Here is a 144,179-nt window from a genome sequence, read left to right as displayed (position 1 = left end):
CCTTCTGTTTGAACACAGAACACCGACAGGATGCTGTGTGGAGTTCTAACAATATTTCAAAGAATTTTCTAGATGCTTACAAAAGTGTCTTTGTGAGCTAAGAATTTGTTTATTTTCAATTTAATCTCAAGAGGAATCCGGGTGATTTGGGGGGCAGGGCAAGATAAAATGCTCTGCTACGCAATCTGTCACTACATGGGACTTCAGTGAAGTCTACTGAAGTTGCAAACTTGCTGTTGAAAGACCTTTAAATGTTTTCTGGTGTGCTGGGTATCATCTTATGTCACTTATATCCTGTGATAGACAAGATGTAACCTTGGAAAATATACCAGGAAAGTTTCATTGCCTGGTAAATGTTGCTCAAGGTACTTGTATGCCAGTTGCCTGAATTCCTTGTGTTCGTTCTTTGTTATGCTGTTTCTCCAGTATTCTGTAAATTCCTAGAAAATGCCATCTTACATACTTTTATAAAGGTATACTTTCCTTTTCTTTTAATAGAAAAACTCTTAAAAAGTGCTTGAAACATTTCCAGACATTGTATAATTTACCAAATTTAAAGAATTCCAAAAAGTGGTTGCTAAGATTTGGTCAGAAACTTTAATTGTTGTTTTGTTCTTGAATGTTAGATGCTGTGTTTTTGATATGTTTCCATGAAAACTTATTAATATTTTCTCTAACATAATTTCCTTGGAACAGCCCCCCCCCCCCCCCATACTTTATAAAAAAGTATAGCTTCTTTTTTTAGTAAGTTGCTCCTTCCAAAGAGGCACAGTCAGAGCCTTTCCTGGCTTTCTCTTTTCTGTGCATTTCATTATCCATAAATAAAATCGCTAGTAAGTTCTAAATATTAAAATTTTGTATTAGAATATTAACATAATTCAATAAAATAAATTTTCTGTATCATTATGTTGGGTTTTGATTGCAAAAATTAAGAAAGAATGCAACTTTTGCCCAGAGCCAAGCAACCAAAACCTTAAAATTCAAAAACTACCCAGAAAAGCTGCAGAACCCTTTTGGTTTCCTCTTCAGTCTTTCTTTCCTGGACTTCCTCAGGAACCAGGTTATTTGAGCAATAACTCAGCTAGGGAATCCTTTCCTTTCTAGTAAGAAAACAACAGTGCTTTTTTCCAATTAAATAATAATTTTTAAAAAGCTATGATTAAAAACCTGTAAGTCAAAGAGCAATTTCCTGAATAATAGGATGCCTGAAAATGTATGCTGCAGCGGTTTCGAGTATTGTGGTCATGCAGATCAAGAGTTTGGTTGCTGCATATCTGCATTTTGTACTTGGACATTTGCCTTTTCTTAGATTCAATTACATATATGGAAGATGCTCATTGTAATAGCAAGTATATATAGTATATCTGTCTATAAATGTATATGTGTATTTATACACACACTGGCTTCTTCAAAGGAGACTAATATATCCATGTTGTTTGCGTAATTCCAGTGTTAGCTGCAAGGACAGGAATTTGCTGTCTCCTTTCAAACTGTGTTGCCCACCATCCTCATCCCCTCCCCTGGAATGGGACCACAGTCATCAATCCAAAGCAGGTGATGCCTGTCCTCTTAAGTGAACCAATACGGGAATCATAATCTCCTAACAGCCCTCTTCAGAAGGAAAAAAATTTAGTCACCCCAATTACTGTGATTAAATTATACAATGAACTATTGGAATTGTTCTGCTACCAAAAAAAAAAAAAGAATAAAAAAATAAAATACTAAAAACTTCTTAGGGAAAAGTAAGGCAGGGTGGTCTGATGTTAGCTGTAAGATTACTTCAAAGCACAAAGGACTTCCCAGCAATAAAGGGTATGGAACAGAACATGAGAATAGAATTTAAGATGCAAAATGAAAGCCTTTAACAACTCTTTATAGCTTCACTTTGAATTTACAGACAGTTTTGGGGATGAGAAGTTTAGTATTAGGACTGTAGCTTGACAGATAGCAAGGATTTGAAATCTAAAGCTTGAAGTCCTCATAAATCTTTCTATTAAGCTCCTTGACAAGTTCCAGAAATTCAGGCAATTGGATCTGCAGTTATTTATGTGCTACCTGACAGTAGCTAATAAATGTGTCCTACTTCCTCAGAGCTATATAAAAATGCAAATTGTTTTGAGACTTCTCTAATTTACACATCAGATTTACTGATGTGTATTTCACTTTTACACATTTTTGTTAAATGAGCATTATGGCCTAGAGAGAGAGAAAAAAACCCTGTAAAATCATACACTGCTTTAAATACCCAGATATGATTTCTGATGCAATTCTACCTAATTATTAATACTCTCTAACACTGTTCAATATAACACCCAAGAGCCCCAAGACTAGGAAAAAATCGTATATTGTGAACATGAGAGGAATTCATGCGTTTAGTTTCCTCATGCTATGAGATACTTAAACAAATAGCAAGCTTCGAGCATCTGAGTAATCCTGTTTAAGTCCTGTTGCCTTGGTAAATACTTAAGGAAAGCTTTTCATTGAAACAGAAAAACGTGAGCTTTTTAAAATTAAGTACACATTTTTCTCCATGTACATGTTGTGGTTCATTAATTCCTCTCCTTACTTGCAGACTACAACACAGACCACATTCTGATTATCAGATGCTGCCTTGTGACAAGAAATTGCAAATTATCCCCCAACTGTGCTAGTCTGTGGTGCAGGAAGGCTGGCAGAGCTGAGACTGGAAAGGAATTGTCGAAATTACTCAACCACCTTGTAGTGCAGCACTGGAGTGATCATGATGAAGGGTTATATTGAATATTCCCGAGGGAAAATGGCTTTAGAAAGAGCTTAGTCTTCATAATTTACATCTCCTCACATATTTCTTTTGCCTCATCTGCGCAGATTTCACCACTGCTGCCTGGACATCAGGAATGCGGAGATTTTTCCCAGACGAATTCACTGAATTTCAATTTTTATGTTGAAATTTTCCAAATTACTCAAGGGATTTTCCTGATGGGATTTAGTCACATAGTTCCTGTTAAATTACAAAGTCAGTCCCCAAAGCCACTGGATGACTTTCAAAATCGCAGGCTTGATGTTCTAATGTCAAAAACTATTTCACTCTGTTGGGTACCTCAGTTCCTCATACAGCACATATTTTTCTTACCTGGAAAAGGCAAATCAGGTTTACTTTCCCCTGAGGACTGGATACTAGAAGACAGGTTTGCCTCACAAGATAGGACTTGACACACTGGAAAAGTTTGAATACCAAAAGCAGTAAACAGAAGAAACTGGATAAGCTTCTGTGTGTAGGTCCCAGGTGTGCCTTCCCTGTTCCTGAAGGAATACCCATGCATAAATCAAGAAGCAATTGTGCGCTGTTAAGGTGACAACATGTTTACAATGTCTGTTTAGAGGATTTTATTCCCCCCTGTTTTCTAGACACAGAAGTTTCGGGTGGTCAGTTATGCATTCACTCAGTGTGCAGTAACCCTCTCCAAGCAGAATTCCTTATGGGAAGACTTTGACGATGGCCAATGCGAGCAGAAACCAAAAACTTGTTTCAGTAGCTGAATCCAGTGACTCCTGCAGGTTTCCCTTGCTGCTGCATGAGGTTAACACAGTTTACAGAAACTCTAAATGCTTTATTATATCCTTGCTTTGGGGAGAAGTGAATTTTGTTTATTGTCGGCCACAACAGTAATAGGCTAGTACATTTCCAACATTGTAGCGTATTTTTCTTGGATAAACTAGAAAGGGTTGGTTTTTTAGGAAAAAATAGGCAGCACAGATTTCAATGACTAAAAATGTGCATATTCCACTGAAGTACGTTCCTATACAAAATTTTTAATTTTTTTTAAACTGTGGGTAAAATCAGACAAAAGTAGAATTAATCTAAGTAAAGCTGTATCTGTCTCCTTGTAGAGGTGGAGGTATTTTCAATGCCTGTGATTTATTCCAATGGCAGCTGCGAAATTCAGATTAACCTTTGGGTTGTATTCAGATATTCATGCAGATCGAGACAGTTTAGAGTAGATGCTGTTTCCAGGCTGTTTATTACTTCTGTTACAGACTTTAACACCAGCTAAGTGATATGCCTTATTACTTTTCTTACAGGAATAGTCCCTATTGGTCTCACAGGGATTGCTTACAAGTGGCATGGGACAAAACACCCAAGTATTCCTGGCATATTGCACACCCAGCCCCATCTCTGCAAGGGCCAACAGGACTTTGATACATCTCTGACAGATAGGCAGAGAATACTGTAAACAGGTTACTTTGTATTGTATTTGTCTTTGTTTATTGATGTTGATAAAACTAAAGTGGAAGTAAAATTTGAAGAGGAATTTCAATGACTGGAATGTGCTCAATTGGCTCACATGGAGGGGAAGAGAAGCACAAGCAGAAAACCTGTAAAACAGAATGAGAAAAATACCAAAAATCCAGTGTAATGATGTCAAATGAGCACTTTAAATACCGTCATACTAAAAAACCAGCCTTGTTCATACAAAAAGTAGAGCTGAATAGGGAAAAATAATAAAAAGGTAAAACATACAGCATTTTTTCTTTTTTAAACAGCAAAACTGTGCAAACTCACTCTCAGTCTACCTATACTTATTGATTTCATTCAAACAGTAAAAATTCACACATTATGGGAAACATTATTACATTTGTGCAGTGCTATGTCTTTTTGGGTTGGATGCCTCAATTTATTATGATGCAAAGCAATCCATTCTGCTTTATTAATGAAAGTAATTTATACAAGCGGTGCTTAAACCTGCTTTCATAAAAAATTGGAGGGAATATTCTCCTTGGCTTCAATGCAGAAGGGAGCAATCCTTTGCAATGTTATGCATCTGGGGCACATAGACATCTCTGGAAAACCTTTTATTTCTCTATACAATGCAGTAAATGAGGAACAGAAAGGCTATGTTCAAGCTGAAATGAAAAACCAGTAGGGAAGTATCAACTCCGTTGTCTAACTAGTGGATAGTGTTTCTTCTAAATGACCAGCAAGCAGAATAAATGGGGGAAAAAAGCTGAATAAATAAAGTTTGTATAGAAAAGATCTATACAACTGGATCATACAGTATTGAAGATATGCTTTGCAAAGCAGCTCTGTGGGGAAATAAATGTCTACTAAAGTAAGCCAATGAAATGTTGACTGAATGCAAAATACTGTTTATCTTATGCCATTACAGATTAAAGAAACAGCATCCCAAAGCCCCTCCCTGTCCTTACTTCACATGCATGTCTCGTGTCTTGAGTGCATTAAACCCAGAGGTGTCAGCTCACCTGGATGCGAACAGGACAAGCCTTGCTTGGGAAAAACCTCTGTCTTGGTGTTTCCTACCAGGAAACGTAAGTCACTTATGAGTGACTGTTCTGTGATCCAGCAGTAGCTTACATCTTTGAGCAAAAATCCTAAAAAGCAAACGAAGTTCAAAGGAGGGAAACACGGGATGTACAAGCCTTGAGTAGGAGCCTAGGACCTGTGCACAACACCGAGTTAGCTGAACCTAACCGGTGTTACAGTGACGGATGTGAAGGATGATGGTGTTTCTATCCACGTTCCTTTGTTACGGTTTAGTAAATCTATTTGTCTTGGCTGGTTTTGGTGTTGGTATGAAATTCCAGAGGAAACACTTGTTTTAATGGTAGACCTCTCCAGGTCTACCTACTACAGACCTACTACAGCTGTCCATGGTGGGGCAGTCTGCCTGGACTGTGAATATGGCTTGCCTCCTTCAAGAGCTCAGGAGACTTGAAACTCTCAGGAGTTTCAGATTTTATGGGCTTGGCTAGAATGGAACTGGAGGGAATGAACATGATGGTGGCAAGCCTTAACCAAACAGCTGGAGAAGGTCATTCCTTTGATCAATGCTGTTTATCGAATAACAAGCCAAACCAGTTTCACTACATTATTTGCTCTGAATTTAGATGGGGGGAAAATGTTGCTTTCCAGCATTGTGGAGTTACAATAACTCGATATATTCCCTCACCAGAATGTCATACATTCCCTCATCCTGCAATTAATCTTGTAAAAGAGCAAACAATGACATAGAATTAATCAACCACTGTGACAAAAAGATTGTGATGGAAAGATGAACCCAGCTAAAATTAATTTTTTGAGCGACAGCTTGAAGCTTAAACAAGTGGAAAACATGGTGCAGATTGTAGTTAGCTTCAAGAAAGGGATTTTAATGAGAAATGCAATAGCACAGCAATACTAATCAGTTATAAAAACATGATCCACCTTGGACCATGAGTGAATACGTTCCCCATTCCTGCATTTTCCCTTCTCTTGTACAACACACTGGAGGGAAGCAAAGATTGTACTGCACCAGGCACCCAGAGCAAGTCGCAGAGGTGAAGTGCCAGTGCATCTGAGGGAGCAGTTGCATGGATTTGTGCTCATGTGCAAATGTCCTTTGGCAAAGGCTGTATGATTACTGAAAATAGAAAATAATTGAACTTCCCATGGATGCTCTTTTCCTTACTAAAGATAAACAGAAAGTGCCCTGGGAGCTACCTTCGTGTCTGTCACACACTGACAGCTGTCAGGTAAGGAGAGAAACCTTGGGATCCTCATGCAGATATCTCTACAGACAGAAGTAATCAGGGAAATTACATGAGTGTCAGCTGGTGTTCAGACCCTTAAGTCTTAGTTCCTGGCTGTAACACAGCAGACACCATCATCTTATATTTAGGGATGTTTAGCTTTGTATGTTTTGTTTCTTGGGGGTTTTTTTGGTGTGAGGGGTGGTTTTTTTTAGTCTTCTGTGTTCCTTGTTTCCTGGAACCTTCAGAGAAAATCCAGTAACCTTGCCCCAAAAGTGCTTGTTTTCCTGTATTGCCAGGGTTGATGGAAGTCAAGGAGGAGCCTGATTACTCCTCCCAGCAGTTACTGGCTGAAGGGAAATTAACCCTCCCCTGTAGCAGATGAATTTCATCTTTATAACAGAAGGGGTGAGTAGATCCCAGCTGTTTCTCATGTTCAGCTGTGGTTTAGCTGTCCTTACCTCTGCTAATACTTTCTGAGTAACTGAAATACTGCTGATTTCACACCAATGACATGGCATCCTTACTTTTCTTCGCAAGTGTTATGAAAATATCACTATGGGGTTTTTTCTTCTTTAAGACCTTGACTGATATGTACAAGGATGCAGTTTTGTTCAAGGTAACTTCCTAACTTTTCCATTCTGGAGGTTAAAAAGATGGTTCACTTAGCATTCATTTGTTGCTTCAGTTTTTAACAAGTGGAAGTGTATTTATGTAACTGTAGCAATGGTAATAACATGACTTCTCTTGCTTTTTCAAACCTATTTCAGGATTTGCAAAATCTTGTTTTCAAACAACAAAATCGAGCCCACAAACTTCCTGGCAGTAAGCTGTCATCTTTATCTAAGTTTTGTTTGTGTTAGATTTATTCATTAAAAGAGTACTTGAAAAAAGTACTATGAAACTGAATAGTTTTAAAACTGTAGGAATAATGATGTACTTTACTGTAATAAAATATGACTGAGTGGCTCAAAGAAGGCTTGCTGTATGTCTCCCTGTCTCAGATGGAAGGTGTATCTTCAGCTGATTAATGATCATGTATTTTTCTGTGATTCTTTAGAATGCCAAAAAATGTACTAAAAATGGGCCTTTCTATGGAGGTGAAGATAAATGCCTGAGATGTGCATGAGATACATACTAACAGTGAATACAGTGCAGCTGAGTCTCCTTTTTTGCTTTCCTATTCAAAGTCCTATGGACTCTGAAAACAGATAATTTAGTAGATAACAAAACAAAATGCGACATATGGAGCGATAGAGCTGACTCCCATGCAACACCATACTTAAGTGAGTGAGATTTTGCCGACTTCAGAAGAGGTCCCTCTAGGATGCTGTTTGAACGGGGTTCGTAATCAGCTCTGTGCATCTGCAGCTTGCTCCCTTCGCTCCTTGACATGTTCTTTCTTCCACTGTATTTTTGCAGCCTTTTTGAGTGATATTTCGTACGTACTATTAAGTGACAAAATCTATTCCTTACCCACCTAAGGTGAGATGAACCATCACAAAATCATTCCTAAACAAATGTGTCATCATTGTGCCATATTCAGCTTCTGATTCTTAAATCCAGAAATTTGGGAGAAAATGAGATACAGCTAATTAATGTGCTCCTCCTTTCCCTCCCAAATGTTAGTTTCCTTATTTTAATAAAAGCCACTGTAACCATATGGAAAAAATGTCTGACAAAACAACACATAGGCTACGGCTGTGGAGCATGTCATGATATATGATTTCCTTTATTTATCCGAGTGCTATTATTGTTTCCCTTCAAGTCTCCTCTGTTTCAAGCTAGCTGATTCCAATTACTTTAAATGCTCACTGCAGGTCATGTCTTCTACACCTACAGTTATCCACCCTTTTCATTTCAATTTTAAAGAATTGAGAGAGATGAAACAATCAGTTGCAATCAACTGAGACTTGGAGTTAACTATGTAGTGAACTAACTCCTAGTTATAGCAGAGTAAAAGGGAATGGTTACTTCTTGTGTCTGCCAAGGAGTGTTCTAGCTTACATACCTGATTATAGTGCTATTCTTTTTCTGTGCTGGCAGAGGTATGATGGGAGCCAGGTTCCCACCGTTTCTCTGTTGTTGCAGAATTTCACCAGATGGGTATCTCTTCCTGCTCTCTGTTCCTGGAGTTCAGGTACTGAAACTCTTAGCAAAGCATGATCTCAACCTAACATACCTCAGTTTGCTTATATTTTTCGAGAATTAACATCTTCTTTTCTTATTTTCACTCTTATTTTGTCTTTGTGTATGTTTTGTTAACATCCTGGGTTTAATCATACTGCTTAGGCTATGCCACAGAAGAAAAACATTTTATTAAGACACAGGAACCCTCTTTTTGTAATTGAATGTAATTGCAGAAAAATGTGCTCAGTTGGATGCAGCTCTTCATAATCAAGACTGCTCCTAGACTCTCTCATCACAAATAACCTGTCTCCGAGCTGCAGTAACACAGCTTTCCCCCACGCCTCTCCCAGGTGGGGTGGCTGTAGGGTGGCCCCTGGCCAGGCTCAGCACCCGGACAGAGTGGCAGCCGAGCTGGGAGAAAGCTGGACTGCCCAGTCTGTCATACGCTGTGAACCGTATGTCAGGAGAGCCACAGAAAGGAGTAAGGCCAACGATACCAGAATGGGGAGTAACCTGTGAAGTTAAAACCATAGTGAGGATGGGTTATAAAGCCTTCCATTAAAAAAATAAAAATAAAAAAGTTCAGCAGAAGTAATTTAAATAACTTCTGGAATGGAGAACAAATTTTAGGGTGACTAAAATATGAGTTTAATTGCTACATTCAAGCTTCTCTCTGGTTTGTAAAATCACTTTATAGCACAAAAGAGGAATAGATGTGATTATAATTTTACTGTGACTGTTACATTGATTTATCTGTCTCTTCCTTCTATTGCATTTTGCTCCATTATTTTATTTTTGTAAGTTAAAAGATGCTATCAATTTAAAAAAAATCTTATTTTTGCTGATTATTTCTGCGAACACCTCTCAGAATTATATTTCAGGTTGTAGTTCAGAAGCTGTAGTTTAACAGACCTTTCTAAAATTCATCAGTAGCCAGACAGAAGGACTTTTGTGGTGTCTGGGCTCAGAGCTCAGGACAGCCATTGTAAATGTATCCTCCTCGTCTGAAAACTTTGAGGATTACCGACTGGCTTGGGAGTCACTACCATCTTCTAGACAATCCTCGCAGTGCCAGCTCTGGCAGCAGCCTTGACAGAAAACAACTGGAGGCAAGGATGGTCAGGAGAAGATGAGCAACTGACTTCAGAGGAAAAAGCTAATCAATGTTGACTGTCTGTAATCCATAAAACCTCAGGACAACATGCAGCTGTAGATCCTCTGTCACCCCAGCAGTGCCAGTGTTTTGGGAGGAAGGAGAGAGAGAGAAAGGACTGGGAGACCCCAGAGGAGCATGAGAAACATCTGCTGCTCCTGTCCCTTGTGGCCCCAGCATATGGACCCTCATGAGTGCTGGACTTTCTGGTCTGCATTTCGACACATATTTGAGACCCCTGGGGGTCTGCTTGCTCTGATAAGCTGTGGACACACAGCTGTATATGTCTTCTGCAACAGATGTGCTCTACAGATGTCTCTGGGACTTAGATAGACATATATGTGGAGTGGCAGTCAGCTACACTCAGCTCCAGAGGAAGGGGATGTTTATAAAAAGAAGGCAACGCTCCAGGAGCTTGCTCTGGTGTTGGCTTCGACTCTTTGTTCTCCTGCTGTCATGGAAGCAGACTGGAAGGTTCTGCCCTGACAAAGGAGAGGCTTTTACCCGCAGCATCCATGAGAGCCTGAATGCATCCTGTACACTGGCCACTACTAAACTCTGCCAGTGCAAGGGTTGGAGGTCTCAGATCTGACAGCCACTTACAGGATGACAGGACTGTGGTTGAACACCACATGTCTTCTGTCTTTGATTTCCCCCCCCCCCCCCCCCAAATTATTTTTTCAGGAGAGCTTTGTGGGGGTTAATTGTGTATGGAACTGAAAGAAAAATCTAAGGTAGTTTTACCTTCTAAAAGAAGAAACTCTATGCCAAGCCTTCTTTTGAAATCCATTGTGAAGTCAGCCGAACACGCATTTATTAGCAAAAAAGCAAACACCTTTTGTATGCAGCCAGTGCGAGGGTCAGCAAACCAGCAAGCAGCACAGGGCAGCCCCTTGAGTTTGTGTGGGATGGCGAGTGTGCTGCTGCTGCACCGCACCCAAACCCTTCGCAAAGTGACTTCCCCAGGGTCCCTGGTCCAGCCTTTTAGTATTAACACCTCCTGGCCAAGTCTCATTTCTTGGGTGTGCTTTTTCACCTATTTTCTGTCTCCTTTCTCAGTCCTTCTCCGCTTGCTCTAGTCTGGTAGGGTATCATAATGGCTTTTGCACACGGGATATAAACATTTTGAGGACAGATGAGTGGCACAGAGGAACCAAACTGATAATTAATGAGTTCTTAGTTGTCTTTCAAATGCCTTACCTCTGTATCATGAAGAGTTTTATCTGGCTTCCCTTTTTCATATCATTGTTGAGATTGATATGACTACTGATATAAGTAAGGATTAAAAGATCATCCCTCATACGCTTTAGGAATGCATTTTAGCTCTGCTAGTGCTGGGGGTCTGTAGTGTGCAGCTGTAGAACTGTGCTGAGTGTTGCTGGTTGCATGTTTAGTTTGTTTGGAGATTTTGAGTAACACTTCTTATTGCGTCTTCTTTGGACAATATATTCATAGTTGGTGAACCATGCAGCAGGATAATTTAAAAAACTCAACCAACTGGCGTATGTTCCTTCTCTCAAGGCAAGGAACTTAGTCATGCATCATTTTTCTACATCTGCCATGAGATCATAGGTGCTGATGCTTTTGAGTTGTTAGATGTTTTGCTCTGGGTAGACTTCAGTAATTAGCTGAGTATGAAAGTGTCTCTTGGCAAATATGAAGCTAATGCATCACTTTAAATTTCACCAACACCTCACTGAGAACTTAACAGTGTTTTGTGTGTGTTCTGGCCTTCATTGTAGGGGTGAGGAGCAGAAAATTTCTCATGAGCCTAGAAACTGTTCTTGGTCTTAGACAAACAAATTCCTGTATACATATTCCTGAATGAATAAGGCAGCGTTCAAGAAATAATAAATAGCAATCCCAAGCATATCTTTATTTTTGTTGTCTTTTTTCTTGTTCCTCTAATGTCTCCTTTTTTCATAAGAACAAGTAAACTTGATTGTATTAGCAGTAGTAGGAGAAAGATAAGAGAAGAAAAAGCACCACGCAGCTTGCACTCCTAGAATTCAGAATGTCAGCACTACAGACAGACTGAGGATGGGTGAGGCAAGGAGCTGGATGATTTTTTATTTTCTTTTTAGGATGTAGTTTCATGTGAGATGATCTACATTCCTGCTGTGTCTAAGTGCACCAGTAGTTAAAACAAAAATACAAACAAAGGAAGTACAGTTCTAACCCAGAAACAGTTTAGTGGAGTCACTTTGACTTATGATTGCTGCTTTATTGTTTGTTGTTGCAAGTCCCCATCAGCCAATCTGGCCCCTCCTTCTGCTGGACCATTTTTCATGTCAGTCATCTGCTAAGAGTAGCAGGCTCCCATTTTAAACAGTGGGTCTTTTGTTACCAAAAATCAACTTTATCTTCAAAACAGTTATCTTTTAAATTACCATCATGGAAAGGATGAGGGGGGAGAAGGTTTATTTTCCAATTTTTCCTCCAAGAGCTTGCCTTTTATGCACAAAGCCTCTCAAAGGAAAGGCATCTTTAACGCAGCATCAAAAAAGCCAAAGACAGAATAACCTTTTCTCAAAGTAGGGGTGGCTATTTAATGAACAATTCGCTTAATTTTTAGCCACCTTCTCTTTTCAGATGAAAAGCAGCAGAAACACATGTCAAAGAAACCAATCAAGGCAAAATCTCTGTCCAATAGGCAGAGTCTAATAGAAAGGGATGATAGTACAAAGGACTGAAAAAAGCAGCTCTTCTTTCTTTTTCTCTCTTTTGTTGCAAGCACAAAGATAAGTGCATGGCAATCAGATGATTTTAATGAACAATCCAGTTGTTAGGCCTGGGTGGTGTAATTCCAGATGCAATCTGTAGAAGCCGTCTGAATACGCGCTGGTCCCTTTCTCCATTTTCACTCACCTGGCAGGAGCACACCACTAGCTGTCGAGGCAACCCCACTGCAGTGGATCCCTCTTCTGTGGAGGGTGCAGGCAAAGGTGTGTGAGAGAGCAGCTGCCAGAAAAAATGGTTTGTAATGCTTTTTCCTCTGCACACTTTGCAGGGGTTCAGTTTTATAACAGGATGCACGACCTGTTTGTTTTTGAGTGAGAAGTTCTGTCTGCAGTGAATAGAACAGCTGCGGTGACTATAAAAATCCCTAAGCTTTGGAGCTAAGAATTCTGCTGCGTGCAATCAAAACCATACACGAGTACGGGGGCATAATGTGATCTTTTTTTGCTGCACTTATTAGCTTGTTTTGGGAATGTCTGTGTGACAGGCGTGATAGAAGTGGGAGACAGAAGACCACTAGTAGGAGTAATCGAGCATGATGCTACTGAGAGATTCAACTGATAAAGAAAATCTTCAATATTCAGTGAAACTATGTTTTTACCAAACACATTAAAACATCTCTTAAAATTCCAGGCAACTTTTGAGCAACTTTGTTGACAGCATTTGTTGCTAGTCGCTGTCCTCTTTCCCCTCACTTCTCGTTACCACAATGTTCTTGATGATACGTTTTCAAAATCAAGCCTCAAGCTGTGTTTTTCCCCAAGAGTGGCTGCCCTTCCCTTCTTTCCATATCTTCAAAATCCAAAGAGGCATGTGCAAGACATGAACATTACGTTTATGTAATCGATTCAATATTTTCTCAAAACAAAAATAACTCTCCGTATGTAGAGAAGTTGAGAGGCCTTCAGTGGATGAAGAGCATCTATATTGTTGACAGTTCCTTTCTTCTCCCTAGTGGCTCTATTACTTGTATTATTACTTCTTTTCTTATGAAATTAATTATGTCCCTGGAGATTGTGAAGAGATTCAAAGCTACTAACTAGACCTGGGGAGGTGAAGCAAAAATCTTATTCGTCACTTATAACAGCCCATAAAAAAGTATGGAAATAATAAGTAGTTGGAAAATACAGTGATTTCCATGGTTAGTATTTTGTGTGTACTTTTGACCATAACTGCCAAGGGCTTATCTTGGACTCTAATCAGAAATTTACAGTTGTGTGCCTGAATCAAAAGATTAAATATAGGCATTAGAGATTGCCTGGGTAATTGTGCTGAATTCTCATTTACTGAAAAAGCTGTATTTTCATCACTCTTTTGCAGTAATTTAGTACTGAAGGAGCTTTTCTCTGCTGGACATTCATGCAAAGAGCATGAACAGCACTCCAATAATCTTGTGAAGGTGCTGGACTTCTCAGTCTCACAGCTGGCTGTGCTGAGCTATTGCATTTGGAAAGAACTGGCATCTTTGTGTGTTTGTACCACCGATGACTGCAGGGCATTGGCTTAGCTCTGCAGCCTGGATCTGACAGTGACAAGAATGAGTTTGCAGTGACTCTGCAATGAGTTGGTGACTATGAGTTTGCAGAGATGGGAAAACATAGGAGGTTTTAGGAAAGGACTCCTGGGATATTGTTTCCAAAGTAAGTTCAGCGTTTTATTACTATTCTTTTGGGAATACATTATTTGACCGTCTCTTTTCCATCAGGCTTGACTTTTTCTTCACTGTGCATCTTCAACATAGCATAGTACAACAAATGTGCATTTCAGTTCTTTGCCTTTAAAGATACACCCTCAGGTTTCCAGCTGATAAGCTCTAGGGATTGATGTGTGACATTTTATTGATACAGTAATCAGAAGTAATTAAAAAATATGAATAAAAAACATAACTTGAATGAAACCTAGAATTAAAATACATATTTTATCCATTTTATCTAGCCTTCTTATTCAAATGATAACGCTTTGTTTAATTTGAAATGTTAATTGTGTACTGTAAGTAAAAGATCAAGGGGAACTGTACGTGCGCGGAAGTGGAGCTTTGCTGCTGCTGCATGAGCTGCATTTCCCAGCCGTGTGTAGCACTGGGCTGACAAAGCAGCTCCTGGGTTTGAGATGAGATTGTGCGAGGGCAATCCTGCCCTCAGCTCTGAGCTAGTCCACGCTCTCCCCCCATCCTTCACTTCTGTTTTCAATGTAAGCAAATGCATTTTTTTATTTGCATAAATGCAAAATTATTTAATATAAATTGTTTTGCAATTTCTCTTGTAGTTTTCTTATCCTGTTTCTGTAGTCCTCGATTAAGAAAACTCTGTATCGAAGCTTTTTGGTCCCTTTCCAAAGGAAAGCAACTAAAGTAAATTTACTTAGCCTACTATGAACTTGCCTGACTCGTTTGGGAAGGGGAAGAGCTTCTAAAATCCACAGCTGTACTGGTCTCTTGAACAGAAAAAACCACCACCTGCTGAAAAATCTTATAGTCTAAGCACGAGGGCTGGATATTGTGGGTGTTGACAGGTAGATGACAGTAAACAAGGTCATAAGAAGATATGTCAGCATGATAGGGGCTGATCTTCACATGCCAACAGACCTCTATCAAGACTTCTTAAAAGCCTTGGTGGGAGGAGTGGGGTGAAAACAAACAATAAGGTGGTCTGGCAAATTTTGGGGCAGTTAGGTAAGGAAGTAGGATGTTAAGCAAGACGGTGATGTGTCTTAAAATTTGAGACACAGGTGGTGGAAGGAGGGCTCATGGATGATCTAGAGCTGTGAACTGCTCAGTGTTGGATGGCTGAGCTGGCCCATGAAGAAGCATGAAAGGGTGGATGGTCATCTTGTGTTAGCAGAGCTTGGGGTGAGGAAGGCAGCGTAATGTGAAAAGATCGATGTCACAGTCACCAGGCCATTCAGAGGGAAAAAATGTGTGCAGCAGAATTCAGAATGGACAAAGAAAAAAAAAATGTAATAAAGAGATGAAAACTTGGAAAAGAACTCAGCCCCAGGAAAGCCAGGAAAGGCTTGATTTTTTGGAAAACCTTTATTTCTGGAGATGAGAGACATAAAAATCTCTGTGGCCTAGAAGGAGAATAGAAGGTATTACGCGGCAAGTAGGACTGAATACTTGCTGTCTGCAGTGATAGAAAAATGGAAGATATGGGAAGATTATGGCATCTTCTGGTTTTAGCTATGCTGGGTTTGAAACAGTGGATAAAACGTATCAGGGGGAGAATCCATAAAGGACATGTGAGATTTTAGAAAACCAGCAGTTAACTATCTTCATATTCCCATTCTTTGGTACTGCATCAACTTTCTGTCTAGCAGTCTGTTAGTTCAAAGCACACTGTACTGCCGTGCTGGATGGTCAGGAACATACATTTCTAGTCACTGTTTTAGGAACATAACCCAAAAGTTATGTAAACTTCTGTTATTTTTAATTTACAGAAGCTGACTTATGTTTGTGTAAATAAAAGGAAAACATATGTCTAACTTCTATTATCTTCTTTCATTCTCTTGTTCTCCTATGCTCTCTTCTTTAATTCCTCTCTTTTCCTGCTTTTACTTCTGCAGATTTTGCAAAACTATTCAACCCATCTAGGACATATAATGCTATTGCTTATAAAGCGTTCCAATCACGGGTCTCTCTTTTAATGTAAAACAATTTGTGTGTGTCCATCCTAAAAAAAAGATCTCATGGTGTGAAAGAAGTGATGTGAACATTTTCAAGGTGCTTTTTTTTTTTCTTTTCCCCCCACAGCAAACTTTTTGCTTCCAGCTTAGGAACAGTTTCTCTGTCTGCCTTAGGATGCAGTGAAGTCTACAAGGGCAGATCTATATAGTGAAGCAGCTTGTGCCGAGGGCTCAAGCCGTGCAGTTCAGAATATTCAGTACCCCGTGCCCTTGCACGGGAGCCGCTCAAGTCAGCTACGGAAAACTCCACTGATGTGAAAGTTATGTGCAAAGTTAGACTTTTAGTTCGACCTTTGCCAGAGTTGGCTTGTGACTTGGAGAGTCTCTTTTTCCTGTTAAACATCAAAAATACTTCAAGGAATATGTGGTACTAATACAATAATTATTCCTTGAAGGAAGAGAGATGTGTGTGGCATCTTCAACATTCAGAAACACATTTAAGGGTGGGGGCTGCATAACTCTGTGGAGTTCTCCATTCGTGATGCAGAGCTGCTCTTTTGACATACATGTTTGTGAAATAGTTTAGACAAGTCAGTCTTACATTTATCTCCCAGGCACTTTGGACATTTTTTTTTTCTTTTTTGGATCTGGACACTGTCATTCAGCAATGTATTTTTATAGTGAGGGTTTCTATTTCTGTTTTAAGCCAGTTTTAATTTCCTTCTTGGCTATATTTAAAGGGAATCTATTACTACAGTCCATTTCCCCAGAGTATCTTGATGGATATAGCTTTTGTAACTTTGCATGAATTAGAAATATTTTCTCTTTATTACTTTGTGTAGCTGTTCCATTTATTAACTTGTGTTGAGGAGAAAAAAAACAACTTTGGATCTCATTCTTTCACTTGCAAGTAATTTGCTGTGAGTTGTTTTTCTTTATTGGATTCAGAGTTGGCTTCCAATATGGCAAGGGAGAGAATTAACAATTTAGGGAGAAACATGTATTTTGGCATTGCATAAATATATTTATGTTTTTGCTTGGCTCCTAATTTCAGCTTTGGCTCTTGCTGTTGTATGACAACTAGAACAGTCTTGTCAGAATTTCTTCTGTATTAGAGGTCTTGGAAGGGGTGAATGAATGCTGGTGTATTTCTGAAACACATAGGCTCCCTGAAAAGGATAATCAAGCTAGCCTTGATCTAATCAAAATACAAGTAGTGCCCTTGTAGCAGACTTCTGAGGTCATCTGAGACACCTTGAGAGAATCTGAGAGATCCCTTGTGCCTTTGCTCCCTCTGATTCCCAGCACTACAGCAAGAGAACAGAAAACAAGACAGAGCCCTGTGCTTTACATTAGGTCAACTAACTGCACAGGGGCCAAGTCCTTCTGAGAATAAAAGCAATGGTACCGATACCAGTTATCTTATTCTAAGATCTGAAAATAATCTGGATGTCTAAGTGATCTTGGTTCTTTTCCTGCCTGGAGTCCCAGCAGTGGGCTGGCAGAGGCAGCTCTGGTCTTTCATCCCTCTACCAGGGTTTCCATCAGTCCTTGGCTCTTCCACAGACATCTGCTTCTCCTGAACACTTTGCAGGACATTTTGCTGAGCCAAATATTGAGGACAGATACTTGGAACAGGATCCTCTGGATTACTGAGGTCTGGAGTCACAAGTCCCTAATTTCCCACAGGCTTAAGCAAGTACATTTGCTTTGGCCCCTCCTCAGGCTTCTGCTCCCAAACAGGTGCCCCTCTTCCCATGTTGCAAGGACTTGGGCACGTATGTGTTGCCAGCTCTACAGGGCACATCACTGCCCTCATCCCGAAGCGGAACAGGGCTCCCGACTCCCCTGCTCCCTAGTGAAGAGCTGTAGGAGTGAGCTGCTGGCTGCCTGCGTGCTGCTGCTTCCCTGGGTGGCTGATACTGTTTGTGGGAGACACAAATCCTTGCTGCCACCTGCTTCTTCATCTTGCTTGCAGTGATGGACCTTGAACCGAAGTCCAACGTGAAGACTGACTTAAATCAAGAGGGGTCTGCTGCAAACTTGACTAGAGCTTGGACTTAATCTCTTCTTATGGAGTCAATGGATAGCTAACTGCGCCAGACATGCCAAGAAGTTTAAGTCTTTGGAAAAACTGGTGCAAGAACGGTTAATTTCCAGTTTGAGAGCACTGGGTTGCAAAGTTAAGCAACATGTTTAGTAAATGCCTTGAGGTAGTGCCATGTTTTGTGCAAACCCTATATTCCAGCTTGGTATTGGACAGGGCCCTTTGAACAAGGTCACTGTCTCTTTCATACACGGGGTGAGTAGTAATTAAGGCAGAAATGTTTAAAAAAGAAAAGCAAAGTCTTTTCTCATGGTTTGGTAATTAGGAGTGAAGCCCCAAAAGGGTGTTTCTGTTGCTGGCCATGCCAGTGCATCTCTGTGACGCTGGGAGGAGTGAGGAAACGTCTGGGCCTTGGGAGGCTGAAGCAGGATTGCAGGAACAGCTTCATTAAACTCTTTTGTGAGTCTGCCTTTAAATACAGTTTTTCTGTATGCAATTTCCTATATTGGTTTATAATACGGAACAGTTTTCATGTCTGCTGCACTACAAACTCCTCCATCTATCAGTGACTCATCTGGCAGTGCAGCACAAAGAAACAGCCTGGATTAAAAATGCTTTCCTATGCGGAGCTGGCAGAGATTTGTCAATGTTTGAAACTTTCCCAGCACAGGATATTTTTTCCCCTCTTTTCTTTGGCTGCCACTGACTTACATTATCATTTCTAATCTTTAAGACGCAGAAAAAAATTAAAGAAGAAAATGAAATCTTTTTTTAGCGTAAGAGGAATGAAGCAAAGTTTACTGTTGTTTCAGTTACTGTCACATAGTCTGTTCCTACATGGCTGCTGGTTTATCCTGCTCTCCGTAAACAATGTGAGCTGCACTCGTAGCCATTTGATTCATTTACATAGCATCGTTTGTGGCTCTAATCTGTCTCACAAGGAAAAGCCATCAATTCTGACACAGTTTAATTTATTTTTATTGGACTACAATAGTAGAAATGGATGCCTATGTGTGGATTTGATTATACAGAAAATTAATCTTTTTTACGCTTTCAATAAATATGAATGGTTGCCCAATGCTTCTCATTTTAGTGCCGCCTCTTTCAGGCTCAGTCAGGCTCCCTTTGAAATTAGTTGAATTTTGCTATTTATCTCAATGTGACAGGTAAGCATGAAAGCCCTGTGATTTTTTTGTCCTTTTGCTTAAGGACAACTACATGAGTATCAGGCATGTATCTAGCTCAGAAACCACAATCCTACAGATAATTTCTTAAACAAGTAAAATCCTATTGTGTACATCTGATTACCATGAAAATCAACCCCCTGCTGCTAGAACCTTTCACTGTTCATTTTTCAGCTTAAAGTAATACACTTGAGGTGTATGAACTCTTATTCCTTAAGTATTATTAAATTGTCTTTTTAAAACTGCTTTCCACTGATGGCCAGGTTAAGATACACATAAATAATAGCAAATGATCAGTAAATAATATAATTAAAGTAGAAAGTAACTGTTTGCTCTGCAAACAAACCTTTTAAACTTCCTTCTAAGTAGCAGTAATTGTAGGGCACGTCTTGCAGAATCTCACCCCCTGCATACAGGGTATTAAACAGTGTCCTGTTTTATCAGATGTGGACACTTCTATTTGTGAGGGGACAGCTGCCACTCAGCTCTATTCTAATAAAAGCATGACCAGAAAAATCTAAATTGCAAAGTGGTTAATGCATTTAAAAGGAAAAAGTAACATGCTTAGAGGCCATAAACATTTCTTCTTTTTATTCTGTAACTGCTCGGTAAAGGATAGCCAAGGTTATACAATGACTTTCTAGAAATCACTTGGGCTTGCGTTGTAACTTATTTCGGTTATTGTGACGGCATGAGGATCCTGTAGATCCCCTGCACGTCACTGTACCTCTGGCAAGCGTTAAATACCACTATTACAAACTCTAAATCTACAGGCTGCTTTTCTTGGTATATTTATCTCCCTGACTAGACTGACACATGCCAGACACTGTGGTTGGGGCATTCTCCTGCTGTCACTGAACAGCAAAATGAATATTCCTCGTGCTTTACAGAAAACGTGTGGGAGGCCAGAATAGCACAAATGACACATCAGGTCTATTAAAGCAGAGGCTGACGTTGGTGGCAAACTGTAGTTAAATCCTGCCAGTGAGAAGCTTTGTATATTACTATGTCAGATGTTGGTCTCTCTTGCTATGCTGGGTCCTGTAGATCACGAATTTCAGGCTAGGTTTCAGCAGTAATCAGGCTTCTTAATATCCTCAGAGAGCCCCTCAGTAACCAGGAAAACACAATAATGATCAGGTAGCCTTGTGACACGAAGGTGTCATCTCCTGTCTGTTATCCAGCCAGAGCCTGGAGGATCTCAGCTCTGAGAGGAGGAGTCAGTGGGGAAACTGTGAGAAAACCTCCTACTAAACCCCAAACTTCTTACAGAGATGCATTAGTTTTGACATGACTTCCCTTGGAAAGTTTCTCAACACAAGGAGATGTGGCTAAAAATTGCCTGCAATAGCCCACTTAAGGTGTGAGAGGTTCAGACACTTGGGGTTGGATCTGTGTCCTGATGGACTGCTGGCCCTCCCTCCCTTCCTCAGCAGCCCACCCCAATAGCAGTGCAGCCTGGCACAGGTCTAACAGGAGATCTCCCTTTTTGCACTCCTCAGAAGCTCACCAGGAGTGTTTGGGGCCGCTGGATGTGTGCAGAAAGGAGCTGGGAAAGATAGGAAAACATCCCCAGTCATTTGTGCAAAAGCCAGGGAGATTGCTGGTGCCCTGTCTATCACGTTAGTCACTAAAAACTTCACTTCTGCAAGAAAAAAATTTAATAAGGTAACTTTTCAAGTCTGAAATTAAATAACACTAGAAAAAGATTAAAAATTCAAACCTTCCTAAAGCTTTAAATAGGCTACCTGGTATTAACTCAGTAAAACATCACTGTAGAAATAAAAAAAAAACCTCAATCGAAAAAACAAAACCAAACCCCCAAACCCCCTTATTTCAGAAATCGCTACAGTCTGTCTTTTTTTTTTTTTTTTTTTTTTTTTTTTAAATAGCATGAAACTGCAGTGGCACGTTCTTTTGAATGTTCCCATTGCCCTGGTGGTGCTCAACATGATGGGGAGATTGTTTGAAAGGAAATGAAATGCTAATTATACCTAAAAATGTGTCTGTTCCATCTGCATAACCTAGCTTGTATGGCTGTCAATAAAATGTCAAACCTCTAAACAGGCAGGTCTAGTATTTATGAAAATAAACGTGCCTTAAAATTGTAAATAGAGCAAAACTCTCTTAGTTCTGAACAGCAATTGTATCTTGGAGCAGCTGATCCATTTTCTGGGAACCAGGAAAGCAGTGGGGCAGGTGCTGCTCAAATGAGATTGGGAAAGAAAAAAACTTTGTTAGTCACTTAGGAGGGCGTATTGCCCTGGAAACTGTTACGGACTCATCTAACTTCATCTTACCTAATGGGTATTGTCAATTATAGGCAATCCTTGGTAATTAAGTATTGATCTCGTTTGCTTCTTATGTATGGCAGCCAGAAAAACCCTGTCCCCATGCAGCTGCTCCTGCTCTGTTTATCGTTTTAAAAGGCACAGTCCATTTGCCCAGCACTCCTCCGTGGGCAGGTTAGACGCAGCTCCCTGTGGGTCAGCTGTCCATCTTCAGCTGTCAGTGTAGGTCACCTGGCTGCCACCAGAGATGTGCCTTACCCAGAGAAGCACGAGTCCTCGCACGCAACTTCAAAGCGTGCTGCATTTGTCTGCCTTGTAAGAAAATTCATTCTGCTGCAGCAGACAGGGATCCAGCTGCTCTGGTGACATTAGCAGTCCTAGCAGCACTCCTCTTGTCTGTCCTGGATGACACCTGTTACCAGCCCTGCTGTGACACAGCCGCTGCCAATGTTGTGCCTGGTGTGACACAGCCGTGACACCACTGCGGTGCCTGTTGTTGCTGCGTCACTGTGACGTGGCTGTTCTCTGCCACCACTCAAAAGAGAAGAAACAATTAAATAACCATTTTTGCCCCATTTTAAAGTTGTGTGTGGAACTCGCTGTTGAGATTTGCAGGTTTGAAGATTAAATTCTGGAAGAAAATTTCTTGTCGAGTTGACTGAAGGTAACATCTCACATCTTTGGAATTTGAGGCATGTCCAGTGCTAAACCTTCACTGGTTTAGTGAAAGGGGCTGGTAATGTATGAGGAAATGCTGTTTTGCTGTGAAGGGTGACTAAGCACGGGTACAGGTTGCCCAGAGCTGTTCTGGAGTCTCCATCCCTGGAGATATTGAGGAGCCATCTGAACATGGTCCTGGGCAACTGGCTGTAGGTGGTCCTGCCTGAGTAGGGGGGTTGGACCATGCAACCTCCAGAGGTCCCTTCTAACCTCAAGCAGTCTTTCATTCTCTGAGTTGAAAATGTGACTTAAAATGACCATAACAATCCCCCTAAAAATGTCTTTCATTAATTGCATACCTGTTGTGACTAGCGTCTTGGTTTTGTGTCTTGCCTCATTTTTTTGTCAGCTAAGAAATTCCTTTGCTTTTTGTCCAGGCTGGTGCTGAACTCTGTGTGTGAGCTTTTTGCCCTGAGTTACCTCAGGGTTTTCACACCGGGACCGGCTTGTTTCTGTCCTCACTGTAACTCCACCTGACTTGCACACTTCTGAGTGCTCCAGAGCAGATGGCAGGGTAGCATGTCCTGGTAAAAATCCTGTTGTCACTGTAACCACAGTTTAACAGGAATCTGAATCTCCAGTTCTTTCCAATCTCTGCATATTTTCAAGGGGACATTTTATTTTGCTGTTATTGTTTTTTTTTTTTCTTTTAGTTTCAAGCACTGTTAAGAAGCCTCATGCAGTTTTGCTCATCTCCCTGAGTAGATACTGCTATTGGTTTATAGGAGCCATTGTGTCCTTCTGTGATTGACATATTTATCTTTTGAAACATGATTAGGAAACTGCAGGCTGTATTTTTTCCTTTAAAGCACTTAATTTTTTCCTTAAGAATACATTGACTCACATGAAACACTCTAAATCCCTCTTGTAATAGGCATGCTGCTTTCCATTAGATAACTACTTCACCTTCTCAAAAATGCCCATGTTTCAATACGAAAAAGCCAAATTCATTTGGAGTATTTACTTGCCTCTGTATGCAGACTCCTGCATAGCTTCTCCCAACCACTTTCCTCTGTTCCAATCATTCTGCATAGACAGAAATCCACCAGCAGCATTTAAGCTCAAAACAAAATAAGCTCTAGGAGGGAACAGTTTTCTTTTTCTTAGGCAACACATAATTATCCACTCCTTATTTCGCATGAAATTTGTTTTCCCTTTAGGCTTACAAGGAGTTGCAGCTGTATCTTTCCCTTCAATCTCCCAAAAATATTCCACTGTTGGATGTGTTTTCTGGTCAGTTTAGCAAATTGATTTAAAGCAAAAAATCACCAAGTTGCTGTACGTGGAAACTGCATCCCTATGTTTATCTGCCTACACAGGGGTGGTGAGTCTGCTGGCATAGACTCTCCTTTTTACTTACTGTGGTTGAAAAGCTGCTTCTATGCCCAACTCAGCAGGTGCTGAAGTACATTGATTTTGGCCCTAGGAAGTAAGGAGAGTTTTAGTAGGGATGTTTTGGATTCCCCTTGCTGCGTAAGAAGATGAAGGATGCAGACAAGCAGCTAGGGAGGCTGCATGTTAACTGAGGATTTCTGCTTAAGGACAGGAACTGCCTTTGCACCTACCTTTACGGTAACAGACTCAAATTTGATGCAACAAGGATTTTGCCAATGCTGCAAAAATATTTTCTTTGAAATCTCATTTATTTTTGTTTTTGACATACTGAACCTTATAATCTCTACATTTTTGTAAGGAAAAATTACTCTTCTGTTATTCTTTTCTGTAGCCTAAACAGAATTCAGTGAAAGACTTACTTTGAACAAAACCATGAAATCTTCCTTGTTTAGTTCAGTATTTAAAGTGAGTAGGGGCAAAAGATTCTCATCCTTCTCATAGTTACAGCAGCAAACTGGAAAAGCAGGTAGCACACTTGCTTTCTGAATACTGAAAGAAATGTGAAAGTATAAAGTGACCACAGTGACCTCCGTACAAATTACTTGGGTTTGGTTTAGGTAAAAACGCTCCCTCTTCCTGAAAGAAAACCATTTTGAAAAGGTGATGTATTTTCTGGATGTGAGCCTGAGCAGGACCCTCAGTGCTGCTTTCTGTGGAAGCCTGTTAGGGTCTAATGCTTCCTCCACTGACTGTGGTTAGCCTCTTTCAAAATAAGCATGAAAAAAACATTGTAAAAAATTTGCACTGGTCAGAAATGTGAATCAAAATACATAAATCTGTCTCCAGTTATCAACACAGCATCTTTATTTATGAGAAAAAGATGGGCAAGAAAGCTTCAGGAGGAGCATCATTTGCACTGTCTTGAAGTGCCATGGATCATCAGCCTCCAGGGAAGCCCTATAAACTCAGTGGTCTTTCTACCCACTGGGTTTAGGTTTATTTTAGACCTTTTCTCATATCCTGGTGCCACTGAGCCAAAGTTAATGCTTAATAGTCCCCTGGGGTTCCTATGTACTCTATGTACCACAATAGATGGACAAGCCTACACATTATCCCTTGAGTATTCCCCTAAAATTCTGGTGGAGGAAACTGTGTTAGATTTCCATTTGAACTGTGAGAAAGAAAGATTTCTCTCCTCTCCCATTATCACCTTGATAAATCTCTTCAAGATGCACCTTCTCACCCTTCCAAGTTTCTCAGAACAGTATAAGACAAATGACTTTCATGAATCATCTCTTATTGACAGGTCTCTCTGTGTTTTGGGGAGATAAGGTCTTTTTATCTGGCTTTCAAAACTGGTTGTGGACTGAATGCATATAGCAAGAATTTACAGAATGCCCTTTTTCTTCTGCTTTAAGATGCAAATACACTAATGAATAAAAGTAATCATTGAAAGATTATTTACTTAATGCTATAGTTTCCCAGTCTCTGCCACAGATTTTGTCTTAATACCATGAAGCCTGTCCTAAAGACTGGGATGAGTCCCAGCTGCTTCGTCCAAATTACATCCCTGATGAAATCAGCCTTTTTACAGTGATGTTCCTGACGTGGTTGACATTGTTTTCCAAATGATGGTTCAGCCCAGGTCTGTGAGGATGACCCCAAGAGCAAGACAGTCCATTTGGTCTCCTCCAGAGAACATTGGTTCCTGTTTGCCCACTGGCCATGCTAGGGTGAACTAAACTGAAAGCTGTGCTATCTCATCAGGTTAATCTGTGCCACCCCATAAAGCTCAGTTGTTTTGTGTTTATGAGAAGATACAAAAAAAAATAATCTGGCTTCATTTGAAACTTTACCGATTCTTGGGGACTTTGTGACAAAACTACTGATTTCAGACAAAGTACAAACAAGCCTGGTAAAGATCAGGAAAATCTGACGTGCCTGTTTCATTAAATGATTTTTGAAAAAGAGGATTTCCATTTAATAATCTTTATTCCAGTCACCACCATGAAACCGTAATAATAGCTAAAACATCAACAAGCCTGTGTTACGCATTAAACAATGCAAACCCACAGTCTATTACTAACTGCAAGTGCAGAATCCACAGTAAACAGATTTGAGTAATTTTTTTCAGGAAATACTTTTCCACAGCAGAGATCTACCCAGGCAGTTGCTTTGCAAAATACCGAATTGTCACCAGTTGGGATAAAAGGAGAGTTAGAATAACAGCGTTTCCTGCTCGTGCAGTTAGTTGGTCTCACTTTTCCAGAACTGAGACAGCAATTTTTCTGGCTCAGCTTGGAAGAGGAACTTAGAAGTGATGGGTCATTGACTGTTGGCTTAAAGAAGGACTAAAAGCAGCATGAGGTTTAAAGTTCAGTATCAGGACAGAGAAAGATTTAGGGTGAGATTATGATTACTTATTTCTGGGGAAGGCTTCTAAACTGATCTAAAGTTTTGGAACAAAACCCAAAGCAAAAAGGAACTGTCAAACTTTATTTTGATCAAGAAGGCAATAGGATGGGTAGGATGTGAATTATCTTGTGGGATTTTTTGAAAGAAATTTGGAAATGATCCAAACCCCTTAAATAATGAGTTCTGAAGTTATGAAAGATGAGAGACATGTCTACATCTGGTGAATAAATTTGTTTCTAATATTAAGCAATTGTCAACTCTACAAATTCAGGAACATTTTGCTGGATGGATGCATGCAGGAAAATCATCCGGTGGCAAGTGTTCAGGCTGAGTATCATCCCTTGGAGGGTTAGATAATTTATAAATAGTAGCTTGAATCTCTAAAAGTGGGATTTCTCCTCTCAGACTCAGATGTCTGTAACTATAGTTGAAATCATTGTCGACTTAATTTCTTGTCAGGAGGAGCATAGGTGTGCTGAGAGCAGATTTGAGTCATCTAAGCAAAGCATATCTCACCCCAGGGGTGCTTGTTTCTTTCCGTTGACAGCAGAGAGACTGTATATCCAGCTAAGGTTGAAATTACATCCTCTGCTCTCAAAACCCCTAATGTTAGGTGAGATGAATCCCATCCCTAGAAGACCTAGAAAGGAGGTAAAGATGTTCTCCAGCAGCAAGCTGCTCATGCTGAAAGAAGCGGTGGCGAGGCAAAGCTCAAGTGGAGCTGTGAGGGTTTGGTGGAAGCTCCTTTCACTAGGTGGAAAAGACAGAAGGAAGGATGACCTGCAGTGGGTAAATGATTCTGGGTAATTCCTGGAGGATCGCAGTTAATGGAGTTGCCACTTAATTAAACCTCATCATTCATAGCTTGTCTTGCTTGCTTGTCTTGAACAGTCAATAGAGGAGGGAGGTAAATGGTACGAAATAACAGGTAAGTGGCTTCTTTGCATTAAGAAGCGTGAACTGTACATTAACGCGGTCAGGCTGGGGAGGAAAGGAGGGTTCTTACCATAACTGTTCTCCCCAAGGAACAGGAATGGGCTGGTCAGGAGAGCATTTGTAAGTACAAAGGAAAGAGCCATAAACCTGACTAAAATGTGATCTGAAGGTTTTTGAAAAGAATGCATAGCATAGGGATGCTCCCGGGCTCGTGTGCTGAGGCAGGTTTGGGCAGAGCGCTGAGTATGGAGCACGTGTGATACTATAAGTTTCACTCTCTGGGCTCATTGTTTTAATGTGGGTAGAAATTAAAACCTGGGGTCTAATTTAGGAGAAGGCTCCTATACAGTCAAAACAAAGCAGGGTAGAGGAGCGTAAAGCAAACTGGTGAAAAGCAATGACTGAAAATTTTAAAATTGCTATTTCAAAAGTTTGCACAGGAAAAGCAATGTGTACATTGTCGTACTGCATCTGCCTGACCTGCGTTGGGGTAAAAGGAAGCTTCTTTCGTTTTTTCCTGCTCTTACCGCATATGCACTAGTTTGCTAACCTACTTGTGTAGTTCTGGCACTGTTTGCAGAATAAATAGTGACCTGATCTCTGAGTCCAAGCTGAATAGCATAAGAAAGGAAAATAAGTAGGGACACAGAGAACCTGCTTCTCACCACTGTCTCAATGATCGTGGGGTTTGCCCCAAAAAAATGTCTAGTCAAAAAAGAAAAAAATGTTCTCCTATCTATGTCCTTTAGCTAGTATCATCCCTGTCTGAAGGGCAGGGAATGCTACATGTAGCAGAGATATTAAATAACCACAGAAGTGTTATGGAAAGAGTTACCGTTCTGGGCTCAGTGTGTAGTATTTTATATTGCCTTATGCTTGGCATGGAATACACTTCAGTAATGATGTTTGAATTTATTTTTTTTTCGTGTGATAGTCAATCCTCTTTTGCTCAAAATATTGGCTTATTTTTTACCTATCAACAATGGAGACAAAGTTACTCAAAGCTCATTCACCTCATGCAGGATTCTTAAATGTCACAGTTATTACATAGATTACAAAACCCAGAGTATAAACACGAAGTATTTGTCATACCAGTTAGGTTCACAAAAGATGTGACATGAAATCCAGAACATGAAGGGCCAGAGAGATTTCTAAATCTTTCAGCATCTTCTGAAAGGTACGTAATGTTTTTACTATTTTCTTGTGATAATGCAGCATGAATGGTCTGTCTCTGTTGCTCATAAATCTGATTTTCTTGCATCCGTTGTTGCCAGTTAGGAGCATGTCAGGTATAACTTGAGGTGAATTACAGCTCTACTTGACATGGTGGAATGAAAGACCCATTTTCCCTCACTCTCAAAGGTGACAGTATTGACATTTTGTTTTTCATGAAACAAAGCATGCAGTTTCAAGGATGTTAAATGCTGCTGCCTTTATAACAAAGTGAATTTCAAATGCTCTGAGGGGGTCATTCAAAAAGCTCATTTTCCAGTATAGTAAACAGCAAGGAATATGCGCTCTAGGCAGATGAAGAAAACAAAGTACATCAGGAGTAGTTTAATGCAATGGAATAGAAATTTATTTGAAGTCAATTGGCATACACACTGATTTACTGCAGTGCATGCCCTGGCCTAGCAATATTGCTGGGATTACAGTGGTCCCTTGTTGAACTGATGTTGAAGGAATGTGCACCGTATTTAACCCCTTAATCCCCAGGTTGCTAAATAGATGCCAAGAAGCTGTTTTGTCTTTGATTTGCTCAGGTACCAGGCAAGAACCCTAGTGACAATACCAATGTGTAGCTGATCATGATTTTTTAGAATTGTAAAATTTCACACCTGATATTCCTGAGTAGAGGTGTGCAACACAGTTTCTGAGCTGTTACGTTATGTTTAAATACGGAGTTAAATAACTCCCTGTGCTGAATCTGACACTTGCCATTTCTGACAGTATCCTGTGGCACATCAGGATATGTGTTTCAAGTTCATTCTGCATATTGCCTGTGCTAAATCCATGATGAAACCATGAGTGATGAGAGAGAAATAGAGATGGCAATATCGATGCTGCAGGGCATGGCATTTCTGGGTGCAGCCCTGGTTTGCAATGGATAGGGGGAAGGTGCTCTGGTAAAGGTTGCAACTTAATCCAAGCACCAAAGCTCATTGTGAGATTAAAACTCCTCTCTCTGAGGTCACTTCATTTAGCAGGGACTGCACTGAGAGTGATAAGAGAGAACTTGTATAATTTAAGTATTGGTGTACAGTGCAGAAGATGAGGTACAGGAAGAATAACTCTATTCCAAACTCTATTGAGTTTCTCTTATCCAACACTAAGGAAGTAAAGGCAGTAGCCAAACTAGAAATAGGTCCTTAAGAAAGGCAAGTAATTGACTGCTAGCCTTCAAAAAGAGATCTGATGTGAATTTATTATCTATAGTATTTCACTTACAGCATATAATAGAATTTAATGTTGGAAGCCAGGTATCATGTGTCTAATACTGATAACTATTTAAATTAGTCTCCAGATCAAAGTTTATGTAATGCCTTCTTTGTGTGGGTGTTTTTTAGACAGACATGAGGTTATCTTACCGGACAAATAAAATTGTCCTTGGAAGAAAAATAGACTTTGCTGATTTAGGGAATACATGCAGAAAGATACCTATCGATGTAAAGTGTGTCTCAGGCTGATCTTTTTATCGCTGGAAGTAAGGACTTTGTTACGCACATCTGAAGCCACAGTCTAGCTGTCATTACATGGATATGCTTTATTAAAGTGTTTCAGAAGGCCTAGCAATTGTCTATTTTCTGCAATTTCTGACCATTGATAAAAGATGCCCAAATGCTTGCCTTTTAGAGGGTAACAGTTGCATGAAATCCTCAGCCTTTGAGTCACCCCAAATACACTTCAACATATCTGATTCTTTCCTCACACTGCCACATTTTACTGAAGTTTTTCAGATGTTTTGAGATTGTTTTTGAAGAGAGTGAGATCCTCAGTCCCTCTCACCACCACCTTGACACATTCATGAATGAAGGTTTTCAAAATGAAACACTCATTGTTCATAACACAGATTAATTGGAATTTTCTCAAGTCTTGGAAAATATTTTGTCCACTCAGTTTGTCCTGAGGCTTGTCTCAGGTTCTGCCTTCAATACCACTTACAGACTATTAATTTCTTTTCAGCACTGATGTGTGGGCAAACTGGTAGTGTGGGGGACAAAATGAACTGCCGTCTTTGTAGTGAGGCTACTTAGAGGACTTGGAGCAGTCCCCCAGATTTCCCATTTTGTATTTACCAGGATCAGGAAATTTGCCAGCTTTGCTGGGATTCACCTGCAGGCAGATCCCGCTTTGGCATATATGATTACTACTATTATATTCACTTTATACAGGCATCAAATTGCAGGAAATTTGAAAATACTGTTGGGAGTTTTGATTTTTTGAGATTCTAGTACAGCAGTCATATTTCATAGCACAACAATGATGACATTAACACAAATTTTGCTAAAATGAGCCAAGTCACACACACACACAAAAGATTTTTTTATTTATTTTTGAATTACAAACCTGAGAAGCATGCCAGTGGAAAACTCTGTTATAAAATTTTGGGGAAGTTGATGAGATACTGCAGGCTGGTGATGTTTTTCTTACCTACTGTTCTCACAGTATTCACATGTGAACATGAGAAAGCCAGTGTGGAAAGACATTGGCAGAGTCTCATCAGAAGGGCTGTGTCATTTCACATTTTCTTTCTTCATCTTTTCTTCTGTGCTGAAAATGCAGAATGAGGGATCCACAGATCTAAGCTTCACGTTGAACATAGTACACTGTTATATGGAATAGCCCTTATTTTGCAGATTTTATTTTAAGGAAAGAAAAATTATTAGAAATTAAAGTGTTTTGCATAGAAGATGAAAGACAGAAGGAACAAATTAAACACAATACCTGGAGCCTGTAAACTTTATTCATCATACTGTGGACAAGGTATTTACCAGTGGTTTTGGGAACTGAGCTGGCATCTTTGCCAGCTTTCTCTTTTGTTCAATCAATGAGTGGATATATTATGTCAAACACTTCAGAAAATACATGGGATTTCTCCAGGCTAAATTTGGTTCACTTAACAATCCTCCTGTCATCAGCTTTCAGTGGTGGATCTGAACCCAAGATCTGAATGTTTTTACCTCCTCCTGTTGACTGTAGAGGCTGTTGAGGGGAGACTTTTTAGTTGTTGATAATTTAGTAAGTTATTTGGGGACTTTTTTCCTTCAGATAGAGAGACTGATGTGTGTATGAGCCAATTCCTCATCATTGTCACTGTCTTAAAGCCAAAAATTGCCATTGTACAGCCTTGCCCTCAAATACTGCTCATCACACTGCTGTTTCCAAGAGCAACTGGTTATTGAAAGTTTCTAATTTTCTTGTTTCTGAAATACTTAAATGGCTAATTCTGGGGGTTTTTTTTCTCTTTTTTTTTAGAGGTTAAAAGTTTTTTAAGTACTGCTGCAAAGTTCACCTTCAGCTAGCTTGCTTTAGCTGATAACTCCGAGAGCACTGGCATCACATCAGCATCCATAAGTGGATGTGCTTTAGACAAGCCTGGTCTGGTGATAACACTGTTTACAATAACGCTTCAGAGAGGAAGAAAGGCCAAACCCAAATCAGATTCACAACAATATTTTCAGATGACGTCTTTCAGGCCCAGGACATACAGCAGGATGCTTTAGGACAGACAGGCTGCTATGACAGCACTAGTGCTGAATTGAACCAACCCTCTGTGTTTGCCAGTACCAAAGTGAAAAGTTAATGGACACCCTGATTCCAAGGGCTAAACTATTTTGTTTTGTAGCTTGGGGTACTACCTAAGGCTCTTCTGTCTTAGGGTGAGATTGAATGAAGCAGATCATCATCTGTCCTACGTTCTGTATGGTTTCCAGTACACAAATGCTTAGGTGGAATATCTTCTTTTAGACAGACACAGTTAATGTTGGTTCTGTTCCTTGGCTTTTTCAAATGCTTGAAAAGCTATCCTAAAGTGTTATCTGAGTTCCCCTGTGAAAGAGAGAAATTGTGAAGTGTAGCTGTCTCCGGGCTCTCAGGACCTTGTCTCTGCACAAAAGGCTCATCAGGATCATACTGGCCATAAAGAGGACTTGTGTCCTCTTGCTCTTTGGCCTTGGTCCCTGTGGGAGTTCAGAGCTACTCTTAATTACCCTACAGCACTAAGCTATTCTAAATTGCCCCTGATGAAAACTGGGTGAGGAGAAAACCATCTTTGATATCATGCCTTTTTAATCTCTGTTTCAGGTACCTACAGGGTAACTATGGCACAGCTGAGGGCTTGGGCTGTCATTGGTCAAGTTTGTGTTCATCACCTGAGAGGCATCAAAAATATTGTATTGAAGGGGCTAGGAACAGTAGAGGGGTTAAAATGCTGAAGAACATTTTTGTGCTCAAAAGTTGAATCAGACCTGAAAACTTAGTGTTTTCACGTAAAAACATAAAAAAATAACATTTTGCATGTAGTGGTCATTTCTTTAATACATGTTTAAATACTTGTTTTAAAAACATATTATAAAATTGATTTTTTCCAGTTTTCCTCTTTAAAATTATGTCCTATTTACAGAAAGTAGGTATAAAGTGTCTTACTATCATAGAAACAAAATGTCGCTTTCGACTTATAATTGATGGCATATAAAAAAATCAGTTGTGATTTGTGTAATTCCCTATTTTAATTTTGCAAGAAAACAATTTCTGAAAAACGAATTTCCCATTATGTTCTGATTCTTACATGGAAAATCTGATTTTATTTTACATCTTCTTCCCCCTCTCAATTATTCAGTATATAGAGATTTTTTACTCCAAGCAACAAAAAACTACTTTTTCAGGGCTTTTATTTCATTGTTCATTGTGTGCACTAGTTCTCATGGAAGTGAAGTAGCAATAAGTCTTGTGTTGATTCTTCTGAGTGTACAGCGTTTTAGGGAACAGTCTTATCAATAATCTTGTCCATGGGAATACTTGTAAAGGAAGTAAAAATATGGGAAAATCACATGATTACTGTGAATAATCTCTTCAGAAATCACACAATTGTATGCATTTTTGTACCTTGTGAAGTTGTTTTCCCATAGGTAGTTATTATTTCACAGAGTAGAGGAAGATTTGGCATTAACAGATGTAAAAGGTTTTGACTATGTAATTAGAAATTGATCCCTTTTCCTTTTTCCTTTAAATTATGTCAGTTTAAAATACTGTGAACAGAGGAACAAAAAATTAACTGAATGCTACAAAAAAAAAAAAACAAACTGAGAAGGTCTGAGAAGAAAATAAACTAATGAAACACTAATGGTACCCAGACACAAAAGAAATATTCATTTTTAATATTGGAGATAGATATTATCCTATGGCTCCTCGGTTTCTATAACTTCCTTCCTCAGTAAAAACTTTACTTGACTAAATCCTTTCAGATGTGTTCTGTTACATGACATTTCTGGAGGGAGTAATATTTAATTGATATATAAGTAATTCAGGACACATCAGTAGAAACCTTAAGATTGGACAAAATTGTAAGAATAAGACATATGCTCTGACTTTTAAACACACTTAGAGTCGGATCCAGAAAGTGAAGTATCATGGGAAAAACTGGCCATGGGGTTTGTAACCAAAAGTATTTGGGAAGCATGCATTAAGTGTTACATAAAACCTGATTTAAAAAGACAGCAGAGGGTAAGGATTTGGAAGGGGAGTGGGAAGAGTTCAAGGCTAAATTAATATATGCCCAAGTGTAAGAGTGGCCATCTGGCAACTCAACCCTAACCTGTAACCTCGGGAGAAAGGAAGCAATGGTTTAGATGCAGAAAAGATGAGAAAAAATAATCAAACACTTAAAAGATAAAAATCAGATAAAGAACATTAGAAAGGCTCTGGAAAGCTTTGATAAGGTTTGGGAAGAAGCAATGGAGTTTGAAAACAGAAAGGCTGCTGCAAAAGGTAAGGCTTGATAGCCCTTCACAAACTTCTGTTCAGAAATCTTTAACAAAGCTGCAGGGCTGTCTCTCCAGCTGTTATTGTATGAAAGGAAAATGAAGGAAAAGGTGTTGTACAGTGTTATTTCCAGACCCCAGTGTGATCCTAAACTGCAGAATCACCAGGGATTCAGAGTGTAAAGAACTGGTACCAACACAGAGGAAAGCCCCGTTCTTCAGATTTGTGGCAGTCACACACCTGTGTGGCTTTGAACATGAGCTCAAAGTAGTATAGGGAATGAGTATGGGTTTGAGCAGGCGCTTAAAGTTAAGCATCCATTCATTTGCTGCATTGAATGAGAGTCTAAGCAAACATGGAGAAATTGAAACTTTTTTTTTTTTTTTTGATAATGTCTGAGGTTTGCAGAGCTACAGCAGCATCGTACTGTTTGGAGAGCAACAGTAGCACAACATCACATATGTTCACATGCAGTTTAAAGCGGTGAAGAATATGCAGCCGGTGATGTCTCACACAGAAAATAAAGGACAGTCACTGCTGTTAATATGAGCATCCAAAAATATAGGTACAATGCTCTCTGCAGCCATATCTACCAAGATATGTATGGAAGTATCACTGTCTATGATATGACCTTGATAAAACACAGTAAAACACAGTCATAACTTTCAGAGTCTCTAACATAAGGGGGAGCACAGATGATGTTTATTAAAAGAAAAAACTAGAACATCTATTTTTCCAGTATGAATCTCCCTAGCTTTTTAACTTGTAAATACTTTTTTTTTATTATTTATAACTTTGTAATGGGAAAGAGGGTCTGTAAGAAATTAAACACATTTATTTGTATTCCAGAGTTTCTTCTGATTCAAGTGTTAACTGTCCAATTTATTAACAGAAGACTTCTTTTTCGATGTGTAAGGATCATTTACTTTTAACAGGGAAAAATTGCACCAGATCCAATTATCATATAAATTGTTGAAATAAAATGAGCTAAAAGAAATAGGCACTTGTCAGACCGATCTTATTGCTGGTAGTATCTCAGATCAACCCATCCATTTTGTTTCACCGCTGCTTCTCTTACCTGAGGGATATCACTTACTTATGACCAAGTTTATCTTTGTTGGAGGTAGATTGCTGCTACTGTTAGTAAAGTTATTGTGAAGTTATTAGCTCAGTAAAAGTAGTTAAAAGAGAAAAAAAGTCACTGAAGTGAATAAAACCATCTTAAATATAATGGTTCAGGTAGACAGAGAATAAGTAATCAGAATGTATTCTGCTTATTATGTTTTTTTAATATGAGGACACTTTGGCATTTATTTCACTCTTTTCATATGGAAGGATATTAGATGAGATTGTATAGCCAACGGGGTTACTATTCATAGATACCCTTGTAAGCTGCCAGTCATCACAACCAACAGCTCTGGAGAATGGAAAATTCATAAGATGGTGAAAATAATATAAAGATGTAAAGCAATATTTTGCCTTTTGTCCCCGGGTCAATGCTGGTTCAGGTGGGTACTATTCCAAAAATAATTAGAATTACTTGTTGAATGTGTTGTAATTATCAGCTTGAATTTTTAAAGATTATGCAAGATAGTAGCCTATGTGCTAATACCCAGGTAGATGCAGTAGGATGTCGGTATAGCTAGTTCTGTGAGCTTGGTAGGAAATGATATATGCTCTTGGTTGCTCACATCTTTCACAAGTTCTAAGTGCTGGCTGGTTTTCACCCTTCCTCCTTCCCCACTTTTCTTGCATTGGCTTCTCCAAAAGCACAGCAGAACTCTGCTGCTTTCCTCCTGATCCGTTGGTTGTCATTTCAGGTCAAGGGAACAGGGTCAGGGAGCATGGAGCAAAAAGGGAAAAAAAGATGGAATCCTACCAGGCTTGTTTGTACTGTTAATACTTCTGCTTTAATGTTTATATTTTAGTGGAGATGTTTAATTTAAAAAGTTAGTGTTTAACATATGCATGTGTTTGAAGGAAAGATCAAGTCAAGGTTATCAGTGACTAAAATGAACTGTAGTCTCTGGACGAAATGGTTTTGTAATGAAAAAATGTTTATCAATAGAAGCAAAAATTATTCTGACAAATCATTGCTGAACTTCCACTGGTGTTCTGGTTTGTTCTGGTTGCAATGGCAGTAAAGGGGTTGAACTGTGGAAATGATTGAGACAGCATAGAGGACTCCACCGAGTAACTAGAGAATTAACTACTCTGAAAAAGAATCAGATTTTTTTATGCCATGATTTCTGAGCCTTTTTGTTCCATTTCAATTTAAGCTTTCCCCCCCCAAAAAAAAAAAAAAAATTATCTTTCTTCAGTCTTTTTTGGTGGCATATGGATAACATCAGACCTGAGCAAACAAAAGTAGAATTTTACATTCATTTTAAGGCCTTCTCATGCAATCCTCTTTCTGCAGTATGTCTGGGAATACAATAATATTTAGTATAACAAATAGTGAGCTCAGAAAGATCTCAAAACCTTTCAAAACTACAAACCTTGAGAGGAATTTGAAATCTCCATAGTTCATTCATTCAATGTCATGATGTAAATATACAATTCCACAGCTACTAAAATTGCTTAATTGTTTCCACATTTTTGTTCCTGCAGAGAAATACGTGCTTGTTTGGTTTTGGTAGGATACAACATTTATTATGTGTTTTGCTTAGTTTTGCAGATACAAGTGAGATGAAGCACATAACAACTCAATTCTTTCATGCAAGAGTTGTTCTTGCCCCCACTGAGGTAAGGACATTTTGGGTACTGTGTACAACAATGCAAATAGTTGAGGATGTGCAGGAAACCCCCCAAGTTTTCTGTAATTTGTTAGTTAAAAAGACTTTATTCAGAAGGGGGGTTTATAATATTAGAAATAGATTTCTCAGCACACTGTTTTCATGTGAAACTGTTCAAAAGCAAAAAGCAAAGCTAATCAAGATGAAAGGCCAATTGTAGAAATTCAGAACCTTGTGGTAAATGCCTTTTAAGAGAACCAGGTGTAAGATTTCTGGATTCTGTATCTGTGGGTTTCCAGTATTTCTAAGATGTGCCTTACCAGAAACCTACAGCAGTAGTTTGAGTATTTTTAATGTGTGCTGAGACTATGGACTTCTGCGATCCCCTTTTCCCATCCCATTTTTTCACTTCAGATGTGTTAATCTGACAAATTAATTGCGATTGGGACTGCTGTCAGTATTTTGTCAGCTGCAGATTTATGGAGTGGGTAAGCTGTTGATTATTAAGATTATTAAGAAGGTCCTCCTGATAACTCTGAGCACTAGGCATTGCTGGGGCTTGAGTATTTTTTTTAGAAAAAAAAGATGTGTGTGAAAATGTAAGTGATGAGTATTTTCCAGTGCACTTAGAAACAAGGAAAGGATCAGGACACATAACTGCAGCTGTACAGACACATGGAGCAGTAAGGCAGTAGACTGATTACATACCTGAATATTTTTCAGGATATACATGGGAAAAGACCACATATGTTTAGTAAATCTATCACTTTCAACCCTAAAATGATTATTTTTCATATAACCTGGCAATACTGTCTATGAATAAAATACATGAAAAAATACCATTTTTGTCTAATCCCCATTTCCCATCTACCCAATTAAAACAAAAACAACAAAAAAGTGAATAAATTGACCTTTTGCAAGTATTCCCAAGCCTTAGAAAGGAAATGAAAATAAATAGTTTTAATGCAAGAACCTGTAAACATATTGGATTTTTAATTAGTTTGTTATGGTGGTAGGTATTGAATGGCAGAAAATCAAACCCTGAAGGAGGAAAAGCCAGTCTCATGGTTTAAGCCCAGCCAGCAACTCAACCCCACACAACCACTTGCTCATTCATCCCCAGTGCGATGGGAGAGAGAACTGGAAGGGTAAAAATGAAAAAAAAAACCTTGTGAGTTAAGATAAAGACAGTTTAATAAGTAAAGCAAAAGCTGTGCACACAAGCAAAGGAAAACAAGGAATTCATTCACCACTCTCTAATGCAGGCCAGTGTTTGGCCATCTGCAGGACAGCAGGGCTCTGTGGTGCATAGTGATTACTTGGGAAGATAACTACTATAACTCCCAACAGCATCCCTTTCCTTCTTCTTCCCCCAGCAATATAAGCTGAGCACGAGGCTCATGGCAGGGGACATCCCTGGGGTCAGGCGGGGTCAGCTGTCCCGGCCGTGCCCCCTCCCAGCTCCTTGTGCCCCCCAGCCCGCTCGCTGGCGCGTGGGGTGAGGAGCAGCAGAGCCCTTGGCTCTGTGTAAGCCCCGCTCAGCAGGGACTGGGCAGCCCTGTGTTACCAGCACCCTCTCCAGCACAAACCCAAAACACAGCCCCTTAACAGCTGCTAGGAAGAAAATTAACTCTATCCCAGCCAAAACCAACATACAAATACCAAGATACTTGGAGAGCTATTTTTTGCTTAGAGAAAAAGTCCAAAAGCAAGAGAGTGGGGTTGATCTTAACCCCAAGCTGTGTTAGCTATCTAAATCAGAGATTCATGTCTGTGCAGCAATATATCATTTCAAATTTCTTTCAGCACCACAGGTTGAGTATATACCTGTGCAGTCAATCTCTTTTTTTTTTTTTTTTTTTTTTTTTTTTTCCCCACAGGATGCCTTTCCCTCAAAACTTTGTTCTCCCCTGGGCCTGGTAACATCCACATCGTTCTCATATGTTTATTCATTTGGGTTCTCCTGACTTTCTCAGTGAACTCCAAGAAGCCAGAAATGGGGGCAAGAACAAAGCAGTCAGTGCATTTTAGAGGACAGGAGGTATCAGCACAGGAAAACAATGTCAAAACAGAGTGCAGTGAATCCTGCAGGTATGGGTGCCTCCTACAATAGAGGTTACTAAATTTTTCTCCTTATTCAAGCCCTAAAATATCTTAGTCGGAAAAGGCTTGCCTCCTCACAATTGTGAGTACAGCTCAGGCTGGTGAAGGTAACTTAGCTGCCTGGGTATGTGGGGTGAAAGCCCTGCACCAGGTGTCTTTAAGAGTTTGTGAAAGGTAGAGTCTTCTGAAAGGTAAGCTTTTAAAGTGCTGCTACAGAAACCACACCATACTGTCAGCGGCCCCTGCTGAAATGGTCAGTGCCTGTGCCCATCATTTGTCTCAGGTGTTTCCATCAAATAGCATCTTCAGCTGAGTTGGTTACACAGATCTGAGACTGAAAGTTGGTTAAAAATCTCTTAACCAGTGCCCTTGCTTCCCCCAGTGCTATGAGGGGGTGGGAGAAGGACAACCTGGGGGCAAATCAACATCCTGCCATCCTCTAGTGTGTGCTGCTCAGAGAGCCCTGTGCTGCCTCCCACTGTTACCTCTCCAAGCAGAGGGTTTCCTCCAGGATTAAGCTCCCAGAGAACACACCAGGTGAGGTGGGCAGATGTTATTTGGTAGCTGTAGTGGGGTGCATGATGAGGTGGGGATCCCTGCATCCAGGTAAGGAGGAGTGGGTGTGCAGAGGGGTTACACAAATGGGGAAGGACAGGGAAGGTCATGGGCTTGGAGAGCCCTGTGTGCCTGGAGCTGTGTAGGAGGGGGTGGGAGCATCCTGGTGGGTGTCCTGGGAAAAAGACCTGCTCTTACTGCTCAGGATAGAGTGCAGAAGGGTGCACTGGTGCTCCCGGGTGTAGTTTGAAGTTGTTGCTCTGGCGGCTCTCCTCTGCCAAGCAAGAGAGGGGAATGATGGCACTGACTGATTATTTTGCATGTTGGCATCGTTTTCTACCCTTCACTCCTGCCACACACATACATACACACCCCTCCGCGGCGTCCCCTAAGAGACAAGATCTAGGGAAGGCAGAAAACGATCTTAACCTGGGCACGGCAGACGGGGAGAAGCGGCACTAACCACTCCCAGCGGAGGGGCGGCACAGCCGGATGAGGCAGACGTGCGGCGTGTGAGGGGGAGAGCCCCCGACGGAGCCCCCCACCCCGCTAGGCAGCCTGCAGGCAGCCCTGCCCTCTCCAGGAAGGCTCTCTCGCCGCGCCTGCTCTGGGGTAGCCCCCTGGGAGGGCGCAGGGGCACTCGCCCAGCTCCGGCCAGAAAAGGGGCGCTCCGAAAAAAACCCATCAAATCCACACCTACAGGAGGACAACGGCGGGGGAAGAGGGGGAGGGAAGACGGGGAAGACAACGCAACTCACATGCCAACATCGCAGCAGGCTCTTCCTCCAGGAAGCGAATCCCCGGCGCTCCCGGGTTGCTCTGCCTGAGCGGTGCCGAGTGGGGGATAAGGATGAGCCGCCGCCTCGACCGCGCCGGTGGCGGCTGCAGCACCGCGGACAGCGCCCGCCCCGTCCGGCCGCGCTGAGCGGCCGTTCAGCACCAGGGACAGCGGCAGCGCAGCGCACCATGGGGGGCCGGCGCCGCGCCCGCCCCGCGCCGCCGGAGTGAAGCGGAGCTGCCCCGACGCGCACATGTAAGGTGCTGCCCCTGCGGGGGCGGCGGGCACCGGGGGTCTGCCGTGTCCACCAGCTGCCTTCCCTTTCTGCTCCTCTGGGAAGTGCTCTGGCTCTAATGCCCGTCCCTAGTTACGCACCGGGAAGTTTTGTCTGGGCTAGAGGTGTCTCGGTGTGGCTCGGTCTCCTGCAAGCCTGAGTATAGGCTGGCATGAGTGAGGTGGGTGGCTGCGTGGGAAATCGGTTTGGCTTTCTACCCTTGGAATTTGTGCAAACGTGTTTGGTCTCAGTGTACCGCAAAGGGCTGCTTGTTTGTTACCGGCCACATGGTTTGGAGCCACGCTGTTGTCTTCTCCTGTAGCTGGGTGAATTTTTTGAGGGTTTGCTTTTCCTGGAAACGGTGTGGCCAAGGTGAAACGAGGAAAAATGAGAGGGGCAAATACGGGACACTGTATCATGCCTGTTGCAGTTTGCTGGGTCTAACGGTTGTCAGAAATCCTTTGCTCTCCTATTTTTCTTGTCTTGAAATAACGGTGAAGTGAGCAATGAAAAGGGTGCAGCAATAGGGAAAAATGAAATACAGCCAGAATCGAGATTACCAGTTCTTTTCAGAGCTTCTTTCTCTTTTACATGGAACTGTTAGTTGAAAATCAGCGTTACACTGCCCCCTGCTTGCACCATTAGAAATATTTTTCATTGCTTTCAACAGTAGTAAAAATTTATGAATGAACAGGTATTCTTCTGTTGTGTTCTCAGTACGATCTCAGCCTGAGTTTTGAAGTGCTTCAACAGTAAAGGTGTCCTATTCTTAGTTCCCAAATCCGGATTAAAAAGGAAGAGTCAGACTCATTCTTGTCATGGCAGTTTATTTGGTGGCCAAACATGTTAATGAATGGACAATGGGAGAGAATGCAGAAATAGTCTTGATTTTTGTATATCTATCTCACATGCATTCTATGTTTACCTTTGTAATAATTAGTCATCTTCACAATCATATATTAAGGGGAAGCAAGGAAGGAAGGAAAAAAATCCCCAGTACATATAACACAAGAAGAAACTGAATTCGAGAAACAAAGTGATTACAGTCTCTCCAGCTGTAAAAGTCTTGTATTGGTGCATGAGATTGCTTTGGAATGGGAAAGAAAATGCTGATGCTTACTTTAAAAAAAGGGGGGAGGGTGAGACAACTCAGAAACAGAGGATGGGGTTTTCTGAAAGATAGCTGGTAGAAAGCCAAATTCCAATTCCTTTTTTCAAACCACCAGGCAGAGCTGCCTCCTTTCTAACACACATCAGGGAAGACATGAAAACATAGATGCTGGTAAAGATTTGGTGGTCTGTCCTCAATGTTTCTAGGTTATTGACCTCAGACCTTATGCTTCATGACAAGAAGGTGTTGGGAATGTTAGTGTGCATCATTCATCAGCATCCTTTAATGACATGAGAGGCCTGGTTTGTCTTCCTGAACGTATCTAGTGCTGCCATTTCTTTAAGGGATTTGAAAAGGTGTGGTTTTGCTGACTGCATCTGTACTTCCACAAGGAGAGAGGCCTCTTTTCAAAGTTTGACCTTGAAATATCATATTCTTCTATCTATATGAGCAGTGGAAATGGTTGGAGGGGACATTACTTCCTGCAACTGCTTTGTAGGACTGCTCTGCAAGTAAATTAGTATCTGCTTGAACAGAGCTAAAAAAAAAAATCTATTAATTGTCCCTAGATACGTATGCAACTTTTCATGTAGGAGAATGACCATGTTGCTAACAGTATTGAATTTGTGTTTTGGATATCCCAAGATTAAATAAAATGGCACTTAAACATTTGAAAGCATAGAAAACTTTGGAATAAGCTGCTGTTAATCAAAAGCAACCACCCCAAATGATACTGAGTCTGTTACATAGTAAATTAGCAATATGTGAAAAAGGATACTTAAAATTTTCATCTTGAAGGATTACATCTTGACTTAAGGTAAGATTTAGAAGGCTATTTAAGATATTAGAGAGAAAAAGGGTATCGGAAAGCTCTAGTAATACATACCTATGCAGCATTTGGAAAGCCAGAGTAGCCTATTGCACGTAGGATATTAAATGCGTGCAGCTGTGTTCAACCTGCACTCCTGACCTGAAGTCTGGACTCTGCTGTAAAACATGTTGTAATTTTTTTAACTAAAAGATGCAACATCCTACATTTTTGCTCTGAACAAATTGACTTACTCTTTTAAATTGATTCATTTCTATACCAATTTGCATCTGCTTGTAAAACTTAATTTCCTTAATTTTTGTTCATGTTTATAGCATGTCTTAGATCAGGTTTCCTGTGTGGAAGCAAGGGTTAATAGAGGAAAATGGTCCATTTGATGTATAAGAGCTGTGTCAATTCCAAAGAGGCCTCAGGGAGTCTGCAGCCTTTACATGCCCTGATTCTTTTTAGAAATATTGGTGTAAGTAGAAAGAAAAATAATAAGTAAAGTGTCAATCTGACAGTTTCTGAGACTCTGCAGGAACCAAAAGTGATGTGTTCAAAATGGCTTTTGGAAACTTAAATTTCTTTTTGAAGAAGATGGACTCAATGTCTCATCAAAGCCTACTCTATGGCTGCTTTATCCAACATGGGGCACAGTAATGGTTACATAGCCTAAGTTTCTTCTGTAGTTTCTGGACAAAGGGGGTCATTGAAAGGGCACAGGGAGACTCCTGCCAGCCTCTCTCCACTGAATGAAAGCAAACCCAAAGTGCAGTCAGAGACTGTAAGTTCCTAAAGCTGCCTTCATAAATGCCTTGCTCAACTTTTAGGCTCTAAGACAAGTAAAGGTTGACATCACCTGAGAATTCCAAAATTGCTGCAGTACCTAATACCCATTGATTTCAATACCTAGTCAGACTTTAGATGTTTTACAAATGTAAGCAGATACTACTCAGCCTGCACTACATGCTTGTAAAGTTCTGGCTCAACAGCACATTAAAAACTCCATTTTAGCCTCTTAAGAAATTTAGAACTTTGAATATTTTCCCCAAGCCTTAGCTCTAGATGATAGCCCTGCCCCTCCATAGGTTCTTGTGTGGGCCTAGAGAGGCAGCAGAAGGTCCTGCATGGCATAGTCTGGAGGATCAAGGAGAAAAGGCATTTGCTGAGGTAAACTCCGTATGAGGCAGCCTAGCTTCCTTCCTAAGTCCACCTTGACCTACATGTCTGGAACTCAGACCAGTTAGGAGAGTGTGGCTCCAAAAAAGGAGAGTTTCAGCTTCAACAGTGTTTTCAGTGATATCACATTAAGAACAAATCTCATGTTATGCCCTGTTCCCTTCTCAGATATTTAGTGTCTCGGTGCCCAGTACGTCCGTGCAAGGTGGAAGGACCTATTCTTAGCCATTTAACTAGAAACTCAGAGGGTCCTGGGGAGGTTTTATTAAGAGCTTAATCACCTTTCAGAAACTGCTACTCTTCTCCACTCACCACATGAGTCCAGCCATCTTATGGCTCCCTCAGCTGTGTAAAGCTGCATGTGCTTTGCTGCAAACAGTACTTAAGCCCTGAAATTTTGGTTTTCTTTTCCCAGACCGTTTTCTCTCCAACAACACTGCATACATTGACATTCTTTCCTAGAAAAACACAATATTTAATTGCAGTGCCTGACGAGTTTGATCACTAGCTGTCTCAATAAAATATGCAAATACAGAGTAATTTCAATGCAAAGCACCTTTAAACAAAAATGGCAAGATAAATGCAATCAAGTTACAATTACTTTTTTTTAAGAGGGAACATTACACATACTCAGTAAATACGATTAGTTCTAAACCTGCCTGCACATAACTGAAATGCAGAATAGAAAAAGGTGCCGAGTATAGTCATGACACCACAGTAGGGCTCAGTTTCCAAGATCTTCAGCTACAGCATATATTACTTCTTGCACTACCACTTTTTTATCACGATTCAGTTCTCAGGTCAAACATAATTATAACTTTCTTTTCAGAACAGTTGATAGCTAAGCATTTCTCATGAAATTATTCAAAGTTAAAAGTGTAATTTTTTATTCATCTCTTGTCCTCTATAAAGATGACAAAGTGCAATAGCTGAGATATTGATCTTTTCTGCTCATGAGCAAGGCTGGGGGGCATAATTCATCTGAGGTGAAGCCCTCTGAATGATGGTACTCTTGCCCTTACCTGCAGGCAGTAGAGACCAACTCTGTGCTGCAGGGACATCCCAGCAGAACATTTATTGCAAGACAAATGTTCTGTAGGAATTCTCTTTCTGGAGGGCAGGCATGCTTTTCTGTTTCCTCTTTCTTTGATGCAAATTTTGCTGTTAGAAACAGCATAAGAAACCAGCATTCACTCTGAATTGAAGAAAGTGAAATGAAGGTCCTTTTTTTTGGCATGTTACTTCATATACAACAAACCGGTGCTAATTAGCTCTAGGACAGACTCTAACCTCTCAGGCAAAAATTTTAGAACTGGGCCAATGGTAATATTTTATGTAGCTTTATGTTTATTTTGGGTGTGATTGTAAAGTTATCTGGCTTCTCCTTTAGAAGTCATAACATACCAGAAGAGAAAAGTTTTTCTAAGAAAAGAAGAATTAAGTATCAAGAATTATACTTGGATATCAGGCAAAATATCTAATAAATTCCTCACTGCTGGAAATGATCCATATAGCTGAGTTGCTTCCAGTACTGACCATTAAATATAACAACAAACAAGGTTGCCAAATATCTTGCCCTACATGGTTTTTGAACATCAGAAAAGCCCAGTGGAATTCCTCCAGCTTGAAGCAGCTATTGCAATTAACAGCCCTAAGATATTTAGGCGTGTGCAATCCTGCTGCACCCACAGGTCATCACTGAGCAGCTGCAGGAGCTGGATTGCTTTCCAGTCAATCCCAGCCACAGTTGCTTAAGCCATCACCAGCTCATCCTTTTAAGTTGCTTAACATTTTAAGAGGTTTAATTTAACATCCAGGAAAGCCCACGACTGCAAATGTGTAAAGTGCTTCCTGGTACCTTAAGTCTCTATCTAACAAAGTCAGAATTCAGAAGTGTTTATTGGTATGTATAGTCCTTACGTGAACTCAGTAAGACTTCAGTGCAGGTTTAAAACTTAAATGTTGTCCTGAACAGCTAAGGACATGCCCTCCAGTTTAGATAAGCACTTCTGCATATGGTTCATTACTTCGTTTTAAGCACATGTTAGTCCTCTTGATCTCACTGGGGCTGCTTCTAAGATGAAAGCTAATTGTTGGGGACATTGTGTATGTGTGTGTGCATGTGCATATGTGTTTGCAAAATTTGGACTCCACTGAACTCAATGGATCTTGAATGGTTGACTTCAAAGGGGCCTCGGTGTTACCCCAGGCATTTTGCTGCTTTAGAGACTTCTGTCTCCTTGTCAGTGTTAGATATGTTAATGGTATTTTTTTTTTTTTTTTACTGTTATTGTTTTCTCTTATAGAAAACTTCATTCAGTCATGGGTATTAATTTTACGTAACCGTATCTCCTTCGTTATTCTTATGTTCCTCATGTCTGTGTCCTTAAACTTTCTTTCACAACCTTAGTTTTAAGGTTCGTATAACACTTCATCTCTCAGTGGAGCATAGGATGATATGTTTAGTTTCTTCCAGCTTTTAGTAAGTTGTTATATGGATGCATCAAAGCTTAGGGAAACAGGTTCTTAACTATGAACCTCTCTTTCAACTGCGTATGGTCACAAAATTGCTTTCTTAGGATTTGTTAAAATTTTAATGTAACTGCTAAAAATTTTCCGTAAAATTTGTTTGAAACTCTCCAGTATTAGCTTTCTATTCTAGATCAGTAAAAAAGTGATGAATTAAGATGATAGCTGCACATGTATATGTTAGTTGCATGGGAACAGCTACCTTGAGAATTTCTGTGTCCTGATATTTTAGGTATTTGGGGATTCTGATGCCTTTTGTTTTCCCGGGCTTTTACTTAATTCCATTACTATGTTATTACATACGTTATTTCATTACGTATTACTGAAGGCAATATATCTACTCCACTCTGTTTCCTGGCACCTTTCCCTTTCGTCATTCATGACAGCACTTCCAAACTCCAGTAGTATTTTTCAGAGCACCACATGAACTTTTCATTGACTGAAGGTCAAATCTGCCTTGAGGAACAGATGGAGTGTGGAAGGATGAACCTTCGCCACCCACTGAGCATTAACACCTGCTTACTTGTTACATCTGCCCACTGCAGCTTAGAAGCTCCTGCAAATTTTATCCAAATGATTTAGGACTTGCTATGGGACTGAGTGCAAATGCTTTTTGTGGAAGCAGTGTTGTTTATACCTTTTTACTCAGGCTGCACGTTCTGTAGGCTTAGGATGGAAATTAACACCGCATGCTTAGGCTCTAAAAGAGGGACTATGATTTCGTTAAGATGCTACTGCGATGAAATTAAAAAACTATGAGATGGCACTGAATGCAAAGTGTGAACATTTTAAAACCACAGATAGATTTAGGATTTTAGTTAAATTCATACAATGGTTTACTCCCCTTTGAGCCCATTTGCATGTGGCATAGTTTTCGTCAGGGGTTCCAGAGAAGGTAGAATAAGAACAGTTTGTGTCCATCCCACCAACTGCAAGTGAAGGCATTTCAGCCACATAATCAGTGGGGAAACTCATGACCATTTTTGATCTGCCCTCTGTTTGTGGTCAGATAACTGTGTTCTCTTCTTTCTGCAGTGGCACTCTGAAAGATGCGTACTGGGGAGTGATGTGACACCAAATCAGGAGTTATTCCTGTTTTTCAAGACTGGCCCCAGGATTTGGGTACTTGTATTTAGAGTAGCTGCAAACTATATTTCAGTGAAAAAATTCAGACGGTTATTCATTAAACGGCTCTAGATCAGGAAACAGAAAAATGGTATTATGTAGCATGAAAAAAGCAGTGAATTAATAGGTGGTTTACTTGTACCAGCTGAATCTTAACAGAACATGCAACATCTCTACCCTTGTTACTGTGTGTTCAAAATTAGAGGCATGATTTTTAACTTTATGGAACATAGCTTGTTGGCCTGATCCAAGGTCTATTGACATAGTCCTACTAACTTTCTTTAGGGCTCATGTCCTCAAGGATAAAATTGAAAAAGAGTAAGTCAGAGAAATATTATGGTGTAGATATCACTCCTAAATACTGTGTAATGAAGTTCTAAACAATAAAATGAAAACCAATATGTTCATACTATCTTTTTTTCTTTTTTTTTTTTTTTCTATTTCTCGAGTTAACGTGCTGTGTATCCTTGTTGATATCCAGAAGGGTGTACAAGTTGGAAGAAAACTTGTCTGTTGTTCATAAAGCTAATCTTCTTTATTCCACATGTATCTTAAATGATTTTAAACAACTGGCCCAGATCATAAAGCTAGCGAGATCCGATCATAATGAGATATTTTTATCCTTATTTCAGGTTATGTGAGACCATGACTCTCTGAGAATATAACCAACCTTCCTTTCTGGTATTCTGCAGGTTGAGAAACAGCAATTATAAAAACATGCATCGAAGGCACACAACCCTTCGGGAGAAGGGCCGGAGGCAGGCCATCCGGGGCCCAGCCTACATGTTCAATGAGAAAGGCACCAGCCTGACTGCAGAAGAGGAACGTTTTCTCGATTCTGCAGAATATGGCAACATTCCTGTTGTGCGAAAAATGCTGGAGGAATCCAAAACCTTGAACTTCAATTGTGTCGATTATATGGGACAAAACGCTCTTCAGTTAGCTGTAGGGAATGAGCACCTGGAAGTGACAGAGCTCCTCCTCAAAAAGGAGAATCTCGCTCGAGTCGGAGATGCGCTTTTGTTAGCCATCAGTAAAGGATACGTGCGCATTGTGGAAGCAATATTGAACCACCCAGCCTTTGCACAAGGACAGCGTCTCACACTCAGCCCCCTTGAGCAGGAACTGAGAGATGATGATTTTTATGCTTATGATGAAGATGGAACTCGGTTCTCCCATGACATTACCCCTATCATACTTGCTGCCCACTGCCAGGAGTATGAAATTGTTCACATCTTACTTCTAAAAGGCGCGCGGATTGAAAGGCCACATGACTATTTTTGCAAGTGCAATGAATGTATTGAGAAGCAGAGGAAAGATTCCTTTAGTCACTCTCGATCGAGAATGAATGCCTACAAAGGATTAGCCAGTGCTGCTTATTTGTCTCTTTCCAGTGAAGACCCTGTCCTTACTGCTTTAGAGCTAAGCAATGAATTGGCCAGACTAGCGAACATTGAAACTGAATTTAAGGTAATTCACCACTGTGCCTTTTTCCTTGGGCTGAATGTATTCAGGGTGCTGTGTGCTTTATATGGTTGATCAAGTCTTGGTTTTCCGTTGGAGGGGGTGGGGGAGGAAACAGAAGCTGCAGAAACTGCCAGGTGTGTTAACTACACATAGATTTAGATCACTGTGCATCCCCCAGTTAATAAATACATGGAACTGAACATTGCATATTATAGCAGAGACATCCTTACCTGGAGTTCTTACGTTGCACACTGTGATTGCTTAGACTCTTTAGTTTGCAGCAGGAATAAAAATTAGATTATTACAAAGATGGAGACTCATTTTTTGTAAGAAAGGTAAGTCTTTTTAATTGAGCAATCTATTTAGAGGCAGAGCTCTAGAGGTTGGTTTAACGGCTTAAGAATCCAGTACACCTAGTTCTGTTTCAATGATAAAGGGTATAAACTAAGCAATTTTGGTTCCGTGTAAAATAATTTAAATTGCATTTCATCTTAATGGTTTGGTAGTGCATCTTTATATGACGGATTTCATGAGAAAGGAGGAGAGAAATGATCAAGAGATTGTTATAAAATTTATCATCATGCAAACATAACAGTGGGACTTGCAGAACATTCTTACAAGTTATTCAAGATTGCCATTATCATAATGAGTTTGTAAATGCCCAATGCCATTTGCATTATTTCTCTAAGTAATTTCCATGACATAAATAGCAATGTCTCCCTTTCAAAAATAAATTAGTCATGAAAAAAATAATTTTCAGTGGCTCAGTCATCAACATAAGACTGTTTTCTGACTTACCACTATTGTGCAGCTATGATCAGTGACACTAGGGTAATAAAATCTATGTTGTGAGTGAACTGGAGTAGGATGCTTGCCAGGAAGCCGTTACTTTTAATTTAGAAAACTATTCAAGTCTTAAAGCATCAATTTCCAGATTTGTAGTTATAGGCTGCAAAGGACCAGGGCAGTGGTTGTCCCCCCTGTGCTGGGCACTGGTGGGGCCACACCGTGACCCCTGGGGTCAGTGTTGGGCCCCTCACTCCCAGAGGGATGCTGAGGGGCTGGAGCGTGTCCAGGGACGGGCAGGGGGCTGGGGAAGGGGCTGGGGCACCAGCCTGATGGGGGGTGGCGGGGGTAGCTGGGGGTGCTCAGCCTGCAGAAAAGGAGGCTCAGGGGGGACCTTCTCGCTCCCCACAGCTGCCTGACAGGGGGGTGTAGGCAGGGGAGGTCGGTCCCTTCTCCCAGGTGACAAGTGACAGGACAAGAGGAAACTGCCTCAAGTTGTGCTGGGGAGGTTTAGGTTGGAGATTAGGAAAAATTTCTTCACGGAAAGGGTGGTCGAGCACTGGAACAGGCTGCCCAGGGAGGTGGTGGAGTCACCAACCCTGGGGGTATTTACAAGATGTGTAGATGTGGTACTCAGGGACATGGTTTAGTGATGCACTTGGCAGTGCTGGGTTAACAGTCAGACTTGATGATCTGAAAGGTCTTTTCCAACCTAAACGATTCTATGCTCTTCAGTTTAAAAGTGAGAAGAAAGCATGTTCTTAGGCTGTTACTTTTGAAACTCTGTAGTAAATCTCTAACAGGAAAAAGTACCCGAATCACTGAGCTTTTTTGGCAATAGAATTAGGGCAAAATCCTGCAAACTCTTTTACACATGTGAATCAGATTTGCAAGGACACAATAATTTAAAAGGGATTTTTTACTTGCATCACATTGAGCCCTAGTGAAGTAACCTCACTGTGTTCTGTGAATCCGGCTGCTTGAATGAGAGTTACTCCAGCGTGAAAGCACAGTGGGCTCACACCCACAGTTAACAAGATTCATATCTCATTAATGTTCCAGCTTCTTTCCAGTAGAAAAAGATATATTGTGTGGAGTATAGACAGCCCCAGTATTACATACCTGTCAGTTCTGATAAGTATCTTGCTGCAGAAAAGCAAATCCATTTCTACCAGAATCCCTCCTTTTGTTCACAGAACTGCCAGCGTTGTCTAGACCGGCACTGGCAGGTACATGAATCCTCCAGGAGCAAAGAAGGAATCAAATGTTTAAATAGTCTCATGGCAGTAACATCTCTCCAGCACTGGCAAACTGATGAGAGTAAATCAATACTGGAAAAAACATTAGAAGCCCTTTGCCAAATTGCTGGATTTCCAGGAAGGCTTTCAGATTTCGTTGCCTTGTAGGAAGGTTCTGTGCAACATCTATGTAGGTTAGTGAAGTAACTCAGAAGTACCCATACCCCTAGTTTACTTCAAAGTTGTCACATTCCTTTAGTATTTTAATACTTCCAGAAATAAGGAACTTCTCAAGATTATAATGTCTTCTCACTGTAGACAAAAAATCAGGTGTATGCGTTTATGCAAAAGCATTTATTCTTATTAACATAGTAAGTGTGATGTGGAACAGGGTATTAATAAAACAGTAAGGTTTATTTTCACAGAATATGACGTTTTGAGAATTCATTTATAGAGAAGAACACAATTGCTGAAAATGTATTTAAGAAGCCCATAAATAATGAAAAAATTATGAAACCAGACAAGCTCCAGAGGACTTTTTTGTGCCTAAAATAACACTTTCCTAGAAATATAATTTTTTATTTCTAAAGTTCTGTAATTTAATTGGTGCTCAACAGATTTAGAAAATTATTGCTTGGGATTATTTCAGAACAGTTATTTATATGCAATCTTAGCAATACAGTTTTCAGGAGGTACAAAAAGTCCTTGAAACGGAAGGACATGAGTAAGATTTTAATAATGTGGGTGGACAAATAGTAATTAAGTAACTGAAGGAACTCCTAGCATGAGCTAATTAAAATATAGATGCAGTGCTTCTCACCTGCTGCTTGCCGCCCTAAATCTGTTATGCAATAGCACTAATCAGCGCATCAGACTGAAGAGCCAGAACATGCACTGTGTTTTTAGAGAACATGAAATTTTTTAGGTGAGCTGCCTCTTTGAACAGGTACAAAAGGTGAAACAAAACAGCCACCTGAACCACTTTAAAGGAGACAATTTGCATTAACTGCGGTTGGCCATGGTTTCAGAGAGACTCCAATGAAGATTACTAGGTGAAAATAATTTTATCCATTAGTTTTCACAGTGGCAGAAGCTGAGTAGATTGTTCTCACCCAAAGTTGCTAAAATTCAGTCATACACTGTCTTACAACACGTCTTTGCATAAGCATCACACATCGCAAGGTAATATGAGAGTGTTATTAAGGTGACAATAGGGGTCTGGACATATGCTAGATCACACTGCTGGCCTTTCTGTTGACCAATCAATAGGTCTTTAAAGCAAGAGTAGATGTTCTGGCTATCAGTCTGGAGTGGATATACTGCCCTGTTGAGCTCCTTTCTTGATGTCTTGAATTTGGCTCCAAATCAAGGTCAAGACAGTCAGCTACTATATGTTTTCCCACATGCTGAAAAGAATAATAACAGTGGAGACTTGGAGCTGGAAGAAACAGGGAAGCTCACAGAGCCAGTCAATGCAATTGTCTTACTGGAGCAGATACTCTCCTGGAGTAAATCAGTGCGTTTTCACTGAAGCTTAGATGAGGCCACAGAAAATAAGAATCTGTCCAGTATTTAAAACAAATGTAAAATTTGGATCAATGTTGATGTTCTATTATTTCAAGCAAATGTCAGCTTTTGCAATGCTCATTGGCGAAGGCGGGGCGGGGGGGGGTGGGGGGAGGAGTAATTTTGTTTTTCCCTTACATTTTCTAGTGTCAAAATGTTGCACAAAAGTTTTCATATTAATGGGAGAAAACAAATTGCTTTGAAACATGTAGTCCATGAGTCTAGAAATAAATAATCCCCCTTCTCCAATATAAGATGAAGAATATTGAACGGGTTGTTCCTACCAAAAATACTAGGAATGTAATTGCATTAAATGTCCTGGCAGTTAGCCTAGAAATAGGGTGCGTAGGAAACCCCTCAGAGGTGGATTCTTGAAATTTCAGAAAAGAAAGAAGTAAATGTCAGAGTCACTGTGTATGTTTGCAGGTCTTTATGCAAAAGTACCCTTCCATAGTGGAGGCAGCCCAAGTTGGAAAAACAATCTGAATTCTGTACTTCGCCATTTTTGTATATCCCATTTGCAAGCTCAAAATTAAGTACTGGTTTCACATTCTCCTTCTTCCCAGTTTTCATTTTCTGTTTACAAAGGAAAAATAAAATCAACATCTACTGGAGCAAGGGCAATACAGATTGGGGGCCTGATTTAGTCCACTGTATTGACATTGAAAAGAGAGAGGAGGAGAGGAGAGCCTTCCTCCCTGTGTGGACTAGAGGGTTCCTAGCAGCGGGAAACTGAGGGGTTTATTTAATTAAAAATTGAAAGTAAAATTAAAACATAAATATAGGACAAAGTTAATGTGCTTTGTAGTTTTCCATGAAAGGTGGAAAACAGCCAGTGATTAAAATATGAAGCTGTTTTGAGAGAGCAAACATAATGTCAGCCTCGCAGAGCTAGGATCCCTCTAGTCCACGTAAGGAGGAAGGCTCCCCTCTTTTTCACTCTCTTTTACTCAAATTGAAAAAAAACTGTGTACACTCCCATTTCTTTCAAAGTTGACAGACCCTGGGCCTGAGTCATAAAGCAAATAATCCTTCTCTCATCTACCAGTGCATTCTGTTTGTTTTGCCCATGTAAGTAAGCTTGAGGTCACTTCCAGTATGACTGACAGAGCCAGGATTTGTCCGTACGAGCACATCATCACCCACGAGCCAGGCTGCCGAGAACTGCTCTCCTCCTTGGTGCAGAGAAATCGATCTTCGCCGTGTCATCTTGGTGTAAAACCATATGCAGATGTCTTCACAGGTGCCAGCTGTCCACAGCTAGGCAACTAATTTCTAGGACTGGAATATTAAAAGCAGAGTCAACAGGAACATTTGTGTATGTTCATTGAACCCTTCAGGAGATTACATTTCTAGCGAACAGTCTGCAGGATTTGCAGCTGCCTTTAACAGCAGTGTTAGGCTCAATATTACTGTCTACATCCTAGAAACAGCGAGTGGAACACAGAACAGCTCTGTTTACTTTTTTAAAGCTATGACTGCACACTGCTGTGTCTGGTGAGATCCCACTCTACGCCCCGTCTACAGCCTTGCATGCTTTCAGATTAGACTACATGCTTGTGTACGGCAGGAAACATCCTTGTGGTGGTGACAATCAGCCAATTCATTCCATTTAGCAATCCAGACAAATTAAATTATAGAATCGCAAAGGGGGCTAAGAAAAGATCTCACCAACCATAAGTGTTAAATAAGATCTCAGCTCCTGTTGATTAAAATGATACCAAAGGCATGGTGAAAACCACCACCTGGAAGACATATGGTGCGTGGTCTTTGTTTACCGATCCTACCAACATTGTCAGTTCATTTACTACAGCGTAGCTTGTTTCTAAATTATATGCCTCTTGCTGTCACTTTTCCTTTAACTGTTGTCCTTTCTCTAAAAAACGTTGGGATCAGAAAGCAGATCCTAGCTGTAAGCCTGCTCTGGTGTGCAAGTGAGCATCGTGTCCAGCTCAGCTGGCTGGTGGACTGCAGCTGGCTGCGATGTAATTTGTGGAGAGTGAGGGCTTGTGCAGCGGCAAGTCAAGTGTGGAGATGCCTGCAGAGATGCACCTGTTAGGAACTGCTTCTTGTTTTATTGGGGCTGCAGTAATGTTCAACAGCTGAGGCCCAAATCCCTAAATTCACATGATGCTGGAAGAGTGGCAAAACAGCCCTGGAGACTCAGTGACTTGTATCAGTTAGGGATCATCTGGCTTTCCTGCAGCACAGCTCTTGCTCCAGGATGTCAGCCCCACCTCTTTCCTACCTAAATAGAAATTGTTAACTTCACAGGGTGTGCTTCGCCTAAGCTTCTCAAGAGAAATGACCTTGCAAATTTTCTTAGTGTTTCTGACTTTATCTCTGCAAATAAGAAACTGGGAGCAGATCCTGCACTTTGAGGATGACACCGTACTGCTGTTGCAGAGTAGTAAGGACTGCCATGTCTGGTTATATCTTGCTGAGAAGCTGCAGCTTTTTTGAGATTTGTGGCTCTGCAACACTGAACGCCTCCCAGCCTCTTCATTTCTCAGGCCATCTGCGAATCATGGGCATTGCTGGGGTTAAGTACCTCAGAGATTGTGAATTGCTTCCTTTCACCTTTTTGATTGCTCAACTTGGTGAAATTTGACTTAATGAAAGTCCGTCTCTTCAAATGAAAAATAAATAGGGCGGGGTTATTCTAAAATTTGTAAGAAAATAAGGTGGGATGGTAATAAATATAGAGAAAAGAAGATACAAAAAAATATCTGAAAGCCTAAGAAAAATTGGAAAAGCGAGCTGACTGCAAAAGTTGAACTCTGGTGTGTGTCACCACACGCGCCCCCCCCCCCCCCCCGGAAGCATTGTAGCATGAAAAATACATACTGCATGGAGGGGGGAAAAATCATTATTAAGCTATTGCTTTCTGAAAGAAGTGATAAAAAAAATAGGAAGGAGCAGAAAATTTGGGGAAGCAGAATAGTTGGAAAGGGAAGTATTTTGTGAGAATGGAGGATAGCAGTGGACTTGGAAAAAGAAAAACTCATTAAACCCCTCGGGCTGTAAACCAGCAAGGCTGGCTTAGACACTCTGCTTCCTACCCAAACCAAACAAACTCTTAGAGTTGTGTGCTCTCAGGACTGACTGATTGGAGGCAGCCCCTGAAACTCATCTTTCATTAAAAAAGAAAAAAAAAAAAAAAAAAAAAAAGATTGTTGTGGGAACCTCCCTAAGTAGCCTCATTAACGCTCTTGTAAATCAATCAGGTTTTGGGCTCTGACCCACTCTTCCTGGAGTGATCCCTTCACAACCTCTGCCTCAACATACTCTCTGGCAGACTTCATGCTCCTGATATGTTTGGGAACACATTTTTTGACTCATATTTATTATTTCAGCAAGATGCTCTTCAAGGCTTTAGTGTTTTGTATCTGGCCTTTCTTTAAGCTCTCATTTAATTTTCCAGAATTTCTGTTCTTTTCTTTTTTATTTCCAGACAGGACTTGCATTTTTTTAAAAAGCTGTCTTTTCACTTGTGCAACTTTTTTCCTGCTGTTTCACTTTGCTGGGTTTTAGGAAGGGAAGACAAAGGGAAGTTCAGAAATCTGGCCTGGTAGAGAGAATATAAGCACTCCCTTTTTCTGCTGGTTTTATTTTCTCCTGCACAAGTATAATCAGTATTATGTAGTTCCTGTTTTGAAAATCAAGCATTGCCATTATACACACTTTTGAGTACATGAACCGTCACTATTCCCAAGCAGCTGCCTCTCACACCAGGTCCTGCACACAGCTGTGGAGCAACTGCTGTTTCTCCTCCTGCAAGTTTTCTGCCAACCACCCCAAAAAGCAGCTGCTCAGGAGTGCGAAGTGCCTCCTCCCATTGTACCCCTTTCCTCAGCTACCTCTTCTGCCTCTCATTGCTAAATTTCTAATTGAGAGAGCAGGTCACTAGGTTATTTGAATTTATTCCAAATTAATACCTGATGATACTGGACTTTGATTTAGCTGAGCCAGAGCATCTCTTTCAGACCCTTCTTGTGTTGCAATTAATGTTCTAATTAGCTCGTTACCTGCTTCTCCTGTTGGCTTTGTGTTACTTCAGTACCATCGGCTTCTCTAAGGGAGATCTCTGCTGCCTTTGGAGCCATCTTGATATTCAAAGTCAAAAAGGTGACTCACTTTTTGATATTTTTTTTTTACCTAAATATGCATGATACCTGAGAAAGAACAGAAATGTATATATTGCTCCATACATTTGCATTGCTAGTGCACAGTCAAAAGAGTTGTACGCTTCTGTTGAAGTGATGCAAACTGCTATTTCTAAAGACATGCTGGTAATCTAGAATCTTTTTTTAAAGTTTTTCAGATATTAACTTTTCCAGGTCTTTAATAAGAACTTACTTTTGCATAGAAATGGTGTTAGGGATGTGGTCTGGTATTTTTTAGCTTTAAAAAGGAACAGTTTGTTCTTTTTTCCCTTCTCACTTAAAAGCCAATTTTCTCTACTGCCTTGAAAAAAATGTATGTTTAGAAGCTACAATTTTTTTTTTTCAATTTTCACTTGTGCATAGCAAATGCATAAGCTGATACAACCAATTACCCAACTCATAATACAGGAAAGAATCAAGTCCTAGTAATGCAGGAAAACAAATTACCTATTATCAAATTTTTAACTTATTGTTGGAACAAATGAGATATTAAAATAAGAGAGGAAATTAAAAATGATCACGGAAAGAACATGAGAGAAGGAGAATATATTTACGCTTTGCAGTGTAATTTGTGTTTGGCTCACTGAGTGGGACTCTCTTTGTACATAAGGAACTCATTCTCCATGCTGTTCTTTTTCAGAGATAAATTCACTAATAACAGATGTCACATTGAGTTTGTCTTGAGAGGTAAATTAATTAATTGCAGATGTGTTTTGCATGGAAGTCTTGCAGAGACTGTGGAAAATGGATGTAGAGAACCCTTCTGACCTTAAAAAACCACCAAATTTGTGGCTCTTGTATTGTTCTCTTTAAATGTTTATAGATTAAGAAATATCCTCTATACTTTGAGAGCTGTTATTGTAAGTGCTCTTTCTATGTTCTGTGATTAAATAATTTTCTGCTTGGCACATTGCCCAAGCAAAATGGTTTTAAAATGTTGCATGAGAAGAAAATCGCCAAAGCTCTTCAGAGTGGTTTAGAACCGATGCCAAAGCTGTGGTGCCTGGAGCTGTCTTGAAAAAAAGATGTTTGTATCTGCAAATGTGAAGGTATGTCAGCATCTGTCTGTGTCTATTCACAGTAAAATGGAGTAGTAGATGCTGTGATTCATAGTGAAGGGTATAAGTCAGCCATCTACAACCCACGCCTGATCCTGGAAAAAATAAGGCCATTATTCATGGAAGTTGTAACTCTAGCGACAGTACTAGCCACTGAGCGGCTACCTAAAATGGGATCCTGGTCACTGCCTACAAGGTTATTTAGCCTACTTGAGGGATGATTGAGTGTTGTTACTGATAAAATCTCCCAGCTAAAGTTTTTTTTAAAAAAAAAAAAAAAAAAAAAGAAAAAGAAAACGTCTTTAAAAGTTGACAAAATACTTTCTGGGAAAAAACATTCTCTTCACAGAGGAGCAAGCCCATGTCTCTCTCTTGAAAGAGTGAAGGGGGAAAAAAGACCCTTTCAACACATCAAATCAGAGACAATGCACCAGTGTAAGAAAATTTAATATTTTAATTAATGCCTTAAGGGTTTTGCTCCCTTCAAAAAATTGTTCAGAGGAAACTTCTGGCATTTGGAGATGGCAGGGCAGAAGGAACCCTGGAAATATTTGAATCTCCCAGAGAGTACAGCTGGGATACTTTTGTTTCCTGTGGTGCTACTGCAAGTGAGATGCTTGGCAGTGCCCGTCTGCACACCATCAGTGCAATGCTTATTACCCTTTACAGCTCCTTGGGAACCAATTTCTAGTCCTACTCGATTAAGGATGAGCAGCAGTGCAACTGCGGCACTTAAAGCTCACTGCTTCCAGTCTGATTGCACATAACAGCCCTAACACTAGAGCAGGGTACCAGTTTAGGTGAGCAACAGACATGATCATAAAAACACTAAAATAACCTGGAGTCCTCTTATGAGCATTGATAGGAAACAATAGATGGATTCCCCAGCTGGGTGGGAAGGGGAGCGCAATGGAAATGGTTCACAGGCGAAGCAGCACAGCAGCTGCCTTGCCACTGCCAAGCCTCTCAGAAGCATTTTCACGTAGATGAATTCTAAGCCAAACAATAGGACATTTTAGCCAGGTAGAGAGATAAGCGCAAAATCTGGAATCTGTTCGAAGTGAGACTATTTCAGTTGCTTTAAGGTCATTTTGCTCCTGGGATGTCAGTGTTTCCTTTCAAATAAGCAATTCATCCTGCACCAAGAGTGCACTTCTGTCAAGCTGAAAAACCCCTATTAATGAGCACGTTTTTAAGGGACCTTGAGAGCAGGAGTTGGTGAGGGTGCTGTGCAGTTAACTCCCTTATGCATAAAATAATCCTGGGATGAATCTGTAGCGAAAGAAGGGAAATTCCAGTAAAATTCCTGGAATATTCCTCCTGCCAGAAACTTCTGATATTAAATTTCTGAATGTGAAGCTTTGATGCTCCAGTAAATGGGTTACACTGGATCTGTCAATGTGCCTTCTCTCTGCATAAATGCCTGGTGACTTTTCTCTTCTTCTTGTAGCCCTCCGTAGTAATTATATTAAGTCCAGATTTTTCATTCTTAAACCTTGGATATGAAGGAATTAAAAAATTAAATTTCATTATGTAAGGTGACTTTTATAAATCCTTCTGAACTGCCAAGGCTTAGTGGCAACTGATTTTGCTGAGCCATGATTTTCAGGAAATCTATTTGTGTGTGTGACGTCTTACATACAGTTACTCGGAGCATATGGAATATATTTAGAGGAAAGGTTTCTAGAGTGGAGAGATCTCCTCTTCATCCTTTTTGAACCTGAACTTTTGACAGTGAATACAAGGGAAGAGTCATTTACCTTTAATCCAGGCAATCTCTGAATATTTTGTAGTCAGGGTGAAGCCTGTAACATGTTAATCAGGAAGGTAAAGTGTTTTGACTAAGTAGAAGAAAAAAAACAACGGACATTTTGAGATAATCTGTTGTGTGTAGAGGGGATTTGTATGAAGACAAGGTTAAATACGGGGTTATGTTAAGTTAAGGTTACCATGATTAAAAGCAAGTGAAATAAGGTTAAATTAAATTAAGATAGGGCCCATGGGTGTTGTGGAGTCATACACACCATATAGCAAAGGGCAGTGAGTAGCTGGTGTGAAGATTTAAGTGGCATTTAACTGGCTTTTGGGAGCTCTTTTAGTGACAGTGAAGCTGTGGTACCAGTTCCTCACCCTGTTTCTGCTTTGCAGAGACAAGGAGGTAAGAAAATTGTTTGGTTTTAGAGACGACTTTTAGTGATGAAGATGATCTGCCTGCATTGTGTTAGACTTTGGTGTGCAAGCACAACTCTGCAACTACTTTTTGAGTACAGGTGCTTAGAAGGCTGTGTCTGGCAGAGACAACAACAGTCACAAACCCAGCAGACACGCAACAAATAGTTCAGAAATACTTTCAGAATTTAATTACGCATAAAAACTTCAGCTTACCACAATGTTATTAGTTTCACATTTTGTATTTTATAGCAGCTTTAACATGGGAGGAAAGCCCCTATAGTTGGCAATATTATGGCTCATTTGACCATCATATCATCTTTGGATTTGTTGAAACTATTTCTCCTCACCCTTTGAAAGAAATTTGTACAGTGAAGCTGTTGGACTGACGGGTGGGTCTGATCCAAGGCTGACCACTGCTCATGGATTCCTGTCTTTATCTAAATGAGGAATAATGGATTGCATCTTGAATTAAGAGATCCATCCCAGCAAACTAATCCATCCGGGCTGCACTCGGCCAGGCCCTCCTTGCCACTGTGGCAGGGGCACCTAGCGTTCCTCTGCCAGGTTTGCTGCCAGCTGCTGATGGCACTGTGAGCAATAGGGGGGATGATTTGGCCGGGTGCCTGCATTTAGTTTACAGTGATGGAGTGCTTTCTGTTCTTGCCTACCGAGTGTGCAAGACAGGATGAGTCCTGGTGTCCGCACCAGCACAGCTACTCGTGGTAGTGCAGAGAGGGCTCCTGCCACCTGCCGCAGGCTGTTCGGAGGGGAAAGACACACTGGCCCTTTCCATCCCAGTCACTGGATCCTCTGCAACGAGTACAGAGCTTGCCTGACTTTGAGCTTGCCCTTACAAACACACCTGCCGTTCATCTCAGAGTTTTCTCAGTGGACTTGATGTAAAATTCCACAGTAACACCGTTACCCTTCCTCCTCTCCTTGGCAATGAATGGTACCAAGAAGCACCAAAGACAAAAATATTTTTCAGAAGGACAAAATCAAATTATTGGTGAGGAAAACAGATGGAAAATGATGCTATCACTATTGTAATATCAGCGCAATACAATATCGGTAAGCTTTGTGTTTAATTAGTAACGCCAAATGCCCAAGCATTCGGCTAATACCAGTGTTGTTTTTTAGGGAATAGCTAGGAGCTGGGCAGTTTGTTATGAGCAAAATGACTCGTTTCCAAAGACTGCTGCTCATTATTCACATTGGGCCACGATATCTACTGGAACTACAAATGAGCATAATTAGGACTATTGCTCTGAATAGAATAACAATATTAGATCAGCAGATGGGAGAATGGAGTCTACCTGACTCCATCAAACTGTACATTTATCAAAGGCACTGTAGGGAATTAATATTGTATTAATGAATGTAAATGAAGTAACACATTCTGAGGATCTCAAGTCCAACATTAAAGAGGATACAGATGGGAAGTGATTTAGTTTATTCCCATTGTGTTCTTAATTGTTGTTATTGTAGATAATTATAATGAACTCATCCTCACTGCTTCTAGGCAGACTATCCACTGAATTGTGGATAAACAGGAATGGTATACAAACAATTTTACATTGCCACAAAATGGTGCTAGGTACTTCAGTGTCTATGGTTTTTTGGCATTTCCATGATCAAAAATGGCGATTTCCTGGAATATAATTTGTTGCAGGGAACTTTACACCAGTGCAGTGTGGAAATTACTCATTGCCAAGTGTGTCATTTCATTGTTACTACCCAAGCCCAAGGATCTGGACTGATTTCAGAACAGAGAAAAATGTAATTATACCCTTTTTATATTCATATTTCTGCTTAAGAAAGTGCTGCAGCATCACTCCTAAGTCTGCTTTTCCTAGAAAGAGGATGATGTCCATATGGTCAGGAGTGCTCTGTGCCAGGACTCTGCAGCTGGGATCGCATTTTCCTGAGGTGCTCGGTTTCTGCTTAGGTGCTGTGGGCACCAGAACTTCATCAACTCTGACACTTGTGACTAGTTTTCCAAGGAGCAGATGGGGAACTGTGGTAGATGGTTGTCTGAGATCTGGAAGACATATGATTATTTTTAGTTATTGATGTCAGTAAGTTGCATCGTGGCTCTCAGTTAAACCAGCATTCACTTGCAAGCTGGATTTATAAGGAGTCGTCTTCCTGATAAGCATGTGCAGTTTGTAGCCAAAATTCCCGTGAGAGATGGGACCCATAGCACATCTGAACATATAACTGTGTTCTGTAAGTAAGCTGAAAGTGACAAATTTAGCTTGGCTTAGTGGATAAACGTAGCTGTGTTAAGCAAATAATTGCTTTATATTTAAATCCATTATTTTCTCCCTGTTTTTCCCATCTGGTTTTTAGGAAACATAGGGTTTTCAAGCAGCTGAGCTGAAAAAAGCCACACAATTGAAGGAGAGCAGCTAATGCATTTAGCACAAGGAAACACTATTCAGTCTCAGATTGTATAGGAAATGTACATCTTCCCCAATGGAGCTCATAACAGACAGACCAGGAATATAATAAACATGGGGAAATGCCAGAGACAAAAAGTATGGATGGCATGTGAAATGAGGAGCTGGGCCCAGAGGTATCTTTTGTGCTTTGATACATCTATGGCATGAGAGCTGCAGATTTTCTGCCTGTTGCCTTGTGTGTAAGTGCTCTGTTGAAAACAGAATAGGTGGCAAGAAAAAGAAACTAACCCCAGCACTGCCTTGGACTTCTGCCCTTGTGAAATGCATCTGGGGGTAAAAGAAGAATTCTTTCTGCATAATGATAAAAGCAAGGTTGAGATAAAAGTCCCTCTAATGCAAAGGGCGTTTGTATTTTTAATAATAAGAAAAGCCATTTCTCAGTGTTGTGTTGCCACATGGAGTAAGCAAATATTTGAAAATAATGCAGCAGGATTTGGAGTCTTGCACTGCATCATCATAAGCTTGATTTTGCTGTTCACATTAACAGATCCTAAAGTCTTCTTTACCAAGAGAATTAGCAAAGTATTACTTTGAAATGTGTGGCTTGTATTTAATAAACAGAAGCTGTTGATAGGACACAGGGAGACAGATGCTTTCCTTCCCTGAACATGTGTATTCCTTGCATTTTGCATGCCAAAGCATTTAGTTAATACCTTTGTATAGCCTGTCCTGTCCATGTGACATCCAGGGACTCAACAGCTCTTCTGAAAACAGGTGTTTCGGCATAAACATTCAAACGAGCCTGTGAAAATCTGAAAGAAGGTAAAACCCCACCTTTTAATCAGTTGAGGAATCAAAAGCGTATGGCTTATTTGTGACATGGGTTTGAAAACCAGCTGAGACAATATGAAAGAGAAGTGCATCAAGCATCAAATGCCATCTTATGCTGAAAAGCTGCTATGCCAACCTTGAGATTTGAAATACTGTAACTTAAAAAAATTATTAACTAATACAATTTCTGTTGAAGTATATTTAAGTATCTTCAGAGAGTTGGAACAGAATGTTAGCTCTGCACTGAATAGCACTGGTTTCTGCACATACACATGCCACCAAGATGCTCTGTAATGGTACTTGTCAGGAAGAAGGTGACATTGTGGGAAAGGAGTACAGGAGATGGTGGTTTTCTTTTGACAGCTTCTTAGATGCATATTTTAAAAAGGATTGTACTCTGTTCAGGGAGAGAACTTCAAATAAGTGAAGTGATCCACTAATTTTGGTGCAGAAAGAGTTCACATGTAGAGGAAAGTTATTTTACGTTTCAAATAGAAAAAGATCTATATAAGTAATAAAAAAGTTGTGAGTGGACTGATTCAGAATTTTGTTATACTGGGGAATCTAAAACCTGGCTAAAGAGTCAGGAATTGTGTTCAGTCTCAGTCCTTGGCTTTCTCTTGGGATTATATGAATGGATCCCTGACTTATTCCCCAAATAATCCATCCATTAATTTTAGATTAAAAAAGAAAAAAACCCCAGCATTATAAATAATTGTTTCAAGGGAATATCAATGTGAAGTATTTTGCATTTTCCAATGTTTTTTATTGATGGAAAGAGCTTGCAAAATTTATTCATTGGTTTTGGTCCCACAGAAGCTGTGTTTTCACAAAAACTAACGATTTCCCAGAAGCGATTATGTACAGTTTGTAGATACATTACAGTTTTTAGATACATAACAGTTAGAGCACAAAAGAGTAGAAACAAAGAGGGTGGTGCAAACCTATCCCTTCTGGTGCTTTTGACAGTTCCTGCTTCAAAGTTCTTGGAACGCGATTGTTGAAGGTTATACCTATGCCTGGATCTGTGAAGGATGTTGTAAAAGTACAGTAACAAATTTAAAGGGATTTTCTAACTCCATCACAGAAATCATTAACACCATCTTGGTTAGCTTCTGTAAGGATATGATATATCTACTCGTCAATAGGTATAAGGTCAAATCCAAAGGCAGTGTTTTGATTGATTTCTTCCTCCTCTATCCCCTTGTTGAAGGAATATGCTGTTTCAGAGATCAGCTTCTGCAGTGCATATGGAAAGATGAATTGCAGCTAAAAAGCCCAACTTATTAAAGAAAAAAAAAAGACGCATTATAAAAAATTTTCTGATGGTAAATCAGTCAATGCAACCACCAATGAAATCCTTGTAATGATGGAAGGGATGCTACTTTCATGGCTTATTGGAAGTCACACAATTTTCGGTCCTTAGTCAAAGCACACTATTGTTTTCTGGACTTCTTCAGCCAAAAATAATGTCAACACAGACAGCACTGTCTGTTTTATCCTTGGGCTTTTTTTTTGGACACATCTCTTGGTGTCTCCTGACACTCCCTCACCAGATTTACCCCCACCCCCACCCCCCCCTATGCCTGGAGCCACTGCCCCTCTGCTCCACCGCGCTGCAGCCTGGCATCCTTCGGAGAGCAAACCGTTGCCATGTTTATCTTGGCTCCATTTAGAACGGTACAAATTACTTGGAAAGCACCAGAGAAGACACACTTCTGAAATATCAAACTCTTGTATCTGAACAGATTGCTTATTATATTATGCTCACTGGAGGTGAAAAAGTCAAAGTCTGGATCACTGAAAAAATGAACCAGCGGCATCTGTTGCTACCTCCAGCCACACTGAGCAACACACACCTGAGTAATGAAATGTTTTAAATGAGCACTGGGCTGTATTTTCAGAGACATGCCCACTGAATATGACATGGTACACCCAAAGCTGCAAAAAATCGCTGATGTGCTGCCACTTAAGAAGCAAAAGAACATAAACCCAACTTGATGTTGCGTTTTCTGGAAAATTAACTGTGCAGCCTTGGCGCAGTTTATGTGTGTAGGCATTTAGCCTGGAAACAATAGAAATGCACTCAGCTGTATTTGAACCTGCCAGCAGTTATGTGCACAGTCAACAGAGCTCTTAGGAAGTGGTGCTCAGCACACTTCAGAAGATAATGGCTCCATCAGCAGGATCAGTGCAGGGTCCTTTCCTTGCACCTCCTCTCATCACCTTCCCTCCCACTGGCCTTGTGCATTTTTTCATTCCTAAACATATGGCCAGTCCCAGGCAGTGTAAATACCCAGAAGGAAATTTGTCCAACAGCTTCTAAACTGGCTTGTGCGTATTTCATGTGATATCTAATTGGTAAATATTTATAAGCATTTTGAATACTTGACATGATGGTTTATTTAAAGATCTCATTTCAAATCTAGCATGTAATATTACTGGCTTTCTGCCCCCCTCCTTTGACTCACCTCTGTGTTCTTTCTCCAAACATTTTTATTTGGGGGAGTTTTCTGTTTATGTTTACAGAATTACTTCTCCATATTTTTTTCTGCTGCTGCTTCTCAAAATGCTAATCTAAGCAATGCAGTATTTCCCTCTGTGATATATGTGTATATGTGATGTAGATTAAATATAAAGAGCCAAGAGCTTCAAGGAAACATAAAGGGAGGCTCTGTGCAATGTGTCTGCAGCTTTCATTTGCACAGCAAATTTAATGCTACCCAGAAATGACAGATTTACTGCCGAGTACACAGCTCCTGCGCTGCTCGCAGACAGGAGGTTGGATTCAGTAGGTTTGTGTCACGCAGTCAATCTGTGAACGCACTGAGAGCACACAGGGGCTTCTGGTGCTCCAGTCACAGATGCTGGATGTTCATGTCAATTAGTTCCAGAAGTCTTGAATTTGTGTGGAAGCCCCCAGATTCTGGTGGAATAGATTTATGAGACAATATACTATGGGCAGTGCCCTTGAGAAATGGTAGCTTTCATATATAGATATATAGCCATCATCCTGCATCTGTTCCTCTTTTCCTCCTTTTACTGGGGGTGTGTGTTGTGTGTGTACAGATAAGCAGCATTAAGTTGCTTTTTTTCTAGAAAAAGGTCTATAGATTAAATCATTCTGAGCCAGATATGTGGTTCTTTATTCAAAGAGAAACTCATCTGTGATACTAATCAGAAGTCTGACCCTGAAGCTTTAGTATAGGCTAGCAGAACAATTAGGCATATGCAGGATAGCAGTAAAAACTGGATCTTAGAATTATCCCTGTTAGAATATCTGATGATGGGTTGTGGTTCCTACCCTGTTCTTTACACGTTACTGGGAAGCAACTGTTAAGAGTGAATTTAATTAAATGTCCTAGATGCTGACACAGGGAGTGATTTTTCACAAACAGTGCACTTGTACAAGTCATTCCGTATTTGCATGTCATGCACTCTCCTGTGAGTCTGTGGCCCCATTTCCAGTAACAACTGTGCAGTGAATAATCTACAATGATTACAACCAAAAAACTGCAGGTTGATTGACAGACTCATCCCACTTTGAAATTCCTGATGCCTGAAAGATTGCTTCAGTGCACTGAAACACGTTTGCCAGCATTTCATTGACATCAACAGGACTTAAACCCAAGTGTGTTGGTGAATCTGGGACTGGGAAGGTAGTTTGGAATTGCACATAAAGTTGTTTGACCTTCTTAGTTTCTGACCCCTTGGTCCCACTCCAGTTTCTGGTGAAATCTCACCTGCACTGAGGGGGTTCAACAAATCTCAGATCTTCTCACAATATATTGCAGCATCGACACCAGACTTCTCCATGTGCCATCCAAACTGCACCTGCAGTGCTGGCCTTGCAGAGGTAGGCTCCCATCAGTGACGTTCCTTTTCAGCCTTGACTGTGATTGCTTTCCAAATAGGATTTTTTTCATTAACTATCCAAGGTGGATTGCCAGTCTTACTTTTTTCTCATTTCACTTAACTTTTTTACTCAGGCTGCATCCCCCTGACCTGAAACAGCTCTTTTCTGAAGAAATCTGGGTGGTTTTGAACAGATGTGGAGACATGACAGAGTTCATTTAGAACATAATCAACAGATAATAATAGGGTACTCAGAGAAATTGCAGTGAATGACAAGTACCATCAGCCTTTTCAAAACAGCAAAATTAGACATTTTTAACTCCACATGCACAACACTGTTAGAAGCAGGAAATGACTAATTTGGAATGCTTTTATTATGTTCTAGTTTTTTAAAAATGATATTGTAATGTTCTCAAGCATTATTCTGATCCTTCTCTGCTGTCTTTATAGGAAATAAAACACTGTTTCATGTGTTATTTGAAGCAGACTGGCTCTCTCGTGCATTTAGTTGTATCCTTCATCTTCCTCCCTGAGGCTTGACAGTGCTCAGCTTGTCAAGATGAGGCCTCAGCATCCCTCATGTATGATTTGCGGTTTTCATTACTGCAAAGATCCATCTGTTTTATGAACCTCATAATCCTCAGACTTCTGTAACGGAGTAACTAATCGGAGCACTCAGGAGGGTTTGGGTTATTTTCATTGCCAGTTCTGTTTCCGCAATGCTGCTGGGAGGACTGAGCTGAATTTCATGTCTCCAACCAGGAGCTGCTTGTTGCAGTGGGAGAGAGGACCCCCACTTGCAGCCCACCGCCTGGCCAGGTTTGCGACCATGATAGCTGCCCCCAGCAACACATTTGGACCAGGAGGGCCATGAATTGCATGGTTTAGGGGTCAAACCCAGCTGGCAGAGGCAGTGGTGAAGTGGGGACTGGCCCTTTGCACCCCAAGACCCACTGGCTGTCTGCCCCTCTGTCTGCTGGCAGTCACCAGAAGTCCTCAGGACTCAGATCTTCACAAACCTTGGTGTAACAAAAGTAACTGGAAATGTGTCCTGCTTCTCCTTCACCTCCTCCTCCTGACTCTTCCTCCCCTCGCTAAACCTTGCCCTGGGGCTGCAGCCTTCTGTCCTACACAAAAGCAAGCCCCAGCACCACCACAGCACTCCTTTGTGCAGGGTGTGCAGGATCTCAGAAGCTTCCAAATGTGTGAAATACAGGCAATTTATACAGCACTGGCACATGCACCAACATAGCTTGCATGCTGCTTGGAAATCTTGGAATCCTTGATATTTTTTTTACTGTGCCTCATGACTTGCGATTCCGTATTTTATATGCAGGTAGGTAATTTCTGCTTGTATCATCAAAGCTACATTATGCAAGCCAGGGTCAGGAGAAGCTTGGCTGTCAGTCTCCTACTAATCTCAGTTTTTAGTAAAGATGAAGCCAATAAACTGTGCTTGCAAAGGGAAAGACACTGGCATGAGAGTCACTGAGTGGCTGTGTTCTCACTGTCAGACTGAACAGGACTTTCTGTGCTGACTGTGAGCGTTAAGGAAGCCAGAACAAAGAACGATGACAAATGCTTTTGTAAAAGGGATCGTCAGAAAAACACAGCAGGTTCCGTGATCATTGAGGCTTGTCTTAAAACATGAACAAAGTCTCCTGAGAGCAGTAAGCTGCTCTCTTTCCTGGCTGCGGGTTGGCTGGAAGGTTTTATTTTACTTTATTTTACTTTATTTTACTTTATTTTACTTTATTTTACTTTATTTTACTTTATTTTACTTTATTTTACTTTATTTTACTTTATTTTACTTTATTTTACTTTATTTTATTTTTCTTCATACAGCCTGTATCCTGGGTAGGTTATGTTGCTGCTTGTCTCTACTTAAAAATTGGAGTAACTTAAAAATAGTTTTGAGCAGAAAAATCATTCATAGTCTTTGCAAATGTATGGAACCAGTAAAAACATTAGGCTTGGAGATGTGAATAAAGTTGGGTCTTGATGGAGTTGCCAGCTGGGAGCCTGCCATTTACACTTGCTTTAGAAGCACTTTCCTAATTGCTAACTAAGCTGCTTTCCTTAAAGAAAGCAGAAAAGGAAAAATAATCTGAGCTAATACATACTAGTTGTTCAGATGATGTGGAAACGGTGATGGGAATTACCTAAAATGTGCTGGCTAAGAGATAACATTGTGGACTTTGCAAACAGTACATAGAGAATGGAACTAAAGTTAAGCAGAGTTCTCACCTTGTTTATTCTAACCTGCTGGGCTAATTAAGTGTCTCCATTACCTGGGGCAGCCAGGCATTCCATCCCACACCTACATCTATCTCCAGATCTATCTATGTCTGCCGTCCTGTTACAATTCCTGTAGTTACTTCCAGGCTGATATTTTTGTTTGGGCATCTATTCTGCCAGTGAACAGACAAGCTTTCTATTTATTGAAATTCATTTTGGTATGGTGAAGATTAAAGCACGGAATTGATTAGAGTGCTTTGGATCCATAAAGTACAATCTGTCTTTCATTTACATTTCAGACCTTACTTCACCCCATACATGATAACATTCGTTCTACAAACCCTATCACCACCAGATACTTAGGTACTACATTTAAATGTGAATGTACAATCATTTTCCGCCCGAACCTTGAGGACATATTAAATCTTAGTGCACTGAACTGGCACATTTCTGGAAGTCTTCCCCATTTCTGCAACGGGGCATGCACCTGCTTTACCAGAGATAAACCGCTGCTTGTTGTTGTATCTCCCTTTAACTAAGATTTGACGTTCTGGCTGATCTTCATTTATGAACACCCCAATAAGAACACGAGGTCTGATTACAGCACTCAAGAAGGAAAAGGGAAACCCAGATTCCGACCTTTTTGGTAGACAAGAGGATGTAAAAATACAAGTTCCACCTTGCAGAAGGTATCATCACTAAAATACAGGCTGTTCTTCAGCTCTCCTCCTCCTCCCTTTCTCCTAAACCTCTATCAGAAATGGCATCTTCCCCTTTCTGCCAGAATTTTCTAATCCCAGCCCTGGAGGGCTTTCTGGTTCCCTGTGACAACTGAATTTTTCTGTCCTGAGTGAAATAGCTCTTCATAGCCTTCAGCACACAGGGCAGCACAGTAAGCAAAGCTGGGGGACACATACACATCACAAGCAAAGTCAAACTTACGGCAAAGCCATTAAACTAAACCTATTAAAAAAAAATCATTATCAAGGACATCTCAATTCTGAAGGGGAAAAACTGTCGTAAGAAATTTAGCCACCTCTAATAACATCATATTTTTGACAGTGCTGTTCTGCCTAATTAATGAATGTTTGCACAGTGCTTTGAGATCTTTGCCTAACAAGGAAGGCTAATATGTTGCTATGTGTAAATGTTCGAATTAATAATCTAGAAAATATAGGCATATAAAGCCAGGTTACTCATATCATTTCATCAAAGCCAGGTTTAACGATCTTCTTTTTTTGGCTGCTGGCTTAATTAGATAAGCTGCTGAATTTAATTAACTCATCAAACCTAATTTGAAATGATCTCTCAAGTCAGTAAGAGCTTGTCTTATGCTTATTATTTCTATTTGTTGCACCGAGTCTTTAATACCACCATTTTGTTAGGATATTAATGGTAGCCTTAATTGTGTTCTAATTTGCTGCATTTACTCAAATGGTGGCATTTTCCTCATTTTTTAAGTGTCAGCATGTGAAAATCAATCACAATTTAATTTAAGGCACTGACATGGCTCTTCTAGCCCTCTACCAAGTCAGCTACATACTATCTCTTTTCACGTAAGTGTAATTTGGGTTTGCAAGGTGAAATTATTTCCAGGAAATCCTGTTGAGCTCCTGAAGTCCTATTTCCTGGAGAAGTGTTAGGACAAAAATGATCTTCTGGATGCTCTTCCAAGGCTGGCTAACCAAATTGTTAGGTAACAAATTTGAAACCGAATATGGTATTGTAACTGTATAATTTATTTGAATACATCTGTGTGGGGTGCTGCAGCTTGTTGTACCAGTCCAAAACTTCTTGACAGTTATTAAAGAAAGAATCTAAACTGTAAAATTGCTGTAAATTCTGACCTGTTAGCAGGACTTTAGTTGGCTATCTTTTCACGTTCCTAGAAGATATGCTACACAGAGAGGAGAGATGAAATGATTGCTTGAAATCAAAATGTCTCTATAAATCATTTACTTGTTGTTCTGTAGAGCATGCTCTATTGCAATGCAAACTGTGCTGCTGAGAGAAACATTGCTAATTCAGTCTGGAGGAGTTGATGTATATTTGTGAAAAGCTGGCTACACCGTAGGTGAAATCAAGTCTTTCTTACTATTCCAGACAGTAGTTTTGCAGGAGTAACCCTGCTGACAACTGCTCTCTCCCTTGCTTGCTTGCTTTGTTTGTTTGAGGCATGCTTTCAAGTGCACAATTAATTAACTCGTTTTTCTCTGTTTTCCCTTAGAACGACTACAGGAAGCTATCTATGCAATGCAAGGACTTTGTCGTGGGGGTGCTGGACCTGTGCAGAGACACAGAAGAAGTAGAGGCCATTCTGAATGGAGATGTGAACATACAGTTGTGCCCTGAGCACCACCGGCCAAGTCTGAGCAGGATTAAACTTGCTATTAAATATGAGGTCAAGAAGGTAAGCTATTTCTTTGGGTGCCTGGGTAATGTCTCCACATCTAAGTTATGCTGCCTTGATGTCACCTGAAAAATAATATATGAAAGATAGATTTCAGTGGGATCAGGACTATCCCTAGAATTTTTGTGGTTTATGGCTTGATTTGCATTTTCTCACATACTTTCGTATGGAGAAGGTTATTCGCAAAGGACATGCTGTAGCAGGTATGGCATTTATTTGAATGTGATAGACATGGACGTATAGCTGGTCTGAGGGACTGCCTATAGGGCACAGCGCTTCTTGTGCAGGTTGTGACTCTGAATCTCTGAAGACCTCAGCAGGGACCAAAAGTTGTTGCTATACCAAACCGAAGGTCTTCCTTCCTTCACTGTGACTTACATGGTTGGAAGGGATGAACCTAGCCAGCAGCTCTGGCATCTTTGCCCACAAATTATAAGATCAGAGAACTTAGTCCAGATCCTCACCATTTCCAAACCATCTGCCTTTGGTTCAAAACTAGATCTTCTGCTTTGACTCAGGCAGATGGACTCTGCAGCCTGGTTGAAGTCAGCAGACCAAGTCTCCTTGTCTGCTCTCAATGCTCCCTGACGTCTTAGCGCTGGTCCACATCCCCTGTTAGTTAATCTGCAAATGTTGCAACTATCAAAAATATTACCTTTTCTGTACTGTTATAGAAAGAGCGTACACAAAAAGTAGCAATTTTGCCATAGTCAAGACTCTTTACTGCAGTGTGATGGAAAGTGGAATTTCAATTTTAAAAAAGTTTTGTAATTTTTACTCAGAATTATATCAAAACCTCAAAAATAAATTTCTGATTAACTTGGAATTTTGATTTTTTTGAAAGCATGTGAAAGTGATAAATATTGATAAAAAGTGACAGATTCCCAGCTTCCACTCTCCCAAAGCTCTGGCTCTGTATTCTAAGAGTTCAGATTTCCCCAAATGTACAAAACAGAAGGAAGACATATATTTTAAGGAAAAACATGAAAACTGAATGACTTTTAGAAGTATTTTAAACAAACATTCAGCTTTACGGAAGTATGTTGTGTGAATGGAAAATTTGATTCTGGCAAACCCTAGGCCTGGGTGGTCCCAATTAATTGCTGCTACAATATGCATTGATGGAAACTGGGCTCCTGCTATGCGACTCAAAGAGCTTTCCAAAATTTCAAGCTAACATCTGCTCTCTCTTTCCCCTCCCAAACCCACCACCTGCTTCAGTTTGCCTCTTGACTGTGCTGCTGTGCTGGATAGAGAAGGTCTTTTCCTGTTATGAAAGCCATTAATTAAAGAGAATCTTAAAACTCTTATTTGAAATGAATTGCTTTCCTGCAGGAGCACATAGCATGGACCTAAATATTTCCTCCTAGGATGTTGTGTCTATGTTATCGTTCCATCACCAAAACTGAGCATAACATCTCAGTTCACTCTTAGGGAGATGCCTTTCAAGAAGCTGGGTCCAGGTTAGTTGTTGAAGCTGTTGCTTTGGTAACAGGGAGCCAAACTTGCTTGCTTTCTGAAAATGAGCTAATCTAAGACACTGATAACACCTTATCAAGGACTAGCCCCAGTGACTTGTGATCTGAGACTTACCATGAAGTTGGTCAGAACCTTGAGCCTTTTCAAAGCACAGACTTCTGTGATATTTTGCTTGTATATTCTTCTAAATATTTGTGTCATCCTTTAGATACCAGGACCATTAGCCAGAGCTAAATTGCTGCTAGTTACTGTGCTGCTTTGAGCACACTCTTCCTAGCTTGGTTGGTTTCAGAGGAACGTTTCCTCTGATTCTTATGTTGTATATACACGCACCTTTTCATAGTGCATGAAATGACCTGAAGCATCTGCAGTAGGTGATGTACAGTTGGTCTTTTTCTGTATAAATATCTTCTTACACTCAGGAAATCTGAGCATCCTTCCTGGATCACAGCAACTTGTTGCTGACCGGTAATAACTGTTACGCTAATTACAGAACACAAACACGAACGTTCGCCAGCCTCATGTTGACTCTCAGGTTAGCACTTTTCAGAATATCCTTTTCAGCAGGCAGTATATGTCTGTGTGTAAGACGAGCATTTAACTGCTACTTCAAAAGTAAGATAGTTCCATTTGTGGGATGCAGAGACACATTCAGATAAATGGCTTTGGTTATTGGCAGTGACTTATGATAATAGACTGATATTTATCACACTTGCTGAACAAAGAGATTGTGTTACGGTAACACAGTAATGATTTCCTCAAGAGGCAATAGATTTCAGGTACAAGGTTTTTATCCAGATGAGAAATATTTAGGCTTATGCATACAAAGCCTGTGCTTTGAAATCTATTTTCATTTTAAGAAAGTCCTTTAATAGACAGGGGTGAGATGGGGGAGGGGGGAATTATTATACATATTTAATAGATCAATTCTTGGACAGATTTTATAAATATCAAGCCACTTTTTTAAAGCTAATGCAATGACTCACAGGCATAAGTGACGTTCCCCCCCCCCCCCCCCCCCGGGAAGTTTATTTGGCAGGATAAGATTAATGAAGGGGCTACATCTGTGCATGCCACCCCTGCTCCCCACCTCTGCCATTGGCATCAATATTCAGGTGGTCAGTTTTGCATTCTTCAGCTCAGCAAGCTCTAGATAAACCAGGGAAACAAAGATGCTTTTACTTAGAGCTCCTAAGTATGTTATATTTGTTCTTTGCCATGAACAGCAAGAATCCTAGACAAGACAGCTTTAGGGACTTCAGAATGGTTTGAGAAAACAAAATAAAAGAGGTGTTAGTTGTTATGTTTTGGCCATTTTCTCATTAGGTTAGTATCCAGATTAAATATTTAGATATTTGCATTTGCATCTGAAACTTTAAGAAATATTTGATGTTTAAAAAAATCTATTTCTACTATTAGCTTCTTAATTCACATTTCCATATTATACTCTAAGTGCCTACAGTAGGCTTTATTTGATGAAAATTTGCAGAGAACAACTCATATTGAAAATTATTATTTAATATCCATAATTTTACTTTTACAGCTGGTGCTGCAGTCTGCATTTTATCACACTTTTATTTCCAGAGTCTGAGAAATATATCAAGGGCTCACATCCTCAGGCAGGAATTACATCTGTAGAGCTTCATCAGGCCTTTGCACAAACTTTTAAAATCCTCCTTGTTCTTTTAAATTCCTGTTACTTCGTAGCCCTCCTACAGCCACAGTGTCTAAGAGTGGTATTTTTCTGTAGTAGTAGCAGCTGGTCTACCAGCTTCTCCCACCCCCTGCCCAGCTCACAGCATTTGAGAGAGCAGAATTTTGAAACTGAGTGGCATCATATTGCATTTTATGGGTTTAAATCAACTCTGTAATCTTTTGTCCTTTTCTTCCTATGTCCCCAGCTGAAAATTTTAGGGGTGCAGTTGATGCTACATACACAGTTTAACTATTGAGTCTTGATTTTGGTTCCAACACAGTATCTTCTTGCTCTTGACTTCAGCAATTGCGATCCCCAATAAATCACACCGGGTTGGAGGTCGAGGCTGTGACTCTCTTGCGTGTACAGTGCACGTGTGTTGTGCCCACAGAGCAGGGAGCTCAGCCATCAGCCTTCGGGGAGCTTTTAGCCCAAACCATGTGCTTCTGTTCCTCTCTTTTTCTGAAGGGCAAAGCCCTGCTTGAAAACCACCAAGTCCGGGGGCAACCTGCCCTTGAGCTGGACGTTCACAGACCTGCTCACTGACCACGCTTTCCCGGTGCATACAAGGTTTTCCTGCACATCAGGGCTGAAAAGGGGACTGAAGCCTTCTTACCTCCTCAGTAAACCTGCAGCTGGTACCTACAACAGGTTTTTGTCCAGGCCCTAAATGATCTTTCTTTGCACTTTTTCCTTTGTACTTCCCATTAGAGTTCCCTGTCACCTCAGCCCTTTGTTACTCCAAAAAAATCAGTTCTCTGTTCAACTGAAAGGACGCAAACTTATTCATGCTTACCCTTTTTTCCTAATTTACAAAATTTGAGATGAATCTTGGAAAGTCATTCAAGAAAACATCAAAAGTTCCAGACTTCACTTGACTTCCCCACCCCCACCCCACCCTTTTCTTCTGCAAAGCACATATGAGACACTGGCAAGAAAGCAAGTTCAAGGCTCTAATATAATTGAAGAACTTTATATAGAAGGTCACTGAAGAATTAAGAAACTATGCTTGTGCATATTTCACAGCACGGAGAAGGCTAAAATAATAGTAGATTACAAAGTGGTCTTTAAAAACACTGTATTACACCAATTCTTTACCCTTCCTGAAAGAACTAAATAATCACCCTGCACCCCGGAATTCTTGGAAAACTGCACTCAAATGTGGTCCCATCAAGTTTTCCAGAGCCATTTACCCTTCAAATTAGCTGTCTTAATGATTCATGGTTCCTCAGAGCTGTAACAATGGGAACGGTTTGTCAAGTGCAAAACAAACAATTTGCAAACATTTGAGTATTTACTGAGTACTGGATCCTCTCCAAGAAAGGGACTTTTAGCCCATGTTAAGAGATTGTTGCAAGTTTACTATTGCCTCCCAGCAGAGCACCCTGCTGATGCTGTAGTAAGACCATCCAGGTCGTTCCTTTGGGTATTGTAGGAGAGGGCTGGGGAAACAGTCACAGTGTGACAGCAAAGACTGTGGCGGAGTCCAGCAGCTATTCAGGGAAATGGCAAAATTAAAAACAGCATTAAGGTGAAAGAGGAATTAATTTAGGGTGGATGGTTCTGGTGGATAATAGCCAAAAGTGGCTTGGGCTGCTAAATTGGAGTTCTGGTCCCAAGGAGAAAAAATAAAACTGATCCTGAGCTTCTTGAGCCAAGGATGCTCTCAGCTGTTCATGCAGGCTTACAGCATCTAAGTGGGAGTTTACTTTGTGTTCTTGACTGAAAATTGCAAAATAATGTTTTTTCTTTTTGAAACAAGCAATTTTGTTTTTAATCAGATACGGGAAAAGTAAGGGTAGCACAGGTTTTGTGTGCATGCGAACTCATTTCTAATTGAGTCAGAGTGTAATTTCTACCTGTGAGAGGCATAGATACAGAGGCTGGGACAACTCTGTCTTGGATTCTTCCCTTGGGCAACCCATAGAGGGAAAATACAGTTTTGAGGTACCACAACAAAACCATTTTACTGGTGTATATCAGCTTTACAGAGCCATTCGTATTTTTTGTTCTCATTTTTGTCTGTCCTACTATGCTCCTTTCTTGTCATCCTTTAATGTTGGCAGGGGTCTTATATGTTGACATTTACTTTTAGGTCTAAAGCTGTTGCTTCTCTGTAGGAGGTGACATTCATTCTCCTTCTTTCCCAATGTCAGAATTATCATTGCTGTATACTTTTAATTGCAAATGTCGAGTGCCCTCTGTTCTCTCAGCAGCTCAGTTCATAGCCATCACAAAGCCAGAGCACATATTTCTTTCACGAGTTTTAATTTAATTAACAGTAAGACACACAAATTGGGTTTGAAAAAAAATATTAATAAGAATTAAACAGAACACCAGATGGCTGTGTAAATCCTATCTAATAGAGAGTTGGAACAGGAACTTTTCTCATGGCTGTATTATTAATAATTAACATATGGAGGATGCTCCGAACAGAATACTCATGGCTGCGTTAGATTATAATTTTTCACTGCATTGGTCATGCGACTCAGATACTCAAGGGCAGGAGAAGTCCCAGCTTTTATCAACTGCTGCAATTTGCTCAGAGGATGCAGTTTTACCCTGCACGATATCTTGTGCACAAAATGCTTGCCAGGGTCCCTCTCACCATTAACTGGGGTCCCACCTGCAGCGTTTCCACCTCGCATGGCGGCTGGAGAGGGTTAGTCCCTGAATGGGGAAAAGGACCGGCTCTGCTCCTGCTGCAGGGATGGCTCTGCCCCACAAAACCTGCAGCACAGCCGGTGCTGAGCTCAGCCAGCACATCCTTAGGAGGGGTAACTGGAAAAGCTTGGCGTGTGCAAGAGAAGCACATGAGAACAGAGGGCAGAAGTCCAAGGGTGACCAGAAGCTCTGAAACTCCTCACTCTGGAGGGCAAGGACCAGGTCTGTGCCGTGTGCCATGGTGGGCAGCTATGGCTCTGCGAGCTCTGTGCGCTCTCAGTTTGCCGTTATCCTGCAAATTCCCGCAGTGCCATGCCCGGGGAGGGGGCACAGCGGGGCACAGTGCCCCTGCCTCGTGCACAGCCGGTGCCTTAGCCTCCACACTGATGGAAAATGACATTTCGGTAACCCAGATGAAATGTTTCAGCTCCACAGCTTTCTGAGCTGGGTAGGTCCCAGAAAATCTCTCCTGCGGCTGTTTGTCCTTCTTTGGAACAGAATTAAGTTTAGGAATTTCCCATGGGACAGACATTGATCTTTCTGTACTGCAATGGTTGTAACAAGCACAGACACAGCTTGGAAAGAGACAGGGTTATGTTTTACCATGTAAATGTGAATCCTCAAGGAGGAGAATTCCTCAGGAAAAAAGGCTTTCAGGAAGCTGGCTTTTTGCTTTTGTTTCTGTAATCCCTGGTTAATTTTTTCCCACCCTTTAGTCTCAAGAATATTTAACTAAACTCTTGTGACATCGTTGATGGCTTGTACTGTGGTGGTGAGAAGAAAAGTGTCTCCCTTTTCCATCACTGGAAAACCAGTTGATACTGTACAAATGTAATTTAATATCTATGAGAACAGTAGAAACACTGTGGTCATTCTGGACTCTTAAGCTTATCCATGTAATCTTTTCTTTTTACATTTTTAATCACATATTAGAGACGTTTTGTCAGAGATTGGAAAGGGAAGGAGTTACTTCCCTTCTTCACAGAAAGTCTTTCTATCTCTCTGAGTATTTCATTAGCAAGGTTCCTTCCTCCACTAAAATCTGTGGTTTGATGATTTCCTTTTGCCCAGATGTTTTAATTTCTTTTCTTTTCCAAGATGAATCTCATTTTGTTATTTCCTGCCCATACATCCATCCTCTCAAGGCCTGAATGAATCATTTCTCCATCCTGAGTGGTGTTTGCAGTATTCCCAATTTATTGTAATATGCAGACTTAATTACTTTCATTTGCAAAGTACCACAGGGTCTTAGATGTCCGTCAAGACATTGACAAGACAGCACAGGAGCACATGAAACCCATTGCATGGATGTCCAACACGGATGAAAGGACTTAAAATTACCTTTATTAATAATAAGGTTCTCTTAGAAAAGAGCGGTTAATATGGTCTGCTATAAACCTGACCTTAGCTACCCCCAGTTTTGGCTTCATTTGTCTTCCCATAGGCAGCAGACCTGCATTTTAGATGGAAAGTCAGATGGGGATGATACAACCCCTCAAAAAAATAAGATTCAGTGTTTCATGTTACTGAGGGAATTTTCCTAAGTGATGTTCAAATTCAGATGTCAGCATGGGTACTGACCCAGGGTGTGGCTCTCCCATGTGAGATCCATGTCACACACCTGTAGGTTGTCCACGTTTGAGTATGTTTTTGGGACTCTACCTCATGGTGAGAGGAGTCTCATCCTATGAGTGAGTCTTGCTCTCCATCTGTGCTGGAGGCACGTGGGCTTGAGCACTAGCCCAGCTTCCTCACCACCTAGCCAAGGGAAAACAGTTCAGTGACTCTCCTGGGGAAGGAAATGGCTAACACATTTTACATTTCTCCTTCTGTGCCCACCATGGTTGGGGTGGTTTTGAGGTTTTTTTAGATACCAAAGGGAGCTTGGGGTTTGGTAGCTTTTTATAGTGGCATGTTTTCAGATGAATAATTAAATAATAAGGATTTCCAAATGGTTTTGATTCCGCACAGATATGAAAACCCTGGGATGTTAGAGGCTGAGACTTCCAATTCATTTGCTTATTTTCAGATAAATAATTCAGTGATAAGATTTATTCATACATGTAAAAAGAGGAGAAACCAGACATTAGCAATGAATCTCTTCAGAAAACATGCAGCCCACTAGAATATGAAACAGAAGTTTTCTCAAGAGCCAGCCACCTTATTCACTCCCTTGTAGAGGAATGTTTAGCACAAAAAAAGCATCTGTCGTTGTTTCAGGAAAATGAAATTATAAGGAAACTTTAGGCAGAAAAGGGTTTAAACTGAACCAATTAAAGAATTTATGTAAACTCTATGTTTTCTAGTTATACACCTCAAATATAGCAGACTTAATTTTACATGGCATGAATTGAAAATGTAGCAGAACGACAAAAAAATCCCCCTTCATTCCTTCCACTACTAAGAGGATTATTAATTTTGTGTTTTCACTCAGCAGCAGAGAACATTTCTGTCAATGGGTGAACTGCATTTGAAATGGTCCTGGCAGTTTTATTTACCCCATTACTTTAGTCTTCTATTAAAGTAATTTGGTTTTATTGGGTTTTATTTTGTGCCTGTTTAACAATCTGGTGCCTGGTCAAATCCTGTTCCCAAGCACGTTGCTCCCTCTGATGGGACCGCGCCATCTCATTTACAGAGCTGTGCCACATGGGTGGTTTGGGGCAATTACACAAGCATTGGGATGCTGGGATGACCTGCACTGCCTTGGTTCTGTCATCTTGTCGCCTTTGTAAAGTGAGATCCTGATCCTGTTAATGTACTCATGGGTTTAGCAGAGAGCAGATCTATCCTAAACAACAGGCTTGCTTTTATAGAGCAGGCTGAATCACAGGAAAGGGATGTGGTTGTAAACTGTAGCCGTGCTAAAGTTTCAAGTCTTCAAAATCAGAATTTTGAATTAGATAAGTCAACCAGCAAGTGGACCCAGATATTGAATTTCCATAAAACTGGGGAATATTTGAGTTACCTTGGGGTTTGATGCAAGCAACTATTTCTCCAATGCTAAATGGTTCTATCTAATAAGAAAAATGTTTTGGTTCAGAAAGGTGAATGTGAAAGGTTTTACAAAATGTGTAATTCATCACTGAAACCATATTAAATGCTTCTAGGTTTATGCCTTAAAAGTGACTCAGAGACTAAGGTTGCACAATTTGTTGGGTTGGGGTTTTTTTCCCCGATAATTCCAGCTCATCTGGGCTCTGCCTACAAATATATAAACCTTTTCCCTTTGCTACCAGGTTTATAAATGCTGCTGTTAGACTCCAGATATCAGGTCTGAATATTCACCCAGACTGTCACAAAGCTCATCTACAGGATGAACAAGAAACTCATGAATATTTGTGTGATGCCATTAGACAGTCAAATGAACCCCAGGGACGGAGGGAAAGCTGCAGAAATCCTCAGGGCAGGGACGTTTCCTTGCTTCACGTTCCCTCTGTGTGTCTGCAGCAGCTGTGGCATCTCAGAGGACTTTTTCTTGTGTACTGTTTATTTTTATGCAGTGGTCAGTTCCCATTGAGATGAGTCTTGGTCAGCTGAATTTTCTTTCATCCGAGCTGAACGGGGTTCCATGAATTATTTTTTTAGTTGCATGTGGATGAAGGAGTTTGGACCTGCTGATTTGCTCTCCCTTGCAAGCTTACTCTGGTGCAAAGTGTTTTAAAAACTGGGTCGGTGGCCATGGATAGAATTTATAATTAGAGCAGGTCTCTTCTGTGAAAAGGTCACAGTCTCACAGCATGGGTATTTGGATTGGAACTTTACATATTATTTTTAATTCATAAATTATAGGGTAAGTAGTTTTTCTATTTTTTTCTTAAACGTTCTACAGCTTTACTTGCACCTTTATCAAGCACAACAGCAAACAATGAGCCAACTTCCAGCCACATTTACCCTCTGACAACCTCATTTGTCATAGTTTAATAGCACAAGCACTTGCTAGAGGCAGATTTTTTTCCTGTATTCAGGATCATGAAATAACTATATTATATCCCATCTGTTTCTGTTAGGTTGCCTCAGAATAGTCTCTTCAAGACAAAGGAAGGGCTCTTTGTTCACTTGGAGGTTCACAGAACAGAGTACAAGGTGAAGATAAGAAAAGCCATGTGCATATGTTGTTCTTTTCCCGCACTGGGTATTTCCTAGCAAGCTTCAGCAATTTCCACTGAGCTCTGTTATCTCCCACTCGGGATCAGGTGAAATGACTCTGCAAGTAGGTGGCTCTTTTACCAGATAAAAAAACCTGTTATGACACATTTTCCACTTTTTTCCAAGGTCTGGGCTTGGTTGGTTTTTTTTCCCAAAAAGTGCATTTCCATTGAAGAAAATCTTTTATTCAGTATAAATCCAGACTCTTTATTCAGGCTTTGAGTCTTAAAAATGCTTAAAATATCAAATAAATCTTCAAAAGTGAAAAGTGGCTTAAAAGCAAGGAAATTATGTTTTGGTTTAGTATTTTCATTGCTTTTTTTTCTGTCGTGTGCATGTGGGCATATGTTTAGCCCTTAATTCATCAGATCCTCTTTCGTGAAATGGCAGTATATTTTTTACCCTTCAGGGGAACAGCAGTAATATCCTGCTTCGACCTTTCCCGGAGTTTCTCCCACCCTGCCGATGTTTGCTGATACTCCCACAGCATCTTCAGCAACCCACTGAAAAAGGATGATTTCATATCTCCTTTGATGAAGGTTTTGCTGTGAGAAACATGACATTGCCCACACAGCAGCAGAGACGGGCAAGCCTGGCTTCCCGTCCCTCCTTGCCTCTGGTTTTGCTCAAGCAGATGCCACCTCACCTTCCAGACCAGGGCTGGCTTCCCCTTCTGCTGGGAGCACCAGCACAGCAAGCTCAGCTCGGGCTCTGTTTGTCAGTGAGGTGTGTCACCAAGTCTTCTTAAGAATACTTATGTGCTTTCCTTATTTCAGAGCACACAATGCGTGTGGTTCACGTCCCACCTGGTTTTTCCAGCGTGTGGATGCCTGCAGTAGCCCTGCTCCTGTGCTCCCTGGTGACGTGCCTGGCAAAATGGGAAAAGCCATGTGTACAACCCACCTGATCCTTGCTCCCCTCGTTTTCCCTTGTAATTCAGAGGCACAGAGTGACACTTGATTCCAACGAGTCATCGTCAGCAAAACAGTTTGGGCATTTTTGCTAGAATCTCTGGAATTTGAAGCATTACAGACCCAACCAGGGGTTCCCATGAGCAGGTGCCATGGTCTAAAACATGTTAATCAGTGTAGGCTTGCAGAGGGTGATGAGCTACGTCAAAAGACAAATGTTTAATAATGAACTCAGAAAAGTTGTTCAAAGGACATGATGGAAAGTAAAACGGCTCATCTCTGCCCGTGTCTTTTGACGTTACCAATGTTCTCCTGAAAATCTGTTCAAGCGGCTCCTTTTCTAGCTCTCACTCCCTGATCAAACACATGGCTGCTCACCCCAGCCGCAGCTTGTGTTTGCTGAGGTTTGCCAGCGTTTGTTGTAAGGCTTATAGCGAAGGGGCGAGCTGGAGAGGACAGACAGGAGTGTCTCTGTGAAAGCAGAACAGTAAAGTCACAAGTTTGCATTGTTAGTTTTGACACGCAGGTTTTTAAAGGGTTTTCAGTGGTTCACTGATGAGTTTTTCTTTCCTGCCTCAGCCCCTGGCTATTCAGCGTAGCGTGCATTAGCAAAGCGAGATGATCCTGTCTGAGTGGTTAATTCTTTTGCCTCACTGGTAGATTTCTGCGCTCATAAGGGAATTAAAATTATTTCAGTAATAAAAGACATACTGGGTTTTTTTCTGCACAATTAATTCCAATCATCTGAGGCTGACCTCTGCCTTTTACCTGTCTTGCCATAAGTTTCTTTACTTCTGCTGACAGCATTTTTCTGTCCAAGATGATTTTTTTTTTTCCTGCTCTCTGTTTGATGTGTGAGCATCATCTGACACTCTCAAGAATTTTCTGGGATTTGTCACCTGCCTGTAGCTTATCTGCTGTGTGCCATAGGATAAGAGAGATGCCCTTCAAGCAGGGACCGCGGGGTGTTTTGGATGGGGGGGTTGAACCGTGCCCAAACACTGACAGCTTAGGCATCTGCAGCACTAATCCTGAACAGCAGTCATGACTGGGGTCCTCATCACAGGCTCTTTCTCTGTCCAATGTAACGGGATATAAACCACAAAACTCTCTATTACGGTGTTTTCTAACAGAAGTAACTTCCTATACAGTTATAGAGATGTAAAGGTACTTTATTGTCTGCATAGAAACTCATGCATTTTTGAACAAGAATGCTGAGGAAAAAATCTCACTCTGTCATGAGAGCTGTAAAGTGCTTTCCCACAATGCGTATACATGGTAAGCTACGGGAAAGAGCTGTCATACATCAAATTAGATAGCAATGTGGAAAAGTTATCATTCAATGTGGTTTTCACAGTGGTCTCTTTATTTTTACATGTTAAACAGTTCCTTTGGGCCCTTTCAATTCCCATTGGAGGCTTTGCTAGATCTTTTTCCTTATTCCAGACAAATACTCATCCCTCTCTTTTAATCCCCTGTAGCACAGAACAGTGGCTTTTGGAGGTGTCAATACTTTCCTGTGTCTTTAAGTGGCTCTCACAAATGCCACTTTGGCAGCTTCATTATTTGAGCTGGCTTTTCAGATTGATGTGTGATTTCTAAAAAATTTTTTTTTAGCCTTTTCTTTAACTGAAGAAAATGTGTCACTGATAGGCTGGAGGGAAGTACAATTTTCTTTCTAAATCAGAGAGGTATGCACGGTATAGGAAAAGCCACTGCCATCTACTGGGGTCCCTGTGCCAGGGGACCAGAAAAGCTCCCACTGCAGTTTCTGAATGCAGAAGCCTTGGAAAACATCTTGCTTGAGCTCCCAGATCCTGATGCGTTACCTTTATCAGTTTGGAAGGGACTCTCTCTGCCCATTAGATAAAGCACTTTTAAAGAGCTCTTTTTGGCCCCACACAACCCTCTCCACTGCCAGTGCTTCCATCCCACTCAGCAATACCATGCCCTTCTGCGCAGCCCTGGCCACGCTGGTCTGGTTGCAGTGATTTCTGCCTTCCTCTTCTGAGATACAGCACAGGAGCAGCCACTGTTCGCCCCTAAAAGCCTCATAGACTCATTTTCTTGTATGGAAGAAAGAAAAATATCATTTAATGGGAACTTAGAAAAAATGTTGCGGCTTTTTTTTTTTTTTTTTGGTTGCGGCATAAACTCAATATAACACTCAACCATTTTTCATTACACTTTGAAGCATTCTGCCTTGAAGCTTTTGTCTCAAACTCTGCTTTTTTCTGTGGCTACGACACTAAGCAAAGCATCAGTGTAATCTTTAACTTGGTGTCAGTGCCCATTCCCAGAGAAGAGAGAAAGTTAAATGGCTTTGTAACATCTCTGATGAGATCTAAGCTCAATTTCTGAAATTTTAATAGAGAGAGGGTTGCCATTGTCTAAGCATCTTTGCATGTTTCATTAATATCTGGATGGAGCAAACATAATGAGAAACTCTACTGCTTTCTGTAAGCAAATAACAGATCAGAACTCATTCATGCTCTTATCTTTCTTATCCTGATCTTATTTTCCCCTCATTTTTGTAATAATCAGAGTAAGATGAACACCATCAAGATTCCATGGCATGCTGCCAATCTTTATTGCCTTGTACAAAATAAATTGTTCCAATGAACTGGGGTTTATGGCAAGTCCTTCTCAGTTTTCCTGTATTTGTATTTTCATTGTAGCTGTTCCCAGAGAGACTGAAAAAAACAACAGATTATAATGTCTGATGAATCCTCTCAAATTCCAACCAGCAAAAGTCTTTGACCATCTCATTGCCAAGGACAACTGAATTTCTTTGTCTGAATCAATTCTCATAATGCAGTGAACGATTACAAGAGAAAGAGGAAGCCTGGCTGCTGCTTTGCCCCTTCATCTCAGAAGTCTGCACATCTACCAGTGTCATTTTTCCTTTCCACGACTTGCTACAGTTGTTGTTGAATTCATCATATCTGAAAACCAGATTTACAAAGGGAATCAATTCTCTGCCTAGCTTCCTTCCATGTCATCTTTCTGTCCATGTGCCAGACAGATAATGAGCCCTAGCAGCATTAGCGCAAACAAACACTGGGCGTTAGGAAATGCCTCCCTGCAATACTGCTGTCATTGCCTTAACTTCAAACTTTAAATGCTCAGAAGAAGTAGGACTTGTGACTTATAGACTATCCTTTTTGAAAGCTTTCTTTTTTTTGAAACCAGCTTAAAAGAAAACATGTTCGACTGTTAATATTTCCAGGAAAAAAATTCTAAAGACAGGAGAAGTTAAAAGTACCTGTCCAATTTCTTCACTCTGATTTGTTCAGTAGAAAGGGTAAAGCCTTATTTTCTATTTTTTTTTTTCTTTTTGAGAAATGCAGACCCCAAAGCCTAATTCATCAGAAGAAACACATTTTAAATAGCTGCTAATGTGCTGTTAAAGAAGGAAATGTGCTTTTCTACAGCAATCCTAATTACTGTGCAACTGTATTTCATTCTGCACTAGCAATGAACTGATCATTTAAACTCACAGTAACGGCTTTGTTATTATGCAGACATCTAGAAAAAGAGTCCATTATATTCCCAATTTGATCATCGTTTCATAGATAGTGAAGATGAAAGTGCAGTTAGAATTTTCTCTTTCTCAGTCCCGATAACATCACAGACTAGAGCTGCCATCCCCCCAGCAGGCTGCAGCTCAAAGGGCTGAAGCAGAGCAAGGGGCAGCTGCCAGAAATGGTCCATGTCCATGCTGCCAGGCAGGGGCAACAGCGGCCACGAAGCCCCCTAGCAGCCTCTGCTTTCCTCCTTTCTGTCTCTCTCTACTCCCTTCATCCTCACCCTCACCTCCAGAAAGTTCTGGGGTTTGAAATAGCAGAGGGTTTTACATTTCCCTCCTAAGAACCTTTATTCAGCCACAAAACTCACAAATGAACCACTCAGTTCTGCTAATGCGATCAGCGACGTTAGCAATGTATTTATTTTTCATCTTTTCTTTCAGTTATTTTGCCTTTTAATTATCTTGCAATGAAAGATGGTCATGTTCTGAATTCAATCACCCTGAAGAACAATATGAAACAAAGAACTTTAATCTTTTATTATAAAACTCTTCTAGGGGATCCAGTGGTGCTGTAATTTTACCGTTAAGAAATTGCCCTTTTCTGTTGCCTACTGCTTGCCTTTTCTTTTGCCTCTGAACAACGAGCTGGAGAGGCTCAGTTACAGGGCACAGAACATGTACTTCCCCTACCACAGCACCACGACTTTTCCTTCGGCTTTTCCATTTCGCTTTTTGTCCAGTCAGTAAAGAACAAGCTGTCATTTTTTGAGAGGTAATCTGAGATAAAACATTTAAAATAGAAAAATGCCACCCAGAGCTCTGACAGTTTACAGGAGAAGGAGAACCGTGCAGAAGGGTTCGCTTTGGGTCCACATATAGTGAATAGAACAATATAATACTAGTGCTGTGTTGGGCAACTCTTTCAATGGCCTATGTCTTCAGCAAGTTATTGGAGGGGTTTTTCAGGGTGCTGTCAAAGAGCCTCTCTGTTTCTTTTCTGAATCGCAATGTAGACTGTTGTACCTCAAGAGGGAACTTGCCCACAGAAGCACTTTGTCAGCGCTGGCCACTGGTGGGTGTTGGGTTTTGGTCTAGATGGTCTTCTGTCTAACAAACCTTTTACCTAGAGGAGACAAGAAGCAGAAGTGAAACACGTTCTGCCAGTACCTGGGGATTTTGGGTGCCCAATTTGCAGTTTTTCCTTTGTGACACCATAAGCTGTGTTAGACAACAAAGATACGCCCTGTCTTGTGAATAATGGGCCATATATGATTTATTTAAAGAACAGTGTGCTCATGTTTATCTGAGGAGACCCTTACTGTTGACTTGAGGATGTACTAAACCCTTGAATGGGTGACATAGGGAGTGTGCTAATTGTCCAGGCACAAGATATGTTAATATTGTTAACTTGAAGATATACTAAATCCTTGAATGGGAGTGTGCTAGTTGTCCAGGCACGAGAAATGTTAATGTTGTTAACCTGAAGATATACTAGGTCCTTGAATGGGAATGTGCTAATTGTCCAGGTGCGAGATATGTTAATGAGTTCCCAGAAAGTTAATGAATAGACATGAGCGACTTGTATAAAGAGGGGGCTGAAAGGTTCCCTTGGTGTGCATGACTTTGGTGGAGCGATCCCCCATGCACCCAACGCTGCCAAATAAAGATAACCTCCGCTCACTCCAATATTGGTAACTGATTCTTTAAAACACTTGTTCCACTGACAAGTTCAGCAAGTTATTCACTAACATCTCATCCTCGTCAGGCAACGCTACTGATACTTCTGTTTCTGTTTCTTTTACAGTTTGTTGCTCACCCCAACTGCCAGCAGCAATTGCTCACCATGTGGTATGAAAACCTCTCAGGCTTACGGCAGCAATCTATAGCTGTGAAGTTCTTGGCTGTCTTTGGGGTCTCCATTGGCCTGCCCTTCCTTGCCATAGCCTACTGGATCGCTCCCTGCAGCAAGGTACAGGCTCATTCAGGTGATGGTTTTTATGGCTGTTTCTACCCAGGGCCTGGAATGAAGTCACGTATTTTTCTGTAAGGCTGTTGGGAAGCGATTCATGCTATCCTCTGAGGTTGCCCCAGAGGAGAGCAAGCTTGAGGTGTTGCTTGATATACACAAACGGAGCTATCGGGTATGGTTTGAGGATCATCTTTATAGGTAAAACAGGTGGGGTGGTGGGGGAAGAGGGTGATGTAGGAGATAACAACATGGGAGCAGGGTGAAGAAAGAACAGAAGAACCACCAGAATGGGAAATAACTAAAGGAGAAGGTCTGTGTTCCCCTTTTAGTTAACCCTGAGGTTTAAACCCTCGTTCCTTTTATGTACTTTTTATTGCAGGTTCCCCCCTTCTTCAGGGCTTCTTTCTTCCCCTTCCTTCTTTCTGATCTTGTATTTTTAGTTAGTGGAGTGTTATTATGGCACATGTGCCTGACACTGGCATGCCCCAGGGGACTGCTTAGTGCTGCAGGGAAGACTAGACTAATCATACCCGAATGGTTTTGAGGGAAAAGATGATTAAACTTGGAAGTCTGTGGTACACCTACATACGGCTGTGCTATGTCTCACAGCATCAGGTGGAGCAGAAGAATTTTGCCAAGACCTGGAGGTCGAAGGACCAGAGCCAACAGTTAGCTTAGGTAAAAGCCTGAGTTGTCTGTGATGTGAAAACTGTAGTGAGGTTTCCACCCTGAAAGTGTCTGCTCAAACAAGTGGAGATAAATAGGTGTGCAGCTGAGTGACAAATCACTTTCTCACTACTCTTGCTGCAGAAGAAAGGGGTGGCAGGGGAAAGGATCATTTCACAATCAGCAATAGCCAGCAACATCATCCATTACAAGATAGAGGTCTTCAGCAGGAGGCTTATCAGAGGTACTTAAATTCTATAAAAATGACCCCTGGTAATGTATTCTGTCTCAAAAGCATCTTCTCCCATTTCCTTTCAAAGCCAATGAGGAATCCTTTGTGATTTTGTCAAGCCCAAGAAATTAAAGATCCATGGATGGGTATTAAGGAAAGACTATAATTTGAAAAGATTTCTGTTAGTGCAATCAGACCAATCTTTTGAAAACAGTCTTCCAGAACATCTGAGATAATAAGACATGTCTAAACTAGGTCTCCTCCAAAATATCTCCAAGAAATGTACTTTCTCTTAAAGTAATTGAGAATGTAACTTCATTTTCTTGAGGTCTGTATCAACACACACCCCCACAGCTGGTGTGAACCGGGCAGACTCCGGAGCTTCACCCAGGGGAAGTGCGTGTGAAAGCTGGGCTGTGCTGCGGGTGGTTTCGGTTGGGTCATAGAGGGAATTTCATGTGTGGAACTACCGCATTAATTCTGTTATTTCAGACCTCAGACTGGCAGGGATTTATGAAGCTGTTTAATTTCCCTCACCTCTGTTGAACGCGCGGGGAGCTGGCACGCCAGCCAACGGCAGCATTTGCAGTGTACTCTCAGGATTACAGAGGTTGCATTCGAACATAGCGTTAGGTGGGGAGAACAATTAGACTAAAAGTAAGTGGAGAATTTAAATGAAAAGCATAAAATCTAAGGGGGAAAAACTGAGGGAAAAAAAACCCAGAAAAAATACAGCAGAAATAAAAAATTATTGAGGTTGTTACTTGGTTTTAACTTCTTAAGGTAGGTGTATTAAATTTTTTTAAAAAATAGAGGGAGGGGGACAACTTTTCATCAGCTGTGATTTCATTACACTAAACCTTTCGTGCATTCTCATTTTTCCACATCCTTTTCTTTTCACCTCACTTTAGGCTGTGAAAAACCACACGTAACCTCCTATCAGAAAGTCAAATGGGAAGTTCTTTCAGGCAGGAATTGTCTTTCAGTGCATGGGTTTGCGTTGATCAGAACAATGCAGTCTTGATTTTTGATTGGGGCCTGTGGTAGAAATATCTGAATAATGAATGCATTTTCCCCCCACAAATTGGTACCCCACCCAAAATCATCATTACTAGGTTGAAGGGTTGAGGGCCTCGTATCCTCACATAGAGTTATTGCAGACAGTTTCACTGGCAGCATTCCTGCTGGAAGGATGGTGGTGTTAACAGAAGCTCTGGGCAGCCCAGTTTTGTCCTGGTCAATTTTACAATTTTTTGTAAACTTAATTGGTTTTAAGTTATGGAAAGAATCTTGATGTTACACAACTGAGTAATGAAATCATTTTTCCATAGTATCAATCAGTTATTTGACTTAAATCAAGTCGGGCTGATGCATGGATGCCCAAACATCAGTCAGAGTCTCATTTCTGGACTAAGTGAGAAAAATGAAGGAAATATCTGTAATGTGGAATATTGTTTATAGGAGCTGTCCTGGCCAATACTGGTATATCACATTCTTAAGATGTATTGGTCACATTCTGCGGTTTCACATAGGATAATAGAGTAGTTCATAGCTCAAAATAATTCCTTCACTGGTGTATGTTAGCAAGGAATATGTTTTCAACCCTTTTTACCCTAACAGAAAATTTTCATTAATAAAGCTTAGGGGTTGGAATATTCCATACCAGATACCACCCTCAAGAATTTGGTAAATGGTATTAACTGGAGTTCGTAACTGAAGCCTTAAGTCTTCTTTTGCATTCAGTTGCACAGATTGTCCCCATTAAAAACAGTTTTAGTGTCAGTCATTCATTCACCTCTGGATGCACAAGCTGTTGGCAAGACCTGTGGAGTGTAAGCCCGTCCTATCCTGAAAGATCTGTGCTGATGCATCTACCCCGTGGAGGCCATGACTCTGAGATGAACTGGGCTTGGTATGTTAGCATCCAAATTTGTTTCACTGGTGATCAAAAGAGAAGATAAGACACAGCACGAAAAAATTGCACAGTCTGCTACCCAAAAATATAACAAAGGGAGCAAGCAGGACTGTTTGGACTGTCTGCAGAACTTTAAGAACTATTTTCTTTCTTCTCTGGTCGGTTGAAGTGCATGTTCCAATATCACAACACTACAGACATCATGTATAAGTGGCTTTCATTGCCTGGGTTGTTCTTTGGCTTCCGTGTAGCCGTGCTGGGGATTTATGGACTGTAGCTCCCGCTGTGGCAGGCTCCGCATCACTTAAGCACTAGGACTTTAATGGCTCACTCTGCCTAAAGCTGCACCCCTACCTTTTTACTCTGGGTATTTTCCTCCCCAGTTAAGCTACATAAAATTACTACAGTATTCTTCATGCTTCTGCTATGAGCATAGTACTGAAAATAGTAATGGCTTTTTTTTTTTTTTTCCCTGATGTTTTATTTGTTCCTATCTCTTGGAGAAGAGATTAATTTGCATTTGGAAAATTTTGTTTCAAGATCACATTTTATGTATTTTTATTCTGACATGTCTGTACGCTTCATTATTTTCCTATAATACAGGTAAGATAGTTATGAAATGAGCTGTTCTCTTAAGAATGAACCTTTGTATTCTCACACTGCCAGTGTTTCTGTCTTAACAGTGACAGCCAGGCACTTCCCTGCAATCCTGATTTGATGAAAGGTGATATTTTGATTTTAAAAAGTAATTGAGAAATTGATACAACCCAGTAGTTACACACCTTGAGTTCAACCATATCATGTTGCTTGAAAAATATACCTTATTGTCATAAATCATTAGGCTGACTGGAGGAACTGATGTTTCTTTTTTTTTTTTTAATGATGTTTTCACTATTTTTTTACAGAATATTCTAGTCAACACTTGCACCTTCTGTAGCTCTTAGCTAAAAATCAGATTTCTGAGAAGATATGAAAAGCATCAGCTCAAGAAAAAAAAAATGTTAGCTTTCTGCAGTAATAAAGGGGATAAAACGCTGATGTAACACTGACTAAATGCCAACTTTTGTTAAATCAATAGAGATCTAAGTGAAGCTACCCATAAAATTCATTTGGTTCTGTAACACACAGGATTATTTCTCTGATAACCAAGGCTGTGCTACTTTAATCTTAGGTCTCTCTTTTTAATGTTTCTATAGACAGCAGAAGTAGTCTTATTATTTGGAGAGAATTCATGGTTCAATAGACAGTGTGTTTTCTCTTTTGGTGGATTCAGGGTAGAAATGAGTTTTGTACAAGATGCACTTTCTTAAAACTTTGTTGGTCAGGCCCCATATGCCCATTAGTTGTTGTTCCACATTACTGTTGGAATTTGAGCTCTCTCAAATTCAAAGACAAGGCATATGAGGAAAACATCCAGGATTATTACTGTACAGGACATTGTTCAAACATATCCCATCACCCCATCAGGTCTGTACTGGAAATATAAACTCTGCTACAAAGCGTAAATCTACCCAACACCGGCCATAAAAAGCTGTTGAGAGCTAACACTGCACCAAGGTTTACAGCAGAGGAGTGAACCAGCATCACAAGCGTTGAGGCTGGTTTTAACACACTTAATTTACTCCTACATCTGCCATAATATTCCTAGGCAAGATTAAAGAAACTTGGGGTTTGATTCAGTGCAGTATCTACCCACTTAAACACATCCTTACTGACCTCAGAAAAAAGCAAGCATGTTCATAAGGGCTCAGGAATAGAGCAGATTTTTTTTTTTATTGCCTTTATTGGAAAGTGTTTCTGGGATTTAAAACATGCAAATTTTCCAATAGGATTTACTGTTCTGTCAATTTCATAAAAGATTTAATTGACTTTTTAAAAATCCAAAGAAGAAAAAGAACTAAGAACCAGAATCATAAGGCTTCCTTTAAATTTCTGCTAGACCCGAAGAGCCCTGCTTTTAAAATATTTCTTGCTCTGCAATGGCCAGAGACCTGGGCTCCTTTGAACAAAGCTGCTTTTGGAGATAAGTAAGAAAACAAGGAAGTTCCTTTTTCACTCCTTTTTTCTATATTTCCTATGATTTTTTTTAATCAAGTCAGTAGATATTAAGAAAATTTGAAGAATTCCTTGTCATCAAGGGAAAAGAATCCATGAGTAATATATGGCAAAAAAAGTCCCATTTGTTTGGAGGGGGCTTTGGAAAGGCCACGTACAGGACAGCACATCCACTGCTGTCTGCTGTGCCCAGCATCACAGGCATCGGTCCTTGTGCTCCTACAAAGGCTTCTGTTCTGACATCTTTCTGGAGTAATGTCTTAGATCACAGAAAAGGAAAAATGAAAAGTGTTATTTAAACTGATTAACAAAGAAAGCCTTTCAAGAAGAATAGAACAAATATTAGCTCTAGCAAAGAGATCTGCTGCTCTGATTCTTGGCTTACTGTCTTGAAATAAATCCTTGTGACCTGGGGAGCGAATCTCCAGCTTTTGTAGGAATTATGTGAGAAGACTATCATACCAAAGCATATTAAAAGCATTACTAAAGAATCTTTAAACAGAAGGCTATTTCCTACAGATCGTTAATGAACCATGAATTCAGCATTAATAAAAGATGTTAAATATAACAGTGATGTAAGGCTGAGAAGTGAGCACATCATTAGGATTTACACTGACACACGATACATTCATATAACATGTATACACACAAACATGTCTGATATAAATGTTCTGTCTCATTTCCTACTTACTATATGGTCAGGACAATTAGGTATGTGGGTATAAAGGAGCAATATAAGATACTACCATGCACAGAAAATTTTCCAAAGGGCATCATTCGAACTGCAATGCATAATGTCTAGTAATAGCAAAGAACAACTTGAACAAATCTAAACCCCATTTAGGTCATGATCTAGAATTTATTTCTGAATTCTTTTCACCTTGGGCAAATGGTTCAGACTTTTATAGGAACAAAAAGGGAGAAAAAAAACCTTATGTCTTGTGTATGTTTCATTGCAGCTGGGACGGACCCTCCGAAGTCCTTTCATGAAGTTTGTGGCACATGCAGTTTCTTTTACAATCTTCCTTGGACTGTTAGTAGTGAATGCTTCAGATCGGTTTGAAGGAGTAAAAAATCTCCCCAACGAGACCATCACGGATCATCCAAAACAAATATTTAGAGTCAAAACGACTCAGTTCTCATGGACAGAATTGCTGATCATGAAGTGGGTATTGGGTAAGCAAAACCGAAATGTCTGTAAATCCTCCAGGGAAATTCTACATGACTAGGAATAGCATGATAGACAGTGAGAAGACAAAGGGAAAACAAAACAAATAAACAAACAGAACCCCCCAGCAAACCACAATGAGGCTAAATCAGAGGTTGATGGTAATATTTTTTATTAAAATAGGGTCAAAGAAGACTTTAGCCTTGGTCACTGCTTTTGAAACTATTGAATGTTGCTTAGCAAATTTGCTGTTTCCTGATTTTCTATGGTGAATGCTATAGATGTTGTCTGTTTGCCTCTGTTGGTTTAATCATTACATTTTAAAGAAGGTAATACAGTCATTAAAACTTAGAGCAATGTCCTATAGTGAAACTGTATCTAAAGTGAGCAGAAAGAAGTGTGTCCACTGGGACGTGGGTGACCACCAGCCTGTTTTAATACCCTGCCATGAGATCTTGCTATAATTGACTGAACATCAGTTCCTTCATCTGTTAAATGGGTATATTGTTATTCATTTTTTTTGTAAGGCACTCTCAGATCTAGTGATGGAAACTGCTAGGTAGGTACGAGTTGGATTTTAGGAAATTCATAATATGAAATTGTTACTGGTGAGAGGACAGCACAGCACTCAAATCTTTTAAAAGTTAGTCATACAGCAATTATAAACCAGGGATTCATGTGGATGAAGTCTTCAAATATAAAAGTATGTCACATGCACAGGTTAAACTTCCAGGGAGTTTGAGGCAAATTCCGATGTATTGCTTTTCCTGCCATAATTTATTCCTGGCAGGTCAGCTACCCTGAACTAATCCAAACAAGCTCAGAAGGATTTATTGGGAAATTGAATTTATCAACTCTGCAGAATCTTTGTCTACCTCTTCTGCATCTATTTTTAGCCACCACCATGATTTTGATTTTTTTCTTGCAGCTAATAATTCCACTGTTCCATAAGTACTGATGGCACAAACCCCCCCTGAAAAATAGGATAGAGCTGCTCTATCTGATGACTTCTTGGCCACCATTTCTTTGTTATCTGTCCCTGCAATAATCAAAATCCCATACAGGATATGAGGCTAGAAAATACTGAATAGATGCCAGACTGGATAGAGTAAGTCTGTAAGATATATTTTTAAAATTATATTAAAGCAGTTGGACCAGATGATTAGATTTTTAGACCAGGTATTCTTTTCTTATAGGCAGTAGGTATCTGTCTGCCTGGTGAGTTCCTGAGAGATGAAGCAGAAAACATTTCATTTAAAGCGAAGGTTTTCACTTTTCTGGGAGAAGAAAGGTGATTCATTGTACAGGCTTCTGAATATAATGAGATTTTCTAATGACTGCCTACATCAGCACTGACAATCTTCTCTGGCCATTTTACCTGTCTGCCTACATAAAGCTTTCAAATAACATTTCGGCGATCCTAAGGTGAAAGTTTGGTGCCCATGGCCTGCAGGCAGCTGGCACAGGGGCTTGTGCACTTGTTTGGCCCTGTATGTGACCCTGAACATTAAGGACTAAGGGTAGTGGACACCCCAGGCTTCTGGCACGAAAATCTTATAGGTATTCTAAATATGTATATATATATATATGTAAATAGAAATACAATTAAACAAAAGTAAATGCTGTAGCTAAATATCACAAGTAAAGTTGCTAAGACATATTTTTCCAAAGACACCAATGTAAGTAGACAGCAAATATGTATTAAAGTATGGTAAAATTAACTTTTGTGTACTAAATATACATATACAAATATATATAACTATACATCCTATTTGGCAACACCTGCAGTTGCTGTCTTCAGACTCAGCAGTCTGGGTGTGCCACCTACATTTCCATTCGTAGTAGAATGGGAAAGTGTATTTTTTTTATTGTCAGCTTGTAAATCCCTTCCTTCTGTTTCTATTCTTTCTCTTTTCTCCTTCATACTGTGGCAGCAATGATGAATGCTGATGACACATTACTTGTTCCAACCATAGCAGACTATTTTTGAAAAATTAGTTTACAGGTCCCTGATCTTGGTTCTTTTTTGGGGAGAAAATTGGCTGTCTGAGTTATCTGGCTGTGAACCATAAAATTATGACGCATGTTCAGAATAGCATTATTCGAAGATAATGTGATACATTAGCATAGCATAGTGCGGCCATGAGCGAGCACAACCTGTGATAGCAGTCCCTGCAATTAATCTTGCTAGAGATATGAAAATTGATCCGTGTGCCTATATTTTAAAGGAAAAACACAAGTAGGAGAATTTCAAATGCAAAAAGGCACCATTGCCATCTCCTGCTCCCAACTATTTGTAATGCAGGCAAGTAATAGAGTAAACGGAGCAGAGGCAATGACTTTCAGCCAGGCAAGCACTTCATCCTACTCCAAAAATCCATATCAGAGACTTTACTTTCCATTAGCCTGCACCGCTGAAATGGCTGTAGAGCATCCCTGGCTCAGCCAGGTAGTGTTAGTGGCCCACTTAACATCCTCGTAAACAGCCAGAGAGCGTTTTAGGCAGGAGTACACCTTTTTGGTCTCCTCTTTGCTATAAAGGAGCAGCCAAGGCCTGCAGATTATAAACCTGTTAGTGCACAGCAATACCACAATGCTCTGAGAGGGGAACTTGCCCCTTCATATACGGGGCATGGCAATTTCAGCTCTTGCATCTGTGGCTCATTGTATGCCCTGGCTACCTCTCCCACTGTGGCTGAGTCTTCCCACCTCTTGCCTTCAGGTGAGGAAGGCTGGGTCTTTCCTCCTGAGCAATACGGACAAAGCTGAGCACTGGAAGCAGGGAGGTTTCGTTTAGAGAGACAAAATCCCCACTGCAAAAGCAGCTGAGGTATCAGTTAAGCTCTGGGCAGACACAATCTGAGCACAACTCTCTCTCTTAATCCAACAGCCTGTGGCAGATCCAGGAAGGCTCAAAGGCAGCTCAGCAACATCAGCTGCTCGTGATTTATGTGCCAGGTCAGTGGATATAAAAACCTGACAAACTGTTCCTTTTTGTGCACAGGTGGTGAATGGCACTTCTTGCACACTTCCATTTTTCTTCCAGGCAGGCTATGCCTGTAGCTTGACTCTCCTTCCACTGCTGAAACCAGAAATGTCCATCAAGAGGACATTTCTGATTATCCCTACTGTGGGAAAACAGGCACAACTGACGTGCAGAAGCTGAAGCTGTTCGTATCCCACCTCTCCCTGCATCAAACTCAGGGAAACGGTCTCTCCCGGAGCCACTGGGGTGCTCAGAAACACCATGTCGAAGTGTGGTCATATTCTGACAAACCTGCTTTACCTAGCTGCCTTCCCTGATTTCTTACATCCCATGTTATGTCCCATCCCCTGAATTTTAGCTGCTTTTTAATCTTCTCAGTATTTTTACATCAGGAGAAGCTTTGAATTACTCTCTCACAATGTATATACAATTACCCAGGCAGTACTGACTGAATAATTACTGTAACTTTTCCACTTGCCCTGAACAGACATTTTTCCATATGTATGGATAAAAAATGATTGCCACACCACTGGCAAAAAGAATGATGTAAATTATAGGCCGATAGTATGGTAAGTTCATGGAGTGATTCTAATTTTAGTCAGTCTACTTAGGTTTAGACATTTCTTACTTCATTAATCTGTGACTTAGGTATATTAAGTGACCAAGATTAGAAATAAATTTGGATGGGTGAGTTAATATTTAAACCAGAAAAGACATTTCTGGGCGTCAGTGAGCAAGTGCTCTGGTGGGCAATGTTACCACCTGTGGGATATTTCCTGAAGTGCTTTAGTACCTTTATACGACATGCAGGTGTAATGTGTAGGGCTAATGCCTCCTAGCTATCACTTCGGGGATACTTTTTTTTTTTTTGAGCTCAAAATGTTTCTTCAATATTTCATCCTTGCTCTGGGACAGTTCCTAAGGCACCAATCCTTCTGCCTTCTTCTCTAGGTTATTTATCATTAAATCTTACTCATGGTAAGTGACAGCTTGGGAGGAAGTTCCTGCATTTACCCAGCCAAGCACATGCAGACTTGAAGAGCAGAGCTGGGAGGCTCCTCTCCTGCCCTCCCTCCGGCTCTTCTCAGCACGGAGCAGACCTCAGGCTCGCTCTCATGAGACATCTATATGGGGCAGAATATATCAGGGTACACCTCCAAGAACCTGCCTGCAGATTCCAGGGCGATGGGGGTCACAGGCTAGCAGTGCCCCGGCCACCGGTGGTATGGATAGCTTAGCAGTCCTTTGCCTCTCAGATGTTTCCCCATGCACAAGGACTGACAGCGGCATTTCTTCATCCTTCCACCCTCTGGCTAGATTCACACCTACTCATTTCCTTCCCTACGACGGCACCTCTTGGGACACCAGGTGCTGCCAGGAGACTCTGAAGTAGCCAAGCGAATGCATTTACATGCCACGCCACGAGAGCTTCCAGCAAAGCCGATGAAGAAGAGTTCACAGAAAGGACGAGGTTGCAGGAGGCCATATGGAAATTGGCAGGCGCTTCTCCTGCTTGATTAAACGTGAATTTTGCTGCTGCTATGGAAACAGGATTGGGTAGAGTGCAGGAAATACTTTTCAGTGGGTTAAATATTGCAATATTTTAGCTATTCAGAAGCAAGATTTTGGCCCTGGCACCCTGCTGTGATTGAAAGTTGGGCAAGTTGGTGAAGTTGACCTGAACTTTTAGCTCCACTTTGCCCATTGAATTCACTTTGCCCAGTGGAATATGGATGCCAAAACATTTGAATGTTCTGGGTTTGGCATTCAGGTGCAGCTGTAAGTCTATTGTCAGAAAGATCCTAAATGCAGGCTAACCTTGGTGTATTCAAAGTGGCAGACCAGACTTTAATGTATGGAAATTCATTATTATTTAATACATAAAACTTTCTGAAAAGTACTGCAAGGACAGAACTTCTGTCTTATTTTTTCTCTATTCATACTGTATTTGCTCCTGAATCAGATTTTCTCTTGCAAAGACATGTTTCCATTCTCAAAATGGACTCAGCCACTGTTCTAGGGAAGGAGAAAAACATGAGCAGAGCAAGCAGTACCATCTTCAGTGGCACAGTTTAGCAAGGAGAGATTTTGGGGACAAGAGAGGAAATCTACATTTTTTCCAAATAGATCAGCAGTAGGATTTTCTAGTGTTTTCAGCACTTCTGAACTGCTTTCTCTGACATCACCAGAAATCTACTTTACCATTGACTCGTACAGTGACATTTTGAAATTCTTACGACCTCACAGGCACAAAGAGATGTATCAAGCTTAAAGTTTTTAATAGTTTTTAAGAAAAGATGACACCAACCATACTTAGGAAATTCAGCTTAATGGAAGAGTTACTTGCTTCGGTCTTAGAAGCCACTGTTTTCCAGGAAACAGGTGTCTGAACACAAAAATCCCCTTCTGTGTCTGACAGTTAAACTGCTCTGTCCTTTCCACAGGCATGATATGGTCAGAGTGCAAGGAGATCTGGGAAGAGGGTCCACGGGAATATGTGGTGCATCTCTGGAACCTGCTGGACTTTGGGATGCTGTCCATCTTCGTGGCATCGTTCACTGCCAGGTTCATGGCTTTTCTCAAAGCGACTGAAGCACAACAGTACGTAGATCAGTACGTTCAAGACGATGACCTCAATAATGTCACCCTTCCCCCTGAAGTTGCTTACTTTACTTATGGTAAGATGCTTTTTGCTATCTAATGCTTCCTGTTCTTTTGGGCTAATTGTGGCAGTGCTGAAAAAGTGGCTTTCTTTTTGTGATATTTACGTAGATTTTTCTAAATAAACGAAATTATTCTTCTCAAATCTACCCATTCCAGCCATCTTCCTAAACAGAAAGGAATTGAGATCTGAGCCTCATTGAGTCTCTGATCTTGTGCTAAGGTTATATTCAGGTCAATCACATTCTGACAAAATAGCTTGAGCAAAAAATAAGCAGGAACTGGGAGTGAGTGGAATATAATTTAAATTAAAGATGAATGAACCTGCTTGGTTTTCTAAATGTGAGAGGAGGGAGATGTGTGAGCAAACATAGGATATGGAGTTGCATTTCTAACTGTTGGTGCACTCTTTTACATCCAACACCTGTATAATGGAAATACAGACACCAATTACACCTATAAACTGCTGCTTCTCCAAGAGAAAAACTTTATTTTTGGAGAGCCTATATCATCTGTAAGTGCTAACATTTGGAAATGCAAGCAAAGTATAGCCTAGACAAGGCTATTTTTGATGGCTGAAATGCTTTTTTCTCACAAATGAATAGAGCTTTGCTCCCCAGTGTGGGGACTGAGTTCATTGCATGCCTCTGCAAGATTTAGATGTAGCCCTGAGCAAAACCCATGGTGATTTTTGCTCGCGGAGGGGTTGCAGGAACTATAGAGCTGGCCACAAAGGAGTGCCACTTGCTCCCTAGGGTTGCAGGGTAGTTATTCTAGCAATATGCTTGGGCTGGAGAGGAAGATCTGGGGCAGCAGACTTCATCCACTGTAGATGCACACCACACAGGACCAGTGCCCTGACCCCACACCAGGGTGTACAGCCACAGGCTTGCTGGCTGGTCCGTGAGCTGGTCACACAGGCTCAGCCTCTTGGCTGGGGTGTCCCCGCTAAAGGTAAGCATCCCCCTCCCTGCCCAGGCAAGCAAGAGGCCCCTGAGATGGTGCTGGTTTGCTGTTGACCCATTTAAAGTGAGTTCCTGATACAAAGGTGCAAAGGGTCCTGAACAGAAGAATGTCACAACCAGATCCTGCAAATTCCTCCATCTGCTGCTTTTCCTTTGGTTCAGATCGCTGCACATAATGCCTAAGTTTACTCCTCGGTCCGTAAAGATGTCACATGTTTTAGCTCTGAGTCACAATCTTTTCATCAAGAAGCTCAGTTGATGCAAGGACACTTATAAGCTATATTAATATAAATGTTCACATTTTCAGTAGATTAAATAAATGATGCATATCTGGTATCAACAAGAAGCTTTTTAAAGTAAGAATATTAGAGTGACTAGACTGCAAGAACTGGTTTTAATTTAAAGATAACATGAAAATGATATAATTGATGGTTATATCTGCTTTATCTGAACAAATTCTAACTTTCTTATCTAATGGTAGATAGAGATCTCTGTCTTCCTAATGCTTCCTTTCCAAATAGTGGCACTGTGCCATGTATCCAAATCTATAGCCAGACTCCACTGTGCCGTGGTTTCGGTTCTCCAGCTCAGGAGCTTCAGATGGAAAAGGCACAGCAGAGTAGTTGATGTTCAACTAGGAAACAGAAAATATCAAATTTGTTTAAAGCCACATGATTTTTTTGCTGTGTGTCTTTGGTCAATCCCAGTGACTTGCTCATTTCTCATATTTGCCATGTGAAAAATACAACTAATTCTTCTCACCTGTATTTGTGCAGCATGCTGAGGACTTCAGTGACCAGTTGTTCCAAAACTTTTTACTTTAACTACTGGCCAAACCCAAGATTCAGTCTTGAAAAGGGGTCATTTATCATAACGGCTTCCATCTAACACTTTTTGTTACTAATACCTAGTGTACATGTATTGTTTTAGCCAGGAACAAGTGGCTTCCCTCGGATCCTCAGATCATTTCAGAAGGACTGTATGCCATAGCTGTGGTACTCAGCTTCTCCCGCATTGCTTACATTCTTCCAGCCAACGAAAGCTTCGGCCCCCTGCAGATCTCTTTGGGGAGGACTGTGAAGGATATCTTCAAGTTCATGGTCATCTTCATCATGGTGTTCCTGGCCTTCATGATCGGAATGTTCAACCTTTACTCTTACTACCTTGGTGCAAAATACAACCCTGCGTTTACAACGTGAGTACCTATGGGAAAGTGGCTGCTCTTGCAGGGCTCAGTCCATTCCGGGCCATTGCTGCTGTAGGGTCTGCTCTGATAGTTTCTACTCCAGCTGCGTGGGGAAGTCGCATCCAGATTTTTCCAGGGAAACTTGTGCCACAGCCTCCTGCCCTGGCAGCTAGCTCCAGGCCTGAGTGCAGGCTGACGTGTAATTCAGATATGGTTATTTCTGGAAATCAAAATAACAGGTCAGGAAAATGGCTTTTGAGATGTTTAGATTAATGAATCAAGAGAAGCCGTGGAGAAGAGGTTAGACCCAGACTGTTGTTCTTAAAGCTGCAAGCCGAACTGGATATAAAATAAGGGAGGATTTTGCTTATCTGACACCTGGTTTAGGATACCACCTGAGGGCAGCTGTCGTTATTAGGCACAATCTGCAGAGCCAGCTGCTAGTCGTGATGCTCAAAAAATTAAACCAACCAGGATGCCGAGGCTGTGTTTTTTAAATCCTGACTGGGGACTTCCCAGCAGAGGCCATGTGAAAGCTGCACCAAGCATCGTGCCAGGTTACTGGCCATGCAGGGCAGTGGGTCGCTGGAGTCATGCTGGTGGGGTGGCTGCATAGCCCGGGGAGGTGGCCGTGCTGCATGTACTGCCTGCAGCCTGTCGGGGATGGGGGAAGAGAAAGAGGTTGGCAAACGCTTCTGGAATGAGGTTCAGCCTGAGGCTGCTTTTGAGAGGGAAAAGGCTACAGCCTTTTGGAGGTAGGACGAAAAGCAATCGATTCTCTGGGACCCTGGGAACCCAAGCCCCAGCCCCATGGGGGACAGCTGAGGCCCTGAAGGAGCTTTCAGGGGAAGGGACAGCCTGGTGCCCTGCTGTGCCAGAGAACATGTCCCATGCGTCCACAGGAAAGCCTCCTGCCTTGCACTGCAATGTGGCACTAACACAGCACCGTGGCAGTCAGCTTGGTGTCTCACAAAACGACAGTGACTTGCCTTAGGGACACAGTGGGGACTTTTCTTCCCACACGCCCGTCTGTGAGGGAAGGGGAAAGCTTGGCACAATGTTTCCCCCTTGCTGTGATCTCACTTCCAGGCAATCACGCTGTGCTTGTGATGCCTGAGCCCACGGTGTTGACCAGCTGCAGAGCAGACAGCAGCTGGCATTTGATGTGCCATTTCTCTAACATGTCACATGGTGAGCTGGGGGCTTCGCTTGTAGCTTTTCTAAGAGAAATTACCTTTCCGGCATCATTTCTCTCCTGCAAGTGGCTGTTTCCTTCCAAATGCCTAGGAGCCAGTTTTACCACACCACCCTCTTGTGCGACATGTATCTTGTAACATGATGTTTACTTTCTCTAATTGAGCCCAATATGCCTTCTAGACCTCTCCTGTAACCTCAAGATATATTTTAATGGAAGGATTTATGAGGCCAGATGCAATTACATTTATCTGTGCTTAGTAGTAAGGTAGAAGAAAATGGAGTATGTGGGATGTGACTTGCTTCTCATTTGAAGAGAAGGTGATGCCCTTGAAGCACAGGACTTAATGGGAAGTTGAGTCTATACCATCGTTGATTGCCTGGTGCCACAGTAACCCCCAGTTACCATATTCCCCAGGCACATTGCTAGAGAACAGTCTTTGACAGATTCCAGCCTCCGATGCAATGCCCAGTAACCCTCTCATTAGCACTCGTTACCTAAGTGGATCTTCCAGTTGTACTATCTTTTGATGGAAACAAGGAGCAAGCATTGACTAAAATGATGACTGTTCACTGGAGTTAAGATTGCCTAAATGCCTGAGGGATGTCTGAACTGGGAAGAGTCTTGTCAAAAGGCAGTGCTCTCCCTCCTTAACTTCAGCCTGGTGACTACTTATCCCGGAGGGATTTCATGTTATTATAAGCAAATTGTCCATGAGCATAAATTTTCCTTTTAAGAATTTGGAGGAGATTTAAAATAGACTTACTTTCTTCTGGTTATTTAAACACACAGGAGCGTCAAATGATGATCAGTGAAAATAAGGCCTTTCATCATATGAAACAAAGAGAATAGATTAACATTCATCCCAAAAATCCTTCTCAGGCACCTCATTCAACAAGCTAGAGACCCTGAGGTATGCAGTCTCAAACAATTTTAATAAGCTAATGACAGTTATATTGGCAGATGGGCAGCCACCAGCTCTAGCAATATTTCCTTCTCTATTTTTCATCAGCTGCCTGTGGGCCTAGCTGAAGGTGGTGGGCTCCTGCTGCTGTTAACTTCTGCATGAAAGAAGGAAGGTTTCAGTATTAGAGCTAAGGAACTCAGCTGTTCATTCACTGAAAATATACTGGGGCAAGGAAGAGTGATGCTTACTTGGGTGTCCTCAGAACTGTTCTGTGGCAGCAGAGACGTCACTGAATGCATTTCCTGGCAGGCATGTTTGTAAATTCTAATGAGAATGGGTGACGTTTTACAGAAAGCAAGTTTTAGACCCAGAAATGTGACTGTTCAGCTATGGGACATAGTTCTCAGACATCACTTGGCTAGTTATGATAGAAAAAGACACTGGATTTCACAGCTTCCCAGGACAGTATGTAGGCAGAAAAAAGTATGCAGGCACAGAAAAAAATAGTGTACATTTGTCCAGATAACACTTACAAGGAATTGCTTGCTTAGTTCTGATGTTAATCATCAGTGAGCGTTTGGTGTAACTTAGCTTTCACCTTCCCTTGCTATTGCACTTCTGAAATCATGTGCTCTGTTTTGCTTGTGTTGCCATCACCAAAGCAAGCACGTAGCATCCCAGTGGCCTCTGAACTGAGTTGTGCAAAGTTTCTGTCATTTCTTCCATTTTAATGTTCTGGATGCAAAGGAAATAAAGACGCAGTGGACTTGACTTCACACAGTTAAATACAGAGGCAGATTAACTAACAGTGGTATACTCCCAAAATTTTTTGAAGCTCTTCGATGCTGAACAGTTAGACCATTTCCACAACAGTTGCAACCGACCCCAGCTATGTTTATCTGTTTATTGTGTGCTGTGTACAGAACACAGTTCTTGAAACAGCCTGTAATTAAAAACATGCTATGCAAACAAAATGAAAATGGAGGCAAGGCTGATGATTGTCTTCATCTTGCTTTCCGCATCACAAATCAGGCTGAAGGCTACAACACAAGGTTTTCTGTCTCCCTCTTCCCAAAGGGAAATGTGACTCACTGCTCAGTGCCAATGATCTTTCAAGGCTTGAAGGCTTTTTTCTTCTCATTTTGCTTTGTCAAAATGTGATATTGTTGTAGATTATATTGACTGCGTTGCTTTTTTGGCATTGTTAAGTCTCAACGGATCAATTTAAGGAAATAAGTCTGAAAGGATGCTTTAAGCTTTCTTAAAGAGGAGGACACAAGACTGACGTAAAATCAGCCTTATGGTGATTTTTATTTTTTTTTTATAAAAAGCACGCTATTGTTTACAAAAGCGAGGAAAATATGCAACTAGATGATTGCCTATGGTCTGTTTTCTTCCTTGATGCAAAGTCTTTGTTCAAGTTTTACAGGACTCTGTATTGAAACAAACAAACAAAAAAATCTCTGCTTTCTCTCCACTGCAACAGTTGGCTCTACCACAGCAGAGAGAGAGATTGCGGCATACCTCTCTCTGCAAGCAGCATCAGTCAATCTGCCACTGCCAGATCCTCCTGCTGCCAGGAGCTGTCAGTCTGGGCAGGACTCCCAACTTGCTCCGTTCCTTCATTTGTCTGCCTTTGAGAAGGATAAAACACCCACTGACCTTGCAGGAAGGGGGTAAATTGCTTAGCTGGCAGTGATGAGACACATCAGCACCTTGGAATCTTTGAGAACTTGGCTCCAAACGTCTTTGTCTCGTGTTTTAGTAAGATGTTCTCAAAAAACCCCAAAGCTAACCGATGTCCCCGAGACCTGTGCCAAATCTCGTGTGATCCAGCAGTAAAGGAAGGAGCCATCCAACCTTTTTGGATGGTAGGGATGTACTAGTACAAGGTCTCCTTAGAAATGTTTCCTCTACAAGGGGGAGATCTGTATCTGTTTGGAGGCATTGCTAAGCATCATTTTGGGGTGCTACAGGTCAGGTCCACCTCTCACACCACCTTCCCAGTCCCCACCACCATGGGCACTGGTCTCTGACCTGACACTGGGAATAAGGACAATGGACATTTGCCCTGGCCCTTCCCTGCCTCCTCTGCAGTGCTCAGGGTGCTCAAGGCTGCTCGCAGCCCTTAATTAACTTTTCAAGGACAATCTGGCACCACTCCAGAGCAAAGGTTAATGCTTAAGCTGTGGAAAAGTAGCAGAGTTGACACATTGTATTAAAATCTGCCAGCAGGGTGGAAAACTAAGGGAACATTTCCAAATTAAAAAAGGAAGGTTAATAGCAGGGTGCAGCTGGGATCAAGGCTGGGGTTATGGTTTTTATTAGTTTGATAAGTGACTTAGGTGGTGGGTTTCAAAGCCAGAGATTTTTGGTGTTATTATATGTGTTCTTTAACTGGAAAACACACTTACAGAATAAGCACTGGCCAGAGATCACTGCCATAAAAGTGAAGGGTCTGTCTGGCACGTCCATGCCAGTGGCCCTGTGCTGCAGATGAGGGCAGGAGAAGAGAGCTGAGTGGTACAGGAGAGCAAACGTCCAGCAAGTGCAGAAGCGACGGGGCTGTTTGCAGCACAGTCATAGCTCATCCCTCAAGCGTGTCTTTGCATGGTGGCCCAGCCTCGTGCAAAGCAGCAAGGGGCAGTGAACACAGGATAAGCAACTCTCAGCATCGTGGCAACTGAAGACAAAGCCACATTTTAAATGAAGTTGTGCAGCACCTATTTGAAACAGCACTCGAGGTTACATCCTGCAAGTCAATGCAATTATACTAGCTGACAATGATACCTATTTACTACAGCCTTACTATTACTTGTAAATGGGATATGGAATACTATAAATTATGGTGGGAGATAAATGCCAGTTTGCTTTGGCAGAAAGACACTGCCCAATGGTCTGCACTAGCCTTTCAAAGGGTCAGAATTAATTTCTCTTGCTTTTATGCATGGTGTAATTGATACTGGAGTTGATGTAAATCATATTGTTCCCTTAAGATATTTCATGGTTTGTGTCTATAATCTGATTTTATATACAGATAAAGCAGGATTAGGCTGCCAGACTAGTAAAAAACAGTTCATCAAAATAATTTATCAATGGTTTTGTTTTCTTAGAAGGTGTTTACCTCCTGGCAGGCAGGGAGAGAGAGGAGGCAATTAACTGTTAACACGCTAAGGATTGTTCAGTGAATGCAAAATTGCTGCTAAACTAAAAATTAAGCAGGCTGTTTCCAAAATGTACTAGCATCCGTCCTCCTCCTCCTCCTCCCTCCCTTCCTTTTCAGCTGTAGCTCCTCCCCTTCTGCCTCTTGTGGCTCTGACTCCTCTGAATCAGACTCTCCTTTTGACCTGTCAGTCAAGTTACTTACTGTTGGCTTTTTTTCCTGAAAAGAGGGAGAAACAGAACACAGATAAAACACTAACAAATATGTGCATGAGAGTCTAGTGTACCGAAAATTGAACTACCACTGTGAATGGGTCGAAAGAATAAGACAATTACTTATGTACAGGCCCAGAACAGAGAAATTCTTGCCTTGGGTGATGAAGCTAGTGGGCTGGATTTGTCTTTCACCCCATTGCTCCTGTAGCCCATCCCTCTTCTTCCTCCAGATCCTACCTGCAGTAAAACGTACTGAATTGCTGACACCACTCATTGCCATCCAACATCAGTGTCACAAAAGCTAGACAATTACTTCATTTAAGTTACTTCATTTAAGAAGAAGAAACTGGACCTGAAATAACAACAGATGAAGCAGCAAAGAGAGATGCTACAAAGGCTCAGGCATCTGACTTGTCTGCAGTCCCAGAGCAGGAAGGGAAGAAAATCAGACTACGGTCTGGCTATATTTACACTTTATATTCTTTATTTTAATGCCATAAATCAAAACTTACCGGTCACTTCTCCTGGGTAAAAAGTAATGCTTCTCTTGTGCCCTGGAAACCACCTATAAGGAGGTCAAACTAAGCTCCTTCTTCCCTTTCCCAGATAACCTCTGCCTCCCTTCTCTGGATGAGAACAGAGTAAGTGAGTAGAAGTAAAAAGCCCTACACAAAAAGTTTCAAGGTGCAAGTTGCCCATGGAGAAGTCATCCTTTATATGGACACAAAATCCAAGTGACAAATAATGTACCTGAGAAGAGCAGATGTAGCAAAGAAGGGGATGCTGTCATTTTATAGTATTAACCAGAAACCATATTTCTTTATCAAATGAGGAAATATGATTTGGCACATCCCTGGGTGATAGATAATGGCTTCAACAACTGTGCCAAGGCATCATATTTATATTGGTGGAATGCCACTTTTGTTAACAGCATTTGGCCTGGCTAACCTGGTTCAACTGTATAAAGTGATGGTTTGCTCTTTTTTTTTTTTTTTTTTTTTTTTTTTATAGGGTAGAAGAAAGTTTTAAAACTTTATTCTGGTCAATATTTGGCTTATCTGAAGTGATATCTGTGGTGCTGAAGTACGACCATAAATTCATTGAGAATATTGGATATGTACTCTATGGAGTATACAACGTGACTATGGTGGTGGTGCTGCTTAATATGCTAATAGCCATGATCAACAACTCCTATCAGGAAATTGAGGTAAGATAAGAAATTATATTACAAACTTAATTACCACTGATAATGCAACTGTTAAAAAACCAAGGAAGCTGTAGCTTATTCCATATGCAAGATCAGAGTGGTGTTGAAACACATACCTTACACTATGTAAGAGTTAAGGCTGTGCCTGTCCCCAGATTATGGGATTAATAATTAACAATGAATCATTTCTGGAACAACCTCAGCTTCCTTGTTTTTAATGACCATCTGTGAGTAAACCAAATTTCCTTTACTTGTATTAATGAAAGTGGTTTCTGATATTTTTTATTCCCTGTGTTGGTTATGATAATTTATCTATGTGTGTTACCTTTTGCGGCATTGTTTTTTTTATGATAGAGTAATATTTCATCTGGCTTCTTGCCCTGTTCTCTACTGCTTAAACGCTCAAGCCCATATAGGTCTGAAGCTCATGTACTCATATTTAAAAATTTCATATTTTCCAAATGCCAGGCATACAACCTTGATACAGAATTTTTTGGGGAAATTCTAGGTCTGCAAAACATAACTGCATGGACATTCACAAAAAGTAATTTTTAAAGGATATGAACACAGCCCTCAAGGCATATGGATAGGTTTCTGCAGAAAGGTGTTTGCAGGGTTTACCCAGCATTGTTCGGTAGCATGGCTGTTAGCAGACTGGATTTGCTGAATGCTTGGGACATAAACAACTGCCTGCTAATGTAAATGAAGACAGAGAAAAACATAGTATTTGGATAATGCTAATGCTGAGTCACCTCTTTCTTCCAATTTGTTAAATGTCAAACTTCTGTAGTTGGGTTTGTATTAATTATTTGTTCTAATCTCCCCTCACAACCTGACACTGCAAAAGGCCAGAGCTGAAAATATTTTCTCACTGTAAGGTCTGATTCATCCATGTACTGTAGTGTAAATATAACTCTATCTTGTGCATGCTGTAGCTAAGTCTAAATGTCAGGGAGACCTTACATATGTTCTCTGCCCCAGAAGCTTTTCCACATGCAGAAGGCAGAGTCATTTCCCCAAAGGTTTCTCATCACTTAAGATCAAGCATCTTCCTGAATCCTTTTCTACTGAGACGATTTATGTCTGAAAGGATCTCAGCCTCTTACTGCATTTTCTAGTTTATTGTAGTAGGTAGCAATGCTCTTGAATGTTTTCAAAGAAAAATCTCTAAAAATACTTGAATAGGTGGCCTATATTAACTTTCTAGTCTAAACCTTGTGATGACCATCTCCTGGAATAATGCTTTATCATCCTTCCTGATTGCGCAGAAGTTTTCAGAGCTTTGTTAAAGACTACTTGTAACGATCAGCAAGCAAAACAACTGTGAGCTATTTGGCTCAGATCGTCCTACCCGAGGACTGGGAAATACTAGTAAATCTCATACTAATTAATTTCGTCAGTCCTCAGTAGCAGGGAGAGTAAAGACAGTCATCGATTCATAGAATCATTTAGGTTGGAAAAGAACTTTAAGATCATAAAGTCCAACCACTCACCTAACACTGCCAAGTTGACCACTAAACCATGTCCCCAGGTTTAAAAGACATCTACATGTCTTTTAAATGCCTCCAGGGATGGTGACTCGATCCCACTGACTGCAGAGAAAGTCCCTTTTGCCGATGTGTTTCTCTGATGTCAGCAATGCCAATAATGACAGAGGATGGTCATTTTGTAGGAATTAAATTCCATTAGTCAGTGGTGAGATGCTTTACTGTTAGCTCGAGTGACAAGACCATATTCTCATGCTTTCCATCGAATGTCTCTCTTCAGCTACTTCTGTTCTTCGGTTTATGCCTCAAGTATTAGTGCTTCCTGCCAACTTTGCATTTATGGAAGGAAAGAAATCCTTTTTCCAGCCAGAAACCAGAACTACTTCCATTAGTAGCTTCTTAACTGCTCAACAGAGAAGCCTTAAAACTGTTCACAAGTGATTTCTACTGTAATTCAGCTTAAGGCTTCTGTGAGGAGCAACCCCAAACAATGAGACCAAACGGCAGAAGGGAATGCTGCTGCTCCATTGGCAAAGTCATACTGCTGTAATTGTGACAGAAATAATCTCAGTAGCGTATGCCAGTTTTGGACTGGGTTTCAGAGGTACAGGGTAATCAGAGGTTATTAATATCAGCAGAACACAGATGCACATGAGTACGGGTTGCTGGCAGACCCACGCTCTTATTGATGCTGCTGCCCTCCATATAAACCACCATGAAAACAGCTGTAGAGCAGCTGCATCTCATGCTCTCTTTTGCCTGATAAATGGTCCTGATATGTGGCCCTGACCATCCTCCTATACAAATGCTGAGCAGATCCATAAAGTATGTGCTAACCTTGCCCTTGTTGCTTGGAAGAGATCCTGGCCCACCTTGACAGCTCATAAAGGAGATTCACAGGCACTGAGCAAGGGACTTTTTCTCCACTTTCATCAGTGGCAGGAGGTGAATCAGAAGAGAATTAAGGTGCATCCATCTGAGGGTACATGATGGTGAATGCAAACAGGATCTATGAGGAAATCAGCTAATAGAATAAAGAAGCGACCTTAGCCTCTTCTGTGGGGGATTCCTGGCCAATGCAGTGATGACAACAGCTGACAGATAATGTTGCAGTTAGAGACAGTCTTTGCTGTTGTTGTGCACATAACAGTTTCTTCTGCTTTCCATGACTCTGTATACGTTCTGGCATATGTATTTATCAGCATAGCACAAGCACCAGATTGTTACTGAAAAACAATCCATTGGATATCTGAGGAAGTAGGAAATAGTCTAATATTTGCATGACTTCATTTTCCTTATTTTGAGATATCACAGAGAAGCCTACAAAGACACATTTTGTGCGGGGGCCTTGGTCTGGCAAACAGAATCTGATTCTAGATAAATCTGACCTGTATGTTAGCGCCTGTCGTACCTAAGTTCCTTCCTATTTACTAATTATGCATTTGGGGGGGTGTTTGTGGGGTTTTTTCTCTTCCCTTCCCAAGGAGGATGCGGATGTGGAGTGGAAATTTGCACGTGCCAAGCTCTGGCTATCCTACTTTGATGAAGGAAGGACTTTACCGGCTCCTTTTAATCTAGTGCCAAGCCCTAAATCGTTTTATTATCTCATACTGAGAATAAAAATGTGCCTCATAAAACTCTGCAAATCTAAGGCCAAAAACTGTGAAAATGATCTTGAGATGGGGATGCTGAATTCCAAACAACGGGTATGTTATATCTTCACTTTTCCACTTCTTTGCAGAAAGGGTTCACGCCAGGGACCTTGGGGGAGGCGGGGGCATTGCACAGTGCACAGGTGGACCAGGGGCAGCACAGCCTCGTGCTCAGCCTCATTCTCGCGTGTTACTTCTATTACGTTGCACCTAGAGGGTCCTCACAGACTTGTGGCCTCGTTCTACTTGGCACTGTCTGGACAGCAGGGAAAGAGCAACTTTTATAAAAACAGGCAGTTTCAGACAGGAGTTTCCCAAGGCCAAACAAGCAAGGTCAAAGACCAAGGGCAGAAGCAGAGGCACAAACAGGCTCCCAGCTTGTCTGACTCCTCATCTACCCAACAGGCTTCTATGCCTCTTCAAAACATCCACCTTCCTTTAAGTGATTTCCAAATTAATTTTACTGTTATTACAGCATTTACAGCCATTCCAACTTTGGGAACAAGTTTCCAAGCAGGGATTAATAACACCTTGTAAATACCTAAAGCTATAATTAACAACCTCTCTGCTTACAACTGCCCAGTGATGTGTAGCCACTAATTGGGTAGATCCTGCCTCAGCCACCGCCCCTTTGGTCATCTGAAATAGCAATTTGCTGTGGAAATAGTGGCTACACAGCAGCACTAGTGTCTGCGGGATAAAGCAAGAGAGACATGTAGGGGTCTGCTGAGCATCCAGCCCCTTCCCAACAGAATTAGCTTTGCTCCTCCAAGGGGAAATGCCAGAGAAATCAGAGAAAATTTGTGTTACCCATGGAAATTAGTATCTGCAAAGCAGTGCAGAGCATCACTGGGAGGAAGCATTCCTAGCGTATAAATTTACAACAAACAGGATCCCACTCACAGGGCAAGTCCACTTGCTTTACACTGAAGAAAACGCCCAAAGCATTCACAGGAGTCCAGCCACAGCTGCGCAGCTGCTGGCGTTAAATTCAGTGGATACAAAGATGCAAGGAGGCATCTTTGCTTAAAAGCATCCTCACCTTTATTTAATTTTCTCAGCTCAAGCTGGGTTTGAAACAGGAGAACATCGGGAATTCATTTCTGGGGGAAAATAAAGCTCTCCACAATGTATTCTCTTATTTCTTAGTGCATGTGAGAGGTCAGTGTGGCCCCTGGGCAGACTGCCCAGCCTTTCTAGGACAGGTTGACGTTCCCTCAGCCAGCTCCCGGACCCATCCATCCAGGCTTTAAAACCCTGGCTGTGTGGCAATGCACAGGAGAGGGGACAACAGGGTGACACCAGGACTCTCCGGCCGAGATGGGCAGCCTGCCCTTGGCTTTAACCTTGCAAAAGGGAGGAGATACGTAGTGAGAGAGATGGAGGAGAAAGAAAGGAAGGTTGGAGGAGGCTTTGCAGAGTTGACCTTTGTAATGTGCAGCCTGCTTTGGGGCTTTGTTTGGATCTCTTGGCTCTCCTTGAAGGAGCAAACAGCTGAGCAATGCAGCTCGTGGTGAGCCATCCAGCTCCGGGCAAAGCCTTGGGGGGGGTCATGCTCCCATGAATTCAAGAGAACTGCTCAGGTCTGATGTTTATTCAGTCTCTTCCAGAGCCTAAATTGAAGGGAGAAGTATATCCATGGGGTCTACTCCATGTTATCAAACAATTTAAATACCCAACATGGTGATCATTGCCAAGATAGGCAAGCATTTGGGGGAATTTTAATCTATAAATTAATTTAACAGTATTATTGATTACTGAAAAACCCACTATGACAGTGGAGTCTTGAAATAAAAAAAAAATTTTCTCCTTTAACTATGTCAAATAATGATTTAAAAAGATAATATTTTTTAAATGTTATTTGAATCTAACCACACAAAGCTCACTTTGTTTGAAATCTAATTTCTGCTTCAAAGCATAAACCATGGTAATAAAATTAAGCCCCTCCTTCCCCAAGCCACATGAGTGAAAGTGTCTGGCTTGCCCTTTTTCATGGGACCCATGCAAATTAATAGTTTCCATGGCTTTAGCATAAAGGATTAAGATTATCAGTCATTTCTTGCTTGCCTGTTGATTTTGTTCACAGATCATCTTCAAAACTGTCTAAAGACCATGGCACACCTGAGAAGTAATAAATAAATAAATAAGAATACGAGATTACTTGAGACTTTTAGTCCAATCATTATCAACATCCTGATTTTAAAAATAATAATAATAATGGTAATAAAACATAATCTATTGCATAGGATCTCTGGTCCAGTCAGGGAAGAGAAACCCTTAACCAGGGCCTTCCCTGTACATACACTTATGTATAAGTGCAGACGTCTGTGATATTTATTGGCTCCTCTGGGTCTATGACATGCATTAATTCCTTTGAATAAGTGATATTTTTTTTGTTAACATTTGGACCAAAAAGTTCAGAGGTGGATAAGAGGGTCACAGAATATTGTGCATATTCTCCAGAAAAGTCTCTTTGGAAGCTTCCAGAGTACAAAACTAGTAGCTATGATGTCCTCTGCTCAAAAAATACTGCTGTTTTTTAAAAGTACATTTTTTTTGTTGAGCTAAAAAAGTAGCAAATGGTACCGCTGTTTTAAAAGGACCAGTGAAAATCAATTCTGTTTCTGAATTTGTTTTTGTACCACATTGACGTATCTCTAAACATCAGTGTTTATTTTTCTTCATTTCCTAAACTGTTTTAACTTAATCATCACCAATATATTTTTGTTTAATGTATTTTGTGCCTCTTAACATCTTCTTGTCTAAAACTTGTGTAAGAATACCATTTTTATCTAGATAATTTGGAATCCAATTTTCTCCAGTAGATTGTGGGGTTTGACCCTTTTCTGTCTTTCAAGAGTTTACTTTTTAGGCCTGAATGTGCTGGCTTTTGTTCTGCTCATATATTGAACCATCTCCTACTGTCTTTCTAAAGCTCTGTTTAGTTTGGGACTGCCTGGGTATGAGAAACTATCATTGATTTAATTATATCATGATGTTTTATAATTTCAGAAAGTTCGTTTTCACGCTAGCACTCGAAATGCAGAAATTTTTTCTGGGAAGAATGCTTATAACAAGCCTACAAGATATCAGGTAATCACAGCACGAAAGCAAGAGCCAGGGAAGAGATCTGTCAGTGAACAGCTCTTACCTGCAAGGGTCACGGTTGCCTTTGTCCAGGCGATGCCATCCTGCGAGGTGCCAGGCTGTGGCTTAGCACGGGCATGGCACTGGGCTGGGGCACTTCAGAGACAAACAGCCCATCACTCCTGGAAACACACATAGTGTCAGCGTTTGTCATGCTGATGAATTCCGCTCAAGGGGATTTAATTTAATACCAGAAACATCATTCCAGCTTTAACCTTCCACCCTTGCATTGACAGCATTTCATTTGTCATGACATAGAGTCATCTCTCCAGCCTTTGCATTAACTTTTGCATGTGCTTTCTCTGGCCGTGACTTGTCCCACCGAGCTACACCTGCAATGTGGTAAGGTTCAAAAACACCTGTGGCTGCAGCGGTGGCAGGGGGCACCCAGCCATCACAGGGACCAACACAACTGTCTGTCTTGGCTAGAGCGTTCGTGCCAGCAGATGTATTATTTCTTGTGCAAACGTGCCTAGTAGGTTAACACAGTAAGGAAAATATCCCACAGGATTTTTTTCCCTTATTTTTTAACATAAAGGGAAAAAGAATCTGACAAGTGATATATCTGAAGGAATCTACGTTAAAGAGAGTTGAGAAAAGCAACAAGTTAAGTTGGATAAAATGTGCAATGGCAATTCTAGAAGTGGTTTGTCTTGTATTGCTGCAGCACAATGGGCTCCCAGGCTGTACGGCAGACCAGTAAGAAATTTCTACTTGTTTAAAAGTTGTTCAGGCTTTTGTGCCAGGATAGGAAGAGTATCTAAAATTCTAAGTTAGAAATGGGATACATTTGCTCTGCTATCTGGAGTTAGTTGGCTTGACGCCCTCAAAGGCAAAGGGAAGATGATGGTGTCCTGCTCCAAATTTCAGCATTTCTGACATTTCCCCGTCCATTCAAACCCACAGGTAACGGAAAGATGTGTCAGCCTCTTCCAGACTCGCTCTCTTCATGTAGCTATTATGTCTAAATGAGGCTGCCTAATGTTTGTGGTAAATTAGACCATTATTTCTAAAGTTGGAAAAGCCAGAAGCAGCTGTAAAAAATAGAAAAATACAACTACCTGTTATCTTGCTTCAGTAATGCTCCTCTAGCTTTGTCTTCAAATGATCTTAGAAAGTTTCTGTTGCTGCAGGAAGAAATGGTCCAGATAGTATAAAGAGTGTGCAATAGTCTTGATTATCTCATTATAAAGAACAAACAGTTTGATTATCTGGCCAACAAGCTTTCTTCTACAACTGGGAAAACCTCTGAAGCAGTGGATTCTTGCTGAACTGTTTCCTTTAGTGGTATTTAGCAAGTGACGTACCTGCAGTCTGTGTACTTGGACTGCAGACAGTGGTCTGCAGGGATACAAAAATGAACAGAACCTAACATGCAATAATTTGAAAAGTAGGAATAGAAGTCAATACACAGCTGCCGTGATCTGGGAATAAACTAGTCCAGGCAAAACGATACCTTTATCAAACCCTCTTGAGCTGACACTAGGGTGGAACATTGCTAGAACGCTGTGCTAAGCTCCCCAGTTTCTCTTGCTTCCAGCACTGCCATCTGTCATGTCATCAACAATGTCTTTATCTACAAACTCAGGAAAGGATCTGTAAGGGAAAAAATAGAAGGAATAATTTGTACTTTTAAAGGCTCAGCAGTATGTTTCTTTGCTGTTTGGAGAGGCAAAATAACAAAGAGGTGAAAATGATCAAATTCCTTTCTTGCCTCATTCTCGAGCTCTTCTACTGCCTGATAACGTGGTTTTGAGATCACCAGGTTGGCGATCTGATGCCCCAGTGAGCAGTTATCCCCTCTGGCCACTGCTGGCTTGTATTTGATTTTGACCAGGGACATAAAGGTACCAAACATTTCCTCCCGTTAGTGCTGCCCTGGGACCTCCCATGCTCATGCCAAATGGCATCTGTGGTGCCTACAAACACAGCGTCAGGAGGAAACCTGTGAATGAAACAGCAGCGTTAAGGTCTGCAACAATGTGATCTTCAGCAGTGCATACAAGTCCAGAATAGAACAGCAAAAATTGTGAAGTGGGAAGACATGGCCTCCACATTAAAGACAAGGACCTATCAGACCTAAAAAACTAAAAAAGTTTGAACTAGAAATTGAACCCCAAATCTCATGAGTCCTATGTCAGTGCCTTGGCCACAAATCTGCCCTTTTCTTCTCATTTCCCTCTGTGCTAGAAGGCCTAGAAGTGCTCAGATAGCTGATGGCAAATATAGAGCCCGAAGGGTGTGCCAATAAATACACAAAAACGATTTAATTCGGTGCAGAGTTATAATTCACAAATGACTGACCTGTTCCTAGAACCTGTTCTCTTAAGACTGTTTTAGGACCAACAATCAATAGTTGAGTGTTGTGTAGTATAAAAGTGCTCCAAGACCTGAAGAATCTCAATTAACTTTTTGAGAATGGGGGAATAATACTTCATGGAAATCAGATATATTTGAATTGTTTCAAGTTTAGCATTCATTACCAAGAGGCTGCCTGTGAGTTTCGTTCATTATTTCCCTGCAGTAACCAGGATTATTTTGCCAACAGGCAATTTCACTCACTGTCACTAGAAGGAGGAGTACCAGAGAGAAGGGGAGAAGCAGCAAGGCTTAGAAGTCACAGTGCAATACTGAGGCAAAAATTACTTACTTTCCTAAAGCTATTGGCAGAAAAATCTACTAAGTGGCAAAGCAGACTCTTCTTAAAAAGTAGTCACATTTTTAATATTTAGTTTCTGTAGAAAAATCTGACTACAACTTATATTTGATAGACTAGGCACCTTAAGCTTGTGACTTCTATCACATGTAGTGGTTAATACAGGATAGCTTTTGAGTAGCATCCATCAAAAATACAAGCTGTATGAGAACTGGAATAGATAGATATTACGTTACCATATTTTTCCAGGTAATAAGAGCATTCACTGTGTGGTATTCCTTGTTTTAGTCTAAATTTCCTGTCGTCTGTTCTGAAAAAATAATTTATTTTTGGATCCAGGATTTCCCTACTTTCCCCAAACATTACTTCATTTATGTTTTCTCAGGTGACAACCCTACCTCCCTCTGGATTCTACTACCTTGGCCATCTTCAACACACCGTACGTGCGCTGTGACTCACCTCTGTTGCCTTAATGACTCAGCTGGTTAGCCAGATGCCTCTTTGACACAAGGACAGTCTTAGACATCCCATATTCCATGACTGCAGGACATATATAAATAACGGGATCCTTCTTTGATGTTCACATGCTTTTTGCACTGCTATAATCCATATTTGACTTCTAAGAAAAAAGAGCAGGTGTACCGATCTCTTAATTCATATTTCACACTCTTTGTAGCATTTTTCAGTGGTGTTCAAAGCAGAGACCTGTGATCGCTCTCTGAAGAAGCGAGCCCATGCTGGGAGAGGCTTTTCCCTTAACAGTGACCATCTGGTCAATGAAAGACATTTATATATGTATTCTTGGGTGCTCACTGAGCTCTCCTCTGTTTGCAGAGGATGCACCTAAATCATTGCCTCTGATAGAGCAATCCTTTTTACATTTATCATAGTTGAGATTTTTTTCCCCATCCGTATCTTGTCTGTAGTGAAGGAGTGGCAATGATGCAGGCCTTCAGCTGTAACCCAGTGCGTAGCCCAAGACGGCCAAAGTTACTTTCCTTTGAGATAAATGTAATTTATACATTTTTGGAACAATATCACATTGCAAGCTCATATCCATAGCCATCTTCTACTATTTCCACATACGCTGCTCCTTCCTAACAATCACCCCCCATTTTGTAAGTCTACAATGCCTCTATTTTTTTCCCTGTGCATGTCCCTTAAAATCTGCCATTTCCCTAAGAAACTTCTCTCATTTAAGCCAAGTTCTCCACTTCTGTTCAAACTCTTTTTTTCTGTCCTTCATTAAATTTATTTTCCCTCCTAAAACCCCAACTGCAAGGCAAGGAGTTTTTTCGTTAACCTTGGGTCAGATGTTTAGTTTATCATCATGAGTGAGTTTGCTAACATATTAACCACTTATTTCTTCCTGTAAAGTATTTTTTATTGATACATTAAACAGCAACATGCTAAAGGAAGGCTCTGGATCCCATTCTTAGCTTGCTGTTGGATCACCTGTGTTTTCTTTCTGTCTGTGGGACATACTCTACATTCACGTGCATCCCACAAAATACCCCAAAGTGCCTCATATGGAGGCTCATTATGGAATGGCTGTCAATCAACTATTGTAGTACAAAGTTCATAATATAAAGTATAAAATCAATGGGAAGTCGATAAAAAAATTCTCTTTGCATCCTCTGAAACCATGGTTTTATGGTTTTATCCATAGTGAAATCAAGTGTTTGAATTGTTCATAATAAGTCTAGAATTAAGACAAATGGATAAACTCACATTAAGATAAGTGTTTCTGTTCTCTTTTCAGAAAATAATGAAACGTCTGATTAAGCGGTATGTACTGAAGGCTCAGGTTGACCGAGAAAATGACGAGGTCAATGAAGGCAAGTAGATTTTTATAACTGATTTTTATATACTGATTTGGGCAGTAAGAGGGTTGAGCGTAGATAGCATCCTCTGTAGAGAGAGAGCATGCTCGTGTTTACACTAAGGTGAGCTGTGGTGACTCTGAGCCACCTTTATGCTCTTGAAATTCTGTGTCCTTAATTTTCCTTTGCAGAACACATATCTCACAGGATCTTTACCTCGGGCTGCTCTGCCCCATAGCTCTGCCTCCTCTTGCTTTACCACACCCAGGGCATTACCAACCCCCAACCTTATCTTGGTGTCTAAGTAAAACAATTTATGACTCTACCGCCCATGCCTGCCCCAAGGATGGGTTTTTTTGAGCTTGATAAGGATTCGTATTGCCATGGTGTCACATAGGATTTGTATGCAGATGGGAAAGAACCTTCTTCTAACACCTCTTAACTGCTACCCTCTTGCAAATGCCCTGTGTAGGTAGAGATCAGTATGCAGAGAGAGAACAGACATGAGAAAAAAAATTAGCTTTCCATACATACTTGCTATCGCTGTCAGTACCACTACTCTGCAAGTACAGGTTATTTCTTAAAAGTACCAATATTAAGTGCATAAATGCGGGGACACCATATGGAGCTCCACACACATTCATGACCAAGCACACCAAAATTAATGCTCTCTCAGGTCTTAAAACCACAGGGATTACTTATTTGGTTCAATATTCCTAACAAGAACATTTTCTTCCTTTTAGGAGAACTTAAGGAGATTAAGCAAGATATTTCTAGTCTCCGCTATGAACTCTTAGAGGAAAAGTCACAAGCTACTGGTGAGCTGGCAAGACTAATACAGCAGCTGAGCGACAAATTTGGGAAGGACTTAAATAAGGACATTTGATGGTGAACACAGAGAAAGGCAACTGGTTTTCTAATCATTCTTCAGTGTCAACCAGCATCTTAGGAGGGCAAAAACCATGTAAAAGGTGGGAACTGCACTCTCAACTTCTGCTAACTAGCAAGTATTGGTAGGAGCATTTTGCATTGCTCCTGTGCAAGGTGAGTTACCAGTTAAATCTTTTCTGATACAAAGGTGACTTACTGGTACAAATATGTGCACTTTGGTGCTGGAAATAGACGCACCATATGGAAGGCACCTCTATTTAAAGGCAAAAAAGCCAGATCTTCACCCATCTGACTCTAGTGAAAACAATGCAACTGTGCTCATTTATACCAACAGAGACTGTACTGATCAGAATTGGGTGAAGTCTGAAGAAAAAATGTGCCAAGCATATTCCTTGAAAAGTTTAAACAATTCCTATCCTTGGGTGTGTACTCTCCTTTTATGTTTACACTGGCATCCATGAAGATAACTTTGAACAGCACTGTGGTTAATGAAAATCAAATGAGAAATCATCTGCTGAAACAACCAAGGTGAAGTACGGCAGGTAGAGGTCATCTGCATTTGAGACTGGATGACAGTGTTGGAAAAAAAAAAATCAAGGTTGTTGTGTAAAATGTCCTTTCACCCTTCTGCTACAATCTGACAAAAGGATTCAATCAAAAACTCCTTTTCACCTTTTCCAGCTGTATTAGCTCATCCACTAAAGGGTATGGCCTGTTTGTACACACCTAGCCTCTCTTTTATTCTTAGAGGATCCAAGCTTCAACAACAGTCTACTGAAATATCAATAACAATGTGAAACTCACTTCCCAGGAATATCCAGAAATAAGATACATTGTGCTAATGTGTTCGGGTCAAGGAACAGCGTTAATCCAGCGACAGTGATGCGGCTGAGCTCAGCTTTCAGATTCCAGATGTCAAACAGCAAGCCACAGGGTGAGACAAATCATGAGGAGCATAGCCCAGCAGTTTCAAAACTTTAAATCAATACAAAAAGTCTTCAATTCAACTAAGAACATTCTGTGGAAAAAAAAAAAAAAAGAAATAAAGGAAAAATAATTGTAGAAATAATTATTGTCTTATGTGTTTGGCTCTTGCAAAGGACAAGGAAGGGATCAAAACTCTTTTAAAGCCTGCAGTAATACAAGTACTGGGATTGCACTTTTACAACTGGAAGTCAATGAGTCTGTGCAACACAACTGCAAATTTGGATTGCTTGGGTTTTTATATTTAACTACATGATTTCAACTACTTAAAGCACACCTTACTACTTGGGAACCACTGAACTGTACTGTTTGTTTACAAGAGACACCTATAAGATGAACATTACATTTAGGTATCAGCTGAGAAAAACAAGCAGAACCAGAAGGTGACCTGTAATCAGTTCTTAAGTGCCAGACGAGAATACAGATAACCTAATAGAATAATAGTTATATTTGTACCAAAAAAAAAAAGAAAAAAGAAAAAAGAAAAGAAAATAATAAAGTGTACTGTACGTAGATCTGTTTAGAGAAAAAGCAAAACGCTGTATTTTTACCTTTAATAATATTATCTTGTATACTGTAATATTTTTACCTAAAAATGGGGAAAAAATAAAATTACCTCATAATATTTTGTTGTACACCGAGTGAAATATTTGCCTGATCTTTTGACTATCCAATACGTGAACATTTTTTCACTTTTCTGCCACATGTGAACAATGAAGTCATTATATGAAGCAATTTTGCCACAGAAATTTTGAAGCCCAAAAGAGTCAAAAAGCAAACTTAAACCAAAATACATTTTGAAAGAATACAGCTAAGAAATTAAAGGTTCTGTGACTAGCTATAGTCTGCAAAAATTACGTCTTATTTGTGGTGCTTGATTTGAAATTACTGTCTCCTTAGTCACGGGTTTGTAAAATTACCTTCTAAGAACAGAAATTCAGCTCAGCTGCTCTGGACAAGTGCAGTGCTAGTACTGAGCGTGCAACCACGAGTCGGATGGGCAGCGCTAAGTTTACAGGCTTTAGCTGGTAAAACTGAAACACCTTTGCCCATCACTGCGCTCCAGCACCGGGCAGCACTGCCCACAATGGAGCGCCATGGGAAACACTTAAACACCAGCGTTCAGCAGAGTACCAAGTGCCACTGTAAGAAAGCAGGCACTGTGGGTAACTGTGCAAGAATGGTAGCTCATCGGTTTGGGCTGTCTTCCATCACTTAAACCAGAAAAATGATACTGATTTATAATACTCAGTTTTCCCCAGGAGGAGGAATATCTATCATGGTGATATTGCTTCCCACCGCCCCCTCCCTTTCCAGTTACTGTATAAAACTTTTTTTCAGTTTGGGAAACCAGCTCTGTTGCCACAGCGCTGTCTTAAAAATTTGTTTCATTCCAGCTCTACACCTGGCTCCTGATCAAAGCACTGATTTACCCTTCCCATTCAGTGTTTCAGCATCACCTAGGAATTTAAGCAGAATTATTCTAGGCAGAACACACAATAACCACCATAATTTCCACTTCTCATGATATTGCATGCCAAGCTGCATGAGAAAGGTAAGTGGAAGCACTATGGCGCACTTACATTTTGCACATTTAAATGCAGCTCAAGAAAAGACCTGTTCTAAAGTCCAGCGGTGCCAAAGAAATGTTCTTCTGGTGCTGATTATCACAGGCAATGCCTGTTGTGATCAGCACAAATCACACCGTGCCGTGAATAGCTTTGCTGAATTACATGAGCCCGGGCAGCGGTACCACTGTGCCCCGTCAGCTGCTGCCCCTATAGCATCTGTACAAGGCAGTGCAGCCCCACCACAGCTACTTAGCATGCTTCTCTGCATTCAGGAATCTGCTATGAAAGAGTAGAATAATTTCTAGGACTTCAAAAGTAGACTAAAAGATGTATTAAAAATGCTGTTTAAAAAATATATACATATATCTGCTTCCACCCCTTTTCCATTTACATTCCAAGAACTATCAAAGCATGAAGACTTCTTATATAAATATTCACGACAAGCAAAAATTCCATTTCATCAGAGTGCTTTTCTCATCTGGTCCCAGGAACACACCCAAGGAAGCTGCACACTGTGTATTGATGTGCTATCAGCAGAACTGATGTTAAATTCATGGTTTATTCTCCAAGCTCTGTTTGTAAGAAATTAAAATTAAGAAGGCTTACTAAAAGATCCCTGGGAGAACTTAAAGGCTTCAAAAAAGAAAAATCAAAGTAGGTGCGTTAGGTTGGGTTAGACCTGAGATGTGCAGGTCCCCTGTCCAATCTCCCATCACTGGTGGGACCTCACGGCAGGCCAGTGTCACATCAGCCCACCTGCTGAGTTAGATTTGACCCAGTCTGTAACTTCTGGCTCTTACGTTTGGCTTTGAAATACAGGATTTAATATGCCTTGGACAAATTCCTACTGCAAAGGGACGCAACTTTGCCCAAACTCTTTGTAGATACAGAATTATAACTTTTCATGGGAATACGTTAGAGATGGGTCAGACAAAGATGAAACTAAGCTGAAGTCATCCGCACAAGGGTGAATATTCTCCAAGAGATTGCCTAAACTCTGCAACTCCCACAGGTCAATCAAGCTAGAACTTGAATAGACACCCTGAGGAAGATCAGCACAAAGCCATTAATTAGCCAATATCGATTTCTTGACTGCCCAAGTCTTCAGACAATTGTTTCATGCCCTGCAAAGACCAAACCAGCCAGCTGCTGCTAGCAGAAAGGCTGCAAAGGGCAGAAAGCATTAACGTCACTGGAAATACTGAAAACCACCAGGTTTTAAGGCAGGAACCCCTGCTGACCAGAGGTGCAAATCCTAAGGGAAAGGGGTTGCCCGAGGGCATCTGGCATCATGCCACTGCTTCCAGCAGCATGGGATGGGCTTCGCAGCCCACAGGCTGGAGGTGATGTCTGGTGCACAGCTTTGCTCTCACAGCTGGACTATTTCTGCCTGTAACTTTACAGCGAATGACTAACAACTACTGTCCCCAGTCCCCACAAAATACAGTTTAAAAGTAAATAAGAAAGGTGTCATAAATAATGGCTTAGAAGGCTGCCTGCATCCTGACCAGAGTTCACAGCACATTAAATTGTCAGAGCTAGGCTTTATTTTTAATTAATCTACCTGAGAAAAGCATTTCCAGCAGGCCAAAAGAAATTACCCTAATTAAAAGATGTAAGAGATGAAGGCTCACTCAGCCAGGACAAGCCGGGACACAGTCCATCACCACAAGCGCAAGAGACCTGAGCAGCACGGACAGGGTCTCACGCACATCTCGAAACATCTCCAGCTGAGCGCACATCTCTGCCTGCCTCCAGCTCCGCGCTGGGGGGGGGGAGGGGGATGCAGCATCACTCCCGGCTGTGGGCAGCACTGCGCTGCAGAGCATCTCTGCTGCTTCTCACACCCAAAGCAGGAACCTGGCAAACGGGTCTTTCCATTCCTAATTCAGCTTTCATTTGCTTCCCTGACTAACCAACAAGGAGGGAAACTAACCACAACTTCGAGCCAAGGCTACCAGGACTGTCCTGCAAGGTGGTTTTCAGATGGGAAGGGTAGATGTTTCCTCTACCCAGACATTATAAATACTTTCCTTCTGACCCAGCCTGATGCCCAAAAGCTGCTCTGTCCTTTGTTTCGCCACAGATGGCTCACCACTACAGTCAGATGCTATGGCCAGCCGGTCCCATCACTCCCTTCTTCATTCACTTGGGTCATGCCCATCATTTTACCTGGCCGGTGGCTGGGCTGTAAGCCCTGCAGGTGGGAGGCCTGATGCTGCACACAAACTCTTTGTGTTTGCACAAACTGTGGCCTTAAGTAACTGACATTTTTGGTAAAAAGAAGATAGAGAGGGCACAGGAGAAATAGCCCTGGCTTCCAGTGAGGGAAGGGAGAGGCAGAGAAATTCAGGGATTTGTCTCAATGAGCTGGAAGTCCAAAAATGGGACTGTGGCTTTGACGCTTGGGGGCATATATACCCGTTAGCTTCACCTTCTCGTGGTCCCTGTTCTGCCTTTTTTTAGGGCACGTACTCCAGTGGGAGGCTAAGACCTGCCAGTGCCCTATGCAATCAGCACAAGAGCAACAGGAAAAAGGAATCATTGCCTCAGGTATCCTGCATCACTGTGGGAAGTGATTCCCTCAGTCTCTGGGAGGTTCCAATGGCTCCATCAATAACGAGATAAGTTTTCACTGTAAGTGAATTTAAATAATGCCAAACAGAAAGAGAGATAATAACCAAAGGGACAAAATAACTAAACTGGTTCTGGCATTTGTAATGCCTTTAACAGCAAGCAAAAGGGCACTCACTTAGGGTCACTTGAGACAGACATTTAACACTAATCTGCAGTGTGATAAAGGGGGTGTGGAAGGGCTTAAAAGGTTAATGAATAGCTAACAAGCTTGTTAATATATAACTAATGTTTATTATAATACAGACTAATATTTAATTCCCTTACTAATGATTAATTATTCTGCTGCAAGGGTTTAATTAGGGCTTACACAGCAGGAGGGGGAGGGATCTGGTGCTGAGATGAATTTGTGTGGCAGTTGCTGACCTGACTCTGGGCTCTGTGTCACAGCACACCCACGTGTCCAGGAAGCAGGACACTGACAGCAGAGATCTTCCTTAGGATGAAGGTACATCCAAATGGGTGGCACACAGACTCCATAGCAAGTTGGTTTTGAAAACAAACCAACAAACCCCGAAAGGAAACCTGTCCCTGTACACCAGCAGCATCGCACACTGCCACCGTGCTCTCCCCTCGGAGCAACTCTCCTGCTCTCATGCTGGTACCCGGCATCACTTCTCATTGCAAGGATTGTGGAACAGTGATTGTGATAACTCATTCCAAGGTTTTCATCTGAAGATGAAATCTTCTATCAAATTAAAAAACTGATTTTATGCAAAAGCATTCTCTGCACAATAACATGCTTAGGGCCAAATCTGCCTGATGATTCCCAAACACAAATAATAAAAGTGAATTCATCCTACAAAGAAGGTTGCTGGGCACGTGCATGTAGAAACAGCACTGCCTGATTTCATCAGTCATTCCTGCAGCCAGCCAGGACAGACAGACAGTGCTACAGCAAGCTGCTCAGAAGACCACACTCATCTTCCCAGCTTTGCATTTGCAGCCAGTCAAGTGAGCTCACAGTTCAGTGACTTTTATTTTTGTCTTTTTTCCCCCAAAAGTCCACAGCGACACCATATCCATGTCACAGCTCTCAGGGCCATCAGACCTGAAGGCTGTAGAAGTAACACTTAGGCAAGCCTTTAGCTAAAGAGAGACGACCAGTTTTGTTTGAGGGGCAGTCACTAAGCACATCCAAGAGCAGTGCTCCAGCTCGTGGCTTTCTGGCAGCATCTGATTTCTGCAAAGCAGTTACTGAGGTTAAAGTACGACAGTGAGCAAATAACAGATACCTCACCAGAAGCAATATTCACTGCAAAGCAAAAAGGCACAGCTTCAGAGAGAATTTTGTACTTATTAAACACTCTAAACCATATGTTATGTCCCTAGAACCACCTGACTCAGTCCCTGCTACTTTCTAGGCATTGCACCAGAACCACATTTTTCATGCTGGTCCCCAGTTGCCATTTCTGCTGCAATAGGTATCGTGGTGGGAGATACGGTGTGGCTGTGTGCTGGCCATCACAGGCACACGAGCTGCAGGGAGGAACGGGGGGTCCTGCAGCAAACTGCTTTCCTACAAGGCAGGACAGGACAGATGACGTTATGAACCTGAACCACAAACCTCCAGCAGGTTTTGCTTTCAGAGCAGAGCAGGGTGGGAGCAGGCGCCTGCAGGCAGGAGATACAGGGGAATGAGGGCAGCAGATCTGCACCCACGGCAGCGGAGCTGTAGCATGGAGGCTGCGCTGCGCATCACCCGGCTGTGCCTGATTGCCAGTTTGCATAAATTATAGCCTTTGCACTCTGGGGTTTACTTTTTTAAAAAAAATCCTTTAGGAAAAGGTTTGTGGGATTCATGTTCTGCAGCCTTCCTAAGGTGAAAATGATGAGGAGGGAAAGATGCAGCTTAAAGTATAATGAAATGAAAGGAAAAAGTGTTATGGATGGGTGACAGCCGGCAGAAGTTAAAATAACCCTTCCTCGGCTGGAGCTGCAGCCCCAGAGCGCAAGCTGCTGTCCCTGAACACCTTCCCTTCAAGCTGTGCAGACACACCAGCTAGCTCAGAGGTAACTCGGGGGTCAAACGTGGCATGGATACACCTGTAGAGTCTGCTAAATGCCAGCCCTGAATCTAGATGCTGGGTGTAGCTCAGAGAGAGCATCATAAGCTAACAGGATCAGTTGTGACTGAAAATGTCAGCTGACGCCAGCCTGGAATAACCCTGCAATCCCTAAGACTCCTAAGTAGCCAAGTCTGAGAGGAGAGAAACTATTTATTTTCCATTGTTTCAGGAGGTTTTTTTCTGCCTTTTAACTATAAAAGTTCAAAGCTCTTGCCCCTGTGGAGAGCTGCAAGGTGTTTCCCTATATATTCTCCACGCTTCGAAGTAAAGGCTGTGGGTGTCTTATAGGGACTTCAGTGGACATGTGCACACGTCTTCTAGGGACTTCAGTGGACGCTTCCCAAGTGGACAAAGCATTCCCAAACTCCAGCAGAAGCTCCTGCGGCTGCAGGACTCAGCCCGCCGCTGCTGGTGGCGGTCGGGGCCGGCAGGCTGCGCTCACGAACAAGGGATGCACGGCTCTGCCTGATGCGCTCCTGCGAAACCAGAGCTGCGGGAGAGGGGAAAAAAAATAATCCTCTTTCTGCAGGGTTTTTCTTCGGCTCGTTATAGCAACCTGCCTACATGCTTTAACAACGCATAAAGCCACAAGAATGTGGCTCTTATTAAACTGTGTTATTAAACCAAAGAAATGCTGAACTGCTGCTTTCATGTTAGAAGGAAAGACAATTTTGCTTCAGCTGACTTTGACACACTTAGATCGGTTTTCTTCTTTCTACTCTCTTTTTTTTTTTTTTTTTTTTTTTTTTTGGTAAATGTCTGCCTTGCTCCCAGGGGACCATCTTTCAGTATCTCACACTCATTCATACCTGCAAAAAATAAAGATAAAAAGGTCCGTAAGCAAAATTTCCCTTTCAGCTGAATTTTGTGTTTAGGAACTACTGTGGCCACATCACCACCTGCTGCTTCCCCAAAACGTCTATTTATACCTGTTTTAAAAATACGAGGACCAGGTTCTCCTCCAATCTGTACCTATCTAAGCCAAACCCAGACTGCTTTAAACTTGAAAACACCACCACGTTTTTGCTATCATCTCACATAATAAGCAGGGTTTTCTACATCCATCCTTCAAATTTTAGTGTTTCTAACACAGTGTGGAAAATCCCTAGGTCTGAGGTACCAAGACACTTGCAACAGAACAGTCACAGCTCTTTTCAAATTCTAATAGGGAAAATCCCTCCAGCATGCATCCTTCTTGGAGCTGGAATTCAGCCCCTAGCTTTTACTTTTTCCAGGCACAAAGTCTAACCTTGATTAAAGACAACACTCCAGTCATAACCTAAACTTCCATAAGTACAGTAATTTATTTCTTGCTATTCTTCTTGCAGCAGTGAGTCAGAAATCTTTACATTATGAACTTTATGCTCCCAAAAGCAATTCAGAGACAAGCAACATCTCAGGAGTCAAGTACACCTCTCCTGTGCTGAAGACAAAGAAACCTCAAGGTCTCCAGTGACACCAAGATGCACTGTCGGTGGTAGGGGACTCCCCCGAGGGCTGGGCGAAAGGCGGGAGCGATACAGGATTATTGGGATGATGCATCCACCACACTCTGCAATTTTAATTGGGGTTTCACAGTAAAAAAGCTGAGTTGTCACAGATAAGGAAGTTCAACTGGTTCTTGAAAAAAAGAATAAAGCAAAGACACACAAAACGTGTGCCGTGACTGAACTAGTGAATATCAGACACATGAAAACTAGTCTGCCAGCAGCTCCGTTGCAGTTGCATGGCTCCGTGCTCCCCACAGCCCTTCTGCTCTGCAGCACCTGAGCCACGGACCTGGAGCCACCCCCACGCCACAGGCACAACCCCGTGTCAGTGACGCACAGCATCAACCACAGCCCGTGCCTTGTTCAGGCAGAAGGCTGCGGTTCAGAAACATATTGTTATCATCCAAGTCAATCCTCCAAGCCAACCCATTTCAGCAACTGGCTTTGAAAATACCACCCACGTTCTATAAAAATTCAGATTTGAGATGCAGCCCACAGAGATTAATGAGGGCTTGAATTTATGCCTCAAGAGCTTCTAATACTTTTATTTTTCTGCTATGCCGCTGTAATCTTCCGATACATGAAAGATGCTCACATACTTCCAGCTAGGGAAAGGGCTTGATTTCACAGCTAATAAAAATTGCATTCAGGAAGAAAGTAAACAAAGTAATTGCTATTACTCAGGCTGTATTTTAGTGCAATGTTACGCTATGTAAACTGGTGTGGAGTGGCCGAACAGGGTTTTGCGTGGTATTTTTCTCAGCCAAAGCCCCTGCCACGTGCAGGAGGGCCCCGTGCAAGGCACGCAGCAGGGCAGCGCAGATGCACAGCCCTCCTGCCTCTCCCGGCACCAGGGGCACTTTGCCGCAGCCTCCGTAACACCATGGGAAGTGTTCCCTGCAGAAAGCTTTTTGCTCAGGGTGTGAGGAGTGAAGTCACGAAACACAGAGTAGGGGTGGTAGCCAACAAGACCCTTCCAGTATTCCTCAGCTGGACAGACCTCGGAAGGATGCCTCCCCACTCAGGCATAAATGCCACTGACAGCCATCCTGCTGAGCGTGCCCATTAAAAGCAATCAAGCACACCTCTCTGCACTTGCCAGCCACTTCAGTACAAGTACTGAACAAGTGTGTTGGTTTGGGCAGAGCCGGCTGGAAAGCATCGCTGTGAATTTATATTTTACTCTATTACACTACAGACATAGGCAGCCCTAGCCGAGCACCTGGGGTTTGCTTTCCTCTGATAGTGTCACTTTTCAGATTTCATTTTTTCCAAGTTTGAATTGGACATCCTGGAGGAAAGGAGAGGACAGAACTGCAGTATTGCCTGAAAAGCAAAATAACCTTGTTTTCACAGACTATAAGAAAATCTCTCCAGCCTCTCCACCTCCTCTCAAAAAGAAAAGAGACAACATTTATCTCCGTTTAGCACTACCTCCTGTTACGTATTTCTGAGTGATTCCAGTACCTATAAAGCTATAGGAGAGGAAAAAACATTCTTCTTCTCTACACATTACATGTCAGATGCCCTTAAATAGTTCTTAGGACTGTCCCTTAGACCAGGATGAGAATGCCAATGCAAACGTCACTCTGACCTGCGATATTCCTGCTTCTACATGTGTGTCTGAGTTGCGTTGTAATTCAGCACAACTGTACATATTTCTTCATTAATGTACTCAAAATAAGCATTACTCAAGCTTGATGACTAGGTCTTTGCTTACAGCCATCTGGATGGTTTATTTTAGAAAGTAATTTGGAAGAACAGTACTTTATTCATAATTATTACAAGGGCTCCTCCAGAACACGAGGGCTGCAGGGATGCAGCTCCTGGATGTGTCTTGCCTTTCTCTCACCAGCCTCCAGCTTCAGGTTTAACTAAGTAGTTCCCATATTTTTTAAAGGAGGAAGATAACATTCATCATTAACCGCAACACACTCTTATCATCAAACTTTGAACAGCAACACCATAAAGGCCACCTGGCTGCAGAGACGACCCACCACAAATCCACTGAGTCGCAGTTTCCACACCCCCAGCACACATGCCTGCCTGCACTGGGCTGCAGCCAAAGAACAGAACTGCACTTCACATTAATGCCAATCAATGTCCCAGTGACTCACCCAGACCTTTGTGGAAATGTTGCCTTCCAGTGTACCACTTGCTGCAGTGGGAGCCGTGAGTGGCAATGGCAAGCTCAGGATGCCACCGACACCGGTCTGAGCGGCTGCAGCCTCCTGCAATGCAAAAAGGGAGAGGCACTATAAATTTAGGAGGGGCTCTCGTGTATCAGCCAAGCCTCACGGTACATAAATGATTTACTGTGCACTTCTACATTATTCATTGTGTCCCTTTTGCCCACACATTCAAAGAACATGAGCTAATTGCTCTGCCACAGATTTCATACAACATCCCAACTCCCATGGCTTCTTCCAGTTTTCCTCCATAGGACAGATTACCATGCTCTTTTCAAGGTAAATATGTTTTCCCTCAAGTGCAGAGGTCCACTTGGGTGTAAAGGTCCCAATCAGCCTCTGCAGAGGCAGGAACATGCCCAGCAGCCACAGCAGAACGAGCTGAAATTATTATAAATGTGGTTCTGGACACTGTGAATAAGCAGCTGTCTTGCTAACCACAGGGTATTTACATGTCCCAGAGGGTGCTGCTGGACTCTCCTGCAGCGGCTTTCTCCTTGGAAGAGGTCATGACCAAAAGGAACTTGATGAAGTTCAGCAAAGGCAAGTGTAGGGTCCTGCCCTGGGTAGGAATGACCCCATGTACCAGCACAGGCTGGGGATGACCTGCTGGGGGGCAGCTCTGCGGAGAGGGACCTGGGAGTGCTGCGAGGCAGCAAGCTGCCCATGGACCAGCGGTGTGCCCTTGGGGACAAGAAGGCCTGGGGGGGCATCAGGAGGAGCGTGGCCAGCAGGGCAAGGGAGGTGATGCTCCCCTCTGCTCTGCCCTGGGGAGGCTGCCGGAGTGCTGCATCCACTGCTGGGCTCCCCAGTTTAGGAGAGACAGGGGGCTGCTGGAGAGGGGCCAGCGCAGGGCTACGGAGATGATGGGGGGACTGGAGCATCTCCCTGGTGAGGAAGGGCTGGGAGAGCTGGGAGTTCAGCCTGGAGAGGAGAAGGCTGAGAGGGGACCTTAGCAATGGCTACAAATATCTACAGGGCGAGTGCCAGGAGGAGGGGGCTGGGCTCTTTCCAGTGGTGCCCAGCGACAGGACAAGGGGCAACGGGCACAAACCGCACCACGAGAAGTTCCAGCTCCACGTGAGGAAGAACTTCCCTGCCCTGCGGGTGACGGAGCCCTGGCACAGGCTGCCCAGCGAGGCAGGGGGGGTCTCCTTCTCTGGAGACATTCAAACCCGCCTGGACGTGGTGGGTCCTGCTCTAGGAGAGCTGCTGCAACTGGGGGGACGGGGTGAGCTCCGGAGGTCCCTTCCCACCCTGACCCTGCTGTGGCTGTGAGGCATTTCCCATGTCTGCACCACAAGGCTTTGGGGACTGGCTTCCCTTTCCCGTGCCGGCTCCTGCTGCACAGGGCAAAGCCTCCGTGCTGCTCCTTTCCCCCAGCTAATGCTGTTTAGAAACATTTCCATCTGTAATTACTGCACAATGGGACGAAGCAAGGGTGCTTTGATCACATATTCATTATATCGCCCCTGCTTTGAAGATAACTCTGCAGAGTGACAGCATCTGTTTTAATCCCCAGGTGGTGCCAATAAATACAGGAACTGGTAGTTTAATACAGCGCTATCTGTGGTCTCATATTCCTTTAATAGCTAATAATAGAACAAAACTACAAAATAAAGCAATGATTCCACAGCTGCAAACTACCCATTAAACCAACTCAAGACGTGTAAAGGATGGCTGCTAGCACCCTCAAAGCCACTGAATCATCTGTGCCCTCCCTTCTGCACAACGGAGTGCAGATTTCATTTATTTCTCCAATACCTGTCAGAGCAGAAAAAGCAGGGCATTTTTAAAAGGTATCAAAAATCATCACTGTCGGGTCCAGGATGAAACCTTTTAAATTGTCAGATTCCACAGCAGAGTCTACATGACACTTCTGCAGGTCTTTCATAATCCTGCCATGTCAGAAAGTTATAGGTCTGCTTGCAATTTGATCTGTAAAGGAATTGCTAGTTGGGAAAAATAAGCAAGGCCACCCATTATATTTCACAAAGATCAAAACAAAAAAATAACAAGACAGGATACATTTGGCATGCTGAGACAGACAGATATTCCCTCAACTACACTGCAAGCATCAGGAAGACACATCAGTTCTTTCCCACTGTGGTTTTTTTTAATAAAAGAAACAGAAGCAAATAAGGAGGGTAGACACCACGAGTCTGCAAAGGCATCTCTAATCTCAAGCGAGGCAATTTTGCCAATAGTTCTTGCTGTGTGGTCTCCAGGGATGTATTCTTAGCTGGCATTAATTGGCATGGAAAATGAATGCAGCCATGTGTATAATCTGAGGTTGTTGCCTAGGTCTTTTCCTTCACCCCCACTTGCGTAGAGGTGCTCTATACTGACAAATTGCTGCTTGGGATGATATGTGCTAACTCCACGGCTCCTCCACTAAACTCATTTTTCTTTAATCCCCTCTGGTGCAGACTCTTATGAAGGCAGTTGTGATTCCTGGATCTCTGCCTTTGGCTACACCTGTGATTAATATCATTCCCCGAGTCATGCAGGCTTAGGACTTTAAGAACATAGCCGGAGAAAACCTGAATTTGTCAGGTCCCAGGAGACCAAAGTATTTTAGGTATCACATCTTTTCTACATGGCATTAGATTATCCTCATTGATATATTATTTTATCCAGACTTTGCATTTCAGATAACAATCCTTTAGGATTTCCTTTTATCCATTTTTTATTAAACACAGAGTAACACTCATGCCTTTTTGCTGCTCTTTCCCCTGACACCCTATCCTTTTTTGGCTGTGCCCTCCTGCTTATTCTTCTTTCATTTAAATCTGAATAGCTTACTTTTTTATTTCTACTCACCTTTTCACTTCTTTTTAATGGTCTTTGCATTTCTCTAACACTGGTGTGAGCATCCCAGAGAGCATGGGTGGAAGTAATGCAGAGCCACCTCCTCTCACAAGACATGGGGGGTCAAGTACCACCCTTTGCTTTTAACTGGACATCAGTTAAAGGCTGAAATAACAGATGTGATCCTCAATCATGCTGATGAGTAACACACACATTCAAAAGGCAGCTAAAGAAGTGGGGTTGGTGGGAGATGTGGGCAGAGGAAGACCCAGTGTGGCTCAGCCAAGGGCCAGGCACCCATCAGCCTGCCCTGCCCCGCCCCAGCCGTGTGCTCCTCAGCAGGGAGTTATCACACCTGGTTCTGAAAAACAGAGAAGTGCAGCGAGCACAGGGTTAGAATATTCCTTGCAGAAATCATTTTGCTGCCTGTATTCTGCAGGACTTCATGTGCTGGGAACTGACTGTTACCACTGCAGGATAAAGGGGAAGAAAGACGGCTTCTGAGGACAAGTGGATGTTCAGCAGCAGACATCAGATAAATCTGCTAGAAGGTGCTTTACATGAATTCCAGCACACCTGCAGCATAAATCAGAATTGTGACCATCCTGTCTGTGGTTGTGAAGGAGCTAAGCTGGCCTCTGTCTTCCCTCTCAGTGGCTTCTTCTCCAGCCCAGCATCAGAGGGATTTGCCTGACAGTAGCAGAAGGAGATAGGAACTTACAGTTCAGATAAACAATATAAACGGAAACCATAAAATCGTTATATGGCTTGTACTTACATGGGAATGAGAGTAGTAATGGTGGTGTACCCAGGATGGTGCAACTCCACAAGCAAAAGCTTTAAGCGTCCTGAGGAAGGGACTTTCTGCTCAAAACCTTGTGTTTTCCCAGAATTATCACAGGTCTAGTGAAAGGCTCTGCCTTTCCCTGCAGATTTGGTGTCAGCTGTAGACGACACTTGGTGCCGGCTTAAGCAAGTGTTACTCCTGAACTCTCGCTGCCTGAAGAGGTGTCCTTGCTGGCCACCACTGCGGGCATGGGGCAGGGGAGGAACACAGCCAGCCTTGGCTCTCTGACACTGCAAAACAAAGGACAAAACAAATGTGACTTAATGACACTATCCAGAAAGAAAGTACTAGTATCTCTGGGGATTTAAATTATTCTATCAGATATTGCTCCTGGCATGAACTGTTGGCATGGAGACTGGTGCAAAATGTAATACAACATAAATAAAATATTAATGTCATAAGAGAATCCAGTAGTTATTTAAAGAGATACTGAGCTGCCAAACAAGCTACAGTTTGGAGTTCATCATGTGAACAACAGGGAAAACTATGATTAAAGTATAAAGGACAACGAGGAATAGCCCCATTCTGCTAAAGTCTTCTGGCTGTAAAAACCACTCAGAAAACTCTTGTTTGGCAGAGGCGTGAAGTGAAGAACTTCCTAAAAATGTTTTTCCTTTATCTGAAACAGAACTGAAAGGAAGGTCCCTGCGTCATGAGCAGCAGGGCCCGGCCAGCTCTGGGGCATGGCTTAGAAGGGCACCAACTACATCACAGCACTCACCAAGGTCAGAAAAATGCTGTCACAGCTCTTACCTCATGGTCTTGGGCAGCCTTTGCAAGAAAACCAACACCCAGAGGGGAGGAGAAAGGTCATTGCTGAGGTGGGGTGCCCAGAGCCGGGCGCTGGGAAGCATTGCTGATTTTATTAGCACGGACATAGACTGAGAGGTTCTGGCTCAAATCCCTATTTCAATATCAAAGTTGTTCCAACACATTCAGCTGGGTGCGATACTAACCCCAGATTAGCAAAAGCGGTGTCAGGCTGTTCTCTGGAGGAAAAGGCAGCTTGAAAAACCTGTCCCGCTCTCCCCCTCCCTGAGCAATCACCTTTCCCAGTCAAAATGTTGCTTTTAGTGGTGCACTCCCAGTTGGAGAAAATTTTTCTTCTGCAGAGCTATTTCATTAAAAAACTCCCAACAATCCCTAATTATGGATTCTCACCCTAAATTATATTTGAAGTCAGACACTTCCAAAAACATGCAAAGATAATGAGCGTTTAGTGCAACCTAGAGCAGGGTGGAAAGCACTGAGTGTGATCTGATCCTTGCACGAGCCTTTCGCAGGCTCAGATGATTGCAAAGCTGGTGATAAACTGGCAGAGACAGTCAGCAGAGGGGGAGAAATTGTCAGAACAGTTCCTGAGCTGCTGCAGCCAACACCTTGCTCAGAATCGTACCAGCTCTACTGAAATAGCTGGCCTCAGCAGATTTACATCACTGGGCATGGAGGCAGAATTTCACCCCAAAACAGCACATTTCTTATGTATTAATGTCTGAAAGAACGAGACCTAAGTCCTTTCTATTTGCATCCTTTTTCTCTTTGCTAGGCTTTGTGATGCACATTCCTTGCTCCAGATCCTCTGACTGGTTGTGTATAAACAATATTAAAAAATAAAAACATTTTCTGAAACCTGATAATTTTCCATTTACATAAATCATAAACATTTCTCTTGCGTGAATTGGAAGAGAAAAAGTGAGTGGTTTGGGAATAATGTAAGTCTATCTGGACTAAATATCTGAGAGAGAGCTGGAGATGAAAGACTCCCAGATACAATGCAAAGTATTAGTCATAATTTAAAAGCATGTCTCCAGGAGATAAAATTGTCCCCTGTAACTACTATAAATGCTGAATTTCTGATACAGAACTTACAGCACTTATTGAATACTCCGTGCATCACAGAGCAACATTACAAAGTGCTGCTGGAGAAGGACATTATGTTGGGTGACAATGGAAACCCAAGTGTAATCACCAGCAATTTGTGTACTGTCATTAACTGGCTATTCAAAATGAACCGGAGACACCCAGAGATACACATCCTCCAGAGCCACAGGGCAACAAATTCAAAGGCCTGCTTCTGCTTGCAGGTGCAGATAAAATAACTGTGTATTTCTACATGTGCAAAATTTGTCACAGTGCCTTTTGCACAGACTTGCATAACTGTATCTGAAATATTTTAAGCATAATCTCATTGTAGAAAGCTTACACAGGCCAAGAAATTACAAGGAATATTATACTGAGACAATATACACGGAACAAAGTAAGTTCACATTTCTATCAGTTATTCAGTGAATGAGAACTAATGTTTGGGCTGGGACACAGCTGTATCAGTTTATTACGCACTATCTAGAAAGCTGCATGAGGTGCTTATTGACTCATGGGGATGTGGGGAAATACAGGAGAATGGTGTGGAAGTGCTCATTAAAGTGTTTAGCACATGCACCTATTGTGCTTGTTTTCCTTCTATTGTCTCCTGGGCAAGCCAGGAGGCTGGGCCGTTCTCAGAGAGAGGATGTCTGAAGTCAAGATCAAAAATATTTTCCTGGGAAGTGGATTTATAAACAAAAGTACTCTCAGCCAGAGGCTGAGCATCCTCATTGCCTGGTTAACATCACCCCTGCGCCTTCCACCATCCCTCTGAACTCATCCCACAAGGGGATAAGCCCCCTGCCTTCCCTGCTGGGGATGGGCACCTGCAAAGGGCTTTGCACCGCGGTGGTCATGCTGGATCCCTGCTCCTCTGTACCTTCTCCGGATAATCCCCCTCTATGGACTCTGTGTTCTAGACTGAAACTGTCTTGATTCAGGAATATCTGCTCTCCAGTTCTCACATCATCGTAGATAAAAAAGACAAAGCATACCAGGATGTCTTATTCAGATCACCTGTCACGGGGAGGGGGGAAGAAAAATATGAATGCAGGAAACCTGCCCAATGAAGACAAATACCCACTCACTCACGGTTTCTTTCTGACAGTGCCCATGACCCCCAGCCTGACCATGCTTCTAAAAAAGGGTCCTCATCTCCGGGTGCCCTGCATTCTCCTCTTTTCTACAATGTCCCTACCATCTTCTCCCCGCGTCCTTGCCTGTTCACGGTCTTTAGAGCAGCTTCCCCCACCGTGAGCCCCCGCCTGCCCTAACTACCCACCTGTGGCTGGGATCCAGAGACACTGATCCAACTCACATCAGTCTTTTTGGTGTTGCTATCATGCTATCAAGTTGCATTGTATTTTCATTACCATAGCTTCAGGTGTTACTTTAGTCCCATTAAGTGCTAGCAAAATCATTTGTGAAAGCACTTGCAATTAAGTAAATAATTATAAACACATTTATAATAATTCACCCAGGATGCAGAGCATTAGGCTGCTCAGGAGACGCTCGCTTCAGGCAGGTAGGTTTCAACAACAGTGTCTTCTCCCCGCAGAAGGGGAGGGCGATTAGAGATGGATAGCTGGGAGGAATGACCCTGCCAGCTCTGCTCCCAGCCTAACCCATTTTCTTCCAACCTCATTGAACGCTGAAGACAGCCACCACCGAGGGCAGCCCCCACTGCTGGCCCTGGGGACCTGTACAGCCCCATGATGTATTTTTCTGGAGCAGGACCCCACAGCAGTTTATTTTCCCAACTACCAGCTGCTGCATTGGGCAGAGCATCAACAGCATCCATTGGAGGGGCTGCTGATAACAATCACGTACACGGCAGCACTAAGGTACGATATTAGCACTGGGAGAGAAAACCAGCAAACACTCAGTTTTGAACAGCAAGCAACAGCAAGGCAAGAGTGGGTGAGAACTGCAATGAGCAGCCTCAGCAGCTTTTCCTATTTTTCTCAACTCCTTTGTAACACCATGCAAAAGTAGTAAGCTCTGTCAGCAACCCTACCAGAAACTTCCCTGAGCAGGCCTGGGCAGCACACCAGCACCAGGACACCCGCAGGAGGCAGCTGCCGGCTGCTTCCCAACAGCAGCAGGTAGTGTGCCATTTTTAAACGCTGGCTCAAACACCTTAAAAGCACTATTGTTTTGTCAGACTCCTCCACAGGAGACTTGCCTGGAGGAATTTAAGGTGTTGTTTGCATCCCCTCCTTCCACTCCAGCCTAGGGCTGCTTGCTGTTACCTGGAGATGCAGGTGCCCCCAGCACACCTCCCTGCCCTCCCTGCTAGCTCAGCTCACTAATTGTACCAACGAAGGTTGTTAAAATCAGCCAGCTGGTTTTGTGCAGAAATACCAGCCCTTATGCAGTTTTTGTCAACTTTGGCTACGACAGTGGTTATCATCAGCGGAGGAGTTAGAGCAAACATCAAGTGGGGGTAGTTTCTGCAGCTGTTTCAGCGAGATCACAGCAGACCTCCTGGCTGCACCCTCTAAATGGTTTTCTCATTGAACATTCAAAAGCTGAAGGGATCAGACACATTCTTTGCCCCTCATTTCATCACAGCTGACCCAGTAACATACAAAGGGAGCTGATTTGCCTTTGGGATGCCAGATTTTGCAACCATGGCAACACGTAAATGTGTAAACATGTTTCCTTTCCCCTTTCTCAGGGAAATAAACTGAAATACAAAACCACAAGAAGAAAGGTTTGCATGCTTAGTGAATCCGGTGGTGAGCAAGCAGCATCAGCAGGGAGGGACTCACCAGAAGTGTCCAAAAGTGCCTGACACAAATCCTCTGCAAGGGATCGACAGCTTCAGAGATTCATACATGTTAATCTACTTAGCTGAATTGCTATAAGCTTGGCTCAGCTTTTAGGACTTGCTATAAGCCACCAAAACCCCCTGCCTGATTAGTTTTAGTCATTCCAGCACAATTTTTTGAGTCAGAAGAATTTAGTTTTTCTGTTGCAGAAAGTGATAGTTCCACTTTGTAGGAGTAATGCTTGTAATGCAAGGAAAGGTCAGAACCTGAGACGAACCTCAACGTATTTTCATCTCATGCACCCTCTGAGCTACATGGATTTGTTTTCATTAATAAGAAAACACTGTTATTTTACAGATACAAGCTTTATCGCAGCAGAACAAAATGTTCACATCTTTAAATGTGCTCGTATAGTCTGGGGCTCACTTGGGATGTTCATCTCGCTGGTGACTCCCATCCTAGTCTTTTCACACACCACTTCTCCAGCTGATTGCCACCTGGTTTCCAAAGGACATGTAAAAGTCCCCTTGAGCACGCTACAAAACTCCTCCAGGTAAACAGGAAAAAACTTTCAGCAGCGCTTTGTGGCGGCTGTGCAGTGAAAGCTGTGCCTTTCCTCTTGGCTGCTCTATGTGCATGGAACGAAAGCGCAGAGCGGCTCTTTGCTGACATTGCTCCTGCTCTGCAGCGTTTCACCCTCCCACATCCAGCCTCTCCATGCTGCCCTGAGATGGATGCAAGGCGGCCGATGTGCGGGTACCTGGGGAGGCAGAGCAGATGCTGGGCTTGACGCCCCAGCCCACCGGAGCGGCTGAGCAGCTTGGCTTCAGTCCCACCCAGGCTCGCCCGCAACCTTTGAGCCCAGCACTATCAACAGCGAAAAGTAAAGGCGCCGGTTCCCCATGAGCTGCTTTAGTCATCACGGTGGAAATCGTTTCCGTCTCCGTGTACCTACGGGAATAGCTACAGGAACATACTGGCAGCATCCTGTTGTTTCTGAGAGACCTGCCCCGCAAGAGCTTTCCCATGTTACCTCACTCCTTTGCTATCCCAAGCGTCCGTCTGTCCTCGCTGGCTGGGCGAAACTCGCTGGACACACGGAAGGGCCCTGGGCTTCCCTGGTGGCGCAGGGCACAGTGCTCAGCCACACTCACCTCTGCTCTCACTCTCTGCAGACCGTCGGGCACACCTCACCTCTGGCTCTCAGAGCGCCGTGTTTTATAGAAGGTCTGCATGCGGGTTTGAAGAAGATGCCCAGCTCTTACATGGGTGACTGCAGGAATTGTGTTCTCCCCCCGCACCATCTGTCCCACTGAGAGTAACCTGCTCTCCTCTGGCAACCCCTTTCTCACTCTGCAGCCCCCAAATTTGCAAAAGCTCACAAACAAACACAATCCAATAATAAGAGCTTAAATGCACTTACACACACTTCAACGCAGAAGCTGCTGTTGCTAATAGAAACAGATGCTCCATTTCTTATAGAGGCAGTTTCCTCGGTAACTGATGCCAACACAGGGCCTCATCCTGCACGGTGCTGACTGCTCAATGAGAGCAGAGAACCACGTAGGAGGTGGTGAGCACCTTTCCACGAACACCCTATTAAAAATAGGCAGTGTCTGTAGCTGTTTCAAAAGCAGATTTTGATTTCCGTACAGTGTCAAACAGTTACAGGAGGGAGGAAAACATTCCCCCATCAACAGGAGGTTTGAGCAAATGCCTTAATACGAGAATAGTCACTAGTCTGCAGCACACAAGCCACATCACACCTTTAATCTCACGTTTGAATATATCGTGGTGATTCCTTGCTACTGCTGGCCATTAGCTTCAACAGCAAAAAGTAGAAATTCCATAGGAGTTAAATAACATTAAGGAATTCATCTAAACATTTATCAAATGGCATGTGGGTCACAGAGCTCAGGCTCTCCCTGTGTCTGTACTCACCTGGAAATCCCAAGGGATCCTTGAGGGCTTTTCTCCAGCAGTGGAAAACTATGGAAACTTATTCAGATGTGACACGGATGTGTCCGCACCACAGGATTCCCTGGGCACGAAGGTCCCAGGGCTCCCAGGAACAAGAATGAGCAGGTGGAACTCGGAAGGCGTGAAGCATCCCACCATTTCAGGGCTGTGGGTCCCAAACCCAAATCTGCTCCTGGTTACAGGCCCTCCAGCCATCCCATCACCTGAGTGTGCTGAGCCCCAGCACATCTTCCGCCCACCTCCAGGCAGGAGCAGCTGCCCACAGCTGACAGCTGGCAGCCACAGCCTGCACCCACCAGGTCACACGATGCACGGTCCCGTGCCCATCCAAATACCTGGAATTGCCTGCTCTGGGTTAGTCCAGAGGTGCCCGAGGTTCAGGGGAAATCAAGGCTTATGCCCCATTCCTTGACCGGCCCTGCCAGCCAGCAGCAGGCACAAAGGCTGTGGGAGTCTGAGACACGTTCAGGAAAACACAGGAGCCATGGAGCCTTCGCAAGACAGGTTGTCTCTCCAGCTGCTCACAAGTGCTACACCTGCTGCTTCTTCCCATCGTGGTCCAACGAGCATGTGTCCAATAACACTCTCAACAAGTGTTCTCAACTGTTTAGTTTTGAAGGCTGCTGTTCCTATTCACAAACACTTGGATGCTGAAAAGCTCTCTTAATTTTCCAGTAATACTAGATCATCTGAAAAAAAAAGACATTATCTCTGCCTACAGACCTTGCACTGCCTGCCTATGGTCTAGCCTGGATGATGCTTGATGTTATTGGACAACATCAAATCCAAAATGCTGATATCAGCGTGTAATCTGGTTTGAATGGTAGATTCTCCTCTGATTTCTATAGGTGTCGCATCCAGCAATAAGAAAAACTGTGATTTTACTGAGTTGCTTTATTCTTTCTTCCTACAGAGACGGCGTGAAGAGCTATTACATTTTCCTCCCTCTGCCCTCAGATCTGCCCGACACCTCCCATAACAGAGCAGCTACTCTTTATTCTGCTGGGAACTAAACAGGGAGCAGAAACTGGCTAAATGCAGGCTTGTCTCTAGCACAGCCGTGGGAGAAGACACAAGGTCCCTGCAGGACAAGCAGCCACCATGAAAGCTCATCTGCTCAGCTGGGGAAGCCCCCGAGGGCTGTGGGTTTGGGGTCAGAGCACTCCCCTCACATCCCCTGCACACACAGATATTTTATGGACAGCTCTTTTACTGTCAACTCTATTCACGATGGAGATACCGGGGAGCTCCTCCCTGTTCCCAGAGGAAAGATGTTTCTCTGCTGCCAGACAACCACAGTGGGACAGGAGCAGCCCGTGCTGGTGTTGGCCACGGGCTCTGCATGTGTGCTTAGTATGGCCATGGTGTTGGCCGGTTTGCTGGCCAGGCAGAAGTCTCCAAGCCTGTACCTCAGCTGGCTACCTCCTGCGTTGACTGGCAAGATACCCAGGAGAAGATATTACCCGTGAAGTCTCTGAGACCTGCAGCCCCTCAGGGGAGAAGGCTGCTGTGGGATGAAGGCAGAGGGTGGGGGCCGTGGGACACCTAACCCCAACCAGAGCTGGAGGAGACCTCCAGGGGTCATCTCCCCCATCTCCACCCCAAAGAGCAACAACCACACCAACGTCACTCCTGGCAAAGGTCTCTCCAGCCTACCCTTACTGATCCCAGTGACGATGTCTCCAGACCCACTTCCCCAGTTCCACATCAACACCGTTACCCCCACCAGTCACTCAGCTGTCTTTTGCCACCCTCCCTCCCAATCAATCACGTTTTGTCTGTCTTCTTCAGTTTTGTTCTGTTCCTATTTCTATTCTCTCCCTGACTATTCTTTCTCTAATACTTGACATTGATTTGTTTCTTTTCCAGCTTTGAGGCTCATACAAGCTTTTCAACACCTTTTGTTCCTCCTCATTCTTCTTTTCCTTTCCCCCTCCCAGATCCTCCTCGTGTCGGTCTCATGCACAGCCCAGGCTGTGGAAGGCAATCAGCTCTGAAAGCCTTTCCAAACTGTATTTTCCTTCTTGGAAAGAATCCCAAAACCAAATAATAAACGTTTATTTTAATTAGTGAAAGACCACTGGGCTAGTATTAAAATCACCTTCGGCTGACAGGATGCACTTAACTGGCTGCTGATTTGCTCAGTCAACAGGGCTGCTGGATTCCTTCATTAATTCCAGCCAACAAAAAAAAGTCCCCCAACAGACTTGGCTCTGCATATAAACAGCACCCGCAATTACGGCAGCACAGCTGTAGTTAAGGCTAAGCCAGCCTGCTCCTGCAGCCTGTGACCTTGCAGGCTTCTAACCTGGCAGTAATGGGACCTGTTGGCTCCAAACTTCTGCACTTTGCTCCTTGGTGAGTCTCCCTCATCTGAAGCAGCACCCCAGAGAGGCAAGAATGCACTTTCAAGCCAAGTGAATTGACAATTAAGGTTATTTCCCATCCTTCAGGTTAGTCTTCCCATTAGATAACTGCAGGGAATTGGGGAGCTTGATCCCCTAGACCCTGTGCAGATACAACCTTCTCCCACCTCTGAGTGGCATGGCTAGGGCAGGGTCCATCTCAGGCTTCCTCAATGCACAAAAATCAGCTGTGACCCAACCTGAAGTGCCTCTGACTCTCTAGGGCAGCACAACTCACTTGTTTAACCTTTGCAAACATCTTCTTTTAGTACCAGTAATTCCTTGGCCTCCCTATAAAGGTTTTTAGATTGTTTGGAAAGGGACTTTTTATTTTTGGCTAAAGATGGAAGCAATCTCCTACAGCAAGCATCCAGTTATGGGATATAAATAGCAGCACCCTGCATTTCCCCACTCCCTGGACAAATACACTAGTATAATCTCCCAGTGGCAGGTAAGTAGTTGGGGTGTTTTACATGACTTTTACCATCGTCATGTAGTAACCCCATCAGTGACCTTTGGCACATCGCAGCATCGGTG

The 144,179-nt window shown here is 41.7% G+C and overlaps 1 protein-coding gene across 1 annotated transcript; it reads left to right on the top strand.

Annotated features, from left to right (window-relative positions):
- Positions 1-39,583: 39,583 nt before the first annotated feature.
- Positions 39,584-121,091, top strand: TRPC7 (transient receptor potential cation channel subfamily C member 7). Its single transcript, XM_037398537.1, has 12 exons — positions 39,584-40,485; positions 47,952-48,729; positions 71,269-71,451; positions 87,684-87,848; positions 93,676-93,892; positions 99,315-99,548; positions 101,427-101,691; positions 108,174-108,369; positions 111,341-111,562; positions 114,521-114,601; positions 119,074-119,149; positions 119,878-121,091. Coding segments are annotated over exons 1-12 (2,562 nt in total). The 5' UTR covers positions 39,584-40,483; the 3' UTR covers positions 120,021-121,091.
- Positions 121,092-144,179: the final 23,088 nt, after the last annotated feature.

This window comes from Falco rusticolus, chromosome 8, assembly GCF_015220075.1.
Source record: "Falco rusticolus isolate bFalRus1 chromosome 8, bFalRus1.pri, whole genome shotgun sequence".
Lineage (NCBI taxonomy): Eukaryota > Metazoa > Chordata > Aves > Falconiformes > Falconidae > Falco > Falco rusticolus.
This window is presented reverse-complemented; position numbering and strand designations above follow the sequence as displayed.

Excerpts from the sequence above, each read along its gene's own strand:
- TRPC7 (XM_037398537.1), top strand. Across the intron at positions 71,452-87,683 it reads TTAAATATGAGGTCAAGAAG|TTTGTTGCTCACCCCAACTG; the intron begins GTAAGCTATTTC and ends TTTCTTTTACAG. Across the intron at positions 99,549-101,426 it reads AGTTGCTTACTTTACTTATG|CCAGGAACAAGTGGCTTCCC; the intron begins GTAAGATGCTTT and ends GTATTGTTTTAG.